General features: G+C 31.2%; 3 protein-coding genes across 4 annotated transcripts; 2 read left to right on the top strand and 1 right to left on the bottom strand.

Moving 5' to 3' along the window:
- Positions 1–2,487: 2,487 nt before the first annotated feature.
- Positions 2,488–10,456, top strand: LOC143059763 (uncharacterized). The gene is made up of 3 exons (XM_076233321.1): positions 2,488–3,115; positions 3,426–3,548; positions 4,004–10,456. The coding sequence occupies exon 3, from the start codon at positions 6,031–6,033 to the stop codon at positions 7,879–7,881; it is 1,851 nt and encodes a 616-aa protein (XP_076089436.1). The 5' UTR covers positions 2,488–3,115; positions 3,426–3,548; positions 4,004–6,030; the 3' UTR covers positions 7,882–10,456.
- Positions 10,457–48,411: 37,955 nt separating this feature from the next.
- LOC143058919 (alpha-catulin-like) lies at positions 48,412–108,428 on the bottom strand. Of its 2 annotated transcripts, XM_076232394.1 has the most exons (17): positions 108,287–108,428; positions 97,552–97,741; positions 96,599–96,768; positions 95,788–95,907; positions 95,243–95,332; positions 93,010–93,225; positions 91,831–92,034; positions 90,460–90,543; positions 88,296–88,454; positions 87,551–87,643; positions 86,041–86,226; positions 84,430–84,450; positions 66,809–66,859; positions 59,201–59,461; positions 58,368–58,490; positions 57,671–57,754; positions 48,412–55,271 (listed from the first exon to the last, which is right to left on the bottom strand). In XM_076232394.1, the coding sequence occupies exons 1-17, from the start codon at positions 108,371–108,373 to the stop codon at positions 55,092–55,094; spliced, it is 2,319 nt and encodes a 772-aa protein (XP_076088509.1). In that variant the 5' UTR covers positions 108,374–108,428; the 3' UTR covers positions 48,412–55,091. The 2 variants fall into 2 exon arrangements, with proteins under 2 accessions (XP_076088509.1, XP_076088510.1); XM_076232395.1 differs by lacking the exon at positions 84,430–84,450 and having other exon boundaries at positions 108,287–108,427.
- A 129-nt stretch (positions 108,429–108,557) lies between these two features.
- LOC143059459 (cytohesin-interacting protein-like) lies at positions 108,558–134,289 on the top strand. Its single transcript, XM_076232960.1, has 7 exons — positions 108,558–108,729; positions 128,969–129,121; positions 129,417–129,519; positions 130,582–130,675; positions 131,641–131,707; positions 132,221–132,287; positions 132,873–134,289. Exons 1-7 carry the CDS (start codon positions 108,670–108,672, stop codon positions 133,340–133,342), a joined length of 1,014 nt encoding a protein of 337 aa, XP_076089075.1. The 5' UTR covers positions 108,558–108,669; the 3' UTR covers positions 133,343–134,289.
- Positions 134,290–144,179: the final 9,890 nt, after the last annotated feature.

Below are 144,179 nucleotides of genomic sequence, written 5' to 3'. Positions count from 1 at the left end.
TAAGATTATTATTTGTTCCCATATTTTATCTGTGTGGTAGCGAGCACAAATTTTGTTCATATGAAATTTAATATCTATGTATAATTTGCTTTTGAATTGCTGTTGATGGAATAAATAAATGAATAGAAGTGGTATGATCTGATTGTCAATGACCAAACTGTTCAAAAAGATTTTGATGTATTGCAATAACATAAATTGTTACTTGGATAGAGAGTTGTCTCATTAGCACTCATACCACATCTTACTATATCTATTGAAATATATAATTGGTCGGTTTTGGTCATTACAGAGTTAAAAGTAAGGGAAAATATCAATAACAAAGGAATGAACATGAATATATGATTATAGATTATTAGATAAGATACACATGTATTTGGGCAATAAAGATGTCATTTTCAACCGGATTTTTGTGTCATTTTTTTCATATCAAATATATGGACTGAGGAACCAGATGAAGTTTCAATCATTTTAGCTTTCATGCAATAATGAACATTTTAAGATATCTTCCATTAGATCATGTGAGGATGGTTCACAATCAACAGTCAGTACATCTGCATCCCAGGATCCCTTAGCTACATCTCTGTATTGGAAAGATGATAAAGATTTTGATGATGGAATGAAAGACCCAAGGACTTTTTCTTTTAAGCCAGAGAAGGCACCTGGCTTACAGTTTGGTTTTTTAACAAGGTTATTAAATAAAAAGTTATATATAAAATAATGTAATGAGAAAGGTGCAGTTAAATGAGAAACAAATTTTATATAACATATGCATACAAATGTACTTGTATCTCAATCATTCTAATTTGGATATATATATGGCAACTGTTATTCTGGAATGACAAGAAAGAAATATTCCATTTTTATAACTATCTCTAAATACTAGTTACATGTTACATGTATTTTTAAAGTACTTATTTGTATAAAAAACAAAAATTATAGTAATGAGTTCAAGGTTTAGAATAGGAATGTTCTTGCATTTCTTGAAACAACTAGTATTCAGATATTGAAAATATTATTTTCTAGGCAATCTTTAAAGGCATTTAAGAAACCAGTAGATTTTCTGTACCTGTTTCTCACCCATCAGATAGTACTTCAGATATGTATTGCAACTAATCACCATGCAGAACAACTAATAGCTAAGGGACAAAACTTATCGTATTCTGACAGTGATGGAGGCTGGAACCAAGTGACTGTAGCAGAAATGTATAGGTATTTAACAAATATCCATATATCTATGTTTAAAATTGATGAGTAAATTTATTTTCTGCATTTCTTTAATTTGCAGGTTAAAATATATTACCGCTGTCATTAGGTTTATCTTGTAGTACACGTACATGTATATTGACTACTACTCTTTAAGTACTCCTAGTAGCAAAAGCGTGCAAGCAAGGATGGACATTATAAAAATTGGAATTGGTTTTTAGGCTTAAACTGATTAGAATAAAGAGCCAAAACAATACTTTTAATACATTGTATTAATTGCTTATTTCTAGAGCTAAATGTATTTAAATGCAGTTTGAGTAAGACACATGCAGTATCAACGTTCGCCCTAAGGTGCAATTCATTTTCATTGAAATTCTTTATTTCACCTGGTAAAAAATATTTTCCATTTGATTTTTCCAATATTTTTTTATTTTAGGTTTTTTGGTATTGTTATATACATGTCTATTGTAAATCTTCCAAATCTTGAAAAGTACTGGTCAAGGAGTCCTTTGTATGATGCAAGTGTGGTTGACAAAGTCATGCCAATAATAAGATTTAAGGCTTTACTGTCATTTCTACAGATTAACTGTGATCCAGATAAAGGTTAGCTATGAGTATGATAATGATTTTCACTTTTCATAATAGTTATATGTCATGCAAATTGAAACCAACAACATATGTACAAAAATTTTCTAGAGGTCAACATACTGTATACATTAGTTATGTGTATATGTCTATTTTAAAGCTTAATTTGGGAACAACATTTTAAATATGTGAATAACTGCAATGCAAAGTATCACTAATCTGCAATTGGTAACAACATGAACAAAATCTGCAAAAAGAAGAAAAAAAAACATGAATAAAGAATGACAAAAATACAAATTGACATGTTTATTAAAGGTTGCATGCTATTGAAAACTCAAAAGAGTAGAACTATGTTTTTTTTATCTCAAAATACCCCTTTCAGCCTCAAAGAGGGAAACCGTCATAAAGAGTCTAGATTGTGAATAAGTGCAGGGAGAATTCATCATATTACTGTTACCAAAGTTATTTCAGTTAAGGTCGAAGGGCTGGTACCATCTTAACATTTAGTCCACCTTCCTTATCATTATTATCTATTTCAGATGACAAGCTGACAAGAATAGGTTTGCTACTTGATCATGTTCAAAATGTATCCCAGTCCATGTATCACCCTTATGAAGCAGTATCTGTAGATGAAAGGATGGTTTCTTCAAAACATCAGTACTCTGGAATCCGTCAATTTATACGTGACAAACCTATACTAGAGATGCCAGTTTAGCGTTATTTGGCCGCCATTTTGTTTTCCGGTGACTGATATCACTGGAAAATGACCATTGTTGTTGTAATATTTCCCCTTTTCTTAATCTTTTATCTTTCCTATGTACCATTTAATTTTGTAATAAAATATTTTTATTTCTATTACTATCTTTGTTTTTACTGAACATCGTTTCGTTTTTATTTTATCGAGTCGAAAGAAAACCTACGTGAACGACTTTTTGAACTGCGCGGCACGGTTTTTTTTCTGGGGATGTCTAGTTTGGAGTCAAAAATAAATATGTTCCTGACGTCATACGTTTATATAATTATTATCCAATGAAAGCGGAGATTCCCATCTACTGCGAAATCGAGGTCGCTTTCCGGTTCCTGTTTACGCTCACCAGCAAAAGAATTTGACAAAACTTCAAAGATAATTTTCAAGTAGAAATATTGATATTTTTTGGAAACGACTACGATTTTTAAATTCCTCGATGGCATTTTAGTCTACTTAAAGTTATTTTAAAACAATTTATGACCGGGAACATATTTATTTTCAGGCATTTTTAACTGCCCTTCACCATGACAGAGCAGCGTCAACAGACAACGTTCGAAATCAGCGATCGTGTAAATATAGGTTAGTATAAATGTTATTACCGTATATCCGAGATCATTTTAATTGAAATTTTAGGTTTTTTTATATGTTTCAAGTGTTTCACTTGCATACAATTGTAGATGTACATGACATTCATGAATTGTAAGAACCCCCTGTCCCCCACCCTTTTATTTTATAAAAGCAAGTCAAAATTGTTTTAAATTATTACAGAATACAGAATTAAATAACTTAAATAAGACATAGTAAATGTGGCCCAATCGTTGCCGTTGTAAGTACAGATTTGAAACATAAGTATCAACTTCTTTTAAAGACTGTTTTAATTTAAATTCAGGATCCCCATCTCCTGTGCCTCTGGCCCAACTGATAGAAGAGACAGATGTTTGGAAGTACTTATCCTGCATGGGAGTTGACAGACACATGATACATTCTCTTCTCATCAATTGCATGTATACCGGTTAGTATTTTATATAGTAAGATAAGCTACATTTAATTATAAATTGTATTATATTTCGTAATCAGATTTATTAGTTGGTAACCATAAATGACAGCATTATACTGAAAACATTATCGGCTTCTAATATATTAATTAAATAAATTTTTATATTTATAATCAATGACTTTTTTCATGTGTTTACACCATGTAAATATATTCACGAAAAACATTTTGATATATACATGTATGTATGCAAAATTTAACTCCATGAAAAATAAGCAAAGTCTGATTTCATGAAAAGAAAAGAGCAATAAATACTGTACTTTTCAACATCTCTTTTATTTTAGTATTTTCCAGTATTTAGTAATATGCAGATTCATTACGTCATATATAAATGTGTAAATATATATATATATACAACTTTTCAACATGTTAACTAGAACTGTTTCTTTGTGGTCCCTCTGTTTTTTTTTCAGTATATGATCTATGCACATTGACGGTCAGTGGTGAGATGAATTGAAGACATCGCTGGACGATTGTGGTCTCTATGGAACAATACTTTGATGCCTAATCCTATATGTTTATGGTGTTTATAAAAAAACAAGTAACTTTCCTTTTAAGTTTTATCTTGACAACTATAAAGGCATTTTAAAAATAAGTGCCAACTAATCAGTGACTCTTGCGATTGTTGCATATAATGATATGTAATTTAAAAAACTCTATCAGAAATGCAATAAACTCAAAGGTCCCTAGTTATTTGTTATTTTAAAAATGTTGCTGGTCAACGTTTCAAACAAATAATACATGTAGCATGACTAAGAAGCACACCAATACATGTATTACATTTGTACATTTGAAACTTATGAAATTTTGGTGCTTATTTTTTAGATGATTGGAGTTTAGACAAGTTAAAGCAGAATGTATGGCAAGAATATCTGTTTTGGCATTGTGTGATAGCGGTAGTTGAAGATAGTGTAGAACTCTCTTTTAAGGAAAATATGCCTATTATTTTAGAAAATCTTAATTATAGTAGTATAAATGTGTCGGTATTTCTAAGAAAAATTAGAAACAAAATGAAATCGGTTTTTAAGAAAAAAGATCTTTCTATTGGTAAAGAGCAAGCCATAGGGATTGCTTTCAAAGATGTTGGTCCCTTATGTGAAAAAGAGGGTATCAGTTTGGATTGGTTGAAAAATCCATCTCCTATACCAAATAAAATCAATGTAACAAATGGTCTTATTGTTGAATTGAGAAAAGTAAGAATGCAACATAGTATATTACACAAAACAGTTGCATTGTGGGTTCAATTTTTATGTCATTTAAATTACACCCCTGACTCTGATGGGTTAAAACGCAATATTGAATTAGTTTACAAAAAGTTGTCAAAGATTTCTTTACATAATAGGCAAAATGTCAGTGCCTACTTGACAAAACAATATATCCCCCCTCAGAAAAGAAATACCTTGTGTAATAATTTTGACTCAAATGAAAAAAGGATTAGTTCAGAAAAAGTTGACAATAAAAGGTTTCAAGACTACATCAATAACGCTTCTCAGAAGTTTGGCGAACAAAAAAAAATTATTATTGACCTTGAAAAAAAACTGGAAAAAACAAGACAACAGAAATTTAGTGCAAACTTGAAGTTATTCAAAATTAGAAAAGAACATAAAAAAGTAACAGCTAAATACACTGATAGTCTATCAAAAATGTCTGAATTATCAACAAGAAATGTAAACAAAAGACTGAAACGTAAGCAAACACGTATTTCACAACTAACATCTGAAAAAAACAAACATGAAAAAGAAATGAAATATTTAAGACAAAGAAATAAGAACATAAAAAGAAAGTATAAAGGACAATCAGCACTTCTGAGATATTACCGGAACAAAAACCTCAAAAAAGAAAATAGTAATGAAACTGTCGACTCAATAAAAAAATCCGGTATAAGGGTGGATTCAGATATGGTAAACAGAATGAAATATTTGGAAAATGAAAACGAAATATTAAAAGAAAACATTGAAAACTTAATGCAATCACAAATAGTTCAAACATTCCATGGTGGGAAATATAATGACACTATAAGGGAGGTATATGCTTCACTTCTATCCATGAACGTTGGAGTATGTAATGTTGAAAAAATTGTTCGCACTGTTTTAGAAAAAATGGGGGGTTTAAAGGTTGATCGATTACCAAAAAAAACATTTGCAGAAACTATGCTTATAGAAGCAAAAATCATAGCACAATTGCAGGCAACAGAAGCAATGCTCAGTAGCAACAATAACACTTTACATACAGATGGCACAAAAAGGGATGGTCGTGAATTTGGGGGGCTGCAAATAGGGACTGATAGTGGTCAGTACAGTATCGGTTTAGTTGAAATGTTGCGTGGGGATACAGAAAACTTTTTACAAATTATAGATTTAGTTATAACAGATATGGCAAAACTTTTACAGGAAAATTACACTGAAAAAAAAAGGAATTATTGTTGTCAATAAAAAATACAATGACAGACAGACACATAGTTAATACATGTCTTAAAACATCACTGGAAAAAATTAAACTAGAATGTATACCAGACAGCTCTGACAATTCTGAACAAATACGTAAAAAAATATCAAAATTAAATGGCTTTAAATGTAACCTGCACATTCTAGTAAATTTAGCGTCACAGGCGGAATCGGGGTTAAAGTTATGGGAACAAAGTGTACTTGAATCTGAAAGTTTTCATCAGTTTACATACAACCAAAACACATCTGATTTTATTCGTGCTAGTACAAAGCTGTGTGTGCCAGGTGCTGACGAAAAATCTGGGTACGGTCAACTTTTTTTAACCTTTTTAAAACAGCTTGATATTCCAGTTGATTTAAAAATGAGTACTTTTCACGGTCACAGAATAAATTTATTATTTTCCATGGGAGCAGCAGTTTTTTTTCATAGAGAACACATCAAAGAATTTATTGATTCATTTTTCAGCATAACAGAAAGGAATTCATTAATAACTTCAGTCTATCACTATGTAGATAATCCAGTCTATCTTGCTGGTTGTAGGGCATTTGGAATAGTTGATAAAATTTTAACCGGTCCTATTTGGCGTATTATTGAAAGCACCTCGCATATTTTAGATTTGAATAAAGTTTGGTTTGATTTTAAAAAGATTTTAGAAAAATACTCAGTAGATGCAACAGAACTGGTTGAAGGGAAAGTCTTATATCCTGAATATACTGTTCAGGATAAAGTTTTTGAAAGTTTATTTTTAATTGATAATGAAGAATTAAATATTTTAACTACCGAAGCTTTACAAATTGTTTTGTTAAATTTTTGTATTATAATAGAAAGACAATTGTTTGATAATTTGCCAGGTGGCATTTTAAATGAAGAAACAGAAGGGGTTAATGGCAAAGAACTTAGAGATGAATCGACAACTGTAAAACCAACAAATATAGTTTCAGAGCGTGATTTCGCAAATTTAGACAGATTTAAAAGGGAAAAACCCAATGCTAACATAATAGCATTGGAAGGTTTAATTTTATTTACCAACAACAAAACATTACATTGGCTTGATCAAATGGAAACAGAAAAGAAAACACAAATTTTTAAAATAGCAAGAGAAAGGGCACCTGCAATGTTAAAACAATTTAAACTAAGAAAAGAACATATTAAAAATCAACACATTTTATTATTGAAAAACAAAAGAGAGGAAAAACTCAGAAAAGAAAATTCAAAGCAACAAGAACTTCAATCTTTAACCAAGGACATTGAAAAAATAGGAGGTTTATGGGTAACTTCACAAGACATAAATAAAAACATAAAAAAACTTAATGAAACTGAAAAAATGGAAGCAGTAAAATTACAGTTAAAATTTAGAAAAAAAGTATTAAAATGCAATCCAGAAGACAAATTTTTATTGCAATTTTCTGCCAATGGTATTCAGTTTCCCTTGCATGAACTTGTTTCCCATCTTAAAGTTGTATTGGCAGCTGACTATACACAAACAGTCCCCTCTAACAGTATTGTGTCTTTTGTTATCAAATCCAAAAATGAAAGAGATGAAATTATGCAAAAACAGAGGGAAATTGTATTGAAAATAATAGAAAATATTAAATTAAAAAAATGTACTGAAGCTAACAAAGTTTTCAAAGAACCTGTTCCTAAAAGGAAGAAAACTGTGTCTGTAGTTGAAAACGCTTCATTGAATACTGTTGAAAATAACTCTGAGTCTGATATTATTATGAATGTTGAAAGTTCTTCTCAGTCTTTTGATCATGATATGATAATGACTGGATTGAATAATGTCCAGTTGGTAAAAATGTTGTTGTGGCCTATATGGATACATGGTATCCTGGACAAGTTATAGCCCAGGAAAACAATATTTTTAAAGTAAAATTTTTGCATCCTGCAAAAGCTGTACAGAATCTTTTCAAATGGCCTGAAAAAGAGGATATTAGTGAAATTGATGAAATGTTTATTTTTTATTTAGATTTTGAAATTTTATCAAAGGACTCTGGTGGTAGAACTTGGTATTTAACCAATTATCACAAAATTCAATATGAGTACGAACAATACTGTAGAAAATATTTTGACTAATTACTAAATAAATTAGTCTAAAAGCAGCATAGCAGCATTTAACAATGCATGTATAAACATCTAAATCTTCACTTGGCATTCGTCGTTTCGTGCAAGAATAAGTTATCCAGACCAAGAATCAACCAGACTTTTCAAGTTCATATTTTATTAAATATTGGTAAAAATGTTCGCATGAACATGTGCTTTACAAATTGAAATTAAAAAAAAAGATGCTCATAATTTGTATAAATCTTTAATGATGTCCTCTATAAATTTCATAACTCTGTAGCTGAGCGATACAAATAATGCTTTTTGCATGGTGTTTTTTTGTGGTGATCGTACCCATAACTTCATATCTACTTGTTGCACTTTCTATGTGGTGATGGTACTCATTTGCATTTACTTGCTATATGTTTTTTGTGGTGATGGTACTCATAACTTTTTATTTTATTGTTGCAGTTTTATGTGGTATGGTACTCATAACTTTGTATTTACTTGTTTTATGTGGTTGTATGGTACTCATAACTTTGTATTTACTTGTTGCATGTTTTATGAGGTGAAGGTACTCATAACTTTGGATTTGCTTGGTATTATTATGTGGTGGTATGGTACTCGTAACTTTTTATTTACTTGTTGTATGGTTTATGTGGTGATGATACTCATAACTTTGTATTTACTTGTTTTATGTGGTTGTATGATACTCATAACTTTGTATTTACTTGTTTTATGTGGTTGTATGGTACTCTTAACTTTGTATTTACTTGTTGCATGTTTTATGTGTTGATGGTACTCATAACTTTGGATTTGCTTGGTTTTTTTTATGTGGTGGTATGGTACTAGAAGCTTTGTATTTTCTTGTTGCATGTTTTGTGGTGATGGTACTCATGACTTTGTATCTATTTGTTGCAAGTTTTATGTGGTAATTGTACTCTACTTTGTATATAATGTGGTTGCATGTTATGAAGTACATGTATTGTGTAAAGGTCTTACTTGGTGATAGTTTCTTGTTAATAAAAATATGAAGCAAGATTCAGGAATTAGTTTTATTTTTTGTTTATTTGTGAATACAAATATTCACAAATAAGGTGTCTGTCTTGGAAGTCTCATTGATTGTGCTTATCACAAATGCAAGAGGTCTTTGGTTGTATCAAAAAGACAGTAAAATCTTAGACTTGAAAATTGGTATTAGTTTTTCTACAATAAGATTTATTTTCGAACACTGTATTGAATATTAAGAACAAAGGATTTTTGAGCCAGTCAGATACTGATGTACTGTCAGAGAAGAGTGTTTAAAAGTTGTGTGAAGTGTTATCTTGTGAATTAACATATTAATAAGATCAGGTTATTATGTCTTGGTACAACATATACTCATATCGCAACAAAATGATCTATTTCAACAAATGTACCCGAAAAATTTAAATACACTGCTGTAAATCACTATCCTTGCTACAAATAAATCAGAAAGAGCTGTAAACTTACAGAATACAATAAATAAAATAAAAGGTGGCTACAAGACAAACATTTTGGTACCAAGATTTTAAAAATCGGTTGAGAAATGAGCGAGCAGTGAGTGAAAATGTGATTTTACGAGGAAAAAAATGTCAAAATGTCGGCCATTTTAATTCAAAATGGCGGCCATTTTCCCTATTATACATATACATTTATCAAAATCATATCTAGTGATATTTCACAATGTTGTATCTCAATTTTCAATTGGATACCTTGCACAATTTCAAAGAAATAACAGATTTTGTTGTTTTTTGGTACAAAAAAAGCTAATTCAGGTCTTAGTTAATTGGTGCCATTCAGATTTATTAGCAAAAATTAGTGCGACAGCATATTTAGAGACCAAGACATTGATTTTTTTTCTACTTTGTTATACCAAGATTTCAGATTTAAACAGACCAGGCAAAATAATATAGTGAATTTAGTACAATTCTGTAATTGTGTGGGTCATTTAGTAGAAAATTATGCTTCAACATGGCTACCAATACCTTTCAGTTATATCAGAATGGACGATTCAAGGTTGTTTGACGCTGATAAAAAATCTTTTAAAAACATATGTTGCTGAATATTAATGGTTTTCCCTAAAGAGTGAAGTGTGTTCTGCTAGATTAGAGTATTTCAGGGCACAGTGCTTGTTACTTGCTTCAAAATATGCCTATAAAATCTCAAATCAACACAATTTTAGTGGCGGCCATCTTGGAGAAAAAAGGGGGACCGAAAGCCAACCTTAAATCGTTCATAACTTCGTAACCCTACATTGGATTTTAAAAAACAAGGGCTTAAAATGTTCGTCTTGACAAGATCTTTCAACAAAATGCAAATAATACAATATATTCCCTATAATAATATAGGCCTGGCATCTCTACCTATACGATTCGGTATAAAGCTGTGGGTATTAGCAGATGCCTTGTCTGGATACACATATGCTTTTTATGTATATTTAGGGAAAAAAAGAACGGTTATATGCCAAAAAAGTAAAGGTCTCGCATACAATGTTGTCATGGAACTTGGAAAAAACATTTTTCAACAGGGATATAGGATTTACACTGACTCTTTCTATACAACACAGCATTTGGCTGATGACCTTCTTACTAAGAGGACATTTTTAATTGGTGCAGTAAGGAGAACAAGTAGTGCAATGCCTAAACAGTTTAAGGACATTGAACAATTTGAAAAATGCTCTGCTAGGGGTGAATTTAGATGGCATAGGGCTAATTGCTTTGCATATGTTCAATGGAGAGATTGCAAAACAGTGACAGTCATTTCACCGATTCATCGTGGGTCTGATGTTAGTTATTGTCATAGGACTGTCAATGAAAGAAAGGGATTTAAAAAGAAGAAAGTAGTGCAGCCGTCAGTCATTCATGATTATAATACAAATATGGGGGGTGTCGATAAATCAAACCAGATGTTGAACAAGTACCCGTGTTACATAAAGTCTAAGTTCCATTGGTGGAAAGTTATTTTCTTTCACTGTATTGACATAATGATTGTTAACTCTTTTATCATACTCACAGAATTTAATCAGAAAACTTCAAACAAAGTAGAAAATATCAGTAATCAGTTAGAATATAGAGAAGCTTTAGCCTTATCTCTGATGGATATACATTCAAGTGATGAAACTGAAAAACAAACTTGTATGCCTGCATGTTTAGACAAAAGAATTGATTGTTCTTATTGCAATGCGAAAGCGTCTTTGAAGGGAAATAAGACTCCAAGCACAAAAACTAACATATATTGTTCAAAATGTGAAGTACCATTATGTTTGAGGAAAGACAGAAATTGTTTTACGAAATGGCATTCTGTTGGTGGAGAGGAAGCAAAACAGTGGGTGAAGGAAAGGGGAAGGAAAAGAAGCTTTATAAATTTGCATTAAATTTACATTATTTCTTTGATTTCTTGAAATATGTTTTTTTCTTCAAAGATATCATCAATTAATTCCAATTTCATAACTTTCATGCCTTTTGATCTTTAACAATAAGGAAATGTTGTATGTTTGTCATAGAGATTAACACAAATACACCCCTCCCCCCCCCAAAAAAAAAATAAATAAAAAAAATAAAACAAATACAATATACCAAAAAAAACAAAACAAACAACACATGAACAACAGAAACCTTTCTAAGGTCAAAGGGTAATATCATATGATGATTATTATTGTGCATCTAGTACTAGCTTGATGGTACTGTTTAAACATGTTCTAAATATCATAAACACATGTCAAAAGATCCGTGTATTCAAAATTTGCTACAAGACACTTTTTCTATTTATTCTAAGGGTCATATATAACACAAGGTCAAAATGGGTCATGATGGCATCCCAACAATGTTTTTGATTATAGCATAAGCATGAACAGACATGAGACAAAAGATTAATGGCTGGAAAAGACTGGTATGATGAGAAAATTTGAAAATATATATGGAAAAAATAAAAATATACGAAAAAGTATGTCTTCCTTCACCATTGCCAAATATTTTAATGCGGTTGCTATGGTAACCATTATGTTGCCATTATCGCAGAATAAGGTATATCAACTGCATTAAATTGTATAATCATAAACTACCAATAAGAAATAAAATAATATCCAAAGAATACATGAATTAATCAAGATTTTATACAAATACCATTTTTTTAATGAAATTTGACGGGTAGACCTATTGCTTAGCAACCAAAAAAAAACCAATTTTCTCCCTGAAGATTTAAGTTCGGATACATTTTTTTATTACTGTGGTATGAGGTGTTACTAATTATAAAGTCAGCTGTATCTATTTCCCTATGGTGTTGGAGATACAGTTACTGGAAAAAAAATGATATATGTTTAATGGGAAAAAAATGCCTAAATTGTGACTTTTATATCATTCCCACGTGACTGGTAACCATGGAAACACATATTTTTTTTTTTGAAACAACAGTCTTAATATATGTCTTTCATGATATATAGGCCATTACCAGTTTTTCCTAGTATTTTGTACACTAAATCTAAACAAAGTTAAACTCTACTTTTTAAGAAAAAAATGCAGTAAAAACAGTGAATGTTAAAGGGTTAATATATTTTAACCACTAGTTCAATACCACTGCTTGTCCACGTTTCGTTACCATAGTTAAAATAGTGGAGTTTCATTGTCATTTTTAATAAACTCAATGTCCACACATCTAATTCATATCCCATTTAAAACTATGTGCTGTTTGTTTTTGGCTTGTTGTAAGATATTCGTAAACGCGAGATTTTCTTTTTTCATTTTTTAAGAGGCCTACATAATTGCATATTCTGTAGTCAGTCAATAAAATTTTTTAATGTAGGGATTAACGTTTACTTAGTAACCGTATTTTGAAAGAGAAAATGACACATATTTGAGAAAACCAAAATATATGTTTATGGCTCAACTATGTATAACTTAAACAAAAAAAAAAAGTAATTATAAATCTAAAGTTGGTGGCGTCATCATTTAAATAAATTCATGCTTTTTTAACAAATCATAAAAACTCATATGTTTGTCTTTTTGTCATTTTTCATATTAAATATGTGTGACGTTTCAATTACAAATTACTAATAAGTGACGCTCAGATAAAAAAAAAGTAAACAGAACATTATAAATTATGAAGTTGAAAACTTTCAAGACCCAACAAACCCAAGTGTTTTGCCAATTATTGCTAGAGCTATATATTATCGTGAATGGCAATCCTAAGTATTTTTTAAATCAATATTAGATATATGACATGATATATGCACTACTAATAAAAGCACCATTTACTCATTTATATTCGTAGATTGAATAACACTAACATTTTCGGGATATTTAATTTCAATATTTTGCCAAAGTCGGCAATCAAGCCTATAGAAAATAAATAATTTGTTGAACATTTAAATTCCAGGTTAACCGGTTTCCACGACATTACCGAACATTGGTATCAAACGAGTAATAATGGATCCACAAAACTAACGCAATATTCAACTAGAACTATATGATAATTTATTAACCAACTAAGTACATTATTGCCAAAAATGACTGTTTATTAAAAATAACATATTTTCTGTAATGGCCCTGTTTTTTTCTGTAATGGCCCTGTTTTTCTGTGATGGCCCTGTTATTTCGGTAATGGCCCTGTTTTTCTGTAATGGCCCTGTATTAATGCCCAGCTTGTCTATATTAAGTCCAGTTAGGGTTTTTAATAAAGTTAATAAAATTAAGCTGTAAAGAGTATAATACTCTTTTGTATTTTATTTAATTTAGAAACCAGCAATAAAAATTAAAGAACCATATAAAGGGATCACTGTTCAACCCGTTTTTCGACACATAACTTCTTTCAACTTCATATCTTGGATATTTGGGATATTTAAAGCTTGATCATGGTGAAGTACAAATTATTTTTTTTTCAAACTAAACTGTCATTAAAAGAGTAAGAGAGTACATCAAGTTGGCAGCAACACATACACTTTTTTCATTTGGTTCATAAATGTATTAAGAAATGGGTGTTTTTATAATGACCCTGTTATATGTCCTTGGTCAGTAATAATTACCTCGGATGTCTGTAATGACCCTCGGCATTGCCTCGGGTCATAACAGACTTCCTCGACCATTATTCCATACCTTTAATTTCCACGTATTTGACTCAGATTTAAAATGAATAAAATAACAAAAAAAAACACAAAACCATGGGAAATTCAAGATGGAAAGTCATTTAAGAAAAAGTTCAAAAGCGCAAATACATCCAACGAATGAAAAGCAAAATGATGTGTAATAAGCTAATATCTTTTTTATATATTCTTCGTGGTGATAATATAATAACTATACTATAATTATTTTTTGTATCTAACTTTTACAACTTGGTCAATATACACACGTAACACTTGTTCGTCCTTTTACTTAGTCACAAGTTTCTTCTTGTTGGTTTTTTTTTCGGATGACGTAACTCTGCGTTATTGAACATTTTGTATTTGAACAACCTGATATCCTTTTTATCCCACGTGATTCAAAACGCCATTGAAGGTATTGTCGTCACGGAAGTCCATTGTCCTCGTTAATCGTCACCAGAAACCTATATAAGATCTTCTGTGATCATTAGGGTTCCTAGTATGAGGTAAATATTTTGTTGTGCCAGCCAAACATCCCACAATTTAGGACACTTGCGTTACTTGTGCCTGTTTAGTTAACGCATCAATGTAAATATAACGGAATTTGATGAGACTGTCATTAAAGTAAGACGGTTAGTGCTATAGAACCAAGCTTTATCCACCATTGTCCACATTTGAAAATGCCTGTACCAAATCAGACATATGACAGTTCTTGTCCATTCGTTTTTAATGCGTTTTGTTATTTGATTTTGCCATTTGATTGTGGACTTTCCGAATTGATTTTCTCTAAGTTCAGTATTATTGTCCAATACTTGTCGAAAGGGGAATATATGACGACTCGTATATACGCTCGAAATGTCAATATCACTCCGTCCGAATTGAACCAATAATAAATTACTCTTTATATGAGTTATTTCAATTATAGATCTTTAATAAAGATTTTAGAATTTTAGCCTTTAATCTTGAAAACTAACAAATATATTAATTGGAGATTTTACACGTATCAACAGAGTTTTTGCTACACACTATGAACAACAAAATACAGTGACATATATTAGATCCACAAAAATGCCGTATGACCGAAAAAATATATTGCACTAGAACTTGAACATTTAAAAGACAGACTTGACATATTATCAATATTTTGTCTATAATCTTCAGCTTCTTCACGATTTTTAAGAAAGTTTAATTTATGAAAATCTGGATTGGGTTTACAAAATAAAGATTAATGGTCAACACAGATAATGAATAAAAAACAAATGAGCGAAATCATAAGAAATATAGAGTAACGGAAAGCAAAATTATATAAAAAAAAATTGTGCAAAAACATATGAATTGGATAATACCCTAAAGATTTCAGAAATGAACTATGTACCATAAAAAAAATCAACTACATACAGAAAGAGCTAAAAGGAAATTTCTGTACATGAAGATTTTATGGAAAATGAGTTATTTCTAAGAATAAAAATAATACCCTGAACATTTCGAAATTGATATAGGAAGAGGCAAATGCATATGTTTTGTCATATCTACTCATAATACTTACATGAACTAACCTTTTGAAATACTGTACTTGATTTTTTCGTGTATCTTTTTTTGTGTTACTTTATTCGAACATCAGGCTTGTTTTGCCTTTGCATAAACCCATCATGGAAACGAGAAAAGCCACCGGTGACTCTCGAACAATTTTAAAAAAAAATGTGAGGGCAATCTACACACAAAACTCTTAAAGTATTTTTCAAATATCGCTGAGGTAATCTATATATTTCAAAAAATATATATCATTTTAAACGGTATATTTATGATAGTGACAATACCAGTTTTGATTCATGTCAACACATAAATGCCCTCTACTGGATTGGTTATACCCTCATTTTATTAGACAAGAATTATTCTAATCTATCTAAAACTTAGATATTTTCTCATTCCGATTAAGCAAAAAATTTTGACGAAACAATAGGAAAAATAATTTTGTAACAGGCATTATTTACAGCCATCGATTATATCTCCTTAAAAATTACAAGAACGTTCATAAATAGTTTATTAGTAAAATAAAAGGGGTATACCATTGATTACAAAAAAAAAAGGAATACATAATTAGGTTAAGGTCAAAGTAGCATGCATGGTATACGTGTCAGCTGTTAATGAAAGACATGTAGAACCACATTCTTTTTTAAAATATGCAACTCGGCGGATAAATAAAATATATTCGAAGACCTCATATATATATAACACATTTAAATATGTTTCGCTTTCGGCTATATCTATCTGACGTTTTTTTTTTTCAGAAGAATTCTGAACATGCATACAATATATCTTCATAGAAATAAAGTATCATTTTATGTTGCTCTATTTCAATTCGTCTAAGAAAAATGATGAACAGATAATTTAGTCTTCTTCATCAACAGAGATCGATGTTGACGCACCATTGTTAATGGAGCTGAAACTATTTTGAATTGATTTACTTCTTTGGTGGAAAAACATCACAAGACAACAGCTATTTTCAAAAGATGATTGTTGTTGCAGTAGTGTTTTTTTTTTTGTATATTTCTTCCCTTTTACCAATGTTCGATGACGGTAAAACTACAGACATAGTTCTGGTTAATTATAAGTGGTTTGAAGAAGTTTTAGTTCCGATTCTATGATGTCCAATGATCATACGTAGCTTTTTATACTTGAAATATTAAAGGTGATAATTTTGGTAAGTTTTCTTAGTTTGAGTTCACAACATGAAATATTAAATGAAAGGAAAGGCATGGAGTTACGGGAGTCTTTCTTAATGATTTGTTGTAACATCTTCACATAAATCTAATGTCAATAATCTGCACATTAAAACAGAAAAGCATGTTTTAGTTTCGTATTTTATTTTATGTAGAAACCATATATAGAAGGGTGCCCAGTATCGAAAAAGACGTCTAATTAACAAGTTTGAGTTAACACACGGCTATATTTATATGCAAACTGTTTGGACCACACAGTAAATCAAAACAAAGCCATGTATGCGTATCAAATCAGTTTTTTTAATTTCTTTGTATACGAAACGATTTTCTGCAAATACATAAATTATAAATCATAAATAACCGTACAGTGAAACTAAATTCCGTTAATCATAAAAATGAAATACAGTGCATTAATTACTTCTCAATCATAATAAAATATTAAGAAACATGTTTTCTGATAAAAGTACAAAGTTTGCAGAAATGATTAAATCAATATATTTCATTTACGGAATATTGTTACAATTCTTGCTAAAGAAATGAATGATAAAGTCAGATTTAATATATGCTTACCGATTATTCTCTCTTATAAAAATCATCTTGTGTGTCCAAATGAAATTCAAATAATAAACTGCCGTAAACAAATTGAAATAACATGTATCGGAAAACATGATGTCATAAAGACGGACGGCAAATACAGCAAATATATTTAGCGCCGTAAACGTCAATAACTAATAAGGTGTCACACCACCAATTACTCCCCCAAATTTAGAACGTATGTGAAAGTAGGCCTACTCGGACAAAAATTAGTGGATTTGATTTCATTGTTTACTTAAACAACCAAACAAATTTGCAGAAATGAACTTTTAGTGAAAGAGAAACATATTAAGACCATTTTGAGCCCAAATTTACTTGTCTATGAGTTGACATTAAAAGTTGAGGATTAATGCGCTCCATACTATACTAATTTAAGATTTCAAGAAAACCAGGGGTTATGTTTAGTGGTACATCAGTTCGGAAGTCTTCCTTCATATATGGCTTTAAAAGTATGTTGAACATAGGCATGAAGAAAGGTGATACCGGTACGATTCAGGAAATACCTGGTTTGTAAGAGGTTAAACTTAAGATCAAAAATTTAGAAAGCTATGAAAATTGCAAAACTTGGTTGAATAGATAGGGACTTTTAATTGGTGGTCTGACACCTTTACATAGAAAAAATATCTTTTACAAAAGCTTACGTATTAATTAATTAGTGGCAGCCAAGTGACGATGTTTACACTATTAGTGCTTATATATAAATGTATCTTCTACTAAATATTCAAAATAAGAATATAAATATAATTCTAATACTCCTCAGTATGAAATTCTACAATTTCATAAAAAAAATATTAACACACACAAACAAAAATATATATACAATCTATAAATCTGATCCTTCTAGTGAGCATAGTTTTGTTATTGGTCTTACTAATTCTGATTTCTGAATTTTGACAACACAGCTACGAATATGCCCACTTTAACCTCCGTAACTCTGCCCAAAGGCCATTGTTCTCTTTGCACATTAACCTCAGCTACTAGTACGATATCGACGTTTCGTATATCAGTGTTCGATCTTTTCCATTTTGGGCGCATCAGCAATGTCGGTAGATACTCGCAAATCCATCTTCTCAAGAATACATTTGCGAGATATTGGATCTGTTTCCACCATCGTCTAGCATAAATATCTGTCTTTTTGAAGATACCACTAGGAATACAGGAATTTGACTTCATTTATAGTAACATATTTGGTGTGAGTACAGATGGGATCATTGCTCAATGGCGTAATAGGTCTGTCATTCTATTTTGTTTTCAACTTCAGCCATCAACGTTAAAAGCTGTTCATGGGAGGGTTGAGTTCTCACACAAATATGTTTCTATTAGCCACATTATTGCACTTATCACAAGTCAGGAACCTCTTGCATTTATGTTTTTTGTTGTTGATAATTTTGGTTCATGTATATGTATTGGAGTTCAAGGGTGGCTTCCAGTTCGCTGAACTAGTGTACACAATAATTAAGGGGTCAGCTGAAGCACATCTTTGTGTGCCGGATTTACTTGCTATGTTGAAGACCGATTATAGGGGCCTTGTTTTCTTTTTGACACATTTCCTGTTTCCATTCTCAATTTTACATTTTTAAAAGTCAAGCTGGAATTATTAAACCAAGATTTTAAAATTTTCATTTGTTATGCCCTCACTTAGGGGTATTATGTTTTTTTCAGTCTGTGCGTCTGTTTGTCCCCTCGTCGATCTGTCCTGCTGCTATTAAAATGTTTGATCAAGGTAATTTTTGATGCCAAATTACAGTTTTTACCCCAATTTTACGGTCCACTGGACATAGAAAATGATAGTGCCGTGGGGCATCCTTGTAGTATGGACACATTCTTATTTTGTAATTAGTTCGTAACACATAATATTTCACACAACAAATTGGTTATTATTGATATCGATAACAAGAGGAGTACATATGCATGTAAACATAAGATAATAAAGTCTGTCTTTAAAGATCCTATGTTAAAAGTTTTAGTCATTAATAACCATGAATAACCGAGCGTTTTATTTCCATTTTCACAATTTTTCTGTACACATCATATTTTACACAAGAATTACGTTTATTTTAATATAATTTAATTTTGGATGTAACGCGTCTTCTGATTGGCTGACGTTATTTTGTTATGAGCCCATAGACATAATTTAGTCATGTCACCGTGACGTCATCAACGTTTTTTCATGGTTTTCTACGGTTTAAAATGGAATTTAGAATTAAATTATAAGAAATGACTGATACATTTTTTCTGTCTATTCGAAATAACATAAAAAATGTGATTCACACTGTTAAATAACCCGTTACTATACAAAACCTTTGAAAACTTAGAACTTCTTACTCAAAAAGAGGAGAAATACATCATATTTAACAACTTTTCTAAAAGAGGGGTACACTTATTTTGAATAATATTAAACTGTTAAAGTAAATGTGTTAACATGGTTAAAGTCCAGGAATATTACAAAATTCTTGGACATGTTTTGACCATTTAATACCAGATATATATATTGTTCTTTGGGAAAATATCAGCCCTTTTGTACTAAATTTTTTTTTTTTAACACAAAATGTATTATAACTTAAATTGACCTCTCATAAAAAGAAAATTTATAACATTAAGGGGTTGTTCCCAACCCGATTATGTCTTGGATGCAGAATTGTCTCATTGTCAGTCATAAAATACATAGACCAGATTTAATTATTCAATTATTTCTTGGTAAACAGGAAAAAATACTTCAAAAATTAAAGAAATGCCAAAGTACAAGTGATGATTCAAGTTTTAATATTGTCAAAACCTACTATTTTCTGTTTACAAAAAAATAATAATAATCGGTCGCCTTTATTTTTCAAGCTTCGCCTCAAAAATTTGCAAATTAAATATTTTTTTATTAAGATTTTCAAATCGCTCGCTCGCCCTAATTTTTGGAGTGCAAAAATCTGTAAAACAAGAAATTAAATTGGTGTGGCCTATTAATACTGATAACTAAAGGACTTCACAAAATAAACATAAACTAGTATGTTCTTTTTTCTTGATAAAGGGTTGCTGCTCACAAGGAAGCTATTAAACCAAGAGTTCCAAATGGTGAAGTTGAAATCATCCCTTAGTAAATTTTACGGACGCTATCATGAGTTGGTTGACCGTTATGAAATAACCGTTTCACAAATGATATCGGATATGTTCCTTACTTCGTAACTACAACCCCCTTTCCTTTCATGAATGTGGCCTACCGAATTAGACTATTTACCGGATTTGTTTTCATATAAGCAGCACGACGGGTGCCACATGTGGAGTAGGATCTGCTTACCCTAACGGAACACCTGAGATCACCCCTAGTTTTGGGTGGGGTTCGTGTTGTTTATTCTTTAGTTTTCTATATTAAGTCGTGTGTACTATTGTTTGTCTGTTGTCTTTTTCATTTTTAGCCATGGCGTTGTCAGTTTATTTTCGATTTATGAGTTTGACTGTCCCTTTCAGGGTTGGCAAAGTATTACCCGCCCGGCAAAAACCCAGGCGGGAATTCCCGGGTTTACCCGGGCTGGGCAATATTCCCAGAAATGGGTAATACTGGGTAATACTGGGCAATAAGACTTTTTTAGCTTATTTTAACACAAAATAGTAAAGTCTTCTTGTAGTTTCATAGTATGATAGCTAAATATATACATTTTATACAGATAACCATTGAGAGTCATGTTTCTAGAAGATTGAAAATTCAATTTGATTCTTTTCTCCACTACTTCTATGTAGGCAGAATACAAAATTTGAATATTTTATGATTATTAATACCGTTTTAATTTCCATGTATTGTTTCAACTATCCAAACTTTTAAAAAAAAAATGCATTTTATAGCAGTGTTTATGTGAATTGTGAATTTAAATGTCTATGCAATCATATTGCTAAATAAACACCATATAGGGTCAAGTGATTAACCCTTATAGAAATGAAAAGGCTGAATATTGTTATATAAACATATCAATGTCCTATTCTGAATAAATATTTATAAATTAGTGATGTACATATAAATTATGCAAAAGTAATATTTCTTACATTTTCTTGTTAATTCTTAATGTGAGATATATACATTTAAAAAATGAATTCTTTGAATTTATGTTAACAGTTTGACCAATCTAGACGAGAGGGTGATTTTATAGACTTTCAGAAAGAATTATTGATAAAGGCCTTTAATATTAACATTTGTGTAGTGTGTGCCTACATGTTTACTTGTCTCATAGTTGCAAGAATAGTACTTTTTCAAATGTATATACACTTGTATTATCACTCTTAGACAAGTAAACTAATTTATAAATCAAAATGTGTTTATAAATATCTTAAATGTATTGCAATTGAGTTTGATCACTAAATCCTTTTTAAAATTCAGGCCAGTATTTTATATTACCCAGTATTGCCCAGTATTACCCATTAAAACCCAGTAAAACCCGGGTTTTGCCAGTATTTCCCACTGGGCTGGGCAATTCTCATAAAACCCTGGTCCCTTTTGTATTTTTTGTCCCTCTTTTATCAACGATGCACAATATATAGTACGCTGTCCCACAATATTGAACAGAGCAACAAACTACACCAACCATATAACATGTATAAACTCCCGACATTTCTACAAACAAGAAAAATAAGAATGGACCATGGCAAACAGTCGAACATGTCGAATAAACCTTCCTTCAAACATGGCTTCTTTGCTGATGAAAGATAGAATAAATCCCCAAGATATTGAACAGTGCAATAAACTGCACCAACCATCAACTCCCGACATTTTCACAAAGACTTTTCCACTCCCGACTTTTCCACAAACAAGAAAAATCAAAATTGACCAAGGAAGTAGCTCCTCGAACTTCCCTTCATGCAGTGAATGTTGTTGAGTGAATATAAAAACCTCTGTAATTTTTACAGATGTATAGTAAGAATCCCCAAAATATTGAATAGTGCAACAACTTACACCAACCATTAATTCCAACTTTTCCAAAAACAAGATTAAAACCGACCAAGGCAAGAGATCAAGTAAACCTTCCTTTATGCAACAAATGTTGCTGAGTGCATTCACAAAATAACTGTTTCGCTTATTAACTCCATAAACTTTAGAAACAATATTACATAAAGAGGCATACATAGTCCAGATATCGACAGGAATACCCCCAATTACTGGTACTTGTAAATGTGGTAGAAAGACCGCAACCTTTTCGTGTAGCAGGTTTTAAATATACCCACTTCTCCAGGAAACTAGCTGAGATATCTAGAAACATTGGTTGTATATTTACTGTGCTAAAAGCAGAAATAAATAAACAGCATGCTTAACAAACATAATTAATTTTCATTCTGAACTTTAATTAATGGTTTGAATAGATCTTGCGCGATTGAGAATTTATGGAAAAAACGAACAGTTATTAGAAATGGAGAAAACTAGACCAAAGTAATAGAGAATAGATGATGATGGTGTTACAAAAATACAGAAAATAATATAGAAAAATGGAATACAAAATTAAAAAACAATAAAATAATTTTCTAATCATTCACATAATTGAACTCGAGAGGCAAGTAATTATTCAAAAGTGTCAGGTGACCGGACAAAATTACAATGCACAACCTTTTTTGATTAGTTAATCATGGATGCAGTTTTTGATGTTAAAAGATATATCATAATTGTCCCCGAATACAACTTAGAATTTTGAATATTTAATATTATGTTTTTAAAAACCCATCTGAGGACCAGTAAGAGTACATCAATTATCAATCAATAGAATAAGTCACTTTTAACCAATTATTATCTTCGAAGTAATGCCGTAACAAACATTTATAAATTGCAGATATGTATATATCACCTGGATAAGTAGATCTATTAAAGTATTGAGACAGACATCAGTCTATACGTGATTGTACAGTCATGTTGAGGATATCTAGTCTTCTAGATATATTTTGTGTCATTATTCTTGTGGATTATGGGAATTCGCTTACGGTAAATGATATACTAAGTACTTAGGTTGTAGACTTATCAATCAAAGCATGACTATTTTCAAAAATTATGAGTTTGTTAAATTAATGTTATTTTATTTAAACATTTAAAACTTCAGTCATGGGTGATATCTTCATGATATTTCAAACTATGCTTGACCTGTTCTTTTTTGCAATATAGTATGAACTCATTTCGAGGACCAAGACATGAAATAAAAAAAAAATCGTGTTTGAAGAATTGTATATCTTAGGTTTTGTTTATTATTCAACTAAAACTTCTTAAAACAAAAATAAAAAATATGGTTGATGCACAAATTTTTAAACAATGTACCAAGTGCTTCAACTGTTTCGGTTTGTATGCATCGAAAGCTTGTTTCATAAATATTCGGATGTGAACTTTCCTGATGACGGTAAACTAAGAAATTTATTTCAAAGGGAAGTAGAATACAAAGCATTTTTTTAATGTCTGTCCCAATCGATATTAATCATCAACCCTGTATTTTAGAGATTTTTAACCAACTTTATATTATTATTATGGTGGGTTTTTTTTTTTTTTTTTTTTATTTACGCATACAATCGTTCCAAAAATTCATACTTTCTGATTTTACGGAAACAATTGCCTTCATGGAAGAAAAGACTTTTTCAAAGTGTAATTTTTGAAGACTAATTCTTTATGAAGAACCTTATTGTCTATTTTATTTATATTTTAAAGCTTCTTTGATAAAACTCATACTATTCGATCTTCAGAATTGAGAATTTCTTTACGAAATATCATCATATTGCTGATTTATTCCAACAGAAGGCACGTTTCGTCATATACAAAGGGTTTTATTCTAAAATTCAAACGAGTGAATGTCTTTTTTATCTAATCTGAGCACTTTTCCTTTTGGCACATACTACAAAATGATCTCGTAGGCAAAGTATGCATTTCAAATGTGATTAAATACATAATTTTTGAACGTGGAGAAATAGTTTTGCGTTAAACTTTATCGTTTTATTTTGTATTGTGAATCATAATTTTAAGGGGCACTAGGTACGAGATATATTTTTATGTTTATATCGCTTATATGATCATCGGAAGTATTCGGAGACTTCTAGAAATGAGTTAAACATCTAAACAACAGAATGAGTGAAGTGCAACAAAAAACAAACGACATTACAGTATATATAGAAACGAACTATTATATTACAACTGCTGAACTCATGACTTGGTACAGGACATTTTATGAGAAATAGTGTGTTGAAACTGGTTTTGTGACTGGTCAAACCTCGCGTTTTATGGCAATGTCAAATAGATCGCTTAAATGATAACAGTACAAGCCAGGAATACAGTACAAATAAATGCAAAACACCCAGGACAGATAAATGCATAAATAAATAATATAATAGTACATTTTCGATATGTTAACGACAGAATATCAATGAAAACCCAAAACTGATTCAGGACAGCACAAAAAAAACACCACACCAGAATTACTATCTGTTAGTAACACGAATGTATCAACGCCACAACAAGTGACGTCACAGGTAAAGTTTTAATAATTAAATATAAATCGAGATTATGTTAGCAATTGTATTTTGATGCACTTTATAAGAATATTAATATAGAAATGTTAAGTGTTTAATCTGACAATGTTGGTTTTTATTCTAAATTAAAATGTGTGAAACAAATGCATCCTTTTCAGTGCATAAAGTTGCATTCAACTAAAATCATACAAATGAACTGGGTGATTAATTATCTTTACTTTTACATAAGAAAAGAAAATAAAAAGATGATATGTTGCGGCAATACAAAATCTATAGCAGCTAAAGTTCAATGTCATGAAATAATAAGAATTGCTAATAGTTATCAAAAGTACCAGGATTATAATTTTATACGCCAGACGCGCGTTTCGTCTACGCGCGTTTCGTCTACATAAGACTCATCAGTGACGCTCAGATCAAAATAGTTAAAATGCCAAACAAATACAAAGTTGAAGAGCATTGAGGACCCAAAATTCCAAAAAGTTGTGCCAAATACGGCTAAGGTAATCTACTCCTGGGGTAAGAAAATCCTTAGTTTTTCGAAAAATTCAAAGTTTTGTAAACAGAAAATTTATAAAAATTACCATATAATTGATATTCATGTCAACACCGAAGTGCTGACTACTGGGCTGGTGATACCCTCGAGGACGAAACGTCCACCAGCAGTGGCATCGACCCAGTGGTGTAAATAGTTATCAAAAGTACCAGGATTATAATTTTATACGCCAGACGCGCGTTTCGCTAAGTTTTTATATGTTGTGTTTTGTACACTGTTGGTTTGACATTGCCATTTAAGAATGTCCCGTATGTATCAGTCGCTTCTCTTTCATTATTTTTTATTAATCAGTTATGATCTGAAACGGAGGCCTAAAAACTCAAAGCGATATTAAAGTCATAAGTCCACATGGTAAACAACATCAATCAAACATGATACAGGTAAATAAAAGACCGAGCAACAAGAAAGCCAACTAAAACTGGTGGTGATCGCAAGTGTTCCGGCAGGCGAAACAGACACCTGTCTTTTAGTGGCACTCGTAGTTTGACTTAATTTTCATAAATGTTGTGTTTCGTATTATCTTTTCAGTGTCCAAAACAAGTGCACGGTAAGACAACCTTAGTTGTGCTTTTGACAAGTAACATATCAGCAAATAAATGCAATACTATTTAAGTGTTGTATTTTGTTATGTTTAATTTTCCATCTATGTTGTATGTATGTTTAACCATGTTTAACCCCGCCTCATTTTTGTGCCTGTCCCAAGTAAGGAGCCTCTGGCCTTTGTAAGTCTTGTATGATTTTTAATTTTAGTTTCTTTTGTATCATTCAGAGTTATGAATGACGTCCATTATCACTGAACTAGTGTACATATTTGTTTAGGGGCAAGCTGAAGGACGCCTGCGGGTGCTGGAGTTTCTCGCTGCATTGACCCATTGGTGGCCTTCGGCTGTTGTCTGCTCTATGGTCGGGTTGTTGTCTCTTTGACACATTATCAATTTCCATTCTCAATTTCATATTTAGAAAGTAGTTTAAGTAGTTGAATGACATTGAAAAAGAGTAACAAAAGACACCAGACTCAGCAGTCGAAACCAAACTGACAATGCCTGGTCAAAAACAAAAAAAAAACAAAACAATTGTTCATTGAAGTCATCTCTTTTAACTTGTACAGAGAAGTTCAATATTGGGACAGATGGAAAACTTTAAACCAAAAAATGATGACAAACTTGCTGATGGCAAATTTTCATTGTCAACTTCTAATTCCTCATGCTTAAACTATGTGTACTTGGTTAACCGGTATTTTACCTTTTACAAGAACTGATACACGTGATACATGAGAGCTAGAAGGAGAAATCTTCATGTATTTGACACTATATAACTCTTTTACGAAGTTTAACGGTCACGATCACGAAAAAAAAAAATGAGAATGGAAATGAGAAGTTTGCTAAAAAGACCAAAGAACAGACAGCAGCCGATTGTCACCAATGGGTTTTCGAAACAGCGAGACAATCCAACATCCGGAGGTGCTCCTAAACTGGCCCCTAAATGAAAATGTTTACTAGTTCAGTGAAAGTGGACGTCGAACTAAACTGCAAACCATATCAATGAACTAATATTTAAAAAAACATTTATTTGTTCATAGTGTGTTACTTTACGTTTTTTGATTGAGTTAAACCTTCCAAATGATATTTTATCGTGTTGTTCTATGTTGTGATGTTATACTATTGTTTCAGAAAAAAAGAGAAGATTTGGTACCATTAAAACGTTTAATCCCGCTGCAAATGTTTGCACCTTTCCTAAGTCAGGAATCTAATGTACAGTAGTTGTCGTTTGTTTATGTAATTTATACCTGTTTCTCGTTTCTCTTTTTTTATATAGATAATACCGTTGGTTTTCCCGTTTGAATGGTTTTACACAAGTAATTTTGGGGCCCTTTATAGCTTGTTTTTCGGTGTGAACAAATGCTCCGTGTTGAAGGCCGTACCCTGACCTATAATGGTTTACTTTTATAAATTGTTATTTGGATGGAGAGTTGTCTCATTGTCACTCATACCACATCTTCCTATATATATATACCAGACTAACAAAGGCCAGAGGATCTTGACCATAAATAAACAAAGGCTCCTAGTATACACTAATATGCCAGCTCCAGACCTCAATTAAGATGATTGAAAGATTATGTCTTCATCATAAAAATATCAAGTTCAATCTTTGCCGTTAGTGGTTTAGTTTCATACCGTCATAATATATATGAGAAAAACTTAACCCGTATCTATACTTGTGCACAAATTTGTCTGCAATTAATCAACTCCCTTTTACATTCAAATATTTGATAGTATGACATCAGAAGGTTATTTCGAGTCAGAAATATGGTCATTCGGAGAGAAAGTAATGTAACAAAAATACCGAACTTCAAAGAAAATTAAAAACAGAAAGTATCAACTGTCAAAAGCAAAATCTCAAACACATCAAACGAATATATAGATTGAGAATGGATGCTCATGGTTGGTTATGCAGACATAGCAGGAGAATTTTACTCTATCAACGCATTAGAAGCGTTGGTTTTGTTGGTTATTTGATTCCCGCCATGGTTGTTTTTACCTTGATTTATCATTTTTTAAATCAACGCACGAGATTTGACAAATGGTAAACTATTTATTTAATTTTGAACAGAAGTCAGCACATCACTAACATTATGTGTTTGATGTGTTTGAGGTTTAAATCTTGTTAAAATAGGTGATAAAGGGTACTCAGCAAAACGACAATGATAAATAAATGAACAAAGGACTACTAGCAGCTACTAACATGCCAGCTCCAGATCTCAATAAAACTGCGGGATTAGAGATTTGAACAGTTCTAAACAACTCGTTCTTTAATTTTAACCAGAAGTTAGCGGATCATTAACATTATTCGTTTGATGTGTTGTGATTTTGATTTTGTCATTTGATTAGGTTTTTTAATTTTTTTAATTTCTTCCAATTTCAGTATTTTTGTGAATTTTCTTTTTATTACTGTTCTATCTGTCCCAGATACCATACATACAGTGGATTCATTAATATTCATTGAATACCAAGATTCGTAGATTTCGTCGTTACAGGGAAACCACGAATTGAAATATTCAACGAATTGAAAATTTTCTAAAGAAATATATACAGAATTTGCCGAAACAACGAAAATGAATATCAACAAATATGCAAGATTTTCTTAAACCGCGACATTTGATACCCGCGAAAATAAATAAAGGTACTTCAATCAAAAATAGTAATTTTCAAAAATCGTTCTAAAATCTATGATGAGCTGTTTTGTTAACCCTTACGTAAAACATGTTACAATCATCTTTTAGGATTTAAAGAATATTAAATATTCTGAATTGTTATAAATGATCGATGAATTACAATATTTCAGCTATGTAATATCTAAACAGCTAATATATACTTCTTATATTTGTACAGATTCTTCTAATTACATAGGCTGTTTAGCGGATCCTTATAATAAAATTCTTCCACACCTTTATAATGGAAAAGGAAATCATAAAATGGAAAACAGTAGATGCATACTTTACTGTAAGGGAAAGGGCTACAAGTATGCCGGTACGAAGGTACGTGAAATTAACACTGAATTGAATTTACGTATTCTCAAATTTTTACCTTCACTTGAAAGGAAACAACAGTTTCTACAAGTCGAGAGCTACTATGCAGCAACAGTTTAACCCTTTACAAAAAAAAAAAAAAAAATCCAACAATCATCACAGCATTGCTAACTCTGTGTTAAACTAAGTAAACATCTTTTAAGGTGGTATTGGAGTCTTAATTGAAAATGAAAGAATTTGTTCGTACTTTGCCAAAATGTAGTATATTTTGATATTTGTTCAAAAATATAAGTGAAATAATAGGTCACCGCAGTTTCTCAAGCTACAGGTTGTGACAAAATGATGCATTTTGTATTGATTATACAGGAAAAAGCATCATTATGTGTTTAGAAGCTAAACTTAATGATAAAATTGTAAAAAAAAATACGAGCAGACAGCTTTTAGAAAATGTTGTGAGAATATCAAAAGAAACTATAGGGTCACCGTACGTTTTTTTTGTTTTTTTTTTCTGGCTAAATTACAAAATAGCAAAATTCCATTTAGATTCCTTAAAAAATGCACTATTTCAGAGTTTCGTTCCCCTAACATGCCAATTTATGAATATTAAACATCAAATAGATTTAATCAACTCTTGTAAAATTATTAATATTTATAAGTTACAATCTTATAATTGTGTTCTTTTAATTGCAAATTTGGCTAATCTTAACTGACGTTATATTCTCTGTTTTTTACAATCCAAGACGGTGAAAGACACCTATACCACCTTTACTCTGCTTTCTTATTTACAATAATGTTTAGGATATGTTTTCAGAGGGAATCAGGACCTAATTATTCTTCAAGTCGTATTAAATGAGTTTCTTGTAATTTTAATGTTAGCGAAATTACTGAACCAATGGACGCAAATTTACATATTTAACTTTTCTTTTAATTTGAAGTTTTATATTACATTAATTATTGGAATATAATTTTCAGTAAGGAAAATACACATGAAATTGTCAGTTTTCCATGTAAAATTAATTTTATGTTAAAATTAAATTTCACTGATTGTTTAAGAATATCCGTTATACGTCTGACAATATCATACTCATATGGAACTCCGTAACGTATATCTTTTTTCGCCACTAGACCCATGGTCTGCCTCTTGAATCCATTCTTTTTCGTCATGATACGTCATGCTCCATACTATGTATTCTGGATTCCTTTGGACAATATCTTATGATCTAGTCTCACTTGGTATGTTTCTGGTTATCAGACTAGACTTTAAGGTAGATAGGGTGTCTTCCTCCAACTTAGATTTAGAAATACCAGAAAACAAGGTCTAGGTCTTAAATACAATGTATATTTTCTAGAGTAGAAGGTAATTTGCGTGTAAAACTTTCATTTTGATATCGAAAATGACATGTTTTATCGTATTTATGGTTGTATTTACAAAAAGCAAAAAAAAACATTTGCTTGATTATTTTTTTTTTTCAACTTTACCACGTAAGAGGAGGCAACTCAAATGCAAGGGCAGATTATTCAGACTAAGATAATTTTACAATCGAATCTGTTAAGAATTTACCTATTTCATAATGTAGCGAGAAGCGGGTCCGGTGACCCCATTTTTTTCTTTTTCTTAACTGAAATACATACTATTAAAGCTATCTTCTCATATGTTATATCAAAAGTTTATGTTTTAGTTTTCGCTTTATTGCAGAAATTTGGGTTTCCATGCATACTCTAAACAAAATCTGTCAATTTGGAACACCCTGTAGCGTGAAAACAAGCCCCATTACCCATTTGTTTTATTATTATTTTTTAAAAAGCATGATATAAACTTCATTTTGGCGAATTATAAAAAATTATATGGATGATAATTTAGACACCCCATCTACCTTAATAGTGGTATTCCCCACTTGTAAGCAGACTATTTCTAACGACTAAAGTAGGAAATCAACAATACATATATAAAACCGTAAAAACAAATACTTCTTTTTGTATATAAAAAAAAAGTGGTTTGAAAGTCAATGAGACTACTCTTCACAAGAGACTAAAATGACACATTAATTAACAGCTAAAGGTCTATTTCGGAGAACTTTTTATCTAATTAAGTTTTCTGTACAACATGTTGAAGCTGTGGATAACACTTGTCCATTCGTAAATCATATAAAGATATGATACTAAATTGGTCAAAATAGCGAGATCCTTGCAGGGATTTGGTGGATGACATGCCCCTCCCCAAAAACAAGATTAAATAACAAGTATTTTGCACTTTTAGAGTTATTTTACTCATTTTTGCAGTATAAAGGTTGGATCAATCTATAGATTGGTGAAACTTCAGTCAGTATACAATATACTCTGCATTATACCTTACATCTAATGAAATTTAAGTTTAGAATATACAAGCTGACTTCTATTGATTGGAGATGTCAATCTTAATTATAATACTTGACAAAACATTTATACAAACAAAACAATCAACCTAATATCACTTCATTTCAACCTTACAAAGAAACGTCGTAAAAGTAAAAAAAAAAACGGAAAAATTACAATTCATATGAGCGCAACGTAACATATGCGCAAATACTCGAATATAGTATCTACAAGTATTATAAATAAAATGAATATATTCAGTAATAATTAATTGAAGAAACCCAACAATTTGGAATAACATTTCAAATCTAACACTCCCCATCATGACATTGCGTAAAAATAGTCATAAAACAAAAACTGACAAGTTATAATTCATTACTGTTAATTCTATTGTAAACATTCAAGTAAGCATAATTTAGTTACAGGTCCAACAAATTAAGACTTTTTTTGTTCTGATCACACAACTACCGATAAGACTATCACGACTATTTTCTTTTGGTACATTGTCGTCCAATTAAACTTAATTGAATCTTCACTTATATCTTGTAATATAATCTTCCCCTTTCAAATGATTGGCGCACTGAGTCCAAGTGGGTCAAATATCGAACTTATCGTAGAAGTTATTCCGCGTCTTGTCAGCAGTTTCTCCTGGAGTTTAACTGTATATTTGATGGCATCATAATTTACATCCCAGAGCTTGTCAAAGCTGTGTTTGACATCAAAACTTCAACCGAAAGTGCTCGTTCCGAGTTTCTCTCGACGCCTGATGCTACCTCTGTTTCATGTAACCTTCGCAGTCAATAGCTGTCTTTTTCAATGCGTATGCGGCACAACTGGGCGATGGTGTTTCTACCAAACATATGGACTTGCAACTGGTAACATTTGACTGTATTCTTTAGTTTTAATTTGGCCACCATAAAAATCGAAAAAAAAACAGTCATTGTCTTTCACATGGAATTGATGAAACATAGCCTCAATATCAGCAGCCTATGCAATGTGGTCTTGTCTAAATCTCATCCTAGCTCCTACCAAACAGTTTATAAGGTCTTGACCTTGTGATAATCGTCTTTTTAACGAAACATCTTTAAATTTGGCTGCACAGTCGAAATTTTGCTCACCTTTCTGGCTTAAGGTTCATTTGTGACAGGGTGGTGTGGAAGCTACCATTAGTGACTTGACGCATTAATCAGTTACTTCCTTTGCATATCCCTGTTATATATTTTCACTTACCGTTGCTGTATTCATCTCAGTCAGCTTATGATTATGTGAAAATTTGCGGTCTGATTGGTTTAATCGAGCATATGCTAAAGGCAAATTTTTCGGTAGTTTTACATTTTCATCCCGACATGGTAATCCGAGTGTGTGTTTATTCTCCAAAGACATGCATATTTTCCCCGTGCTAGGCTGATGGAGAAAACCAGTGGTTCAAAGCCGCTCTAATTGCTGCTGCAAAATTATATTATTTGCGTTCTCAAAATTGATGTTTACTACATCACTGGTTCTTATATTGTTGATAAAGAATCTAACGATCCACCATAAGCGTGTTAGTACGGCATATGGCTCATTACACACCCTAAACGCACTTCGTAAGGAATGGGTACTTCTGCATTTTATGTTCTGGGGTATCGATACCTATTTTAATTTTATTGCTGTTTATCTCTAGTATATAAATATCTGACAAGTGCTTTATGCTTTTTATATCGTTATTATTTGCGGTTGAGTGTGTCGATATTTGTAAGTTTTTAACTGATCATACCTAAGTGTTTTCGGACAGTTGCTGCCAACTTGTTTTACATGTTAGTCCCCTTCGTGTCGGACTCGTTATGCTGTAAAATGTAACAGATCTACTTTCTGTTTCTTGCATTTGTTTTACTTGATTAATTTCACTTGACTGGGCGGAATTTAAACGGTTCGCTCATCATAGACCAGTCCATCTATGTATAGTTGTTTAAGGATAAACTCATCAATGCAGTGTCCAGTTATGGACATCGATCCGGTTAAAAAATGTAAACACTATATATGTGTATTCGCAAGGTAAATATGGAGACACAGCTGTTCTTTTATCTGCAATACTTGTTATAAGTGTTACATTCAATAAATTGTGGATAAAAAAATTAACTATGACGACGGCAGTTGCAAAATATGCGTATTTCGTAATTCTATAACATTTAAATATACATTTTCCTTCCTTTTAACTATTATATGCTATGCTATACTATACTATATTATAAGTATAATGGTCCCAGCTTTATTCCGAATGATTTTGTTGTTGGGATGGGAGGTGGAGCAGTTGGATAACTTGCATAAGAGGGACGAAAGATACCAGATGGACAGTTAAACTCATAGATCAAAAATAAACTGACAACGCCATGGCTAAAAAGAAAAGACAAACAACAAATAGAACAAAAGAAACAACTTCAAATTCAAATAAATCACCACCAGAATTATTAAAATATCTTTCGTTCGGAACCAAGTGTTTATTTATTGTCGAACGTGCTGCGTTTTCACACTCTGTAGTTATTTCTTTTAGTGTGGGACAAATGGGATGGTTACACTGTCTCTCTTTTTTCTGATTTTGTTCAATACTTTTACTATGTTTTAAACTTCGCTTTACATGTAAAGCATATAAACTGAAACTAATATTTTCATCACAGAATTGTAATGTATCACAGCCGTTTGAAAATTATACAATTGAAAGTAAGTTAAACATTATCATTATTGTCACTATGACTGTCACTGCTGTCTACCAGATCAATGATCAATCTCTCCATTTGTTCGTCGATTACAATGTCTCTTTTTCTGTATTCTTCTACGATAATTGCAACATGACGGCAATTTTTCTCCCAATCAGAAACTGTTATATCTGTCACTACTTCATGCGCAAGTTTTAAAACATCGTCAATCCTGTAGGTAACGTTTCTTGAGGCGACACTTTATTTTACTTGGTTCCATATCAGTTCTATTAGATCTAGGTCTGGATGATAAAGAAGGAGGAGTAAAATTTCATGTCCTCTCTCTCTGGCGATATTGTCTATAACATATTTTGGCGTTTGGTTGTTGGCTTTTGCTAAAGCAAGAAGCTGTGGACGGAGAAGTTTATTGTCAAACTGTATTTCGTGTAATCGAAGATAAACCTAAATATCTGCTTTCTTGGTATTTGTTGTAGGACATTTGTCAAACTGTACAGAATGTTATGATGCATTGTCTATTATTATAACGCTCTTTTCGGGTCGGTTGCTCAAAAGTTTTTCTGTAAATCACTTGTTAAAGTTCTCACCATTCATCTCGTGATGGTAGTCGCCAGTACACGATTTAGCCTTGTAAATCAGCAATGCATTTGGTACAAATCCCAACATTCCGACCCATGAACGATGATAAGACGTTGTCCACGGCTTACTAGTTCTAAAACATCGCATTCATCCTCATGTTGCCATCATTTTTTTGCAGTATATACAGTGTCAATCCATGTCTCATCTATGTTAAATGTATGTATACCAAGTTCATACCTTTCTTCCGGTATCTTTTATTCTATTCAAATACTGAATTCGCTTTTCAACGATGGCATCCTTCTCGATCAGAACCTTTCTCTTTGTTTGAGAGCGCTTCCACTTGAAACCAAGTTCCTTCACAATTTTCAGAAGCAGTTTTTTACCGCTGGAAAATTAATGTCACATTTAAGCGATTCATAAAGTCTATCAATTGTTAATAACTGACGGCGGACTGTGTAAAATTCATGAATCTTCTGTCTTATGGCACATTTACTGAAGTCATCAACAGGCTGATATGGACCTCTTACTTTCTGTCTTTCTGTTGAAAAAAGTCTCCATTTTTCATTTTTCTCGCGTCGAATTCTCCGTAAAGTAGCTTCGCTTACCAGGGTAGCTTCTACTGCCCTTTCTGTGTGTGCTTTTACTGGCGTAGACGTCGGTTGCTGAATCTGCGATTAAAAAAACTTTGACACTTTGTAGGCTTTTTCTTTTGAATGAGAGGAAAGTATTCGCTTACGCTTGGCCATGATTCGTAATACAGAATGATTTACCAGAATTATAAGATGTACTTAAATAGTAAATATAAAAACCGGCAAAACATTCACGCAAAAATAGAGAATTATTTTTTTTAAAGCTTTTATTATGACTATATTTTAGGAAGGAAAATGGCATGTTAATATCCTTTTTTAACATATATTTTTTTATAATATTAATCTCACAATAAGAAATATTTGAATAGAATAATACCAGAGCTGGTACTTTCAAATACTAAGCTATAGCACATATAAATATTTTTTATTTCAAAATTGTTCTACACCTCCAATATCATGCACTCATCCTTTAGTAAATGTGTTAAGTAATTAGAAATCAATAACAATTATAACTGCAATCATCCTTATCACACACATCTTCAAATAGACTGTCCTTATGCAAATTAAAACTTAAGCTCCGCCCGATCAGTTGAAATCACATTGGTAATATCAAGCGCTCGTCATATAACCATAGCTAAGCAGTTCGAACAAAATTAACTCTATCAGTTTAGTTGATAGACCTGAATTTTACTCATATTTCTAACTCATAGCACATGTAACATGTACCATTACAATAAATACATTTACGATCTTGTGTTGTAGCCTTGCTTACATTCATATTATAAGAAGCAAATAAAGATACCTTCTATCTTGTATTCATATTAGTTTGTTTGTCTATATCCTTTCTACATGTATTAGAGTTTTCTCTTACGATATCAAGACTAAACATTTACGAAGCTAAGCGAATTTTTTCTTATCCAACAAAATTGCTAAAGCAGAAATCTAGGTTCTCTACCAGTTTCAGTTATGGAATTTTGGAAGTGACTAGTACAAACACATTCTTCAACGTATCTCTTATATTCTACAGAATTTCAATACTAGTGTGTGCTTTTGTGGAACCAATGGAACAAATTTTAACGATTATTATCTTCCGAAGTTCTACTGTAATTTTCATTGTCCAGGTGATTATATGCAAGTTTGTGGAGGATTTCGGAATATATCTTTGTATGAAACAGGTATTACTTAAAGAACTTTAGAATTTCAAATATTTTAGACTCGAGCATTACTGAAGAGACATTGAATTTTGAAATGCGCATGTGGTGCAAAAGAAAGGCTTCCATTACATTATTACTGATATAAAAATTAAGAGTGTGTACCACTTCATTCAATTCCACCAGCTTGTTTGAAGAGGGTGTTAACGTTCATAATATGCGGTTTAAAAAATCTCCGTGTTGGATATTAAAAAAAAATACAAATAAATGTAATATGAATGCTAAACTCAGATAATCACAAGAAAATGATACAAACAATTCCAAGAGCACAGAAAAATACACAGTTAAATAATATAATAGTACATTACAACATGAAAACCACATAATTAGCAATGCCAACGATTAATAATGTATACTGAAACTTACCAGAATTGACTTTCAAATTCAATGACGTTTGATTGTAGATTAATGTCACGTTTTTAAGTTTGCTTTATACATTGTAGTGCAAAACCATTAATGGTAATATGTTTTGAAAAACAAACCTGCAACTAGTAATACCAAAATAGTTTTAGATGCAGGAATATATTGTTATAAATTAATATGTGATTTTGAGTATCATTTTTATTTGATGAAAGCTTCATTTTTCAGTTGCCGCCAAATCATGCGTTTCAATTTAAAAAATTCGTCTAAATTTGGAAAAAAAATATGAGTGCAAAGACCTTGCTAGTGAAATGACATTATTTAATTTCAGATTATTTAATTTCACTTTCAGATATATTGATGATGTTTTTTCCATAAACAATCCAAAGTTTTCTGATTGGGTTCCATTAATATATCCCCCAGAACTAGAGATTAAAGAAACAACAGACACGGCTTCCTCCGCCTCATTTTTAGACTTATATCTCGAATTTGACTTACACAGTCATCTCAGTACCAGAATCTATGACAAACGAGACGATTTTAATTTTGAAATTATAAATTTCCCCCACCTTAGTAGCAAAAAATTTACCTGCATATGGGATATATATTTCCCAACTTATTCGATATTCAAGATCTTGCAGCTCCTACTCAGACTTTGTAAAACGTCATCAGTGTCTTAGTAAAAAGTTGATGAACCAGGGGTATGTCAAAGAACGTCTCGTCCTTTTTCTAAAAAAGTTCATCGGAAGGTACCAAGACCTTGTTGATAAATATTCCGTATCAACTTCACAAATAATACACGATGGGCTTGATGTATAGATTATGCGTACTGATGTTGTTTATCATCTTAACAATGTGTTTTATAGTTCTTTCATTTGTCTTTGTTCTTTCAATAATATTACTTTCACTGTTGAATGGTTTTATGTGATATCCGTTTGACGTGGCTCGGTACTTATACATCTCGTCAATGTGTTTGTATTGTCTTTCATTTTTGGTGGCGTGTGACTTTTTGTATTTCTTTGGTTCTTATAACGTGACTCTGTACTTTAAAATATCCCATCAGTATGATATTGTTCTAATTTATGTCATTATGATATACTTCTATTATGAATAACAAAATACGTTGAACCACAAACCTCAAAATCATTCAATTATAAATTATATATATAAATTTTGGACTATTTTAAATCTCGGGTCTATTTCTGAAATTTATTCTTACATACTTTTGATTTTTTAACCCTGTATGCTAACATTGCCTATGTAAATTTTAAAATTGTTTCAATGCACATTGAACGACAAATCTATGTGACGTATAAATTTTTCTGACGTCAGCCACACAAATCAATGAATGTGTTTGTAAATAGGTGTTTTTTTGTGTTCTGTTAAATTGTTCTTTTTAAAATTGTTATACAATGATGACTGATGTACCCATATTTTGACTATTTTATTTATCGTGTCTGTTTAGTTAACGTATCAATGTAAATATAACGGAATTTGATGAGACTGTCATCAAAGTGAGAGGGTTAGCGCTATAAAACCATGTTTAATCCATCATTTTCCACATTTGAAAATGCCTGTACCAAGTCAGGAATATGACAGTTCGTGTCCATTCGTTTTTTATGTGTTTTGTTATTTGATTTTGCCATGTGATTATGGACTTTCCGAATTGATTTTCTTCTAAGTTCAGTATTTTTGTGATTTTACTTTTTATGTATTTCTATTTTAATAGGGTTTCATCCTTTGAACATTCAAAATGTTTTCTTCAAAGAATTTGCAAAAGACTATAAGTTGACAACACAGACCAATGGAGTTAAAAGAATGATAAGCGTGTCACAATGTGCAATGCATTGCTTATCCTCTTTTTCTTGCCGAGCTTTTGAAATGTGCATCGACACTGCAGAATGTAGTTTGATATTTGACTATGAAACAATGTGTGATGGTATCCAACATGGGATTGGATACGTTATTTATATGTTGCAATAGATAATGATTCAAAGTTGGATGTAGCGCGTCTTCTGATAAGCTGACAGTGTTTTGTCTATCAGCTTATAGACATTATTGACCGTGACGTTATGAACGTTTTTCATATTTAATAAAACCAGCTTTATAATGGAATTTATAACTAATTATAAGGAATGACAGTGATATTTTGTCTGTCTATTTGGAATAACATATAAATATGTTGCATATTCTAATATAACCTGCTATGCGGATTATTCATTGTGCACCACATGTTTTGTGTTATTTTTTCATAGACCGAAAAAATATTACAGTCATTCCTTAAATGTAAACACATTCTCAATGTATTAGAGTGAAAGCTACTTAAATCATGATATAATTATTTTTTTTTAATATTTAGGTTTGTTTAGAAACATAAGAGATTTTCAACAAGTGTTTTCGTATTTGTTTTGTATTTTCATCGTCATATTCTAGATTAAAACCACAGATACAAGTATATATTATATATTATATTTTATTTCATTTTTTTAAGTTTTCTATCACTGTATAATTAACGTAGATGGTCCCTCTAGCACGAGGAGAGTGCAAATAAACCAGTAAATCATGTTTTTTTAAGAAATCAATACTAGTTTTCGAACACAGAAAATCAGATTAAGGATTGAAAAATTAGACACACTGTAAAAATAAAATGTTAGTGATGATGAAATTACAAATAGTTTCATATCATATGACTTTCAGTATCAAAATCACTGACCCTACTAATAAATTGTGTAATGTTATAATTCTAGATTTTCTGTATAACTTGTCTTAACGCACATTCATTTATATAAGTTGAATGATTAAAACTAGAAAAATAAACAAATTTTAGAATTTTAGATTTCCAAATAAAATGATTAACAGGAAATCAGAGTTTAGTTCTTGCATCTCATATATCTCAACGAGTCTGTCATATGCTACTACAACAGTTATAAGGGGTCTGCATTACATATCATTCCCTGATATTGACACAGATAAAAAAAAAAAAAAAAACCTTCAGCATCGTTTCCGTTACATAGTTAATATTTGAGTGTTCTCATTGTCTACTTTACTTTTCTAAACAGAAATATTTACACTGCCTATCCGTATGGCATTAACGTATGTCAACTTAGCTGGAAGTTAACACCAATAAAAAGTAAAATCACAAAATTATTGAACTCTGAGGAAAATTCAAAACGGAAAGTATCTTATCAAATGGCAAAATCAAACGATAAAACACATCAAACGAATGGAGATATTTCTGACTTACTACAGGCATTTTCAAAATTAGAAAAGGGTGGATTGAACGTGGTTTGATAGCGCTAAACCTCCCACTTGTATGACAGTCGCAACAAATTCCATTATATTTTCAACGATATAAGATTGCAGTACCATAAGTTTGCACCACGTTGGATAGTATTTGCAATAAAATTAATTACCTGAACTGTATGTTGTGATATATCTTACAATGATCTAACTATTAACAGAAAGAGGTAGAAGGTATATGCAATGAAGCAGCAAACAAACCACATAGAAACACAAAAAAACAGATCATACTTGATTTGCCTTTCTCTCTTAATAAAGAAAAGTAATTCGAGTTCCACTGCTGAATCTTGAGTAGACGAAACGCGCGTCTGGCGTACAAAAGTGTAAGCCTCAGTTAATTTGATGGGCTTATAATCGAGGTTTTACAAAATAATTTCTGCTGTAGTTCATACACATGACTAGCACCTGAGTATATTTCGTGGTTAAACATGATTATGAGCGCTGAAACCCTCCCATAACGACAATTGGGTATACAATAGCTTAAAGATAAAAAGAAAAAAGTTTAAAGAGCATAAGATACACGAAAAAAGCACATCACACTTTATTGTAGCACAACGTTAACTTGTAAAAGCAGATACATAGAATGCATTTAAGGAAATTTTAAAGTCAAACAATTAGTTTTAAAATAAATAACGTTGTATTTTCTCTCTGTGAGATAAATATAAGACGTTACATTTTTGATTCAATTCAAATAATACAGGATTGCGTTAAGAAATAAACTAAATATAGAAGAAGAGATTTTAGAAGAAAAGTATCAACTTTAATTTTCAATGAAATTTTGTTATGTATTATTTGTATCTTATTCCTTTTGTCTTTACACGGAAATATAAACGAAAACAAACAATAAATGAATTTTGTTTGGAACCAAGCACAATCCTGCCAACTGCCACTATTTGCTGGGGATTTCCCACATGGAGGCTGTCATATGGGAATTTTGAAAGAGAAATGTTGTCCACAATTGAAACAAAACAATTAATTTTACAATGACTATTGGCTTGTAAAAGTATAAAGAAGCCAAAAAAACAACATTAAAATGTATTTGAAGCCCCCCTTGAAGGTCTTGTAGGACTATAAGAACCATCTTGCACGTAATCTCCCATTGGGATTTTGAAAAGTTGGCAGGTATGCAAACATAATGGAAACACGACATTTTACAGTATTTTGAATTTACAGATATTTATCACATGTATTCTTTGTAACAGCAGTTGAGAAGCTACTTACATTATGACATTCCGCAAACATGCATATATATCTATTGGTTTTCTATAATATCTACTTCCGGCATATTTGAAGTCTGACATTTATTGCCCAGTACAAGAAGAATGTGGAATATCAGATCTGATTAATGACTTCCTTTTAGAATAATATATATAGGTTAACTTGAAATACGTATTTGCATATTGTGGGCGTTTGCAACTTGAGGATGGTGTTAATTTTCAAAGTTTACTGTACAAAGACAGTATCGAGGTGTAGTATCTATAAAATTGAGAATGGAAATGGGGAATGTGCCTAAGAGACAACAACCCGACCATAGAAAAAAACAACAGCAGAAGATCACCAACAGGTCTTACTCTATGCCTTCATGCTTAAGTTTTATTCAGCTCATCATATATACTAAGCACTATTAAATTCCAACACGCACGTGACACTGGTATAAAAATATAGAAATCAAGCCAAGCACAAGGTATAAGAGCATTGAATTTTTTTTTTTAATTTCAAAATATAACTATGATAACTTACTAATGTAAAACAAAACTTTAAAAGCTAACAATATAGCTACAAATAAATTATACTACGACCTAAATTTCAATTCTTTCTTTAGAAAAAAAAATTACTATTGAAATAAGTTGGATTGAAGAGAACAGTTTAGTTTTTATTAGTATGATTGTGTTTTAGTTCGGACTTTTACATGTTTTAATGGAGTAGAAATATTTTTTTATTAATAGCACTTATATTTATACAAATTTTTTTTCTCGTTAACTTTCAATATAATTATGTTGAAATAAAGTTACATTTTCGTCTGCTTAAACTAGTTAAAGATAACTGTTACAGTATTTTTCAAAGAATTTATTACTTTTAATAACTTAGGAATTTAGGCATTTACCGGAGCTGAAACTCTTATCAATTCAAGACCGCTTACGTACCAGTCTGCCGATTCGAAAGATGATACACCTTTAACACCGAATCACTTCTTGTACGGTCATTTCACTCCAGAAACGTTGATAATACTGGTTTTAACCCGAGAAAACGTTGGAGAAGAATACAGGAATTAATTAGACATTTTTGGAAATGTTGGATTAAAGAATGGTTGCCAGCACTTGATAAACATGACAAATGAACTTAAACAAAAAGGGACATGAAAACTGTTATATATTGTGTTTGTGGTGAATTCGAAAGTTCCGAGAGGACATTGGCCGCCTGGCAGAATAATCGAAGTTTTCCCCGGCAAAGATGGACCTGTTCGCGTTGCAAAAATTTCAAACTAGTAATAAGACCAATAACAAAACTGTGTCAGGTAGACATCGAAACCTCCGAAAATGACAGTAGTGTGGACATATATTTTCATTTCAATTAACCATTGAAAATACAATTTTAACTGGTTAATCCAATTAGAGCCAGGAAAACAGATTTTAACAACAGATAACATTTATTTCCGTCAATATTAATACCGAAAGACATTTTAAACAACTACACTTCACACATAATTCATCATTAAAATAAAAGATATATAATTTTATAATTAATAACATCACAAAATATATCTCATAAAACAAGAATATACAAAAAGGTAAAAAAAAAACAATATTTATATACATTATCCATTAAAGTTTAATTTTCGTCGATTTTATATATCTTTGATTATTTTCTTTCGAAGTATGATGTACACGTGTAAAATATATCAACTTTTTTTAAATGCTATTTCAAAAATAAATCATAAGTTATATACAAACATTTTTCCTGTTCCATAGGTTGGCTTAAGAGTTAAGAATGACGTCCATTTTCACTAGAACATAAAGTTATTTAGGAGCCAGCTGATGACCACCTCCGGGTGTGGGATTTTCTCCTATGGTTCAGTAATAGTTATAATAAGTGTATAAGAAACGCCGGTCTGGAATAAACAGTATAATCCTTATCGTATTGTCGGATGGTTCTTGTAAATAGAAATAATAAATGGTAAGAGTCACAATGAGACAACACACGAATCGTGACAAGTGACAATGCGTAAAAAGTAAACAATAATCGCTGACAGTACGGCCTTCAACACGGAGTCTTGGCTCACACCAAACAGCAAGCTATTAAGGGCTGACAATGACTATTGAAAACAAATGAAAAACTGGAATTCTATTTAATCTATTTGCACAACGAGAAACGAAAAAAACATATACACCACATCAACAAACCATAACCACTTAACAACAGGTTCCTGACTGACAAATTTACATTCTTTCATTTTGTCATTTTTTCAATTTGTATCAAAACTATGATAAAATTGTAGTGTCTAATGTTTTCGCAGCACACATCATTGTTGGCGTTCCGTTGTCAATAAAGCTGAAGCAGTCTGCAATAGTTCTACTACATTGGTCGGTATACATCACTTGACAATAGCCACTACAGGTAAATAAAAGTTCTTGCAACGGAACCGGAATGTAAACTACTTGAGTGCTAAATGGGCCATTCCAGTTAATATCTGCTAAAGGGGGTGGATGGTCCTTTCTGAGGGGTGTAAAATTTATACATCTTAGGGGTGAAATTTTGTTTTTTTTTTCATCTGACAGGTCATTTATACGCAAAAAACTTCTGAGGGTCTTGGCAGCAGTAAATAATTAAAAATGATTGCATTTTAGGGGTAAAAAAAATTGCCTTTGTCAGATCTGATGGGTGCTTTGAAATGTAGACAGTTTCTTATCATGCATTATCTGGTATTGTTTTTCAAATTCTGATGGGTACAATCCTTGCAGTTAAAAAATCCGATATGTCATTTTTTTTCCATGAAATCCCATCCACCCAACATGAACAGGAACTCTTCATCTGATAGGTCTTAATTTTTTATATCTGATAGGTAGTTTTTCGTGATGTTTTATTCTGATACGTATCAAAATAAATCTCCCCATCCATCCCCACCTGTCAGAAATTAACTGGAATGGCCCAATAAGCCCGACGAAGGTAAAACTAAAGACATTTTGTGAACTATTATTGGTTCGCTGAAGGTCTGATTTATCTCTAACGATTTGAAATGATTGCACATCGCTTTTATATTTAAAATGTTGAAAGTGATAATTTCTGTGAAATGTCCAGGATTTGTTTTTCTTAGTATCTAATTAAAGACGACCTGACCTATAGGATAAGATTTAAAAGTTATGCGAGTCAGTGTTAAAGTTTTCTTAAACAGTATTACGTAAATTCAGTGTCATTGGTCTACGTTGTGATAATACCACAATAAACAATGGAAACATTAATTAAACAAATCTTAAACATTTTATATATTGCATTCATAAAAGTCGTCTTTTCTGCATTTACCTCCACCAATAACTCTTCCAGCTAAACATGTGAAAGCGAAGACGTATACAAACCTAAACAATTAAAGAGCTATATATGTCCAAAAAGAACTCAAAATGTGCAAATTCATCTTTATCTACTTTAACCGACGAGTAAAATTGAGGTTTGGTTCGTGCAGAGTACGCAAACACAAGATGCAATATTTTCCAAATCTTAATTCATATAGTGCATACGTTATTTTCCCCTTATAAATCTTAAAGTAACGTCTTATGTAGACGAAACGCGCGTCTGGTGTATCAAATTATAATCCTGGTACCTTTGATAACTATTTACACCACTGGGTCGATGCCACTGCTAGTGGACATGTTATCCCCGAGGTAATCACCAGCCAAGCAGCCAGCACTTCGGTGTTGACATGAATATCAATCATATGGTATTTTTTTTTTTTATAAATTTCCTGTTACAAAACTTTGAATTATTCGAAAAAAGACGAAATATTAAACTCAGATCGCCTAAACATATAAAGGTACACTCGATTTTCTTTTTTTCGTTACAATTGTTACCAATTTTTGGAATATTTTCTTTAGTCACATAATGGAATGGCACACACGAAAATTACTAAACTAATAGATTGATATGTTCTCCGTCCATGGTAATTATTTTTTAAATCGGAAGTTATGCATTTTCTACATCCACCTTGATAGATACCCATGTCGTCGACTTGATATCTAATTGTTCTGCTTAACTTTGTAATAGATTATCGCCTTCTCTAACAAAGAGCTTCATTTCTGTTGTTCTATTTCAACCGGGTTTCCGTCTGCAACATAATACCAATGATTAGAAATGAAGGCTAAACATTTCGGCGTGTGCACTCTTGTTTTTATATAGATTAGACTTTTGATTTCCTGCTTGAAATGTTTCACACTAGTATGTCCTATGTGTTGTAGGTCATATTTTGACCTATAATGGTTTACTTTTTAAAAATTGTGATTTTTATGGAGTGTTGTCATATTGGCATTCATATCACATCTTCTTGTTTAGGGTGTACAACTTATGAAAACAAAAGTTTTCTTCAAAATCAACAAGTTAACACACAAAATTTGCTGCCTTAACATAATTGTTCTCGAATCACATTTATCAATTTGTGCTAACAAAATGTTACAGTAAAAGAATTATCATAGTAAATGATGTTGTGTGTCTATATTTAATAAACAGATGTGGTATGATTACTTTGAGACAACGTTTCATCAAACAAACGGCAAACACTAAATGACAGGCTTCTAGCATGAGACATGCTTATGGGCGCCCAATCCTCCTCTTACATAGGACAGTGGTAAATAGTGCGACATAATTTGTCGCCTAGTAGTTTGTTTACAATTTGCTTATTAGATTGTACACCTGATATTTCCTTTATGATAAACAGTGTCAAAACTCCCAGCACTAATGATATGGTGTGAAAATAATTGTACATACAACACCTTTTTTCTAAGGTTGTATGACAAAGGTGTTATGATGTCGATTTATGACTATTGAACAGTGGTATATTACTACTGTCGTTATTTATCACACTTATAAAGAAACTCTCGCTCACTTACTCAATCCCTTGGAATGTAAATGTCATTGGCCATTGAAAATGTTTACAACAGTTCGAGGAAATTTGTTGTCTTCAACAGATGTTGATAATGATCGCAGAAAGTATATAAAACACCCAGATGAAATCGAATGTTCTTAGATCCTACCAGGGAATTTGCCCTCAATTAGGGCATTGCAGTTGTGAGTTCCATCATTTTGTAACCCGAAATTCTGAATTATGAAAATATTACACGACATTGACTGTATAACATCTATAGTATGTTGTAATCTCTGCTATGCTAGATTAAGATTCAGAAGTAGTGATAAACTCAGGAACAAAGACTTATCAAGCCAGGTTTTAATCGCAAATCACACAATATTTCCTAAAATAGTTGGAGACATTTTTGCAGGCGCACAATCCTCTCCTTACATAGATCAGTGGTGTAAATTAAGATTCCTACACTGCAACAAGTGTATTACGATATTTCTCCACTCGAGACAGTTAAATTTTATTATTTAAAGCGTAAATAACTAAATTTAACTGTCGAGAGTGGAGAAATATCGTAATACACGAGTTATAGTGTCGGAATCTGTTTCTCTGATGACTTTAATCATTCTTTTTCAAAGATTTTCAGAAACTTGTGTTCTTTATATGCGAAGTCATCAGGCAAGGTCGCCTTTTTCATGACGTCACAATAGGAAAATTGAGAAGAAAACAAAACATTTTGACGACATAATCAAATTTCGACTAATCATTTGCCGAGAACAGATTTTTCACTAGTGAGGAGAAATATTTTTCTCACACCAGTCAGGAAAGGTGAAAATAGCACAAAAATTAGAGAAATAAACTTATCATAGATACCAGGACTAAATTAAGTATTTACGCCAGATGCGCGTTTCAACTTCTGATAGATATAGGAAGATGTGGAATATAAACTCATCATAGATACCATGACTAAATTTTGTATATACACCAGACGCGCGTTTCGTCTACAAAAGACTCATCAGTGACGCTCTAATCCAAAAGAAGTTTAAAATGCCAAATAAAGTACGAAGTTGAAGAGCATTGAGGACCAAAATTCCTAAAAGTTTTGCCAAAACAGCTATACATAATTTGTCACCTTATAGTTACGTTTTACACATGATTGCAAACAAATCTAGAAAAGAGAGCTGTTTTGTAACCCAGATTTAAAGAAGTTGAGTTAGTATGGTTTTCCATTGTAACAGTACTAAAACAGAGTGCTTAATGTCCTGTAACTCCAATATATCATTGTCCAGAGAATATAACAAATAATGCCATCAATTATAAAAGTTTATGTTAAATGATTGATCTCCTATGTCTTGATGAGTTTCAGATGAATGGTCACAAAGACCGATGAAGATCAATAGCATATCATTTGATACACAGTAAGTAGGGTATATTAAATTATATACAAATGAATAATGGAATAAAGATAATAGATTTTATTTGCATTTCCAAGAGTTTAAGAATATATTCAGAAGCCTTTCGCATATGCTACTATTCAACAAATGTGTCCCCAGTACACACATGCTCCATCGGCATTATCATTCTCTATGTTCAGTAGACCGTGAAAATGGGGCAAAATCTCCAATTTGGCATGGAAATATATCATATGAAACATGTGTACTAAGTTTAAAGTTGATTGGACTTCAATCTCCTCAAACAAAAAGTTTAACCTGAAGCGGGACAGAGGGACGGATGCATAGACCAGAAAGCATAATGCCATAAATGGGGAATAAAAAATATATTCAACTCTCGAAAATTTATGTCAAAAACAATTGACACAAAAGTGTGTAAAACTTGAATTGTAGGTATAGGTCAGGTTCATTAGTTCGAGCTTGCTCTGTAAGCCCTTTCACCTGACTATTTTAAAAGCAGGAAAAAGCAAAACCAGATGATCTGACTGAATCAGATAAGTAATTGTGGTATAATTGCAAATGAGACAACTCTTCATAAAAGACCATTTGACATAGATATAAACAACTATAGGTCACAGTATGACCTGAAACCATGAGCAAAGCCAATACCAAGAAGTCAGCTTTGAAAGTCTCTAAAATGACACATGTAAAACAAGAAAACAAAAGGGCCTCACCTCATTTGCATACAAAATAATGCACTGAAAACAAATCGGTATCATAGCAACAAATGCCAACCCCTGAATCACAGGCATAGTGATATGAACATGGCATTTTAATAAAACACAACAAAATAACGAGCATAATTATTTAATCAAATTATAGCATAAATAATAATAAATAGAAACTCATTCATACAAGGTAACTTATCAATTTGAATGCCCTACATTAATAAACAGAATCAAATGGATATCTGATTTTCATTTTAAAGATACTTAAATATAAATACATTAGTATTACTACCTTAAAAGTTACATTATAGGATAAAAGGAGTAAACAAACTCAATACTAATAAAAATACAAAATGTGGTATATAATACCCTTAATTTGCTGAATCAGAATTTAAAGGATTATGGGTAGTCTATTGTTCGCACACTAAAATGTAAATAGCATAATGTCATTGGTCGAATTTCAATTGTTTATTACTTTGAAACTAATATCAACCTCCTTGTGAACTCTTTGGAAATATTACCCAGAATGCACTAGATTATGTAACAATGAATTGGATAAACAGTTCTGTAATTGCACATCAATGTATATTGCACTCATGAGGTACATATTTAGAAAACTAAGGAACAAAGGCATTGCAAAAATGGGTTTTTACTCATGTTTCGGAAACGAAAAAGAAACTTGAAGCTAAGTTAATAAAATGTCCGATCAAATAAGAATTAGTACAATAGTTTTTTTTTCTGTTTTAGACTACAAACTCTTTTTTTAAAAGTTTTTATTGGTACACATTCTCTGTTAGAAAACAATCATTACTTAATTTGAGGTTAAAGATAAGATTTAAAAATAATAGTAAATCATCAACAAACAATTGTGATTATATATAAAATATTTATTCAGAAACCAGATAACACTAAAGAATTTAAAAGATAGAATCACATGCCATTTGAATAATATAAAATTTGAGTATAAATATTACCCCATTTCCTTCAATTCACTCAAGGTACTTACAAAACTCTCATTTTCAAAGCCCCCTTTCATTAAGACTGTCACAAAACATATTTAAGCATTCAGTATAAAAAATGCCTTGGAGACTACATTAAATTAAAGTATGTTAAATTTTGTATTGTAGATTAAAAATTTATGTTCATTCTTGTTTTTACCTTAAAAAGAATGATTTCGAGTGGATCGAATCAGTTAATCAAATTATTTACCTAGTTTCACTTTCAATGTTGACCTTCTTTTCCTTTAAATACCCGTACATGGACAATGCATTCGTTATTCTATCTCTTTCTACGGGGTTAAATTGGAGTTCACATGAATACAGATTTAATGAGGTCGAATTATTCATTTGCAAGGGAATAAGTCATTATCAATATTTATTAGCTTAATTTGACAAAATTGAACCATTTTAGATGATAAAAGCAAATTATTATTTCACTATTTTTTCACTTTCATTAATGATTGAACAAAAAAAATTATACTTTTGATTTTTTATATATCTCGTAGCTAGTGCCCCTTTAAACTTATAAATAAAACTTAGTCTTTGTAATTTCCAGTAAGGCTGTAACCAAACTACGTAATACTTATCATCTTCATAGTAAGATCTCATGAGAAGATTGAAAAAACACAGATGGCTACATAAATAAAATAGTTTTATCTTTTCACAGATTTTACAAAGTAGACCTCAGTAAAGGGAAATAAATCTTTATTGATATCAGTATTATGTTTGGGTCTTCCATTTTCATTAATTCTGTTTCAATTCACATGAATGCATAAAAAGCATTGTTGTATCTGGCTAATACAAACATAGTACTGATCTAAAAATTATTATCTCCCTTTAACTATGTATAAACCATTTTTAAAATTGTATTGCTTAACCTCATCATTACGCACATTCCTGGATGAGATCATAAAAATACAATTGCACGAGTTGCTTAATCTATTCATATCTATGTTTATGTTTACATCACTTATATGGTCATAGAAGGTCAACTCGATAGTTAATTAGATGGCATCTTGGCTAAAATTTACACGAAACGAAGCTACATCTTATTGAGACCATGTCCTGTAAATTGTTTATTTTATACTTTTGATAGTTTGGAAAAATAAATAAAATATGAGAATTTGAGTCAAATCGATGAACATGAATTTGGCAGCTAGTGGCCCTTTATATAACTAATGACATTGAAAAAAGCAATCTTATTTGAAATTATAATGTAAAATGTTTTGTTTTGTGACAGAACTAGGGAAAAAAATAAACAGGGAATCATTTTAATTCTTAATATGGCAGATAAAATAAAAATTCATGTATAAAAACGTTTGCTTAGAAAAAAAACACAATTGCTGCACGCCATTTTCATGCAAGCCTAATTTACCCAACACTACTTAAGATTCTAGGCTTAAGTCTCTCTCAGTCACACACAAACTATTATCGAACAATTTGTCATATACAGCACACAAGTTTTATTTATGTTCAAGGCAATAAATAAATATGGCAGTTTTATACAAAAAGCAAAAAATATAATAACAAGCGTATTACTGGAATGAATAACAAAAATTGGAATGGATGTAAAAGCATATGAATTGTCTACTGTAAATTCAGGAATTACTGCAATGTTTATATTATTGTGAAAAATGCAATTAGGTTAAAATCCCATAATTTAAATTCACATTTTGTAATTTTTTATTCGACCTAAACAGTATTTTTCTTAATATCGTAAAAAAAAAAATTGCAATTTAGTCTAAAATGATGAAATTGTAATAATAAATGCACACATTAATTTCTGTATTTACAGTATTTTCTAATGTAAGAGATATTTATCTTGTTTGCAAAATCATAACAAGATTCTTAAATATACTTTACAGATTATAATTTCAAAAGTACAAGCACCTAAAACATGTAAAATGTACTTGGATCAATTGTTTAATCTGTGAGAATTTTTAATCTCTTTTTAAGATAGGCATATAAAAGCTGCAGGAGTCCAAGGCATACAAAAACAACTGATAATTATAACTTCCAATATGCAAAAATCAGAAAATTAGAAACATTAAGAATAATCTTTGTAAATCATTATTTGAATATTTTCATCGAAGGGAAATAACTCAAAACATTTCAAAATTTAAATGATAAAAAGTATAATATTTAAAACTGATTTAGTCTCTCTCATGAGGGCTGTTCCACAAAAACATATATGGGAACCAGGGAACCCAATTTGAATGTATGTACTAATTGAACAGCCCTACGATCTAAACATCAGTTACTTTTTAAAAGACCATGATAATAAAATAATGCTTTATATCAGAACCACTTTATGTCTGGAGTTCAAATTATATTTATATTATAAAACATATTTCTCCAGATATGAACACATTATTCAAAATTAATTCTAAAAGGACAACATCAGTTGAAATACAAAGCGGATAATTTTGAACACAATTAATTTTTACAGGATTTATACCCCTGAAAATAATTACACACGATCATTTAAAAAAAGGCATTTAAATACATTTGTGATGCAGTTTGTTGCAGGTAGGTGAAATAAGTCATAAATCTTCATTTGACTCCCTTTTTAACATCAAGACAGCAATGTATTACAAAATGTCAGTATGTGCTCCTGTCTTATTTGACCTGTTCAAGGTCAGGAGCACAGATCACAAAATGGCAAATAAGGCCTGAGAGATGAAGGATTTGAAAGTATCTAGCAATCTAAAAAGTTCTATTCTACATCACATCATTTGAAATATACAAATAAAGTCAAAAGATACATTAATATACAAACTTTTAAAGAGAAATATGCAAATTTATCCCATTAAAGGGAGATAAGTCTTCTATTATAAAATACAAAACTCTTCACATTAAAACCTTAATATACTGATCTTGATTTTATAATTATTAAAAAATCTGATAAATACAATCTTCATTAAACATGTTAAATTAATATTACAATAAACAAGTTATAATTTCAAAAAAAATGTCTAAAAAGTATTATCCTTTTAAGAATATTACAAAACAATTACCCCAATACCAACATTCAGGTAAAGAAAATAAAAACATGAACTTGAAAGTTCATGTCATCATTGAATAAAATTTTAGTCATAATATATACCTGTATATTCAAAAAAAATAAAACCGAAATTGCTGAAAAAACAAGGTCCAGATTTTATGCTGGAATAGTATGATCTGCCTTCATTTAATGTAGAAAGGATGGGAGTGTCAAGAAAACACATTTTAGAATTATAATCCTTATTTATCATGTATGTGATGCTGGCCAATCAGATGACACTTTACAAACAATATTTTGCATAGAAATATCATGCATTACAATTAATGGATTTCAGAGAAAACAAAAACAAATAAAAACAGTCCTGTCAAATATATACAATCTATTAAACAATACCATTGAAATATTTATTATCAGATAGCATGTAATGAAATGACTCAACCATAAAAAAATATTTCTACTATTCCATTAAAATAGATAGGATTGCAGTCTGCACTGTTAACCATTAGTCCGAAGACCAATTTAGTAAAATTTATTCAAACTAGTTAATAATTTCAAAACTTATACACTTTTAGATACATAAGAAAAAATTCTGAATATTGCTCTTCAGACTAGTAGTTGGAAGACTTTTTGGTGCAGAATGGGAACTTTTTTTGAGAAATTTTACATACATTAAATGAGCATAAAAATGACCCCTAATCATGTCCAAAAATAAAAATTCAATCCATTGGCTTCGCTTCTACAATCATTCTAATAGAATAGCCTAAGATTGATTAATAAAAATTACATGGGAAAGTGCTCATTTAAAATTTTTGTCATTCAATCACATACCATTGAATTTCAACATTGGAAAACAAGAGGTAGAAAATAAAATACAACCTTATTCTATCAATAAGTTATAAACTGGCATTGGCATTTTTCAACACAATGTAATGAAATGAATTGAAGATTAGATTAGACTTTTATGGCTAGTTTGATAACTTTAATCAAAGGGAAATAACTCAGTATAAATAAATCATATATCAAGAATCTCTTTTGCTACTGAAAGGTCTTCAACTCAACAAAGAGAAAAGTAAAATTGTGAATATTAAACTTGATCTTCATTTAGTCATAGGAAACAACATATCTTAATTTGAAAAGATTACGTCAAAGAGTTTTCATGTTAATGAATGGACACTGCTTGACAGCCGCCCACCATACATCCCAAAATTAAATCATTAACCGATTTTTCCTTTGAAAATCCAATTAAATATAGATACATTGTACATACAATATTTTGAGTTATTTTTTTTAATGCAGAAAGTAAATATAAATCAAAAAGGTAAAAAAATATTTACACATTATCATCCCTTTGTTCAAAAATTTCAACAACACACATGAACAAATCCAAAAAACATTAAAATGGAAACATGGTTAAGATAAACCTACATTTAGAAAATTCTTTAACAGTTAGGACTTGTGTATCATTCAAAATATACAATTTCTACACAAAGTGTGTTTCCATTTGCAAAACATGTCTTAATATAAATATTGAAAGATAAGTGATATTTTTTTGTAAATAGTGGGCATTTTAAAAAGGAATGCTTCAATGGTAAATATATATGAACATACCAAATGTTTTTTTGTTATTCTTTGAATTTTTCTGCACTTAAGGCTGTTTCACAAATAAATGTGTACGGGCACTTTATTTGACCCCACCATGCATGAATTTTTAATTATAAATTTCCTTTGAATGTTCAATCAATATAACCACAACCCAACAAATTTAAATAAAAGTGCCTTCCAAGCTATGAGAATATATCCTTGCTCTTTCCCTATTCCTATAAGTAGTTATATGAAGTCAAAAGCATTCATTTTACCTGAAAAAATGGTATGAACCAGGTTTTTTTATATATCAAATTTTTTTTTTTTCCTGATAAAATCATTTTGGTGTCCATCATGTATATATAATAAAGAAAAGCCTAAAATCATATTTCATTAAATAGCAACTTGAACACATTAAAACCTTATGGTACCTAGTGAAAGCATTTTGAAAGTAGGAAATAAACCTACACATTTCAGAAATTCCAATTAGATTTACCAAAAAAAAAAAAATGATACCCCTTCATACTTGATAATTGGGTCCCATGTATGTTTTTAGGGAACAGCTCATGGTAGTTGTTAATTTTTTCATTACAATCATCATTCTCAAACTCAGAAACTAACCATTCAAAATTCTGGATTATATGTTCCAAGCACATATTTGGAACTCGAAAGTACTGAGTGTAGTTTTATGACATAGATTTACTATCACAACTAACATTAGTGCTTAGATTCTAGCGCTAAGATTCTTTTTCCAGACTATTGTTGCTTGAGAACTGTCTATTTGAAGAAGAACTTCTATTAAGATGCTAAGATTCTTTTTCCAGACTATTGTTGCTTGAGAACTGTCTGTTTGAAGAAGAACTTCTATTAAGACGCTAAGATTCTTTTTCCAGACTATTGTTGCTTGAGAACTGTCTGTTTGAAGAAGAACTTCTATTAAGACGCTAAGATTCTTTTTCCAGACTATTGTTGCTTGAGAACTGTCTATTTGATGAAGAACTTCTATTAAGACGCTAAGATTCTTTTTCCAGACTATTGTTGCTTGAGAACTGTCTGTTTGAAGAAGAACTTCTATTAAGACGCTAAGATTCTTTTTCCAGACTATTGTTGCTTGAGAACTGTCTATTTGATGAAGAACTTCTATTAAGACGCTAAGATTCTTTTTCCAGACTATTGTTGCTTGAGAACTGTCTGTTTGAAGAAGAACTTCTATTAAGACGCTAAGATTCTTTTTCCAGACTATTGTTGCTTGAGAACTGTCTGTTTGATGATGAACTTCTATTAAGACCATCTGATTGTGTACTACTGTGCATTGATTCACTGTCACTACTAGATTTGTTCTCGTAGGATGTCCTCCATCGTCTTGTCCCTCCTGGGGATCTACGATAGTCTATACTGTACTACAAAAGAGAAAGGTCATCTTAGAAAATAAGAAACAAAACCTAAATAACTATGTAACTAAAAGTCCCTTATGTACTGGAAAAAAAGAAATAAAGGTAATTTCAAAAATAAAACTGACAATGCCATGGATAAATAGAAACAGACAGACAAATAATAGAACACAGGACACATCATAAAAAACTTCAATGCAACATCAATTTAGTACTTAGAAAGAGCTCCAGTTATAAAGTTTTCAAACTGTAGACAATTTTGTGTTGGTGTATTGATTTGCTGTCTATAGTAAACATCCTCCTTGTTTTATATACTTTATCAGAAGACATTCTTGTCCTTACAACATTAATTATTCATGTGTACATTCAGTCTTCACGATGAACTGTTAAATCTACAGGCCCGGAGCTCAATTTTTGAAAATTTTAGTTTAGATTCTGTTGGCCTGTTTATATGATTTTTACAGACCCGAGAGCAATTTTACACGCCTGGGCTGCCAGGACTGCCAGGCCTGCCACTCAGCTTGAAGACTCTACATGTATCTAATTGTGGGTTGTTATTGTGCAACAAATTAACATTTTCTTATTTAAGTGATTTCATTCTTGCAGCTTTATTATATACCGTACCCTGTTTTGTACAATTGGTGGAAATTTTGTTTCTTCATTGTGTGATGGTAGTCATTTTATTTCCCATTCTTATATTCAAATACTCCCCCTCCCCCCCACTCCCCCATCACACAATATCATTCTAAATCTCAATTCCACCAAGAAGTATTCATATTTTTGAGGTACTTTTCAAATTTAATCCTTATTGCTATACAAATGAAGTAGCTTGTTAAGTAGATTTTAAAGACTTGAGGATGTTAACAAGTCCCAACTGAGTAGTGAAAGTGTGAAAGTGAATGCAACTAAATTCCAATTCATTGGTTCACTGATGGTGAGTTGTCTCATTGGAAATCAAGACACATATTCTTAGTTTCATAATTGCTTTAAAGAATGGTGAAAATGACACCATCTTAATTCACACTTGATCTGTGTTTTGTGGTAACAAGCATTTTGTATAAGTTGCAAAACATTTGGTTGAGGTAAAATAAACTTCCATTGTGGAAACTGCTAATCTGACAAATTTTTCAAGTATAAAGGGACATAACTCAAGAATGGTGAATATGGCACCACCCATATTTGAATTGGTGGTAATAAGCATTGTGAAAAAAGTTTCATTTAATTTGGTTGAAGAAACTGAAAAAACAGAAACTAAATTTGGGACTTTAAGACAAACAGATATACAGACAGACAAGGTTAAATCTTTAAAATGACCTGTGGTGGCTAGTGTATAAGATACAGAATATGTTATCATGACTGAATTTCAATTGTATAGGATGTTTTTAACAAATTACAACCTTTTGGTGTTTGTTTATTTGAAAATATTACCCATAATGCATTAGATTTTAGAAATCCTACCTTTGTAGCACATATGAATAATAAAGTGACTACCTTAGCAATGACATTGGATTTAAAATATTACCCATAATGCATTAGATTTTACAAATCCTACCTTTGTAGCACATGAATAATAAAGTGACTACCTTAGCAATGACATTGGATTTAAAATATTACCCATAATGCATTAGATTTTACAAATCCTACCTTTGTAGCATATGAATAATAAAGTGACTACCTTAGCAATGACATTGGATTTAAAATATTACCCATAATGCATTAGATTTTACAAATCCTACCTTTGTAGCACATGAATAATATAGTGACTACCTTAGCAATGCAATGACATTGGATTTAAAATATTACCCATAATGCATTAGATTTTACAAATCCTACCTTTGCAGCACATATGAATAATATAGTGACTACCTTAGCAATGCAATGACATTGGATTTAAATATTACCCATAATGCATTAGATTTTACAAATCCTACCTTTGTAGCACATGAATAATAAAGTGACTACCTTAGCAATGACATTGGATTTAAAATATTACCCATAATGCATTAGATTTTACAAATCCTACCTTTGTAGCATATGAATAATAAAGTGACTACCTTAGCAATGACATTGGATTTAAAATATTACCCATAATGCATTAGATTTTACAAATCCTACCTTTGTAGCACATGAATAATATAGTGACTACCTTAGTAATGCAATGACATTGGATTTAAAATATTACCCATAATGCATTAGATTTTACAAATCCTACCTTTGTAGCACATGAATAATATAGTGACTACCTTAGCAATGCAATGACATTGGATTTAAAATATTACCCATAATGCATTAGATTTTACAAATCCTACCTTTGTAGCACATATGAATAATATAGTGACTACCTTAGCAATGCAATGACATTGGATTTAAATATTACCCATAATGCATTATATTTTTAAAAATCCTACCTTTGTAGCACATATGAATGATGTAGTGACAACCTTAGCAATGACATTCATCAAGTTCTTTGTTTCTTGAATAGCACCATCAACCTGAAATGAAAAAAGAAATTTTTTAAAGTAAAATCGCTAGCTAGCATGGAACAGATTTAAGCAATAATTTTGCCAATTTGTACATCTTTATCTTCAAGAAGAAATTTATAATAAATATCATTACAGCAAAATGCATTAAGTGTGTATGTAAAGGTATAATATTTGGTAAGTTGTTTGTAAGCTTAACCGTGAATTCATTATAAGCCTAAATATACTACCCTCCTTTTAAGAGTAGTCTAGTCCTACATACAGATAGATTGTTAATCTATCAGACTAGTCGACTCTTAAAGGTGGGTAGATATATGACAATCTTAAACATCGTTAAAATTGAGAATGGAAATGGGGAATGTGTCAAAGAGACAACAACCCGACCATAGAACAGACAACAGCAGATGGTCACCAATAGGTCTTCAATGCAGGGAGGAAACTCCTGCACTCAGAGGCGTCCTTCAGCTGCCCCCTACACAAATATATGGACGTTATACTAAACTCCAAATTATACACAAGATACTAAACTTAAAAATCATATATTTTAACACAAATTGAGGTTTCCAAATATTGTATCTACATTTTTGATTTGCTCAAACTTACAGAGTTATTTCTGAAGTCTTACCTTGCTGAATGTAGCTGCTTTACCCACAGTAGAGATTTTCAATGTTGAGTGTAGTTGTTGACAGGAGGGAGGAATCTTCTCAAGATAGGAAAGCAGTTCATCTCTGTGAGCACAGACTGGTACCTGTAATAACAACATTATTATGTAAGGGCTGTTCCACTAAAATATATGTTGGGGGGTAGGAAGGAAGATTAATTATTGAATGTGGTTGTCATGGGTCATTTTTCAGTATGCATCTATTGCCTTATGAAAAACTATCTAAAAATTGGTTTTTATGTGTAGGAATATTTTGAAAGTCCCTTCCTTCTCTCCCACATACATTTTAATGGAATAGTCCTCAACAATTTGAACTCAGAGCTCTAGTTTTTAAATTCATACCTGTTAATATTTGTTTGATGAACAGGAAGTTGATGAGCCAAAGTGCCACTTAATCTAGTTCCTCTAAATAAAAGATTTCACCTACTAGCATGACTAGTGAGGGCCAGAGGTCCAAACACACTATAAAACTTTTTACGAATGATGGATTTTGTTGGTTGCCATGAGAACAGAGGTGACCAATTTTCAGTCTGTTCTATTGTGATAGGTAAATCCTGAGCTAATTCCAAATGACTAATTGATGATTTTTCTTTGCTAAGGTCACCCTTTATTAAAACTACCATTTCAACGAAATCCCTGACAGATTTTTAAAGTTTACATCATTAAAACCTACCCTATCAACTAACTCCTTGACAGATTTAAGAGCTTTAATTTTCAGTAAAAACAATGTCTATGGTATGCAAACACTTTCTTAACCTTAAATATATCATATCTCAAAAACTCTTCATTAAACCTACCCTATCAACAAATTCCCTGACAGATTTATACAGTTTATATCCTTCTTCTGAGAAATATTCAGCCTGTACAAACAGATCTTGTGTTGTTTTCAATGGTCCCTCCCCTCTTGTAAACAGATACATTGAAAATGCCATGCTTGACATGTTTTTGGCACGTTTGACAATGTCATTGTCTGGCTCCTCCCACTTATCTGTTTCTGCATCCATCTCAGATGTAATCAATTTCATCTCCAGCCCCAACTTGGCAATTTTGGCTTGTTCCTGCAAAGACAAATATTTGTTTTTGTTTTAAAAATACTGCAAGATTTAATGATAGGACAATTGGACCAATTAGTGAATGACATTTAAGCACGGTGAAACGGACCTTATTTCCATCATTTGTCAGTTTATATCTTAATAGTCAATTGTATTACTGTTACACCACTGTCCCAGGTCCCAGGGGCGATTGGGATCCAGCTTGCATGTTTTACCCTGCCACAGTCTGTATGTATGTGCCTGTCCAAAGTCAGGAGCCTGTAACTCAGTTGTTATAGCTCGTTTGAATTGTTTTACATATTTTAGGGCCTTTTAAACTTTTTTGACTATGCGGTATGGTGACCTATAGTTGTTAATTTTTCTGTCATTAGGACTCTTGTCAAGAGTTTCCTCATTGCAATCATACCACATCTTCTTTTTGTAACCAGTTGTTAATTTCTGTGTTATTTGGTCTCTTGTGGAGAGTTGTCTCATTTGCAATCAAACCACATCTTATTTTTATATAAATAAATAATAAATGTATGCTGAAAGGAATGAAGAATTTCAATATATTTGCAAATTCATGTACAAATAAACAACTGGACTTTCATCTATATTGTGGCAGCAATGTCTGAGTGCCTGGAGAGAACCAAAACCTTCAGAATCCAAGTCAATAAAGGTCAAGGTCTAATACACCCACCACTTGCAGAGAATGACTCAAATTTCCATTCATCATAATATTCCTTTTACTTATATACAAAGCAGCTAGTAATTGCTATTGGATGAACAGTTTAACCCCTCTGCCATCCTGGCATTTAAAACCAATTAACATGATTAATATCTGGATAATAACCTTACTCAGATTTTTTTAAAAAATTTAACCTACAGTTAATAGACTAGTTCTAAATGAACATCAATATATAATAAAACCAGATGCTCCGCAGGGCGCAGCTTTATACGACCGCAGAGGTTGAACCCTGAATGGTTGGGGCAAGTATGGACACAACATTCAAGCTGGATTCAGCTCTAAATTTGGATTGTGATTAAATAGTTGACACAGAATAGGTTCCTGACACAGAATGAATGTGGTCTAATAAACTTAAAATATTTTTTTTGCCTTTGAGCAATTCACTATGCAGTTGAATATTAATCCTCTCAAAAAAATGTTTGAAGAAATTTTCTTTTTTTTATGAAATCTGAAATGAGACAAGTTTACCCCCCCCCCCCCCCTCAATTTTTTTTCACATCCCCCTTTCCCTTTTTCCAAAACTGATCTCAATTCAAATTTCTAATGGAGTTTGCAACAATAACTACTCATTTAAATACATCATCAAATATTCAAATGTAAAATAAAGTGCTTGTTATCACTGAATGGTAAAGATTGTTTAAATTTATCAGTTGGTAGTAAAAGTGAATATACATTGTATATTGTATAAAACAATGATTTAAGTTGATTCAACTACTATTCTGGACAAAGAAAGATAACTCCAATTGAAAATTTCTTGCTATTGCACAATATTGTATTTCTTGCTATTGCGCAATACTGTGCAATTGAAAATATTTGCTATTACACAATACTGTGCAATTGAAGATTTCTTGCTATTGCGCAATACTGTGCAATTGAAAATTTCTTGCTATTGCACAATACTGTGCAATTGAAGATTTCTTGCTATTGCTGAATACTGTGCAATTGAAAATTTCTTGCTATATTGCACAATACTTAATATAATAATTTTGGATACTGATTTGAATCAACTTGAAAACTGGGCCAATAATCAAAAATCTAAGTACATGTTTAGATTCAGCATATAAAAAAGCCCAAGAATTCAATTTTTGTTAAAATCAAACTTAGTTTAATTTTGGACCCTTTGGACTATGTAGACCAATTTGAAAACAGGACCAACCAGGTGCTCCGCAGGGCGCAGCTTTATACGACCGCAGAGGTCGAACCCTGAACAGTTGGGGCAAGTATGGACAAAACATTCAAGCATGATACAGCTCTGAATTTGGATTGTGATCAAATTTTTGACATTACATGGTTTTTTTTTACACAAAACAAATGCCAAGATTTTACAAATCAATTAAAGATTTCTTCTTCAAACTTTTTAAATCTAAAATTAAATAGTTGACACAGCATAGGTTTCTGACACAGAATGAATGTGGTCTAATGAACTTAAAAGGTTTTTTTTGCCTTTGAGCAAATCACTATGCTGTTGAATATTAATCCTCTCAAAAAAATGTTTGAAGAAATTTTCTTTTTATTTATGAAATCTGAAATGAGAAAAATTTACCCCCCCCCCTTTTTTTTCACATCCCCGTTTCCCTTTTTCAAAACTGATATCAATTCAAATTTCTAATGGAGTTTGCAACAATAACTACTCATTTAAATACATCATAAAATATTAAGATGTAAAAAAACTGCTTGTTATCACTGAATGGTAAAGATTATTTAAATTTATCAGTTGGTAGTAAAAAGTGTATATACATTGTATATTGTATATAACAAAGATTTAAGTTGATTCTGGACAAAGAAAGATAACTCCAATTAAAAAAAATTCTTGCTATTGCACAAATTGGATATTTCTTGCTTACTATTCTGGACAAAGAAAGATAACTCTAATTAAAAAAAAATTTGCTATTTCACAATATTGTGCAATTAGATATTTCTTGCCATTGCACAATACTGTGCAATTGAAAAGACTTGCTATTGCACAATACTTAATATAATAATTTTAGATCCTGATTTGGACCAACTTGAAAACTGGGCCCATAATCAAAAATCTAAGTACATGTTTAGATTCAGCATATCAAAGAGGCCCAAGAATTCAATTTTTGTTAAAATCAAACTTAGTTTAATTTTGGACCCTTTGGACTTTAATGTAGAATTTGAAATTTGAAAACAGGACCAAAAATGAAGAATCTACATACACAGTTAGATTTGGCATATCAAAGAACCCCAAGGATTCAATTTTTGATGAAATCAAACAAAGTTTAATTTTGGACCCTTTGGACCTTAATGTAGACCAATTTGAAAACTGGACCAAAAAAACTTCAATAATCAAGAATCTAAGTACATTTTTAGATTCAACATATCAAAGAACCCAACCGATTCATTTTTTGTCAAAATCAAACTAAGTTTAATTTTGGACCCTTTGGACCTTAATGTAGACCAATTTGAAAACGGGACCAAAAGTTGAGAATCTACATATACAGTTAGATTCGGCATATCAAAGAACCCCAATTATTCAATTTTGATGAAATCAAACAAAGTTTAAATTTGGACCCTTTGGGCCCCTTTTTCCTAAACTGTTGGGACCAAAACTCCCAAAATCAATACCAACCTTCCTTTTATGGTCATAAGCCTTGTGTTTAAATTTCATAGATTTGTATTTACTTATACTAACATTATAGTGCGAAAACCAAGAAAAATGCTTATTTGGGTCCCTTTTTGGCCCCTAATTCCTAATCTGTTGGGTCCTAAACTCCCAAAATAAAAACCTACCTTCCTTTTGTGGTCATAAACATTGTGTTTAAATTTCATAGATTTCCATTTACTTAACCTAAGGTTATTGTGCAAAAACCAAGAAAAATGCTTATTTGGGCCCTTTATTGGCCCCTTATTCCTAAACTATTGAAACCAAAACTCCCAAAATCAATCCCAATCTTTCTTTTGTGGTCATAAACCTTGTGTCAAAATTTCATAGATTTCTATTAACTTAAACTAAAGTTATGGTGCGAAAACCAAGAAAATGCTTATTTGGGCCCTTTTTGGCCCCTTATTCCTAAAATGTTGGGACCAAAACTCCCAAAATCAATACCAACCTTCCTTTTATGGTCATAAACCTTGTGTTAAAATTTCATAGATTTCTATTCACTTTTACTAAAGTTAGAGTGCGAAAACTAAAAGTATTCGGACGCCGGACGACGACGACGACGACGACGACGACGACGCAGACGCCAACGTGATAGCAATATACGACGAAAATTTTTTCAAAATTTGCGGTCGTATAAAAATTAAGAATCTACATACACAGTTAGATTTGGCATATCAAAGAACCCCAATTATTCAATTTTTGATGAAATCAAACAGTTTAATTTTGGACCCTGATTTGGACCAACTTGAAAACTGGGCCAAAAATCTAAAATCTAAGTACATTTTTAGACTCAGCATATCAAAGAACCCTAAGGATTCAATTTTTGTTAATTTTGGACCCTTTGAACCTTAATGTAGACCAATTTGAAAACGGGACCAAAAATTAAGAATCTACATACACAGTTAGATTCGGCATATCAAAGAACCCCAATTATTCAATTATTGATGAAATCAAACAAAGTTCAATTTTGGACCCTTTGGGCCCCTTGTATTCCTAAACTGTTGGGACCAAAACTCCCAAAATCAAACCCAACCTTCTTTTTATGGTCATAAACCTTGTGTTTAAATTTCATAGATTTCTATTTACTTAAACTAAAGTTATTGTGCAAAAACCAAGAATAATGCTTATTTGGGCCCTTTTTTGGCCCCTAATTCCTAAACTGTTAAAACCAAAAATCCCAAAATCAATCCCAACCTTCCTTTTGTGGTCATAAACCTTGTGTCAAAATTTCATAGATTTCTATTTATTTAAACTTAAGTTATTGTGCGAAAACCAAGAAAATGCTTATTTGGGCCCTTTTTGGCCCCTAATTCCTAAAATGTTGGGATCAAAACTCCCAAAATCAATCCCAACCTTCCTTTTGTGGTCATAAACCTTGTGTTAAAATTTCATAGATTTCTATTCACTTTTACTAAAGTTAGAGTGTGAAAACTAAAAGTATTCGAAGACGACGACGACGTCGACGCCAACATGATAACAATATACGACGAAAAATTAAAAAGTCTGATTTAGGTTATTCATAATTAAACTTGCTTTATTGCAATTATAACTTGTTATTTACTTGTTTACACCAAAGAGCTGTAAAGGTTCAGTAAATTATAAGGTAATAAAGTAGATATGGTATATAAACTTAAAAATAACTAGCTATAGTATGCACTGAGAAAAATTGATTGAAACATCTGATATTTTTTTCCTTAAATCAGCTTTTCTAAAAAAATCAAATGAAATAACATGTTGCAATTGGTAAAAACAGTCTAACAAAACATTTTTTACAATCAATACACTGAGAAAGAAAATAAATATAAAGAAATCAGAAATCTTTATTACTGTAATTAAATCATGGCTCAAATATCAGAAATCTTTAACCATTTGTTTATTCAAGACAGAAATATAATATAACTGGATGCTTCAGTTTTCATTTAATTGTGTATGGGGAAAAGTATGTCACAACCCAAAGAATAATATCCTTGTCAAAAGAAATAGTGAAATTGTCAGTCAGGCTTGTCAATTGAAAGATATTGATTTGAGTTATTAATAGGCATAATATTATTGCTGAAACATTTAAATTTTGTATCCTCCAAATGCTACATATAAATTTTTTTGATCATATCAGCATTTGGGTTTTTGTTCATGTTATTTGTCAGAACGTATTAACTCCAAATTTTCAAATGAAAGAATTTTAAATATAGAAACTAAGAAATATCTATCAATATTGTTAAACGAAATAGACAACTCTATAATGTTATGATTTTTAAATAAACAGCTGCGCAATGAGCGCATGATACGCCCAACGTCTTGTGTGGAAGTTTTAAGCAATAACCATCAATAGTTTCTGAGAAAGTTTTAAGCAATAACCATTTATTGTTTTTGAGACACGGCGGGCCATGTGAAACCCCCCCCACCCTGTTTTCTTTTTTTTTATAACTAAATATCACTAAAATAAAATTTTGAATAAAACCAAAAAGTATACAGATTTTTAGATTAATATAATAAAGAAGTGTGTACAGTTTAAAGCAATAATCATAAATTGTTTTTGAGAACGGTGCGACATGTAAAAAAAAAAAACCATCCCCTTTTTTACAAAATACTCAATAACTCAAAAATAAAATTTTGAGTCATCACCAAAAAGTATACAGATCTTTAGGTTAATATAACAAAGAAGTGTGTAAAGTTTTAAGCAATAATCATAAATCGTTTTTGAGATACGGCACGACATGTAAAAACCCCCTCCCCCTTTTTTACAAAATACTCAATAACTCAAAAATGAAATTTTAAATCATCACCAAAAAGAATACAGATATTAAGATTAATATAACTAAGAAGTGTGTAAAGTTTTAAGTAATAATCAAGAATCGTTTTTGAGATACGGTGCGACATGTGAAAAAAAAACACACCCCTGTTTTAGTTACATAGTGCTGTAACTCAAAAAGTTTAAATCTTATTTTCACCAAAAAGTATACAGATCATTTGACCATTATTAGAAACAACTATATTAAGTTTCATGAAATTTGGATACGTCGTTCTCAAATTACGGTGCAACATGTTTACGCCGGACAGACGGACGGACACCAGACATTTGTATACCATAATTAGTCCCGTCAAAATTTTTACGGGCGTATAAAAAATTATTTCAGAGTAGCTTTCTAATATAGCAAATTATATAACCTCAACAAAAATAAAGTTATTTCTTTCCAATTCAAAATATAGCAAAAGATTAGGTCAATCAAAATAAAATAAATTCAAATTTATTTTCAATACCAAATACAAATCCAGCACTAAATTTTATCATCAGCTCATAAAACAATTGTGGATCTTAGAAAAATTGTTTTCAACTTCACTTCTACATCGTTAAATCTCAAAGAACAAACCAATAAAACTGGTGGAATGATTTACCGACATTCATTTCAATGTTCTATGAAATCTTTTAAGTGTTACAAACTAATCTCTGAGAAATAAAATCTCATATCATTCGTTTTAAGTTTTTAAGTATCACAAAACAAGAAGTTCTCAAATCGATATATTTTAAAAGAAAAAACAAATTTTGTAAAACTGTTTAACTTTTTTTTTTTATGTTTGACAACAGCTAATGTCATTTAGAATATTTATATAATGTGATTGAAAACCCTGTATATCCATGATAACATACTGTAAACCGAACTATTTTTTGTGTGCAGTTTAATTGTCATGATTTTTGTGAGTAGACAAATAATACAAATATAAATCATTGTGAATATTTTAAATTTGATCCTTCTTATCAAGTTAATTGAAAATTTGTGAAATTAATTTGCTGCATGGTGTTTTTTTTAAAGGGCTTCAACAATGCAGAAAACCCCACACGTAGGGTCAGTTACAAAGGACTTTTCACTGGTGGTTTGGTTGTTATGGATGGGTTGTTGAATTTGTCATCCTGACAGATGTATATTTACATTTTGAGTATAAATTTCTAAAAATAACTTTGACCTGTTTTGATTGGTTTAGCCACTTATAACATAATTCTTACCTCGGCATCAAGCTTGATTGGTCTTGGTCCTCTCATAGATGTACCATGTTTCTGTAAAGACAAAACATACTATAAGTTATATAGTTAACTACTGACCCCCTAAGGATCCATATAGTTATGAATGGTAAAATGAATTTATTGCACATAGGATTTTTCCTGCAAAGTTTTGTATAAAAATACAATAACATTAATATATAACATTATTAGTGGACTAGACGTCATCATACCCATATAAAATCTACTGATACCTAGCTACAGATCTATACGAGGTCCCAATGTGACCAACTTCAACCAATCACAATATCACTAGTTCACTCCAGGTGCAATAACAGTTGTTATCTGTTTTTTTTTTCTCCTTTCTCCAATGGATTTCAACAGTACAACTTTTAATGCTTTTCTTCTGAAGTTTTTGATAAACTATAAAGATTTTGGATAAGAACTTAAATAAAGTATATTTACCAAATAATATTTTCATATCTTGTAAAAATCTAGATAAACCAAAATAATTTCCCATTTTGTCTAGTATTTATGGATCTATCATCATCACCAATAGAAGAGATTTGTAGGACACTTATCACCTCAATTTGCCTTAAAATGATTGATCATAAAAACAAAAAATTACCAATACTGTATCTTTAATTTAATCAAAAGCTCATTTTCTAACATATATATTAGCCTTTAATACTGTATCATTGCATGTCTGCATGAAAGCAAATGTTAAATTAGTTCTGCTTGGTTCTGTCAAAACAAAATATTGATCAATTACTGCTGTTAATCTCACCAAGGAATTATTTACTGTATAAACAGATCATGTACAATGTTAATATATTGATAGTCAATTTTACTGATGACCAGACAATTTGGTTCCAATGTATTTAGTCATTGTCGTATAGGAAGTATAGAAACACAAGGGATAATAAAGTCTTCAAGACATGTTACACATGTTCAAATTGATGGTAAAGGGACAATTTGGTTCCATTGTATTTAGTCATTCTTGTATAGGAAGTAAAGAAATTCAAAACACAAGGGATAATGTAGCCTTCAAGACTTGTTCAAATTGATGGTAAAGGGACAATTTGGTTCCATTGTAGTTATTCATGTTTTTATAGCATTGTATAGGAAGTAAAGAAACACAAAGGATAATAAAGCCTTCAAGATGTTGAGCTTGTTGTAGACTTAATTCAACTTTCAACTCTGAACATCAAATTGATGGTAAAAAGACAATTTGGTTCCATTGTATTTAGTCATTTTTGTATAGGAAGTAAAGAAAACATGAGGGATAATAAAGCCTTCAAGACATGTTCAAATTGTAGACTTTATCTAACTTTCAACTTTGAACATCAATTACTGCTGTTAATCTCACCAAGGAATTATTTACTGTATAAACAGATCATGTACAATGTTAATATATTGATAGTCATTGTCGTATAGGAAGTATAGAAACACAAGGGATAATAAAGCCTTCAAGACATGTTCAAATTGATGGTAAAGGTGTCATACCACCAATTAAAAGTCCCTATCTGTTCAACCAAATTTTGCAATTTTCACAGCTTTCTAAATATTTTACCTTAAGTTTAACTTCATAGAAACTAGGTATATCCTGAATTGTACAGGTGTCACCTTTCTGCATGCCAATTTTCATCATACATTCAAAATCATATAAGAAAGAAGAGAGCTCCCGAAAGGAGGTACCACTAAAAATAACCCCTGGTTTTCTGGAAATCTTAAATTAGTATACCATGGAGCGCATTAATCCTCAATTTTAAATGCAAACTCCTAGACAGGTAAAATTTGGCTCAAAATGGTCTTAATATATTTCTCTTTCAACAAAAGTTTGATGATCAAATGCACTATTTTTTGTCTGAGTAGGCCTACTTTCACATACCTTCTAAATTTGAGGGAGTAATTGGTGGTATGACACCTAAAGGAACAAAAATTGGTTCCATTGTATTAAGTCATTTGGAAGTAAGAGAAACACATGGGATATTATTATAATACAGCCTTCAAAACAGAGTTTATTTCACTTTGAACTCTGAACATTAAATTGATGGTAAAAGAAGGATTTGGTTCCATTGTATTTAGTGATTGTCGTATAGGAAGTAAAGAAACACAAGGGATAATAAAGCCTTCAGGACATGTTCTAAAACTATTGTAGAGTGTATCTATAGAATTTTCAGCTCTGGACTTCCTTAAATGTCAAAATAAGTTCAAATATTATATTATAGTTATAAGAAATGCTAAGATAGATAGGTTGAAAAAAGATCTGTTGCTACCGAACTTAAAAAGGATAAAAAAAAAAATTAAGAGGGATGTACTGCTACAATAAAAGAAAGGATCTTCTACCAAATAGATCTTTTCAACTACTAAAATTTCTTATAACATGCCTACTTCAATACATTTTTTTAAGCTACTGAGCTAATTGTTTTATCAATACAATAGTTCTACTTAAAGAAATATACTTTTCTATCCCAGGACATCAATATCCAATATTCAATTGTATGTTACAAAAACAAATTTATGAAGTTGATAAAGTTAGCAATTCTAAAGTGCTTTATCGACCATGTTAAAAGGAAATTTCAAGTACAAATGTTTTTTTACTTACAACAATCTTATCAGAAAAATTCTATCCAAATGAAAGTCATTTCCCAATCATCAATAAAACACAACAATCGCTGATCATCAATCAGATGATTAATCAGGCAGACGATTAATCAAGCAAACATATAATGTGTATTAACTTATATAGTTCATTAACTTAATCAAATAAGCTCTAACAATCATGGTCTATAGCTAGTCTGAAGATAAATGGTCAATGTCTATTGGGTAAGAATGAAGCTTTGAAACTTGACCATTAATTCAGATTTATAATTGATTTGAATAGTTAATTCAATGATATATGTACTTATAATGCCTAGGTCAGCCTATGGAAAGGTATATACTATGAAATTTAGAGTGAGAGGTTTGTAGGTAGGTGCTAAAAGATTTTTAATTTGGTATAAATTTGAAAAAGATCTCATCTGATAATCATATATAAATGTATGTTTAGTTTCAAGCTGATGTGAGCTTAATCCAAAACTGTACTTTGAGATACATGCTCAATAAAAAGATGGATGTCCGACATTCCAAAAACATAATATTAAATAAGGAGATGTCATAGGTATGATTGCCAGTGAGAAGTTTATTTAAAAGTGATTAAATTATCTGGATTTAAGCAATTATAAGCAACTGTACAGCCTTCAACAATGAGCAAAATTTATATCATCAATTTGACAGCTATATAAAAGGCCTCAAACATGACAAAATAAAATAAAATAAAATAAACAAAAAAAAAATAACATTATAACAAAATGACAAATTAAAGTTCGACAGATATTACAAACAGCAATCAGCAAACCATTGACATACAGGCTCCAATAAACATTATTGTATTGGGACTGACAAATACAGAATATATATGTGAAGGTTCAAAAGAGTATAAGCCCTACTTATAAATCCTTCCCTATCCTGGCCCCTGAAGTAGTCTGTCAACATAAGATCAAATAAAATGCTCCTTGCTATCTTAGGCCTGACATCAACATTTTTTTAAAGTTTTAAACTCATTTATATTTTTATGACAGTCAACAAAAACACAAATAACAGTATTGTTAAAGAATAATTAATAATGATCATCATCAAAAATGACAAAACAAACAATGAAATTGCAATAATTACCCAGGGCCCTTTTAAAAATGGAGTTACAATCAAGTTAAAGGGTATGCTTATAGTGTATTGAAAGCTAACAAGAAGTACTTACATATCTTTATGATGTAATAAAGTAGTTCCTTAACAAATCATAACTTCCGTTTTATACTAAGTTAAATCCTTTCCATATCATGTAATATTGATATTTTTGAAATGCTAAAAAAATGTACAACGCTGCAATATAATCAATCAGGACTATAACAACGTTTCAACACTGAAGATAAACTAATTCCAATAGAGACGTTCTGACTTACTTTAATGGTAAATACATTTTTAAGACACAGATATATGTATATATATATATATATATATATATATATATATATATATATATATATATATATATATATATATATATATATATATATAATTATTTCCTTTACTTCATGTACTAAGTTAAATCCTTTTCATTCATAAATATGTAATACTGATATTCTCAAAATGCCCAAAAAATTTGCAAAACTGTCAATCATGAAAATAACAACAGCTAGCATAGAAGCTATATGATTCCAATAAAGACCTTCTGACTACTTTATCGTAAATAAATTTTCAGGACACAGATATATACAATTACTTCGAATCAATTACCTTTAGTATTAAAACAGTCCATTCTAAATAACAGATCCCAAGAGAGTTTTACTAAGTATACTAATCAATACAAAAAAGAGAATCATAAATCATTCAAATAGCAGAACACAACATGTAAGTTGTAAAACTTCTCAATGAAAGTGTTCCTAACCTTTGAAACCTATCTATGTCCTATGAGAATTTCAAAGAAGATGATAAAAAACAATATTGAAAGAAGTTTTGATTGATTCACTCTGGGTTGTTTGCTTTAGTAAATATATCTTATAAAATTGAGAATGGAAATGGGGAATGTGCCAAAGAGACAACAACCCGACCATAGAAAAAAACAACAGCAGAAGGTCACCAACAGGTCTTCAATGTAGCGAGAAATTCCCGCACCCGGAGGCGTCCTTCAGCTGGCCCCTAAACAATTATATACTAGTTCAGTGATAATGAAACTAAAATTAAAATAATACAAGACTAACAAAGGCCAGAGGCTCCTGACTTGGGACAGGTGCAAAAATGCGGCGGGGTTAAACATGTTTGTGAGATCTCAACCCTCCCCCTATACCTCTAGCCAATGTAGAAAAGTAAACGCATAACAATACGCCCATTAAAATTCAGTCCAAGAGAAGTCCGAGTCTGATGTCAGAAGATTGAATATTCAGGATGAAGATAAATTAAAACAAAATCTATTAAGTTAGTAAGGTCAGAGGGTCAACCCTGACAATGATTAGGAAAATACTTAAAGTTTGTTTAACTAAAATAAGAAGAAAATTGCACTACAACAAATTACTTTATCTTGACCTAAAGATCTAGACCACTGAATAAGTAACCTATCAACAGTCTTTCACATGCAAAGAGCATGGCAGTCTATTTAATCATTAGACATCATATCTTATATTTAAATGTCCCCATTCTGACTAGACATGGCTGTATATACATGTAAACACACTGCAGTGTCCAGTCAGATTTGGGACTTTAATATATATATATCTCCTACAGACAATGAACAGGTCTTATCACTTGATCCTGGATCAGAGGAGTGCAGTTACTATACATACTCTGTACCATGTATCCTCCAATCGACAGTTACCAACTAAGAAGTTGTAAAAAATAAGACATCAACAAGACAGATACCCAATCTAATTAAAAGCCAATCTTGCATCACTTTTGTATTCTGCTATGTTGCAATACATGATCAGAAAACAGGAAAGATGATGATAGATCAATTTTTAATTGGATTGACAAAGACCCAACAATGCATGCTGTTTTATTGACTTAAACAGCTCTAATGTCTCTTTTATTTATATACCGAAGATATAATATTGAAACTTTATTGAACTTTACTAAATTCATCAGATATGATATAATAGGGAGGGATGGGACGGACTATCTGATCACTAAATACCAAAGTTTTGTTAAGCAGAGGTATAAAAATGGCAACAGACCTAGGTTTATCTTCAGTAATACACATGCAGAAATATTAGTAATGATTGATCTTTTTAAAATACTTGTTCTCTAGCAAAGTGATATGCTCCCCTCTAAAGAGCAATTAACAAAGCATAAGTTTCTTAAAGTATGTCTTTAATTGGTAATAAAATTTCACATTTATCGACTAATTTATACCTAACGATACTTTATATTCACTCAAAGCTAATAAAATATTGGGAACAATTATATATCAAAACAGAAAACAAATAATAAATCATAATTGCAGCATCATATTTGGTAGCAAATGAGAAAGATGAAAAACATGCCAAATTTAACACTATTGATCCGTGTATTACAAATCAACTAAAAATATCCTCGTCAAAAGTTTTTTGGATGATTGGTGAGGGGTGAATCACATAATGTCTTATTCCATAAAATTTCTCAAAGATGTCTACAAGATGATCATGTATGTCAATGTTTTATTTGTTAGAGGGGCATTAGCTACGAGATATATAAAAAATATAAAGTTTAATTTTTTTTTTGTTCGATCAATAATGAAAGTGAAATAGTGAAATAACAATTCACTTTTCGCAGCCAAAAAGGTTCAATTTTGTCAAATTACACTAAGAAACATTGATATTGAGTTATTCACTTGCAAGTGAATGAGTCGACCTCTTTAAATCCATATTCATGTGAACTTCAATTTCACCCCTAGCTAGAGATTGATAAGGCATGCATTGTACATGTACTGGTTATTTAAAGAAAAAGAATGTCAACAATGAAAGTGAAACTACGGTAAATCATTTGATTACTAAATCGATGCACATAAAATCATTCTTATACAGTTAAAAACAATGAGAAACATCTATTTTTAACCTATAAAATACAAGAGGCTGTCACAACGACAGCAAACCGGATTTATTAACATTTATTTGTGTCCTGGCAATATCACAAGAACCATTACTGGTGAATGGTGAAAGTGAAAATCGTCAATATCAAATTTGACCTCCATTTTGTCATCAGTATCAACATATTAAAATTTGAAAAGCTTAGATTGAATGGTTCATGAGTAAATGCAACAACCTGAATGGAAACGCCATTTTACGATCTTTCAAGAACCATAACTCCTGAACGGTAAAAGTCAAAATCGTCATTATTGAACTTGACCTCTATTTTGTCATCCGTAACAACATATTAAAATTAAAAAAAGCTTTGGTTGAATGGTTCATGAGAAAATGCACGGACACGACGGGAAACACCATTTTTCAATCTTTCAAGAACCATAACTCCTGAACGGTAAAAGTCAAAATCGTCATTATTGAACTTGACCTCCATTTTGTCATCAGTAACAGCATATTAAAATTTCAGAAGCTTTGGTAGAACAGTTCATGCATAAATGCACGGACACGACTGGAAACTCCATTTTTCAATCTTTCAAGAACCATAACTCCTGAACGGTAAAAGTCAAATTCGTCATTATTGAACTTGACCTCCATTCTTTCATAAGTAACAACATATTAAAATTTGGGAAGCTTTGGTAGAACAGTTCATGCGTAAATGCACGGACAACTCCATTTTTCAATCTTTCAAGAACCATAACTCCTGAACGGTAAAAGTCAAAATCGCCATTATTGAACTTGACCTTCGAATAGTTGTCAGTAATAACATATTTAAATTTTAAAAGCTTTGGTTGAACGGTTCATGAGTTAATGCACGGACAACATTTGATTGCCGCCCGCCCGCCCGACTGCCCGCCCGCCCGTCGTACATCCCCAAATCAATAACCGACATTTTTGTCACAAAAATCCGGTTAAAAATCAAACAGACCTATAGAAATTCAATTGCACGTGTTGGTTTAATTTATTCATATCTTATTTATGATTACATCACTTATATGGTCATCTGAGGTAATGGATAGTTAAATAGATGGCGACTGGACTAAAATACACACGAAACGAACCTATATATTATCTACCCGTACTCTGTAAACTGTTTATCTTAGACTTTTGATAGTTTGGATAAATGTTTTACATTGTTATAAATCAACTATGAGAATTTGAGTCAAATCGGTGACCATGAATTTGACAGCTAGTGCCCCTTTAATCCAGACAAAATAAATAATTCACCTAATAAATTCAAGATGACCATGTATGTCAATGTTTTATTTTTCAATCCAGACAAATAAATAAATTCACCAAATAAGTTCAAGATGACCATGTATGTCAATGTTTTACAAAAATGTTTTACTTGTCAGTCCAGACATATAATTAATTTACCAAAGATGTCTTTGAGATGACCATGCATGTCAATGTTTTATTTGTCAATCTAGACATATAAATAATTTACCAAAGATGTCTTTGAGATGACCATGCATGTCAATGTTTTATTTGTCAATCCAGACATATAAATAATTTACCAAAGATGTCTTTGAGATGACCATGCATGTCAATGTTTTATTTGTCAATCTAGACATATAAATAATTTACCAAAGATGTCTTTGAGACGACCATGCATGTCAATGTTTTATTTGTCAATCCAGACATATAAATAATTTACCAAAGATGTCTTTGAGATGACCATGCATGTCAATGTTTTATTTGTCAATCTAGACATATAATTAATTTACCAAAGATGTCTTTGAGACGACCATGCATGTCAATGTTTTATTTGTCAATCCAGACATATAAATAATTTACCAAAGATGTCTTTGAGATGACCATGCATGTCAATGTTTTATTTGTCAATCTAGACATATAATTAATTTACCAAAGATGTCTTTGAGATGACCATGCATGTCAATGTTTTATTTGTCAATCCAGACATATAAATAATTTACCAAAGATGTCTTTGAGATGACCATGCATGTCAATGTTTTATTTGTCAATCTAGACATATAAATAATTTACCAAAGATGTCTTTGAGATGACCATGCATGTCAATGTTTTATTTGTCAATCCAGACAATCATCAATAATTCACCAAATTTTTACAAGGAATAGGAGATCATATAACTCTAGTATGTACAGTGAAATCTGTCACAACAAAACCCTACAAAACTTTTTTTGGTTTACAAAATTTAATTTGTAGTGAAGGAATAACTGTATTATTGTAGGCTTACATTTGTTGACAAGTACAAATGAAGTATTGCTGAATTAATGTCACAAATTGAGTAAATTTATGCTTAGACAAGTTAACTTTTGTACAATACTTCCCCTTAAAATTTATAACCCGCTTAAATAGAAATTGCAATTCAATACAAAATGCATCTAACAGGGGCGTAGCTACCCGGAGGCACGACAGCACGTGCATCCACGTCGTTTTCACAAAAAAAAAAAAAAAAAAAGCAGAAGAGAGAGAGATGAGTTGGTCAATTGGAATCGGAGACTGTTGGTGTCTTTTCCGTCTATCCCGGATATTAGTTTGCCAACCTAGTTACAAGTATTGATGAAGCTGTTCATTCAGAAAAGAAGTTGCGTGCACATTAATTCGGCATGCAAAAAAAGAAATGGCAAAATAAAAATTTATAAATTGAATGTTAAAGGAAACACCTATGTGGTCACTTTTTTTAATTGATGAAATATCATTAAATAACGACTTTTGGTTTCAAAATATTTTTTTTTTGGAGATTATGACAAAATAGGAAGGTTACTTGTATCTTTTACAAGATTTTTACTTTTGAATTTGTAATACTCAGTCGAAGATATGTAGTTTTGGAGCACATTTTACAGTGTACAGTTCATCAGTTTGGAATGAGATGTACCAAACGGCATTAGAATTATCAGATCCCTTCGATATCGTTGAAAATATGCCGAGGCGATGTGGTTGACAGACTACCGGAGCCAATCACCCTGCAACCACGCCAAAACATTATTGGAAAGTCTCATTATTTTTTGCGTCCATAGACCATATGATAAGGCAACTGGAGAGTGGAGTCGCGTCAAGTTATCAGAAAATCGCTTCTTTGTGCTGTATCTGCTTCGTCGTGTTGTAGGAAATATCACAAACGAACAAATCTCAATATTGTCTGAAACATACGAAACTGACCTAGCATGTAATTTTGACGAATTCAATTGGGAGGTGGCTCGATGCCGAACACGTACGCTGGTTTATAACATCTCGCGAGTGCTACAATGCCATGATGGCCCTGAGATCTATCAGTCACGGTACTACGTATGTAATTGAAAACAAACTGTACGATCAACAATGAACAACGAAAGTTACATAGCATTACTGCATATTCATCAGGATTTCAGTGTGAATGTTGACAAAGTAATAGAGAAGTTTGTTTCTGCCTAGACCCGAAGAGCAGATTTTGGACAATTTTGAGTAAATTCTGTATCACAAATATGTGTTGTTTATGTATTACTATATTCAGAAGATTTATTAATAGTTTTACATTCATAAATTTTTATCTACATATAGCTCCTCTTTTAACCGTCCTATGACCGAAACCGAAAAAAATAAAAAAAATCTGCATAATAGGGTCCCAAAATTTTTTCGCCTCGCTCCGCTCGGCAGTAGTTGCTTCCACATCATTTCTTTCTAGCTACGCCCCTGTCTGAGTTAACTATATTTATTGCTTATAAGTCCTGGTGCTTTAGTGTTCAGTTTGGATCATTGTTAGTGTTTTACAACACTTTCGGCACTTTTGCCAAATGGTGGCAGTACTGAGAGAGAACCACCCAACCAACCTTCAGCAGTAAAACTGGCAATCTTTTCATATATCATGGGAGATGAATGCACCTGCCACAAGCATGACAAGCAACCAGACTTCTGATAACAGCAGAGGGACTTATAAGAACAATCAGCCAATGAGGTCCATAGTTGGAAAGGATCCTGGGACTTATTTCACAAAAGCTCTTAAGAATAAAAATGCTCCAAGTTATGAACAAGTCAATATAACTTAAAATCAATCTTGTTAAAAAAAAAATTTAACTACCATACAATCATTATAATAGCCACATCATTTCATAACATGTAGTCTGAAATTACTCTGACATCTTTTGGGGGGATTTTCTATTGACCCATTCAAAGTACATGTAATAACATGTAAGTCCATAAAGAGCTGTCAGAGGTTAGAACACACTTTGACAAGAAAAAATGCAACTTTCTTTTCAAGCTTTTTGAATTTTCTATATTTATAATATTTTGAAAGGAAATTGCAGAATTGATATCTCTTCTATTTTAAAAGTTTGCTTAGACCAGGAAGGAAATACCCTTTTATTGACTTTTTTAATATGCATGATTTGAGAGAAAAACTAATTGAAACATCCCTTGATCTTATTTTTGCTTTCAATTCTTTGGATCTTATTGATGTTTTTTTTTTATAATGAGCTTAAAAATAAATGGGGCAAATGAAGGCCAATAAATCATTTATACTACTGTAATAACATTGAAACTCAGTTACAATCATTTATATAATTTAATTGATTTATAAGTACTTGATCATCAAAAGTTTTTCAACTATCATGCAAAGGAGTAGGTTCAGTAAGACCCCTTTTTGGCCCCAAAATATAGCAGTTTTACAAAACTGGGAAAATGTAATCGTTAAGCTATTTGTTGGAAAGAAGAATGATTCTGCTACATAAATATGGGCTGATTTTGACAATACAATGCACATATACCCAGTATTAGCATCATTAAGTCATGCTAATTTACTGAAATCTTCACAATTTTAGCATTTTAGTTAAATTTCAGACGGTTTCCGTCTGAAATGAAAGTGGCCGCATTTTGTGTTCATTCATAATATTGAAATGTAAGTTGTATTTGGTGATAATACATGATATATATAAAGGTTGAGGATGAACACGGATGCGGCCACTTTCGTTTTTGACAAAAACCATCTGACAAATTACGATTTTTGGCATATTTAATAGATTTTTCATATTTAAGCTTGCATAGGAGCGTTTTTAATGACTTAATCAGTTAAAATCTGTCACATAAACTAATGGAATCAATTGAAATAGTCACTTAAATGTTTAAAAAGTGTTTGAAAATTGAGGCCAAAATCGGCCCTTTCTAAAAAATCTATAATCTCATTTTTTTCTATTCAATTTGAGAAATCACATGTATGTATGAACAAACAAAAAAGAAATAATATAAAAAAGAAGATGTGGTATGATTGCCAATGAGACAACTATCCACAAAAGACCAAAATTACACAGGCATTAACAACTATAGGTCACCATACGGACTTCAACAATGAGCAAAGCCCATACCGCATAGTCAGCTATATATTCAAATTTCTGCATCTGAATCTCACTTTTTTATTCAGTTTTGAGAAGTCATATATACGTTTAAAAAACAAGAAAGAAATAAGTCTAGTATATATTCTCTAAGATTCGTTTATGTGTACACTGAAATGTATTAATGTATGTAAAATTTCAATAACCATTAAAGTAAAGCACAGACAAAACAATCGACCTCAAGATCTAAACAATCCTAGCAAGTTTCTGTATCTGAAATCTCACTTTTCTATTCTTTTTGAGAAGTCATATATATATAGAAATATACACAAAAAATATGTATATATATATTCTCTTAAGATTCCTTTAAGTGTACACTACAATGGATTAATGATGGTAAAAATTCTTAAAATTTGAGAAGTCACATATATGTATAAAAAAAATAAACAAAAAGAAATATGTCTATACATTCTCTAAGATTCCTTTCTGTGAACACTGCAATGGATTAATGTATGTAAAAATTCAATAACCATTAAAGTAAAGCACAGAAAAAACAATTTATCTCAACCATCCCAGCAAGTAGTTCTGTGTATCTGTATCAATGCAAATCAATAGGGACAAGACATAAAAACTTCAATTTCTGTATCATTTTGTTTTAAACCATGCAATTACACTATAAAATGTCAAGCACACAGTCATTATTTTTGTTATTGTCTAGTTAGAACTATTCCTTCATCTAAATCACTCGCAGACACAAAATAAATTAAATAAGGTATGCCATTCTAAAGAACTACGTTCAGAAGTTTTGGTTAATTTGTCATTTAGACATAAATAGAAAAAGAAAAAGTTATATAGCTAATCATCTGTCACAAGCTCTAGTTTTATATTTGAATACCAATTAGAGATTTCCTTTCTGTCATGAATTGAATAATAAACAATAATTTATCAAAATATAATGATCATGATGCTGTCAAATTTAAAATGACACCATGTCTTAAAATTGCTTGCTTTATAAATAAAAACGCTTCAAATATCAGAAAGGGATATTTTTGGCTTTTTCATATAAAATATATTGGCCGAAATTATTTTTCAGTGTGTGAAAACAAATATTTCTGGTTGTCAGGAATGTATATATTTCTTTTTGTGTGAATCAAGATCCAGAAAAGAATGCCTTATTTTTATCTGAAATTTTAAGATGACACCACATCTTTACTTCACCCTTCCCCGAACAATAAAATACAATAATGTGTCCTAGGACAGGAATGCCCCCTCAAGCTTGCTAATAACATGTGTAAATACTTTTAAAGAGCATTTGTTGTCACTGCTAGATTTTAAGAGTTCTCTTGTTCTAGTCAAAGTCAGCTTTGTATATGAGTTTCATAAATTTAACATAAGGCAAACTTAAGTATCCAAGTGCTGAAACGAAAAAAAACATTTTTTTCCAGTGAGAAAGGGACCTTACTCTTGAACCAAATCTGACTTACTGGCCAATTTGAACTATGTCTGTGACTTTTGGTTCTTATCATTGCCTAGGCGTTTCAAAAAACTTGAATGAGGAAAACTTAAGTTAAGAGTGCGGAAACATAAATGAGATAGGAAGAAGAACAGATCGACATACTGTTATAAGGAAAGACAGTCAAGGGTAACTCCTAACGCCCCTTTTCTTAGCAGTGGGGGCATAAAAATAACAAGAATTGTGCTTCAACTGGCAAAATGATATGCCTTTCGCTTTACAATAGAAAGTGACCGAATATTGCATTATTAAAGTAAGTAGATTTTGTGCTTCAACTCGCAAAATGATGTGCCTATCGCTTTACAATAGAAAGTGACCCGATATTGCAATATTGAAGTCAGTAAATTCTATTATCTCCCTTGTTACATGTGGGACCTAGATTAAATAGATATTTGTACATCCTGCAAAAAAGCAATATTTAAACCTATAAAAGTCAATGAACCATGACTGAAGGTTCAGAACCAAAATTACCTCCAAGGAAATGAGAATTATCATTAATTCTTATGTAAAAAGATATATAATTATAAAAATTGCATATCAAATAACATTGACTTTAAAACTAACCTAAACAGTCATAAACTTTAATATGTAAGTTATGCAAAACATTTTTAGCTCAAGATGTGCCAGTGCTTATATATCTCCATCTCAAGTATTATGGAGCTATCATTAGTGGTTTCCCTCAAACTGACCGTGTCACAAAATTTGAATACATAGTAAATGCAGGAATAAACAGAATGAATTAGTCATATTCATTGAGGGAAGGCAAACACTTGCACTTATTAAGGATGTACTTAGGTGAGGTTTTGGAAATTAGTGTCAGATGTTCGAACTCCTTGGGTTTTTTCCATCAATACAGGGTTAAATATTTTGCCCCATAGCACCCATTTTTCTTTTCATAAATGACTTCAATAGCTCATAAAAGGCCATTTTCCAAAATTTAAGCAGATTCTTAATTTTTGTTCTTTCGATTTGAGACCCAAATAATACCAATGCAAATGTAAGGTAAAAGTCAGAGTCAGCCTATTCCCGCCAATTTTTAAAACTCAAATAACTCAAAAAGGAGCTCCATGACCTATCAATATTTTTAGTTTATTTTGTTCCTTAGCTAGTGCTCATTCAACATGTAGTATCAATTTCTTGATTTTTTAAATTTCACCTAAGTACATCCTTAACATTAGTATTGTTCAAAGACAAGCAGAGTCCATAGGGATATTCAAACTCATACAGCAAACTGACAACAATAAGACAAATAACTTGAAAAAAACATCAATATTCTACAAAACACAACATAGAAAACTTAAGAGTAAGCAGAGCATTGGTAAGGTTGTTTGTTAAGTTTATGGGAAGTGATTGTCAGGTTCATGGGTAAATATTTATCAGTTACATGAGCAAGCTAAGTGCATGTCAGGTTCCTTAGTTATTGCTTGTCAGGTTGATGGGTAAATTTTTGTTCTATGTACATGTACTAGTGCCTGTCAGATTCATGGGTATGTGTTTGTTAGGTTCATGGGTAAATTTTTGACAGGGACATGGGCAAGTGCTTTTCAGTTTCATGGGTAAATATTTCTAAAATTCATTAATAAGTGCTTGTCAGGTTCATGAGTAAGAGATTGTCAGATTCATTAGTAAGTCGCTTGTCAGTTTCATAAGTAAGCAACTGTCAGGTTCATAAGTAAATGCTTGTCAGGTTCATGTGTAAGTGCTAGTCAGGTTCATGAGTAAGTGCTTGTCAGGTTCATGTGTAAGTGCTAGTCAGGTTCATGAGTAAGTGATTGTCAGGTTCATGTGTAAGTGCTAGTCAGGTTCATGAGTAAGTGCTTGTCAGGTTCATGAGTAAGTGATTGTCAGATTCATGAGTAAGTGATTGTCAGGTTCATGAGTAAGTGATTGTCAGATTCATGAGTAAGTGATTGTCAGATTCATGAGTAAGTGAATGTCAGATTCATTAGTAAGTGCTTGTCCGGTTCATGATAAAGCAACTGTCAGGTTCATAAGTAAGTGCTTGTCAGGTTCATGAGTAAGTGCTAGTCAGGTTCATTAGTAAGTGCTTGTCAGGTTCAAGAGTAAGTGGTTGTCAGGTTCATGGGTATGTGATTGTCAAGTTCATGAGTAAGTGCTTCTCAGAATCATAAATATATATGTAATAACATAAGCATGGCTTTAATACAGAATAACTTCAGAAAGATCAGGGTATTATTTAACACATGTAGTGATGTTATGGAAACAAGCTGTGACATATATTCATCATCGTGTCATGTCTTTGAATTTGAAAAAGTTATAACATTAAAAATTAAAAGTATTATCAATATTTCCTTTCTTATATAAACTTTCTTTCATAGCTTTTTTTTTTTTTTTTTTTTTTAAGTTTTCATGAATTCAAAATTAACATTTGATACTCCTATTGAGTACAGTGCAACTTGTTGATTTAAAGTGATATAAGTTCCTGAAAAAACTCATACTTCATCCAAAATTAATGACAGAAAGTAATTTTTCATATTTCAATTTGACATGTTCCATGCTTCTTTTTTCAGCTGTAAAATAGAAATATATGATATAAATTAAATTGAAATGCCTTATATATCATGTGTATCTAGCTTGCTGCAATATAGTTGTTTTGTGCTGATGCAGTGCAAAGCATTCACCATTCAATCTTACATTTCGTGGATTGATTCATTTATTTATAATATAATTACATTAGATGTATGTTTCATTATAATACGTTATTCTGATTGGCTAACTGCACATCACATGTTATTCCGTAAGCAATTGCATAACACAATAAAACTTATCATTCATGATGACACGAGGTCCAATAATAAAGTGCACAGGTAAATTAAATAAAAACTTGATGTAAATCTTGTTTTCATGATCCTAGCTAAAAAATGTAATTATAAGTATTGAATGCTTCTTTTTGTAACTTTCATACCTGTCAACCTGTGACGATGAAAATGCAGGTCATGACCTGCATTGAAGAATCAAATCTCAGGTCATAACGCGTACGAACTTTTTCGAGCTGAATTTCAGTATTTATGGTACATTTTCTTATAATGTATATCAAAGATACCAAAACATCAATGCATGTTCACTTGGTTAAGTCATTTTAAATCTTATTTATTATTATTTCATTACACTTTTAAAGATTTATATTAACTTGTGTATCACAGTCTTATGTCCTTTACTTTTCTCATCATCTAAAATTTATTTTTTTCAAATGTATTTTTAAAATGAGTGTACTAGCCTTTAAACATACCATGTAGAGGTATTACATGAATGAACATTCATCACTCGCTTGACAAGGAAATTAGACTATGATAAAATATAGTAATACAGTTAAAGGAAGTATAAATGTAAAAAATAATTTTCAACTTTTTTTTTAAAATTGTATAAAGGTATAAAAATAATGAAAAGTTATTTTTCAATATGTATTTGAATTTTATATTATTAGGATTTAATCTTTTTCACCCATAAAACGTAAATATAAGGAATAATTTTAAATGGTGACAAATAAGGGGAAGTAACTCTTAGTTGAAATATCTTTGTAAAACAACAGGGCAATTTATTTACGACCTAAAGCTAAGGTAATTGGTGTTAATCAACAGTGTGTTTGACACCAAAGCTGTCAAGTGAAGCCATGCACTTAATGGGTCACTTAATTTGACAGTTTACATAGCTAGATGAACTGCATGTTCATGGAAGAATTACGAATTTGCCGGTATTTCAAAGGAATATTACTTATGTCATGAAAATCAATCTCAAGGCTAAGAAATACGGGTGAAATCGGGTCATTTTCGGAATTTCCGGGTTATTTCAATGACCCGGCGGGTGATCCGGGTGATCCCTCAGAATTGTGAAAATCTCGGGTCACACCCGCAGAATCCGGGTCAGTTGACAGGTATGAACTTTATAGGGTTGTAAAAGCGATGACCGTGCACATAATTTTAGAATAAAGCGTTTCCGCGCTTCATACAAAATGTACTTCAGTCAATGCTTTTACACCCCAATAAAGTTACAAAAAGAAGCATTCAATTCTAAAATAATAAAACAACATTCAAAGAAACTAGAATTAGAAAAAAAAATTCTAGGTTTTTAACAAAGCACGACATGCAGACAAAGAAGAATTTTAATTAAATGTAATACTTAAGATATATAAAAGACAATGTAAATACAACATAGTCAACTTACTTGTGGTGTGTTAGGTGCTGTCTGTTAGTAAATGTATTGATGTTAGTAAATGTGTTAATGTTAGTAAATGTGTTAATGTTAGTAAATGTGTTAATGTTAGTTAATGTTAGTATGTGACCATTTATTATCTCCCTTATATAGATAAATAACTAGTCTTATACACTGTGTTTAGAGAAACTGGCTGTTTATTTTCTCATATAGAAATACTCATAATTAAGCATAATATGTTTTAGATACTATGAAAGCCATACTTTTCATTGGAAATATTTTTTTGATAAATTTGTTGCCGCCTTAAATCACAAAATTTAGTTCTAAATAAAATACAAAATTCACAAGTGTAGGGTGTTAATTATGGTAATGAATCCTTCATTTTTAGTATGGGACTGTATGCCAACAATGTTTATTAAAAAAGCCTCTTGGATCAAAATATGTGAAGATTTCTTTAAAAAGCAACAAACAACCTAACAAAAATTATATATAAACTACATGTTCATGTTGAATGTAAGTGGTCAACGGGAATCCTTTCTGTGCTCCCCAACCAAGCACTTCTATCTGTGAACAACTAAATAATTATTCTTACAATATTTTAATATGATTGGAATAAGAGTTGCCTCCAATCTACAACATTGATGAAGATACATATATATATTCATGTAATGTTAACCATTACTTTTTAAAAACAAATAATTTGCAAGGGGAGATAATCTAAATTTTAATTTTGAGATGAACAGAAGGCACCCAAGTGAAAATAAAATACAGAGTGAGCCAATCTATTGGCTTTAGAACAGTAAACCCAGTTTGAATCAAATTGATAGTTAGTAATACAGTCTAAAGAACGATTTCATTTTGCAATTTGGTGAATTTTTAAATAAAACAATCAATTGTGTTTTGCTTGACATATAAGTTTTTTAGGTGGAGTTATCTTCCTTTATTCATAATTGAACATTTGTACTTCTTTTTAAGAGATTCATAAACCACGCACGACTTTAATAAATAAATTTTCTTGGTTTCTTTTGAGTTTTCCTATTGTGACGCCATGAAAAAAAGCGACCATGCCTGATGACGTCACATAAAAAGTACCAAAATGTTTTCTTGAAAATTATGGTATCTCAAATACACACCATATCTTGACTTCAATATCAAAGTATAACATATAGTCAACAAAATTGCTTGACATTAAATGGATATCATTTTAATTAATCATGTTAATGATCACTTCAGTGCACTTATCTGTTTGAAGTTTCAAAATTAGTGATAAAGCTTGCAAGATTTAGGTATCAAGTCAGTACCATAGGGTTTTGATTGCATTTAACACAATTTTAACCCCAACACAGTAATGAACTCCGGTGTTCCAGAAAGTTAAGCCATTCCTACTTCATTATAGACAACTTTTGTGTATTTTCTGATTGGTTTAGTTTAATTTATATGAAATTTACTTATAAAAGATTTAGCAGAAGAGTTTTTAACTTGTGTATTAAACAAGAATACACCGTATAAGAGTAATTTGCTTCTTATTTGAGGGAAATTGCCATACTGAAGATCTGGTAAGAACACTGTTATTTAAAGAATGAGGTAAATAGAATGCATCAATAAAATTTATAAAATACTAACCCCTGGTCTAGGTAATGACAAATACACAGGTTTGTCCATACGTCCTTGACAGAAATCATTGACTTCCTTTACCAGTACAGAAAGGTCATTAATCTGACTCTCCCAGGCCTCTGCAAAATTCTCCAAGTTTTCTCGAGCAATTTTACTATTGGAATATTCTGCAAGAGTTTTGGCAGCTAGCAAAACCTAAAATAAACAGAAATTGCAAATAAATTCCTCAACAGCAACAAGTGTGTTACGATATTTCTCCACTCTAGACGGTCAAATTTTTATATATAAAGCGCGAGGCTTGCCGAGCTTTTCAAATAATTAAAATTTAACTGTTGAGAGTGGAGAAATATCGTAATAAAATAAATTATAGTGGTGAAATCTGTTTCTCTTATGATTTTTATCCTTCCTTTTCAAAGACTTGAAGAAAGTTGTGTACTTTTTATGTGATGTCATCAGCCATTATCGCCTTTTTTCATGACGTCACAATAGGAAAACTCAGACGATACTGAGAAAACTTAACGTCACAATTAAATTTCGACCAAACAATTTGCCAAGAACTTATTTCCCACTAGTGAGGAGAAATATTTTTCTTGCACCGATAAAGAAATACGAAAATAGTGCAAATATTAGAGAAATTCAATTAAACAATATTTTATGAAGTTATCTAATTTTCAGGAATTTAAGAAAAATAAATTGCGTATTTGTTGATACAAGTGATACTTCATTAGCTTATTGGGAAGACATACATAAACAACTATATCCAGTGATATTGTTGGTTTTTTTCAAAACTACCTCTACCCTTTTTTATTGGGAAAATATGCATCATTTTCATCAAATTGAGAAATTTAAAATAAACCATAAATTTGACTGAAACTTCAATTTACAGACCCATTTTCAAGAGTCAAACCCTGCTTTAAAATAAGACCCCATTTTGTCAGTGATGATACATAAAGAGAGCCTCAAATGTGCACGTATAGTCATTTTAGGCAAGAAAATTGTTTAAATGAGTGTTTTTCAGTTTGTATTCATGCACAATAACTACTGAGACTGCACTGTTTGGGAAAAAAGATGTCTTTTTGGGAATAATTTAAAGCCTTTTTTTTTCAAATTGGGATTTTTCTCCAGGGGAAAAGCCTTTATTCTCCACTAATTTAAGGCAATCAATATCACTGATATCCCACCACCCTAACTTCCCGCTTTAGAGCCAAGGGCATAATTACTCTAAATCAGGGGAATAGGTATAAACCACAATTGTAAATGTTGATCAAGTATGAATTATCTATAGGCTTGTTCACAAACTTATGCACAACCATGAAAAACAATTTTTGCTCAAGCCTGGAAAATAAACAGCCCACAAAAAATAAAAGGATCCACAATATTGAAGTATTTTTCTCTGCAGTAAGAATTTTCCTGAATTCTAGTTTTTTCAACTCTCATCATATCTGCATGAAACTAACCTAAAATTATCAACTGAAAACTTTTTGATTTGGAAATAAATCAACAGTATATGTTTACTTACCATCTCCCCGATATTCCTAAGGACATATTCATTATGTTCAGCTGTAATGACCAGTGGCTCTGTTGTGGCTATATGTCGGAACAGTTTACACACCTAAAATTATCAAAACAATGTTACTTGGAACTATATATATTAATTATTTTCTTGAGATATGAATGAACAAGAATTGTCACTACAGCATCAATACAAAATACCAAACAACATTTAAATATCAAAGAGTCTATACACAATATTTTTTTAAAAATCATTGCAAAATAAATTCAAATCAAAGATATGACATCTATAATTTGAAAATTATGTTATTCTGTCATCAACTTTAAATAAATAATGAAAATGTCATGATTAGAATACATATATGTCAAATATGTAACTGACTTATTTGAGAGTTGAATGCAGGATGCAAACCTAGTTCAACAAAAATACATGACCCCTTTCAAGTTTTTCCAAATGGCCCCTGTGAACTTTGTGTGCTATACTACCAGACTAAGCTATATCTAAGTTATAATTGTTGCTAAACTCAATTCTCAAGAAGTTTCTTGGTTTTGTAAATTTCAGATAAAACAGAACAAATGAATAAATGAATGAATAGTGAAATGGGCAAATGGACACTTTGAATACCATATACTCTTCTTCTTTTGTGAGCTGAGGATAAAAGCATCATTTAAAATACTATTGAAAGCAGGGACACACTAAAAATTATCCCTCTTTTTATATCATGTTCATTTTTTATGAGATATTGCTGTACCTCCTCAAGTTGTTCTCTATGTTCCTCAAATTTAACTGACAGTTCATCAACTTTCTTGACATTCCCATTGATACCACCTAACTTTAGACATTTTAGTAGGTCATGGTCTTCATTAGCTTTAAATAACTCTGATGCTTGGTCCATAGCTGTTTCTTGTAGCTAAAAAAAAAAGAATGAAAAATCAAACTTTTTTTCTAATAAAATACAATAACATTCTTAATCTATCTAGCTAATCAGTGAATCTGCTGTTGTTAGCCGTACATGTCTTCATGACTTTGTTTGTAATGAGTGTTTTTTTAAAGTAATTGGTTCAATTAGCTGTGTGGTAAAAAATACAGTTTATCTTTAATAATATATAGATGATGGTCTAAGTAATTTAACCAACAATGCAACAAGAGTGCACACGCTGAAATGTCTCGCCTTCTATACTAATCATTGATATTATGTTGATAGTCCTAAGTAAAACGCTAAGCTTTATAACAACTGTACCATAAACTTAACATTAACCAAGATAACTAAACAAAGACCAATGAACCTTGAAAATGAGGTCAAGGTCAGATGAACCATGCCAGGCAGACATGTACAGCTAACAATGCTTCTATACAACATATTTAGTTGACCTATTACTTATAGTTTAAGAAAAATAGACCAAAACACAAAAACTTAACACTGTGCAATGAACCGTGAAAATGAGGTCACGGTCAAATAAAACCTGCGCGACTGACATAAAGATCATTAAATATTTCCATACACCAAATATAGTTGACCTATGGCATACAGTATTAGATAAAAAGACCAAAACTCAAAAACTTAACTTTGACCACTGAACCATGAAAATGAGGTCAAGGTCACATGACATCTGCCCGCTAGACATGTACACCTTACAATCATTCCATACAACAAATATAGTAGACCTATTGCATATAGTATGAGAACAACAGACCAAAACACAAAAACTTAACTATAACCACTGAACCATGAAAATGAGGTCAAGGTCAGATGACACCTGCCAGTTGGACATGTACACCTTACAGTCCTTCCATACACCGAATATACTAGCCCTATTGCTTATAGTATCTGAGATATGGACTTGACCACCAAAACTTAACCTTGTTCACTGATCCATGAAATGAGGTCGAGGTCAAGTGAAAACTGTCTGACAGACATAAGAACCTTGCAAGGTACACACATATCAAATATAGTTATCCTATTACTTATAATAAGAGAGAATTCAACATTACAAAAAATTTGAACTTTTTTTTCAAGTGGTCACTGAACCATGAAAATGAGGTCAAGGACATTGGACATGTGACTGACGGAAACTTCGTAACATGAGGCATCTATATACAAAGTATGAAGCATCCAGGTCTTCCACCTTCTAAAATATAAAGCTTTTAAGAAGTTAGCTAACGCCGCCGCCGTAGCCGCCGCCGTAGCCGCCGCCGCCGCCGCCGGATCACTATCCCTATGTCGAGCTTTCTGCAACAAAAGTTGCAGGCTCGACAAAAAACTGAAAGATATCTAGATGATAACATTCATTCTTCAACATAAGACACATATGTAAATATAAAATATCTCAATTGCCCTGGAATATGGTTGAAATATCTGACAAATCATCTGGTTATTCCTAAAAAAATATCCACCCATTTTTTATCATTTTCATTGGTTGTTGCGCTCTTAATGTTCCAATCACTATTGACTTCACGATACAGTCTATTTTAGGGGGATGAATTTGCAAAGCATATCAATGTGCAGGTTCAATATACATGATATACTGTGAATTCATTTTTATTCGTTGGATACCAATTTTCATTAGTTTCATTGGTACATGTGAACCACAATTTCAAATGTTAAATGAATAACTAATTTTCTATTGACTTTACATGCAAAGATTGGCAAAACCACGAAATTAAACATCAACATAAATATAAGATTTTCTCGATTCACAAAAAATTGATAATTACAAAAAATAAATGAATCCACAGTTCTATAAAGTCACATATTTTGCCATGTTTTTATTATTGTGAATTGCAAAAGATATTTCTGAACATGGTTAAAATATAGAAGTATAAAAAATGCCAGCATTTTTTGGGGGAATTTACAGTATTTCTTAAAGTTAGGAAAGGAAATTACTTGAAACTAAATATAATTAAATTAAACTAACCTGTTTCTTCAGTCCATTAACAGATGTTATAGTTTTCAATACAGCTGTTTCTACTTCTTGTGTAGACAACAAATCATTCTGATTCTGTTAAAATAGAATCAACACTTTTATGCCAAGTTACCAGTAATATACAAGTTCAAAACATTCAATTAATCAAAAAGTGTAGTAAATAGTGAATATACCCAGTACCATGAATTTAAAAGTAGAAGGATGTTTAAAATTCAATGCTAAATACACAAGTGAAACAGCTGTGAGCTACTGCTCGCTGATAATACCTGTGTCTGCCAAGGAAGTTGTTGAGTGATGATGAAACACACAATTTAGCTAACTTATGTTAACCCTGCAACCAAAGGTATAGTGGCAATAAGGCCCTTATTTGGCCCAAAACTTTCTGCAAATCTAAAATTACTGAACAATATCTCAGGTACAAGGTATTTAAAAAAAAAAAACAATTTTGGACATTGAACAAGTTACCATGGCAACAAATCAAGACTTAATTTGCATATTTTGTAAAATTTCGTGATTTTCATCAAATTTTTCAGTATATTTTAGATTGAAAAAGTATGTGTGTACCAAAGAAACAATTTTATATTTAATGAGATTTTGTCAATAGGTATAATTAAGCTTCTGTTAAATTATTTTATTGTTTCTTGGCTGCGCATGATGATTCCACAACAGAATTAAACATAAAAAACTGCATAAATTCTGTATTTATCATCATTTTTGTGAAATCAGTACATATTATGACATAATAAAAATCTTAATGTTTTTCATTGACATTTCTTAACCCTATGCATTTCTAAACATTATATGCAAATTTGAGGAAGTTATCAAACATTTTATTTTCTTGGGCCAAAACCAGGCCTTTATGCATTCTACTCCTTTAAAAAAACTTATGATGTAGTTCCTGATAAAGATTCAGTGAAAAACATTCATGGGACAAATCGATGGATTAACTGATAGACAGACAGTGGTAAAACAGAATACCCCCTTTTTTTAAAGCAGGGGTATAAAAACTAACACCAAAAAGATTACTGACTTTTAATCATTCTCCATCACCACTTCACACCTGACATTAAGTCATATAAATGTTGTCCATTCATAATTTTGTCTTCCTATGAGTTGTGAAACGAGACATGTTGCTTAAGATTTTATTTATTATTATCAATTAAGTGTTTATCCTTTAAAATGTTTTTATGAATGAAACATATTTATACCACTTTTTCAGACATGGTCAATTTCCCAAAGAAATGAATACTTTTGTATATGTACAAAATCTGGCCTTGTATTGTCTGCAGCCTTTTACTCAAAAGTTCAAATTGCAAGGCTTTGGTGCAGATTATCAAGTACCATATATATATATATATATACCTGACTAGATGATTTTTCAAAAACTGTTTGCAGATCACTTCTAAGTTGGTCACATGACTGCACTATTTTCTCCCTGTTGTCATGTGATGTGTAGGCCGAGTCAGTGAAGTCCTGAGCAGTCTCAATCACACTATCCAATGCACTGTGTATCTTCTCACAAGACTGACCAGATACACCAGTTACTCTGGTCAACTCTACTGCCTCCTGTAAACAAATAATTAAACTTGAATTTTCACAAGGGACATACTGTATAGTGGTTCATGATTTTCGCGGGTGTAAAATTTAACAATTTAACTTGAATAAGACATACAAAATATTTTGGCGGTTATTATTTTGGTGGATTCAAAAATCCTTGCATGTAAATTTTTAAATTGGCGGAATTTATTTTGGCCATTTTGTTCTATCCGCGAAAATTTACACCCAACAAGAAAAAAACGCTACACGGCATACAATCTTCATCTTCCTTATATAATGATGGACATGTGTTATTTAAACACAATTTTTGACAGGAGGAAATAGCTCTGTCAGAATTCCCCCAATAACAGTATGCCTTTTATTTTCTCTAATAACTTGATTAAGTAATACCTTGAACTAGAAGAATGCATATGATTTGTTATACGAAGACTGCTCAATGTTCTTGATTTAAATAGACTGCACAGTAATTTAAAAGGGATAACTTCAAAATGTGTATTTGATAATCAGTTAGATCTGTTCCACATAAATTTCATTTTGAACAATCTTTTTTTTAGCAAATTCTGATTGAAACACTTCTATTACATTTCAATGTCAGCATTATTGCCATAAATTTTGGAAGGTATCAATCTTGCAGAAATTATCTAAAAATTGCAAAGAGGAGATAATTCTATTTGTACTCAATTATCTCCCTTTGACCACTCAGTCTAAGGTTCCATTTTCTATAATGTGATTAATTTCACAAGCACAAAAAACAATCAATAATTTACTATTTAAATTCAAGCCAGTAATATTATCTTAAATATTTCAAATGTGGAACCAGTAACAACTTTAATATCCAAAAATGTTTGATACAAAAATAAAGAGATTTAGTATGATTGACAATGATACAACTATGATCTACCACTAACCATAAGACATGGGTGTAAGTAACTAAATGTATTCATTAGTTAACTTTTATAAAATTTTAGCTGTTACAATAGTTACCTCTAGATCTTTCAATGCTTTACTGGCCGATGGATGAACATTATCTAAACCTATTCCAGAATCCCCATTTGTAATCGGTGAACTGTGACCGTTCATCTGACTGCATCCTCCGTCTGTGACAATGAAATGTATCATGTTGAGAGCTTGTCTCATCTGCTTAAAAACACAGTCTCTGTTTCTTTTAGCTGTCCCACAGTCTGGGTGTCTTAAACAGGTCTAAAAAATAACATTCAAATAATCATACAAAATGCAATTTAGAGAAATCTTGGGATCCAGAATTGATCAGTTTATGCAAGTAAAAATAAATGCTTTGATGACTTATATATCTAAGATCTTAAAGAAGATCAAGTTTTATATTTTTGTGTAACCTCTTTACCCACAAAAGTTTATACATATAAACACTTTCAAAAATAATTTAGTTAAGAAACTGTTTGAGTGTTATAGAAGACACAACTTCATCATAAATTAATAGTTGTTTAAAATCATGCTTTCGATTTTACAGTGCAGCTCATTTTAAATTTCAAAGTGCTATTTAAAAAAAAAAATTTAATCATACATGTCACATGTAGCAGGATCAGCATACCCTTCCGGAGCACCTGAGATCACCCTGAGGTTTTTGTGGGGGTTGTGTTGCTTAGTCTATAGTCTGAGATCACCCTGAGGTTTTTGTGGGGTTTGTGTTGCTCAGTCTATAGTTTGAGATCACCCTGAGGTTTTTGTGGGGGTTGTGTTGCTCAGTCTATAGTTTGAGATCACCCTGAGGTTTTTGTGGGCTTTGTGTTGCTCAGTCTATAGTCTGAGATCACCCTGAGGTTTTTGTGGGGTTTGTGTTGCTCAGTCTATAGTTTGAAATCACCCTGAGGTTTTTGTGGGGTTTGTGTTGCTCAGTCTATAGTTTGAGATCACCCTGAGGTTTTTGTGGGGTTTGTGTTGCTCAGTCTATAGTTTGAGATCACCCTGAGGTTTTTGTGGGGGTTGTGTTGCTCAGTCTATAGTTTGAGATCACCCTGAGGTTTTTGTGGGGTTTGTGTTGCTCAGTCTATAGTCTGAGATCACCCTGAGGTTTTTGTGGGGTTTGTGTTGCTCAGTCTATAGTTTGAGATCACCCTGAGGTTTTTGTGGGGTTTGTGTTGCTCAGTCTATAGTTTGAGATCACCCTGAGGTTTTTGTGGGGTTTGTGTTGCTCAGTCTATAGTCTGAGATCACCCTGAGGTTTTTGTGGGGTTTGTGTTGCTCAGTCTATAGTCTGAGATCACCTTGAGGTTTTTGTGGGGTTTGTGTTGCTCAGTCTATAGTCTGAGATCACCCTGAGGTTTTTGTGGGGTTTGTGTTGCTCAGTCTATAGTCTGAGATCACCCTGAGGTTTGTGTGGGGGTTGTGTTGCTCAGTCTAAAGACTGAGATCACCCTGAGGTTTTTGTGGGGTTTGTGTTGCTCAGTCTATAGTCTGAGATCACCCTGAGGTTTTTGTGGGGTTTGTGTTGCTCAGTCTATAGTTTGAGATCACCCTGAGGTTTTTGTGGGGTTTGTGTTGCTCAGTCTATAGTTTGAGATCACCCTGAGGTTTTTGTGGGGTTTGTGTTGCTCAGTCTATAGTCTGAGATCACCCTGAGGTTTTTGTGGGGTTTGTGTTGCTCAGTCTATATAAAAAGGAAGATGTGGTATGATTGCCAATGAGACAACTATCCACAAAAGACCAAAATGACAGACATTAACAACTATAGGTCACCGTACGGCCTTCAACAATGGGCAAAGCTCATACCGCAAAGTCAGCCAAAGTTTGCTTTGTTGTGTTTTGTATACTGTTTTCTGTTTTTTGACTCTTTAATTTTTTTGCCATTGTCATCTTATTTTCAACTGATGTCTTTGAATGTCCCCTTGGTATCGTTCTCCTTTTTTTTAAATTTAAATGTGTTTGTTTTCCTGCAATGATCTCTCAAAATGCAAGTTTGACCACATAACAATCTAGTTCATATGTATCATTTATTGACACTGGAGTGATTTTTAGATTTTTCTTTAATCTTTGTTTATATAGCAGCATACTTCAGGGTATCCATCCTGATTACTCTACCAACTTGTACTATTAGAAGGCTTCAAGGTGTTGGTTCACATAAGCTTGATGCATCTTAAATTATATAGATTAATCATGAAAAAACTTGACCACTGGTTTTAGTATAACTGTATTAACACAAATGTACCCAGTTTAAATTTTTGTCTGAAGTAAATACTTTTACCTTGCATGATGGTAGCAACATGGAAGTTGATCTCTCTAATATAGCTCTGGCTGCACCCATTTGTGCTCTGTGTTTCTCACTTTTTAGATCCTACAAGAAATTTAAACATCTAAGAAATATATTTTCGAAAACAAGGTTGATGTTGTACTGTAAGAAGATAGTAATTGGCTAAAGCCCACTTCAGGTGCAGGATTTTCCCACTGTGTTACCTTCAAATGTTTTCTGCTTTTTTATCCGTTGTTGACGCATTCCACATTTCCATTCTCAATTTTAGTAAAAAATTAACTTTGTTGTGTTTTTCTCACTTATCCTATAATTATATAAGAGTTTAAAACATTGAAAAATTCAATTCAAAAACAGAGTTGTAATGTAAAACATAAAATTTCTTACTTTTTTGTAATTAAGAGGATCAATCTCCGACTAGGTTTCATGTAGTTTTGTCAACTGCCATACAAAAACTTTTTAGTTCAGTGCTTTCTATGATTGATTGTTTGTTTTTCCCTGCATTTTAAATGGCCTAATCTACTACATGATTATATACTTACATTTTGCCTGTCCCCTGTAAGATGGGCGAGTTCTACCATATCATTTCCAAACTTGCTGAAGTAATTCACAAAGTCTGTAAATGATGTCACTTTATCAAGGTCATTTAAGGCATTCAAAACCTGGAATAAAATAAAAAATAATGGTGAAAAATAATTGAACATTTTTTTAACTTCAGTTTTTTGTGCATATTTTGTATTATTATGAAATCTGTGACAGGATATAATGGTTTAATAAATGTAGTAGTATTAACAATGTACTTCTTCCTGAAATTGTAATACTATGGATTCCTTTATTTTTGTGGATATCAATTTTCATGGATTGCTGAAAAATTGCATTTTTGTGGATATTATATTTCGTCATTTTGCCAATCTCTGCATGAAAAGCCTATTGAAAATTACTTGAACATTTGAATTCGTGGTTAACCTGTACAAATGAAACCCAAGAAAATTGGTATCTAATGAATAAGAATGAATCCACAGTAATTAACACACTCAAAATTAATGTAAAAAAGTTCTGAATTTAAAGTTTTTGAGGATTTAGGCAGATGACTATTCTTAAGACTTGTCAGAGGGAAATGCAACTATCACAGAATTGCTTATCCGATAATTTTTTTAAGTCACTGGTTTGATAAATGCTTTGTCAAGAACTATTGCAAAAAGGAGTTGTCTACCTTTATCTTAAATTAGAAACAATTCCTAATTTTAAAGAAGTACAACAAGGTCTCTGAATGAAGCACATTATTTTGTTCTTCTCTTCAATTTTTTTTGGTAACCATGGTAACTGTGCATTCTGATCTAATCATGGCTTTACCTTGTCCTTAGATACTAATAGCTGTTTAACAATAACTTTATCAGCCAGCAATAGTACCCTTGTAATGGCTGACAGTAACTGTCTAGCTGACCTGACCATGGCTGTTTTCTCTGTTACTGTTTTATTCCCTTTTGAAGGCACAATCATAGTTAGTCTTTGTATTGTTGATCCTGGAAAAAAAACATGCGATTTTGAATACTTAACTGTTAACACAGAGATATGTCTTGCCTTTTTACAATTTCATAGCAAAATCCAAAATAAAATTGATATACTAGAACAAACATGTAAATTATGCAAAATATTCAAAGTTAATGAACCATGAATGAAGGACTGGGCCAATAATTTCCCTGGATATCAGAAGTGTAAATGCTTATACATTTTACACATTTATATATCAAATATAATAGACTCTGTATCAACATATATCATGTATATAGTTATTAAAAATTAAGAAATTATTGCATGCATTTATCATTGTGATTTTGCCATTTTGGACTGAAATGAGATTTTATTTTTGCAATTTTGATAAAAAATCCTGTTAAATTCATATAAAAAATTTAAAAACTGCAATTTTAAATTATTGCGATTATATATAACCCTGTCGCATTTTTTGCAATAACATGAATAATAAAAACATAGCAATAATTTCTGAATTTACCAGTTTACAGTATATAAATTTTTATAGATTAGACTTTTGGTTTCCCGTATGAATGGTTTTATACTAGTCATTTTAGGGACCCTTTATAGCTTGCTGTTCTGTTTGATTTAAAGATCAATGTTGACTTGACCTTTAACATGTTTAATGGATTACTTTCACAAATTGTGACTAGGATCGAGAGTTATCTCATTGGTACTCATACCACATCACTTTATATCTATATAAAGTTCACTTGACAAAATATTCTCTGTCATATTAATGGAAATAAAATTCAAACAACTTCAAGTGTGTTTACCCGCCATTCTGGCTTCTTCACAAGCTTCACACATATCCTCAGATATCTCCATATTTTCTGCCGCTATTGTCTGTCCAACGGTGACAAATTTCTCTACAGCCAGAGCTACACCTTGTCCTACTCTGATCAATGACCGACTTGTCTTCTCTGTAAAGCGTGCTTTCTCTTTGTGATTTACAAGGGTTGTAATCTGAAAGTAGATATTTTATATGAACATAATTGTAGAATGTATCTGAATGAAATATATACGTCACAATTTATTCAAAAGATTTACTAGTACAGATTTCTTTTAAATCCTTCACAATTATTTATATTTTTTTTTATAGCAGGGTTTAAATTAGCTGATTTTATTAAAAGCAAATTTGTTCTTAACATTTTAAGAATGCATATAATTTAGGCAAGAAGTTGATGGGACCTGGTACTTCTGGTAGTAAAAAATCTGAAACAAGCACTAAAACAACACATTTTTTTCCAGCCATAAGCAATGGTAAAAGGTGGTATTCCCTAAACTTTGTCCCTTAAGGATCCACCTATGTATAGCCTGATAATTTATAACTTTCAAGCTTAAAATAGCAATTCAATCCCTATTTTGACAAATGCCATGAACACAGAATAGCTAATAACATTAAAAGACAGATTGAGATAATAGACATGATAGATAAGGGACAACATCAAAAGTTCAATGAAGGATAAAAAAATTAATTCACATAGTTTTTTCACTGACACCCACACCCCCCTCTTAACTTAATTTGGGAAAAATTGATTGACCAATAGGGATATATGTAAAATCGATTTTAGATTAACAAAACTTGCAGCAATGTTGACCCCCCCACCCCCAAACTATTTGATTTAAGTTTTTTATCCTACATCGATCTTTTGATGTCGTCCCTAACTAACAATGACTAACAGAACTATGTTAGCAAATTTCAGATGGAAATGTGTATTCCTGTTGTTTTGTTTTTAAATATTTATAAAGACTTTTCCATCTCATCATGCTCATTTTGCAGTCTAGTTTAATATACTACAAATTTGTATTCTTAACATGCTTTATAACTACTCATCAATACAAATATATAACAAACAAAAAAAAACTTTTGGATTTTACCAAAACAGAGAAAATAATTCATTTTGAAAATGAAAAATTTCTTTTTATATTTTAGTATTGTTTGAAGGATATGAATTCTATAGATCTAAGCATTGCAATGTTCTTTAATACTAATATTTCAAAATAGATGATTGTAGATGCACTTAAAAACTTTCTCTTTTGTTGTACATTTGTACCACATCAATAGTTGACCTTTTATCATTTCAAGGAAGCAACTGTTTAATTTAACAGATATAAAATCTTGGCAGAGGAGTATATTTATTGTATAAGATCAATAAACAATGATAAACAGCCCTATCTAAATTGTATGTAATTGTATGCTCAATTTTATATCTTTACTTATACTCTTTATTTATATAATATCAATGAATATACTGAGTATCAGAAGTTTAGCTACATATATTTTCAATTTTAAAATTGAAACGAAACTATACTTTTGTTCAAGGCACCACCTGTACCAAACAACACTAGTAAACTAAATTACTGTAACATAGAATGAAAGAAGAAAAAGCTTAGCCGTATTTGGCACAACTTTTTGGAATTTTGAATCATCAATGCTCTTCAACTTCGTACTTGTTTGGCTTTATAAATATTTTGATTTAAGCATCACTGATGAGTCTTCTGTAGACGAAACGCGCGTCTGGCATACTAAATTATAATCCTGGTACCTTTGATAACTATAACATTAAAATATTAAAAATATATTTATACAGCTTTTGAAATTTAATATTAGAATAGGTAATACACTTATTTTACTCAGTATATGTAGAAAAGAAAAATTAATGATGATATGCTTGAAGAATCTTCAAAGCTTAACTTTCCTTTATTCAAAGATCAGAAGAAATCATTACATGTATGTATACCCTAAAGTCTGTTTGAACAGAAATGCTTTGTGACACATGACATGACCTGAATTATACAAGATGCACTTAGAGGGCTCTTGTAAAAGTATCCATTTACAAATGTGTTGGAACTTCTTTGACAGGTTAGATGACAATTGGTATGACACACTTTTGTACAAACATGAAATTCTTGTTTTTACTATATATATAGCAGTGCACTTACATGCAACTATCTGCTCAAGGTAATACAAGTATGTATACATGTATGCATCAAATTGTTCAAATACATGTAGTTATGACCCTAAGGTCAGGGTGGATAAACATAAATTCACATTTCAAAATATTAGACATTTTAATATAGTTGACAGTTTATTTTTATAGATTCTAAGTCAAGATGCTAGAATATGACATATTTATATACAATTATATTTTAGAACATTATTTAACTTTACCACCCAACTGACAATAACTGTTATAACTGAGGCCAATGGTAGATATAATTTCTATTTTATATAACATGTATAAGTTGTTCCTGATGGCAGGATGGGATACACCGGGAATCAGAGGAATCAATAAGTGGGATCTGGGACCAGATACACCCCCCCCCCTCTTTTCCCAATGAGCAGCTTTTAATAATAATTAGTGATGCTAGACTAACACAGCAAAAATCAATAATCTATGTACATTCGTATTTCAATGAGCAATGTAGATAACTTTTGCTGTCTACAATGTTGAAATACTTTGGCATTGATTTAAAAGAATAAACCTACATGTTTGTGCTCCCCTATCTTGTTTCCAGTAGTTGACACATTTAAAACGTGAATAAATAAATTTGAACCTTATAATTTTATCATGGGCATGTCTCAAGCCATCAGACTACCATGATGATCAAATAAACTTTTTTTTATTCTAGTCTTGTTTTAAAAAGTCATAACTAATACACCATCATTGACCATGCCTAATGATGGTGCATTATGCACGACTAAAAAGTCGGCCTTATATAGCTGACTATTCGGTATGGGCTTAGCTCATTGTTGAAAGCCGTACAGTGACCTATAGTTGTTTATGTCTGTGTCATTTTGGTCTTTTGTGGATAGTTGTCTCATTGGCAATCATACCACATCTTCTTTTTTTATATAACTAGCAAATAAAACTAAAATTAACCTCAGGCCTTGATTTCAGTAGTCAAGAGTCAAGACTATGAATATCAATAAAATACTTTCAACCCAGACTAATTCAACCTATTACTACGTCAGATGAAAGCAGTGTTTCCAATACCACTAGAAGTCACACTGACCAGGTTTATAAAATTACTTTCTATTCAAACATACAATTTCTTTGGCATGGCCTTGTCTAGATCACTGCCACTCTGACAATGTTTTACTTTTGATAAACAATTTTCAATGCAAACCTATAATTCCTTTCGCAATTGGCCTTAATTCTCTTAATTACTGACACCTGAGTGCATGGTCAAACTTTGACAATGTTTACTAATTTAATTTCTTTTCAAACCTATTATTTCTTAGGACTGGCCTAAATATATTCAAAGATGACATTTATCATGTTTCTTTTTATTTAAACTTATTAATTTTTTGGGGTATGTACTTGTCTCCATTTCTGCCTCCAGTTATTAAGTCACACCTAAATGTCTTCTATTCAAACCTATTATTTCTTAGGAATTACAGGCCTAAATGTTTCCATAGTCAAACTTTGACCATATTTATAACAGTTTTGCCTATTAGATCTATAATTTCTTAGGAATGGCTTAATTAGTCGTCATAAACAAATTTTGAAAGTTACTTTCTATTTAAACTTATTATAACTTTTGTATGGCCTTGTCACCATTTCTGCCTCCAGTAGTCACACTTTGACAATGTTTATAAAATTACTTTGCCTTTAAACTTATTATAACTTTGGTATGGCCTTGTCTCTATTTCTGCCTCCAGTAGTGACACTTTGACAATGTTTATAAAATTACTTTGTCTTTAAACTTATTATAACTTTGGTATGGCCTTGTCTCCATTTCTGCCTCCAGTAGTGACACTTTGACAATGTTTATAAAATTACTTTGTCTTTAAACTTATTATAACTTTGGTATGGCCTTGTCTCTATTTCTGCCTCCAGTAGTCTCACTTTGACAATGTTTATAAAACTACTTTCTATTTAAACTTCAGATAATATACTATTATTATAGGAGTTCAAAGGTTAAACATCATGATAACAGACATCCTGTTACATATACTGTCTAAAATTACACAGGGTAATGGGCCTAATAAAACATTTAAATGGCTAAATTGAAAGAAATGTCATCCTTTTACAAATAGGCAATAATAAAGTAATTTTACATTTCTTCTAAACAAGTTTGTTTAACAATATATATAAGTTAGGGTAGTTTAAGTAAATTAAAGTTGCAAATGATTTTTTCTTCAACAACTTTAACCATACAAGTGTCATATGGTGTTAGGGATGACAAAGGTCCAGGTCCCAGCTTGTTTGACAGCTGTTTTTGCAGCAAAATTATCATCAGTTATAAACTAGTTGAGAAAAGAAATCTTGATCTATTTAAAAAATGTTTGGTGTTTGTCCCCACTTTCCACTGTTTCTCCCTTGGACCTTTTAACATCATATTATGCCATGATATTGCTTAAATGTGATGCCATGATATTGCTTAAATGTGATGCCATGATATTGCTTAAATGTGATGCCATATTGCTTAAATGTGATGCCATATTGCTTAAATGTGATGTCATATTGCTTAAATGTGATGCCATGATATTGCTTAAATGTGATGCCATGATATTGCTTAAATGAGATGCTTATACATGTAGATTGTGATATGGATGTGATACATCATTTCTAGACACAAGACAGTAATTCCCTTTTTTCCAGGATTTTATTTGAAATTTTTTACAACTGTGCACTGACACTATTTACCACACTTCAATAGCTGTATCATCATGATCAGGGTAGACACTTTTTGTTGTTGAAATCAGAATACCATGGTATTACAATAAAGACCTTCAGCAGGAAATCGTAAATTATACAGATCAGATTTGTACCCACATTACCTGGCCCGAGAAGGGTTTAAAATTAATTTAATATACTTTATATATAATTGATGCTCCTGTAGCGCAGTTACTGCGCCTGAGTTTGATAAATAAAGTTTGAAGTTTGAAAACTAAAACCTCAATGTTAATATCTTGAAAGGATTAAGTGACCACTTGGGAGAACCCAGTCAGATTTTGAAAGAAGGAAAGAATCACATGTTGATTCAAATTCTCCTTTCATGCAATTTTTATACCAAATCTTTTATAATCTGTTTTTTAAAGAAAAACATGATATGAAGTTGTTTTTTTTACACTTAATGCTCCTTTTCAAATTCATTTTACCAAATCATTGTAAGTCAGACTTTTCTCTCTCACCATTTGTATTTGTTTAGTGTCTAATAATTCTTATATGATTTGCATATCTATAAATACTTGAATTGGATTGGTCAATTAGAATTTTTCTCTAAGTTTACACTTCGATAAATCATGTTTCCGAAACTACTTTTGTAATCTATTCATGCGCGATACACAAGCTTGCAGTGATCCCGGGATTTTCAGCAAATTGAGATTAAAAAACAAATGCATAACAGTTGTGACCATTCTAGTGCATATATAACAAAAAAAAGTAATGAAATTATTGCACTAAAGCTTTGAAAATGTACAAAAATTAAATTTAATAAAATTCCGCGAAATTTCATGAAGGATTTGGCGAATTCACGTCATGGCAAAACACGACGTCATACGAATGGACATTTTCAAGGGAAAGATTATTTCGTTACGTGTACGCTTCAAATTCGGATAAAATTTAATTAAAATGAAGTTTTTGAGGTAGGTGCTATTTCATTTAAGATTCCGTTGTATTTATTGGACATTTATGGTTTTCAGAAAGTCAAGATGGGGCGTACTCCTTAGTTACGACTTGCCATTGTGCTTTTGATGGTAAATATATATAGTAGCCATCAACAAAAAAAATGTTTGGATGAAGAATTATAAGGATTAAACACATTTTTTCTAGAGGTTATTGATGTGTAAACCGGGGCTCTTACTCACAAACTCAACATAAAAGTCCTTCGGACTTTTATTCAGTTTGTGAGTTAATCGCCCCGGTTTACACATCAATAACCTCTAGAAAAAATGTGTTTAATCCTATAATGTTCTCTTTCTTTCGTTTTTTCCTGGGGAAGTTGTCAATTGTTAAAATAGACATATATGCAATTTTGAAATACATTATATAGAAGTATGTATAATTGAAAATGGGAATGGTGAATGTGTCAAAGAGACAACAACCTGACCAAAGAGCAGAAAAAAAATATATAGAAAGAGAACAGACTGCTTGTGTTATAAAAAAAACATTTTTATTGGCCTAATTATCATATAACATGCTCAAATAGCCATATTGAAACTGACATCTTTTCATAATTACTGATGCCTATCAGAGGACATTTATCTCCAATTATAGCTGACTGTTTGATGTTTGTTTCAAGTTCTAATGTGGTAGTCATTTTCTCCACTTTAAGTTCTAAATAATTATTTTTATTAAAAGGTTTGATCATTTGGACAAAAATATCTAATATATAGAATTTAAAGAACGAACAAGTAATAGTTATTATAGTTTTTATACAGCTTTTTAAATGTTTCAATTATCATGATTATAAGTGAAAGGCTTTTTCAACAAAGTTTTAAAATATGTAAATAAATGTAGCTACCTTCAATGAGTAAGAAAAAATTTCCAAAAGTTATAAGCAAATACATCACTAATTGGTTTTAATTCGGTTTTTAATTAAAATTGCAATAATTTTTAACCATATTTCAGATAATTTGATTGGGTATTGTACTTTAAATTAAAAATATGAGTGATCAATTGATTGTTTGAGAGACACAATTTTTGAAACAGTCTAAGACATTGCAAACTGTATATAAGCCTTTGATAGAAATTGATAATTCTAGCAAGAATTGTACAAACAAGAGCTCTAACAAGCCAGGATGGACAGACAAACAGACAATCACCCAATATATCTATATCCCTGCAACTTGAAGTGTGAGGGAGGACAATAAAAATAGCAAAGATAACAATTGTTACTGGTTTTTTTTTTACCAGGTTATCAAAATTTTAGCTGGTATTGAGTAAATCAAAATATTTAGACTTTCTATCTACTTGACATGGATGTGAAGAGATCTATCACACAGTTTGTAACCTGAACTATTAAAAGTCTAACTATTAAATTGACATTAACACTTCAGTTCTTACAGTATGTAAATAATTACTGAAAGGAAAATGTGAAGATATAAGTCTGTATGTAAGTCTGATTACTATTAAAGATAAATTTTGTATATTGTACTTTAAAATTGAATACATCTAATAAGCAGTCTAGCTAGCCTCGTCAATAAATTCAAAGTGAAATGTTTGCTTGGTGAAAACCAAAGTGTCTTTTTAAAATAAATTGCAAGCCAAAAAAAGGAGGAATTAATCTAAAATAAAACTAATTACATTCAATGTACATTTGTACATTTAATAACTTTATCAGCTGTTTATAAACATAATAAACCAATGCCCAAAATTGCTAAATTTTGAAATAAGAATCTGAAAATTCTAAATATGCATGTTATTTGTATACAAGGTATACATGTACAAAATGTATCATGTATATACATGTAGTGTAGTACTAATAACATATGCATGAACATGGTTATTGGAGATACATACAGTACTGCATTCTATTGTATTGAATATGCATGAAATACTTGCCACTGGATTGTACTCAACGATCATTTTTTTTCAGCAATAACTATACAATAACATGAATAATTCATATAAGACAATTTGCAAACTCCAAAATTGTGAAATCTATCTACTTAGTATGACAGTTGAAATAAGAGTTGGGTTATTGTTGCTCATCTTTATCAATTCCAGCAGTCTTTTAATATTTTGTATGTACTGTTAAGTGTCACTGTTATTTATACACATTTGCCTTTTGTCGATTTGACCATGGACAAATTTGAATTAATGATTGACCACTCTTGGCCATGGACAACTTTGAATTAATGATTGACCACTCTTGGCCATGGACAAATTTGTTTACCTGTTAATTAACGTTCCAAACATGCCATAATTGAAGTAATAATTATCTATATGCATAATTTCATGGTCAATGCAAATCTCATTCTTCTGTTATGATGTTATCATAAACATACTTCCTTAACCATCTACAAGCCTCCAACGTTAACACTGTCCACATACAGCGTTTGAACTCACACTACCTCAGTGTTGACAGGCTTATAATAGAAGTAGTTGGACTATGCTCATATGATGATTCACCAGTTAGTCCACTAAGTCCACTAAATGACTAAGGCCCCTCAAACAACAAATGGAAGTTTTTAACGACCTTGATGGGCCCCTCAGAAAAAAATGTTACACACATATATATATATATACCTAATTTTGTTGATTATAAAACATACATACATGACATATGAGTACCATTGCCATTTATGTGAGATATCCTTGATAGCACTAAGGGAGCTACCATTTGATTTTTAAGGGGGGCTAGAAGGAAAAATTTTCTCCTGCTTTTTTTTTTAGTTGTTATCTCTGTCCTGCCTTTTCATTTTTCACTCTTTTTGGTCCTGCCTTTTTGATCTTAGTTTATCCTGACGTTTTTTTACATAAAATGTCATCCTGCCTTTTTTTTTTTGCCAAGTTGCTCCTACCTTTTTTTTTTAACTCAAAACTCTTGTCATCTGGTCATGCCTGTCCTGCCTTTTTTCAAATTTTATCCTAGCCCCCCATAAAAATCAAATGGTAGCTCCCTAACTTGATTGAGTGCGTCTAATTGTCATCACAATAAATATATTTAAGGTTATTGCAATAATTTCAGGAAAGGACTCATTCAGAAATTTTACATTTTCGATGAATATAAAGTATTAACTTGACCCACCATAAATAAAGTATATCAAATCATATATATTTAATTACATCATGTTATAAATATATAAATATTATAAGCCATTGTAGGCATATATATCTTGTAGATTAGATTGATTAATATATGTACATGTTATATGAAGCATTGACATTCTATTACATGTAAAGTATATAACTGCATGTGATTGCATCATTTTCTGTCCGAAAAATAAATCTCCAGTTTTTGCATCAGAAAAATGAATGCCTATGCCATAAACAATGTACATGTATATCTTAATAAAACTATTCTTGCAACAAAATAGTCCTTGATAATGGTAAACAGATGTCACTTTGTATATTATAATGGAATTGTGATCAAAGGAGATCCTGTATTTACCTGAACTTAACTTGTACCAGGTGTAAACAATTATATAATAATATTATGTAATATCTGTCATAATCAATTATGACTGCAGTTATTTGTAAACAATATTTATCATAATAAGCTTAAAAAGTTTAATGTAATTAAAAATGAATTTTCTCAACATGTATTACTTAGAAGGTTTATCAGGTTTGCTACATTTTATGTTAACCTGGTTAAGCAGGTTTTGTATTTTTGCATTAAATTTATGGATTTGTTTCCTATGCATGCATGCATGTACATGTACATGTGTATATACTTTAGATGCTATTTGTAAAAGCATGACGTATATTCATCATTTTCATCAGTTCATTGTATTTGATTTTAAATAAAATTTGCTGATTTACAAAATTTGGTCTACAGGGTCTACTTAATTCATGTTATTTCATGTATTTAATGAAAAGATACAGCATTTAAAAGTCAAATGTACCAATGATGTTTCCCCCAAATAACATAAAACATTATATTATAAACACTTTTAGCTATAGTACAATGTATTTCTTCAAATGTTGTTGGGCCCATGCCATAAATCATCATATCAAAATTAATAAAATACATGTATGATTACTGTAAATTCAGAAATTATTGCATGTTTTGTTGAGATATTGTCATTTCAGACTAAAATGTGATTTTGTTTTGCGTTATTGAACATTGTTGAAAAAAATCCTCTTAAATTCAGATAAAAAAATTCAGAATGAGAGTTCAAATTATTGCGATTATCACATGATTATAACCCACTCGCATTTTTCACTATGATAAAATCATCGCAATACTTTTTGAATTACAATGTTTACAGTACATTGTAGGCATGGTAAGTAATAAATCTGTCCCTTCTGCTGTCTGATAGACAAATATTTACTGGTCCAATTGTCCAAATGTTAAGTCAACAAACATGTAATTGTGTGATCCCATATTAGTATGCAGACGATATCAAAACGGTGTAAACATCATTGAACAATCACAGTTCTTAAGGTTCATCATAACAAATGGACAAATATTATGAATATGGCCGTATTTTCACCTCTATGTGACATAGAGCACTGTAACACATATATGTATAAAAGTTCTAAGAAAGAGCATGAAATGGAATGTGGTCTTTAGTATACCTGTGTAGTCCTTTGTTTATTTCTCAAATACATATGAAATATATTTCTATATGTACATGTACTGTAGCCTGGAGGGAGCAGGATATAGGATCCTGGTTTGAAAATTCTTTCATCATTTCTATCTTTTGCAATATGCATGTAAGTTGGAGTAACATGCAAATATACATGTATGTTTTAACTTATGTAAATATTTACATGATTAATAAATAATTTGCATTGTTCTTTCATTCATGGCAATTTAATCTCATTTTATTACAGTTGCAATTAAAACTTGAAGCTTTTATACTCTATAAATACAGTTGTAAGAAAATACCTGTGTTACCAATGGAATCAACGTCTGTTCGATAGATTTAGTTCGAATTTCCAACGACAACCGGGCTTCATTTCTCAACCCTGCCATCTTTCCAGCTTCCAAGCTGGGTCAAAGGTTGTGTCGCTTAAGAACTAAAGAATATTAACAAATGACGTATTTATCGAATAATTCATTTTAGATTTATTCTAATAAACATGAATAAATAAATTGACTATCATCAATTTGTTATGATTATGTATGATGAGAAGATTATAATTTTTAAAATAGTCTTTTTATTTCAGGGTGCTTAAGCGGCAAGTTCAGGTTGCCACTCGCACTGGCGGAGATTAGCACCAGTTTAAACATAAATCCTGCCTAAACCACGGGATGACAGTTTCGTAGAAATGACATGGGTGAATACCATGGAGATGGTGTCCCATTTAAGTTGGAAACAAGATAAAAAGGTTTGATCATATTAAATTTAAGTCATCATGGTCATTAGATATCTGGCTATCAGAAACTAAAGGGACATAACTAAAATTCAATAACCGAATAAGAGTTTAAAGTTACAGAAACCATGTGATGTTGTACTTGCATTGGACTAAATAACAATGAAAGTATGTATTTATCAAATATAATGCTATTATTTTCAAAAGAATATGTAATGGAGTTTAACGGAAACAATAATGTTAATAAAGGGGGCGGATCAAAAGGTTTTTAAAGTGTTTTAAAATCCAGGACAACTGAACTCAACTCCATAGGCAGATCCAGGCCCGGCCCCCCTTTCGTGGGAAAAGTTTGGTTGATTATATAGGGAATCATTGGAAGCATGACTGGAGCAGGCCCCCCTTAGGTCAGTCAGTGCCCCCCCCCCCCCCACCCCCCCCACCCCCCCCCCCCCTTAGGAAATGTTCTGGATCCGCCACTGCACTCAATCATTGCTTAATCGCCCCAGACCAACTCTTACATGTAATACTCCCTACCAACTTTCATTACTTTTTACTAATTTGCTTCACTCATGTTTTTCTTCTGTTCTGTTTAAGTCGGAGTCTGCAATAGACCACATACTTTCAAGTTTTTGCATTTCCATCAAAAACTGGTTTTGGTGAAAATCATTATTGCGTTTAGGGGCATTACCACTTTTGTCCCTGGTTGAACGAGTGGTTGAAAAAATTGGATGCTATATTGCATTAATGTTTTGGCAAATTAAATTCTTATAATATGCACTGCTGTCATTGGGGTATTTGATCCAGTACTTATGGAACAAATATTATTTCTAGGTCATCCACTCAGGTACTTGTTTCTATCCATGGGAAGGTGGACTATCCATATAAATAGAAGCTTCTATTTACATGGATAGTCGACCTTCCCATGCATAGAAACAAGTGTCTGTGGTCCTCCAGTTGCATAAATTTAATGAAGATCGCAATGATGCATAATGCACTTTTCTAGCGCAGGCATACAGGGGATCCCTCTCTAGCAAATGAAGACAAAAAGGTGCCCATAATGGAACTTTTCTGGTGTAAAACTTAACTTGAAAGTGGTCTCCTGCATGTTATTGAGTCATGTGCATCTTAAACAAAAAAACAACACTACTTTGGCCAATAACAATGATTAAAAAAGTTAAAGTCTGGGCACCTTGATAGTATTTACATAAAAATCAGTAAGTATATATTTACTAGGGATGATAACTCGCTCATAAGGCCTATTACTTAAGTACAATGTACAATTTTAGGTAAAACTCAGATACTCGTTTGCCTTTTATATTACTTAATTCAATCATTGTCACATTGCATCCTATTGTAGTATTTTAATCAGCATGACTTGATGACTTTATGAGATGACAATACAAATACTAAAAATCTAGACTTAAAATAAGGCGTACAGCTTTCAATTTGATTGCTGGCATGATGTAAAAAACGGTAAATCAAAGATATCAACATTATTTATAACTAATATAGGACAATGCTGTTGATTAAAAATTACTCCATTCCAGGCCCTTTTTTACTTTCTAAATAATTAATATTACCAATAATTGATAAGTTCTAGGTCAACAGGTTCAAACAGAAAGATTTCGAAAGCAGAGAAAACTGTGCATCTTATAATCAGCATGACTTTATCAGATGACAATACCAATAATTAAAATCCAGGCTAAAATAAGTCTTACATATAGTTGTATACTTTAATTCAGATAACATGTTAAGGACCCGCAATATTACAGAGATCACTGGCAACCACATAATGGTTAAATTTTTTATATGCCCATCAAAATTTTGAAGCGACGTATTATGGTATTCAAATGTCTGTCTTCCGTCCATCCGACCATCTGTCCAGTATCCACATGTTGCACCGTAACTAGGGAATCGTGCACTTATTTAAATTTCATGAAACTTAATACAGTTGTTTCTTATGATGGTCAAATGGTCAAACGATCTCTATACCTTTTGGTGAAAATAAGATTTATAAACTTTTTGAGTTAGTAACTAAAACATGGGTGTGTTTTTTTCACATGTCGGCCATGTCTCAAAAACAATTTATGATTATTTCTTTGAACTTAATACACATTTTAGTTATATTATTCTAAAGATCTGTATACTTTTTGGTGATGATTAAAAATTTTGTTTTGTAGTTTTTTGTAAAAAAAAAAAGGGGGGGGGGATATGGGGACGGGTTCACAGAACAGAACAGATCAGAACATATTTTATTTCCAATTGAGGGCCCACAAGGGGCATACAGAGCATACATTAATAAGGCAAAAGAATATTGATTTGCATAGATACATCTATATTTGTATAATATTATTGAAACATAGTTTATGATAATATTGGCATTGAAATGAACAAAAAATAATTGAAAAAAAATGATTTATATAACCACAATTTTAATAACAAAATGAAGTGTTTTTTGTACAAAAAAATGCATTTTACAACTTTTACTGTAGTCGAACTCTACAATGTCAGACATTTCAAAATTAATTTTCATATGACTGTTGACATCATGGTTGATCGTTATACGGCAAAGAATTAGTACTTTGTGCACAGCCTCCATTCAAACGGATAACCTCATCTAAACGTCTTCTGATTCCTGCCATAAATCGACTAATTTGTTGCTAAGGTAGCAGCAACCATTTCTGATGAAGGGCATTGTTTATTTCATGATGTGTTTGAACTGGGGTGTCCTTTCGCGCACTTTCCACCCAATAGTGTCCCATATATGCTCGATATGGTTCAAATCCGGGCTACAATCGGGCAAAGAAAGATGAACCGAATTCTATTGGAACAATGGATCTTCCTCCACGATGGTAATTTCCAACTTAGGCGAGCTCTGCACTACATTGGATACGGAAAACTGTGTGTCTGTTCGTAAGCAATTGTCTCCGAAATGTTCTTTAATATCGCAAGATAACCAGTAGGGATGAGTCGATCTCGACCAGTTCTTGTTAAAAGGCTCCTGTATGCCCACCACTCTCTTTTTAGGATTGTCTTGTATGCAATGAGTTTCCTTCTGAGCAACCTTCATTATGCAAATGGTATAGGGGGTCTTCATTATCTCGGAAGGTCTTTAACATCGTTTATTGCCTGATTTTTATTCTCAAAACAACGACTTATAGTGGAATGGTGATGACCAACAATACGTGCAGTTGTTAGGCCAACTAAAATTAATTAGTAGATTTTCATCCAAATTTTTGAAAAAAATGGGGCGGGTGGGAGGATTTTATATTTTAATTTTTATTTCTTATGAAACCCTCTTGTGACTTGTTCTTCATATATGCAAGTGTAATCAAGCTTTAATATATCATAGATGTATAAGGAATCGTATATAATTTTTCAAAGGTAAATAAATACCTCTGATTGGCAACCACTGTTCCACATGTAATTGCTGCTTTAGAAACCTATTTTTAGTAGACAGCAAAAACATAGAGAAATGCTCTCTTCAGTTCGACTACCTTCACCAAATTTATTTGTCTTTCTAAGCTATGTTTTTTTTTGTCTCCATAAAATGAAACAAATATGCATTGGTATGCAATAAAAGAATTATGAGTACAGAATTAAAAACCAATTCTTCAGAGAACAATTGAAGGTCTTTCCACCTCGATAATAAGATTTAAATTTAAAAAACGATGTTGAAAATGTCACTCCGTGTTGATGTTATGTTGTAAATCAAACTGATATAAAAAAAAAATGAGATTAATAGGTAAATGCAGAAGAATTGTTTTATTACGAACAGAAAATAATTTTTAGCAAAGGTCAAAATCTAGAACGTCAAATTGACCTTTGACCTTGACCTCAATTTCAAGTTCATAGGTCAGTGATCTCAAATCAAAAGACCCCAGGTCAATCATGTGTATGGTTGTGGAGAAATACTGATTTCAAATGCATAAGGGGAGAAAACTCCTCTAAGGGTTAATCAAAACACTTCGACGGAAATAGTTTGAAGTTGTGCCTTTTTGTAAACAGTAAGTTGGTAAACAAATCATATCATTAACTGTAACAGTTTCTTTTGAATAACGATAACAAGCAAAATTCAAAATTTATAACATGACCTTGACCTTCGACCTTGATCTCAATTTCAAGGTCATAGGTCAGTGAACTCAAAACGGAAGACAGGAGGTCAATCACTTGTATGGTTGTGGAGAAATACTGATTTGAAATACATAAGGGGAGAAAACTCCTAAAAGGGTTAACCAAAACACTTTGACTGAAATAGATTGAAGTTGCGCTTTATTGTAAACAGTTATTTGGCAAACTCATCATATCATTTACTGTCACAGTTTCTGTGGAATAACGATAACAAGCAAAATTCAAAATTTAGAACATGACCTTGACCTCAATTTCCTTCAAATGGACCAAGGACTTCATATCAAAATACTGTAGGCCTCTCCAACTTATAACGTATGAAATTATCCAACAAATCGCCTATCTAAAATTTTCAAGGGAAATAACTCCCATAAGCTGTCTTCCGATCACTCAAGTCAAAATAAACCAAATCATTCTCAAGAGTAGAACAATTTGGTGAAAACAGTTTGCTAAAATCTTTTACGGTTTTAGAGATATAGCGATAACAAGAAAAAGGGGATGCGGGGAGATAACTCCTATAAGAATAAGTGTTTGGTCACACAGGGTGAGTTTTAAAACCCCCATTACTGTACAACATCATTGGCCAAAAAATCCATTCGATATGTTGTAAGACAAAAAAGCATCTCAGACGGCAGAAGAGAAAAAAAAAAAAAATAATCAGAAGAAAAACAAATTTAAAGGTCTTTCCACGAAAAGTGGAAAGACCTAATAATATGAAAACTCAAACAGTTTTGAAAATAATAGGGTTGGTGTTTTTAAGATTCTTCTTGTAGATGCAAATATGATTAAGATGTAAAACACGAACTTAACAAAACAGAAGAAAATGTTTTATGACTCTATTGAGGATACTGGGACAGAAGGTGTTTTCTGTTTGTCAACAAAAAAACAATAGCCATGGGTAAACCTAAATGTATGTTTGCCGACTTTTTGAACTCATTATACTGTCATAAATCTAACAAGTTCGTGCTTGTGTCAATATTTTTAATCCAGTTATGTTTTTGTAACAATGTGTTCCAAGTTCTTTCTCATTGGATATAATTCACAGTCCAAAATTTCTGCCACAAAGTCATTTTATCAATAAAAAATCAACGGTTTTCTAACCACAGAAGTTTGTCATGCCGCGATTTGCGTTCTTGGACACAGCGTATTACTAGTAAACCGATTATTTTATACCCTTCTCGTAATCAATCTCTATTCTCGGTAGATGATTTTGTCATCATAGAGCTGCAGAATCATTTTAAATTACTCGAAGAAATACGAAAACCGAAGTTTGAAACAGGAAGTTCTGAAGGAATCGAAATTTGTGATGGTTACCGGAAACGGAAATGAATAAAATCTGGAAATCGTAATTTTTTAAAAATAAAAAAAATTGGGGCGGGACGATTTCAGAGGGGCGGGCGGGGATGAAAATCTATCAATTAATTTTAATTGGCCTTACCGCGACATACCTGCTTCTCTCATGCTGATAATCTGCCATCTTGCTGCAGTTAAGAGTTGTCATGGACCCATTACAAGGTGTCAATCACATAACTTTAAAAACTTGGTTATTTAAAGTGTTGAGAACAATGAGGATAAAAACATCTGTTTTGCTGTTTACGGGTACAGTAGCTGCATGTGCAGATAAAAACTTATCGAGTAGATATTATTTGATTAAACTCAGGTGATACTTAAATTAATGTTTAACTAGTTCTATTTTACCAAATTATATCATGTATATCAGGGCTATTCCAGAAAAAAAATGTATGGGGGGGTTGGAAGGCACTTTTTGTCAGCACCCGCCACCCAGACAATTGTAATTGAGACTTGTAGTGCATTATAGTGTGAAAAGTTGCTCTGATACCCATCATCCATGTATTATTAATACAATGTGCCTTCCAACCCCCCCCCCCCCCATACATTTTTTTCTGGAATAGCCCTCACAAAAAAATAAAGAGTGTTTTTTTAATTTCAATTTCAATTTGGTGTTGCAATACTTTTTTCCATGTGTATATATAGAAAGTCCCCAATTGCTAACAAAATTAAGTTCAAGTTCTGGATTTATGATTAATTTTTACTTTAAACATTTAAAAGTGGTTGATGATTTGTAATTTAATCCAGGTTTTTAAAATCATCTGATTATTGACTTTTAAGAATGACTGATCTTGTATATCTCTTATAATCTGATAATAATGAGTTTAGTTTTAAACTTACATTCTTGAGAAAGTGCTATATTAAATTTCTCTATTTCAATGTATTTAGGAAATGTACAAAGTAACTGTCTAGTTGGTAAATAAACTCATCATAGATACCAGGGTTGGAAGTTTGTATTTGCGCCAGATGCATGTTTCGTCTATAAAAGACTAATTAGTGTCATTCGATTGAAAAAAGGTTAAAAAAGCCAAATAAAGTACGAGGTTGACATTTGATTCTGTTTAAAAATTAACTTCTCTATTTTTACTCAAGATTTGTTTTGCTACATGCATTCTGATGGGACTGTATACTGTGAAAGTACTTTTATCCGTGGGGAACCAATTTTCATGGTTTTCGTGGATGACTTTATCCAATTTCCTTCAATCTATTCAATTTGTAATCTTCGTTTCTATTATCATGATTATCTTCAATTTTTTCCTTCTTTTTTTAAGAAAACTAAAATCCACGAAGTTAAAAACCGACGAACATGTAAATGTTGTTTAAACCCCGAAAATTGATACCCATGAATTAAAGTACTTTCACAGTAGAAGAAATTTTATTTAATTATAGTTAAGACCCAATCTAAGACCTTTTCAGTAAATTTGTCATGTGATAGATTTTCTAATTTTCTTATTTTTCTATATTCATCATTGTACATGTTGTATATGGCTGAACATATTAGTTTCAAAATATTCAGTAACAAACATGACAAATTTGAGACAGAATATTTTTGATAGTCATGATAGTCAGCATAAAACATTTCCACTCAAAGCAGCAGTTCCAGGCAGAGAAACCTTTACATTTTTAGACCAACTCTGCCATTTTTAGTGCTGTAAACAATAAAACTCAATGTACTCTAAAACATATTTCATTAACCATGCATGTTAACAGCAAATGTAGCCTAAGAATGTAACATAAGATGCATATAAAATTTATTAAAAAATTATTAACAAATTGTGCTCATTTAATTTATTTAAACAACATGAACATATGGTGAAAACAAGATGTTTGTTATATTTTGTAAATTAAGATTGATCTGAACAAGATAACCCCATGCATGATGACCTTTTAAACATGACTAACCAATATATAGTTATATACTTGTATATAAATGATAATTTTTTGATATAGAGCTTTACCTGTGTATTTATGATGTAAGGGTATATCATAGTATTTAATATATATAAATGGATTAAATGTTTATTTTGAATAACAAATTATATAGATCAAAGAAAGTCATGTATATTTGCATAAAATTGTAAACATATCTCTTGGTTAACAGCCAATTTAGATTAATTTTCAAGGGTTACAAAAAATTTTACTAATTTTATTTAAATAATATATATTTGTGCCAAAATATTATATATTTGAACTTTTATAGTCATAATAAAAAAATATTGTGCTGAATAGATTGTAAAGAAAATTAATAGAAATAATTTCCTGAAAAAAAGTGGAAAAGTTTCAAGACCTCAATGCAGATAAAATGTTAAATGTGTCAATTCAGTTTCCAGTATGTCAGCAGAAATATCAAATGTGGTGCTTATATTATATATATTTAATATATCCAATAGCAAATCATGAAATTAATGCATATGGCCATAAATTTAAAAAAAAAGAGAAAAACAACCTAAAATTTTAAGATTACAGAAACAAAGTACCCAATTCAGACAAACATGTACGTGATGAACATGTAGTTAGATTACTAAGTAATCATGTATTATGTATCAAATACTCTATTATTGGCATCATACATGTACACATGATACATTTGACACATGAAGTACAATTTTATGTGAATGGCATACTTGACAAAAGTAGATTTAGCTATTTAGTGTTGGTTTATATATCATTTGACAGTCATCTCAAATGATGAAACAATATTACTTTTATTAACATAAGGACTCCTTGATCATGTTTAATTTTTAGGTTTAATAGGAAGTGACCTTGCAGTATTGCAGTTATACAAATTTATCAATTATTGTACTGATGTACTCAGAACTTTCAACTAATCAAAATACTGGATCATAAATGTTGTTCTCCAAGCACTAAGTAAAGTTTTATGACAGAGATCCATGGCTTGAGTTTTTTTTTATACATATTCATATTGATAGCAGGGTTTGTAAACTGCTAAAACATTAAAAGGTAAATTTAAGGTTATTTTGTCCTCATCCTGCATCTCTTTGTTATACAAGCAAAAGATAATTGATCTATTGTTAAGATTAAATGTACAGGAAAATCGTATCATTATAATCAGAATTTCCTGTCTTTTTGTACAATGTTGTAACTGTGCAATTATTGAAAAATTAAAGGAAAAACACAATGATGTAAGGAAGTGTCTTTCCCCGTCAGTCGAGTAACTTATTGTTACATTCGTGACTGTATAATTAATTTTGATAGATAATGATCGAATGCATCTAGGTAAGTGAATTTATACACTGCTCTGTATGTAGCTAAAAAAAAACACCAAAAAACATAGTGCATGGACTGTGACTGACTGACTTAATATTCAAGTCATATGTTATTTGTTTTAACAAACCCATTTTTTATACGACCGCAAAAATTTTAATTTTTTGGTCGTATATATATTGCTATCACGTTGGCGTCGTCGTCGTCGTCGTCCGAATACTTTTAGTTTTCGCACTCTAACTTTAGTAAAAGTGAATAGAAATCAATGAAATTTTAACACAAGGTTTATGACCACAAAAGGAAGGTTGGGATTGATTTTGGGAGTTTTGGTCCCAACATTTTCATTCATGTCCAGTGAAGGATGTTTATTCAATATTGTCGACATCGCGATATCTACAATGTTAACACGATATAGTGTCAACATTGTTTACATTGTTTGAACCCTTATATAATGTATACATCATTGACATCGCGATGTATACAATGTTAAAACGATGTTGTGTTAACATCGTTTACATTGTTTGAACCCTTATATATTGTTTACATCGTTGACATCGTTAACATTGCGATGTATATAATGTAAACACAATGTCGTGTCAACAACGTTGACATTGTTTGAACTCTTATATATTGTTTACATCGTTGACATCGTTAACATCGCGATGTTTACAATGTTAACACGATGTCGTGTCAACATCGTTTACATTGTTTGATCCCTTATATATTGTTTACATCGTTGACATCGTTAACATTGCGATGTATACAATGTAAACACGATGTCGTGTCAACATTGTTGACATTGTTTGAACTTTTATATATTGTTTACATCGTTGACATCGTTAACATCGTGATGTTTACAAGGTTAAAACGATGCCGTGTGAACATCGTTGACATTGTTTAAACTCTTATATATTGTTTATATCGTTGACATCGTTAACATCGCGATGTACACAATATTAAACCGATATCTAGTCAACTTTGTTAACATTGTTTGAACTCTTATATATTGTTTACATCGTTGACATCGTTAACATAGCGATGTATACATATAAGAAGATGCGGTAAAAGTTCAAATGAGACAACTTTTTATTTAAGTTACATCTTTTATAAGTATACCCCTATAGGTTTGACATTAATACGGAGTTTTGGTTTTTATCGAGTAGCAAGCTATGAAAGGCTAAAAAAAAACACTAGTGTAAAACTATTTGAACAGAAAAAATAAAGGTCTAATGTAAAAAAAAAACATGAAACCAGAAACACGTATGAACAATTCAACAAACGACAACTACTGAACGACAGATTCCTGACTAAGGACAGGTGCAAACAAAATTAATGCAGTTAGTTTAACGTTTATATACGTACCATAGACTCAATATAAAATATAAACACGATTTTGACACAATATTGTAAGCATTGTTATGTGAACAATTTAAACAGAAAGGTATTTATAAAAAAAGAAGTGGTATGATTGCAAATAAGTAAAATTTCCAGTACATACATACTAACTGGCACATCTATAGATAACCGTATGGCCTTTAACATAGAGCAAAGTTTATCATTCATGTCCAGTGAAGGATGTTTATTCAATATTGTCGACATCGCGATATCTACAATGTTAACACGATATAGTGTCAACATTGTGTACATTGTTTGAACCCTTATAAAATGTATACATCGTTGACATTGCGATGTATACAATGTTAAAACGATGTTGTGTTAACATCGTTTACATTGTTTGAACCCTTATATATTGTTTACATCGTTGACATCGTTAACATTGCGATGTATACAATGTAAACACGATGTCGTGTCAACATTGTTGACATTGTTTGAACTTTTATATATTGTTTACATCGTTGACATCGTTAACATCGTGATGTTTACAAGGTTAAAACGATGTCGTGTGAAAATCATTGACATTGTTTAAACTCTTATATATTGTTTACATCGTTGACATCGTTAACATCGCGATGTAAACAATATTAAACCGATATCTAGTCAACTTTTTTAACATTGTTTGAACTCTTATATATTGTTTACATCGTTGACATCGTTAACATAGCGATGTATACATATAAGAAGATGCGGTATAAGTTCAAATGAGACAACTTTTTATTTAAGTTACATCTTTTATAAGTATACCCCTATAGGTTTGACATTAATACGGAGTTTTGGTTTTTATCGAGTAGCAAGCTATGAAAGGCACAAAAAAACACTAGTGTAAAACTATTTGAACAGGAAAAATAAAGGTCTAATGTAAAAAATACATGAAACCAGAAACACGTATGAACAATTCAACAAACGACAACTACTGAACGACAGATTCCTGACTAAGGACAGGTGCAAACAAATGCAGTTAGTTTAACGTTTATATACGTACCATAGACTCAATATAAAATATAAACACGATTTTGACACAATATTGTTAGCATTCAAATTTGTTATGTGAACAATTTAAACAGAAAGGTATTTATAAAAAAAGAAGTGGTATGATTGCAAATAAGTAAAATTTCCAGTACATACATACTAACTGGCACATCTATAGATAACCGTATGGCCTTTAACATTGAACAAAGTTTATATGGCATAGTTAACAATAAAAGACGCCGACATGAAAAACGGAAAACAATTTTAACTTTATAACTAACTGCTTAACCATGTTAACTTATTTAAAAAAAAAACGAAAAAAAATGTATATACAACAACAACAAGATGTTGACACTATATTGTTAACATTACGATGTATACGATGTGAACGATGTAAACAGAAAGGTGTAGACACTATATATACAATATAAACACGATGTTGACACACTATTGTCAACATCGCGATATATGCGATGTGAACGATGTAAACAGAAAGGTGTAGACTTTATATATATAAATACAGTCAATATAAACACGATGTTGACACGATATTGTCAACATCGCGATGTATACGATGTGAACGATGTAAACAGAACGGTATAGACTCTATATATACAATATAAACACGATGTTGACACAATATTGTCAACATCGCGATGTATACGATGTGAACGATGTAAACAGAAAGGTATAGACTTTATATATGTAAGCCTCAAATCTATGTCCTTTCCGCAAATCTATGTCCTTTTTAATATTGCGTCATAGACGTTCCAAATCTATGTCCTGTATTGTCTTGCATCTATGTCCTTTACTCAAATCTGTGGCCATTTTTGGCTCAAATCTATGTCCTTTCATTGACGTAAAACATATAACAAAACGTCATCAAGTAAACAATGAAAAGTTAACAATTACAGGTGTAAGTACGGCCTTTAACACGGAGCATTAACTCACACCGAACAAACATTAAACAAGTGCAGTGGCGGATCGAGCCATTTTAAAAAGGGGGGAATCCCAACCCAGAGTAAAAGGGGGGGGGGGGGTTCCAACTATATGCTCCCATTCAAATGCATTGACCGGCCAAAAAAAGGGGGTTCCAACCCCCGGAACCCCACCCCTGGATCCGTCACTGAAGTGGTTTACATGACAAAAGCAAGGTTAACATTTTATCTATTTATACACATGGTTTAATTTGTTTTTTAAACTGGAGGAAAATCTGTTATGAATAGTGGACTGATGGAATATTTTCAAAAACGTCAACTACAGATTTATCCTCTTGAAATGTTTTCTGACAATTATCGGATATCTTTACTTACTACTACTATTGGGGAATATTTATAATTCAAATCCAGCCATGAACTAAGGGACTGCAGTGTTTACATTTGGTTTCTGGAGAGAAGGAATGTGCCAAAACATAAAGAATGAATCTTCTCGGGGAAATATTTTCGTTATTAAAGACATTATTACAAGTTTTACATTTGAACTAAATAGATATCAGCTAAGACCAAACAATTGATATATGTTTTATTGTGATTCACAAATATTTCAAATATAAAGAACGTTTTACTTTTGTCAATTTAGAATGATTTTTTGATACTAGTATTCAAGGAAAAACATAGATAAAGTGGTATAAATGTCAATGAAACAGCGATATGAACAAATTCATAAGACAAAACGAAGTACGTCGAAGTTGCAAACAAAAAATTCATTCTTTGCAGTCTTTTTTAGTAAAATAAATATCATCTTAAAGACGTCATATAATAATAACCCACGCATGCAAAGATTTTTTAAACCACACACATCGAAAAATGACTTAATAAAACAAAAAGAATATAAGACCGTAGTTGATACAATATTATAAATACCAGCTAAATAATTTAGCCGGATTTTTTTAAACGCATACTATACTTCAGCTCTTGCACATACATGGAGAACACACACCAACTTAATATTGAATTATGGGAAATTACTTAATGAAATAAAAAAACCTATAAGGCGGAACTTATAAGACGGGCATAAATTTTGCGCATGGCGAAACAAATTGGAAAATACATTACACAGATTTGAGACCTTATCTTTTAAACGGACACAGATTTGCGAATGACGTCACGATTGAAAATCGGACACAGATTTGAGGCCGAATCTTTTTTACGGACATAAATTAGCGATTGACGTCACGATGGGGCATAGATTTGAGAAACGGACACAGATTTGAGGTCGTACACAGATCTGAGGTTTACATATATATAAATACAATATAAACACGATGTTTACACGATATTGTCAACATCGCGATGTATACGATGTGAACGATGTAAACAGAAAGGTATAGACTCTATATATACACGATGTTGACACAATATTGTCAACATCGCGATGTATACGATGTGAACGATGTAAACAGAAAGGTATAGACTTTATATATATATAATATAAACACAATGTTGATACAATATTGTCAACATCGCGATGTATACGATGTGAACGATGTAAACAGAAAGGTATAGACTCTATATATACAATATAAATACGATGTTGACACAATATTGTCAACATCGCGATGTATACGATGTGAACGATGTAAACAGAAAGGTATAGACTTTATATATATAAATACAATATAAACACGATGTTGACACGATATTGTCAGCATCGCGATGTATACGATGTGAACGATGTAAACAGAAAGGTATAGACTCTATATATACACAATGTTGACACAATATTGTCAACATCGCGATGTATACGATGTGAACGATGTAAACAGAAAGGTATAGACTTTATATATATATATATATACAATATAAACACGATGTTGACACGATATTGTCAACATCGCGATGTATACGATGTGAACGATGTAAACAGAAAGCTATAGACTCTATATATATACAATATAAACACGATGTCGACACGATATTGTCAACATCCCGATGTATACGATGTGAACGATGTAAACAGAAAGGTATAGAACATATTGATAGGATACAATGTAAACACAATAACGACACTATAAAGTTGACATTGCGATGTTGACAATATCGACAAAACATCGTGCACTGGACATAGTTCAAGTTTATATGGCATAGTTAACAATAAAAGACGCCGACATGAAAAATGGAAAACAATTTTAACTATATAACTAACTGCTTAACCATGTTAACTTATTAAAAAAAAAAGAACGAAAAAAAATGTATATACAACAACAACAAGATGTTGACACTATATTGTTAACATTACGATGTATACGATGTGAACGATGTAAACAGAAAGGTGTAGACACTATATATACAATATAAACACGATGTTGACACAATATTGTCAACATCGCGATGTAGACGATGTGAACGATGTAAACAGAAAGGTATAGACTTTATATCTATAAATACAATATAAACACGATGTTGACACGATATTGTCAACATCGCGATGTATACGATGTGAACGATGTAAACAGAAAGGTATAGACTCTATATATACAATATAAACACGATGTTGACACAATATTGTCAACATCGCGATGTATACGATGTGAATGATGTAAACAGAAAGGTATAGACTTTATATATATAAATACAATATAAACACGATGTTGACACGATATTGTCAACATCGCGATGTATACGATGTGAACGATGTAAACAGAAAGGTATAGACTCTATATATACAATATAAACACGATGTTGACACAATATTGTCAACATCGCGATGTATACGATGTGAACGTTATAAACAGAAAGGTATAGACTTTATATATATAAATACAATATAAACACGATGTTGACACATTATTGTCAACATCGCGATGCATACGATGTGAACGATGTAAACAGAAAGCTATAGACTCTATATATATACAATATAAACACGATGTCGACACGATATTGTCAACATCCCGATGTATACGATGTGAACGATGTAAGCAGAAAGGTATAGAACATATTGATAGGATACAATGTAAACACAATAACGACACTATAAAGTTGACATTGCAATGTTGACAATATCGACAAAACATCGTGCACTGGACATAGTTCATTCATGTCCAGTGAAGGATGTTTATTCAATATTGTCGACATCGCGATATCTACAATGTTAACACGATATAGTGTCAACATTGTTTACATTGTTTGAACCCTTATATAATGTATACATCGTTGACATCGCGATGTATACAATGTTAAAACGATGTTGTGTTAACATCGTTTACATTGTTTGAACCCTTATATATTGTTTACATCGTTGACATCGTTAACATTGCGATGTTTACAATGTTAACACGATGTCGTGTCAACATCGTTTACATTGTTTGATCCCTTATATATTGTTTACATCGTTGACATCGTTAACATTGCGATGTATACAATGTAAACACGATGTCGTGTCAACATTGTTGACATTGTTTGAACTTTTATATATTGTTTACATCGTTGACATCGTTAACATCGTGATGTTTACAAGGTTAAAACGATGCCGTGTGAACATCATTGACATTGTTTAAACTCTTATATATTGTTTATATCGTTGACATCGTTAACATCGCAATGTACACAATATTAAACCGATATCTAGTCAACTTTGTTAACATTGTTTGAACTCTTATATATTGTTTACATCGTTGACATCGTTAACATAGCGATGTATACATATAAGAAGATGCGGTAAAAGTTCAAATGAGACAACTTTTTATTTAAGTTACATCTTTTATAAGTATACCCCTATAGGTTTGACATTAATACGGAGTTTTGGTTTTTATCGAGTAGCAAGCTATGAAAGGCTCAAAAAAACACTAGTGTAAAACTATTTGAACAGAAAAAATAAAGGTCTAATGTAAAAAAAAACATGAAACCAGAAACACGTATGAACAATTCAACGAACGACAACTACTGAACGACAGATTCCTGACTAAGGACAGGTGCAAACAAAATTAATGCAGTTAGTTTAACGTTTATATACGTACCATAGACTCAATATAAAATATAAACACGATTTTGACACAATATTGTTAGCATTGTTATGTGAACAATTTAAACAGAAAGGTATTTATAAAAAAAGAAGTGGTATGATTGCAAATAAGTAAAATTTCCAGTAAATGCATACTAACTGGCACATCTATAGATAACCGTATGGCCTTTAACATAGAGCAAAGTTTATATGGCATAGTTAACAATAAAAGACGCCGACATGAAAAATGGAAAACAATTTTAACTATATAACTAACTGCTTAACCATGTTAACTTAATAAAAAAAAAGAACGAAAAAAAATGTATATACAACAACAACGAGATGTTGACACTATATTGTTAACATTACGATGTATACGATGTGAACGATGTAAACAGAAAGGTGTAGACACTATATATACAATATAAACACGATGTTGACACAATATTGTCAACATCGCGATGTAGACGATGTGAACGATGTAAACAGAAAGGTATAGACTTTATATCTATAAATACAATATAAACACGATGTTGACACGATATTGTCAACATCGCGATGTATACGATGTGAACGATGTAAACAGAAAGGTATAGACTCTATATATACAATATAAACACGATGTTGACACAATATTGTCAACATCGCGATGTATACGATGTGAACGGTGTAATCAGAAAGGTATAGACTTTATATATATAAATACAATATAAACACGATGTTGACACGATATTATCAACATCGCGATGTATACGATGTGAACGATGTAAACAGAAAGGTATAGACTCTATATATACAATATAAACACGATGTTGACACAATATTGTCAACATCGCGATGTATACGATGTGAACGTTGTAAACAGAAAGGTATAGACTTTATATATATAAATACAATATAAACACGATGTTGACACATTATTGTCAACATCGCGATGCATACGATGTGAACGATGTAAACAAAAAGCTATAGACTCTATATATATACAATATAAACACGATGTCGACACGATATTGTCAACATCCCGATGTATACGATGTGAACGATGTAAGCAGAAAGGTATAGAACATATTGATAGGATACAATGTAAACACAATAACGACACTATAAAGTTGACATTGCGATGTTGACAATATCGACAAAACATCGTGCACTGGACATAGTTCAACATTTTAGGAATTAGGGGGCCAAAAAGGGCCCAAATAAGCATTTTCTTGGTTTTCGCACTATAACTTTAGTTTAAGTGAATAGAAGTCTATGAAATTTTGACACAAGGTTTATGACCACAAAAGGACGGTTGGGATTGATTTTGGGAGTTTTGGTTCCAACAGTTTAGGAATTAAGGGCCAAAAAAGGGCCCAAATAAGCATTATTCTTGGTTTTCGCACAATAACTTTAGTATAAGTAAATAAAAATCAATGAAATTTAAACACAAGGTTTATGACCACAAAAGGAAGGTTGGGATTGATTTTTGGAGTTGAGGTCACAACAGTTTATGAATTAGGGGCCAAAAAGGGGCCCAAATAAGCATTATTTTTGGTTTTTGCACCATAACTTGAGTATAAGTAAATAGAAATCTATGATATTTAAACACAAGGTTTATGACCATAAAAGGAAGGTTGGGTTTGATTTTGGGAGTTTTGATCCCAACAGTTTAGGAATAAGGGGCCCAAAGGGTCCAAAATTGAACTTTGTGTGATTTCATCAAAAATTGAATAATTGGGGTTCTTTGATATGCCGAATCTAACTATGTATGTAGATTCTTAATTTTTGGTCCCGTTTTCAAATTGGTCTACATTAAGGTCCAAAGGGTCCAAAATTAAACTTAGTTTGATTTTAACAAAAATTGAATCCTTGGGGTTCTTTGATATGCTGAATTTAAAAATGTACTTAGATTTTTAATTATTGGCCTAGTTTTCAAGTTGGTCCAAATGGGGGTCCAAAATTAAACTTTGTTTGATTTCATCAAAAATTGAATAAATGGGTTCTTTATATGCCAAATCTAACTACAGGTGTATGTAGATTCTTAATTTTTGGTCCAGTTTTCAAATTGGTCTACGATTAAGGTCCAAAGGGTCCAAAATTAAACTAAGTTTGATTTTAACAAAAATTAAATTCTTGGGCTTATTTGATATGCTTTATCTAAATATGTACTTTGATTTTTGATTATGGGCCCAGTTTTCAAGTTGGTCCAAATCAGGATTCCATATCAAGTATTGCGCAATAGCAAGAAATTTTCAATTGCACAGTATTGCACAATAGCAAGAAATATCTAATTGCACAATTTTGTGCAATAGCAATTAATTTTCAATTGGAGTTATCTTTCTTTGTATAGAATAGTAGTTGATTATATATGTTGGAAAGACCTGACTATGATGTCATTTTCTATTTTTATTTGCCAATAACTTTATGTAAATAACTTCATTGGAAATTTGCCAATATAAAATGTTGCTGATGAAGCTTTTTTTCCTTATCTTATCTAAAATGTTTTTAGATAATGTATGTTGGACATTTGCCAGACATGACTATTTACATTTTGGATATTGAACCATAATAGTTTAATATTAAATTTAAAAACTTTCATTTCTTAAACCAAATTCATAATGTGACATAAACCTATGTTGTGTCAACTATTTAATCACAATCCACATTTATAGCTGTATCAAACTTAAAAGTTGTGTCCATACTTGTTCTCATTTCAGATTTCATAAATAAAAAGAAAATTTCTTCAAACATTTTTTTGACAGGATTAATATTCAACAGCATAGTGAATTGCTCAAAGGCAAACAAAAATTTAAGTTCATAAGACCACATTCATTCTGTGTCAGAAACCTATGCTGTGTCAACTATTTAATTTTAGATTTAAATAAGTTTGAAGAAAATCTTTAATTGATTTGTAAAATCTTGACATTTGTTTTGTGTAAAAAACCCATATAATGTCAAAAATTTGATCACAATCCAAATTCAGAGCTGTATCACGCTTAAATGTGTTGTCCATACCTGCCCCAACTGTTCAGGGATCGACCTCTGCGGTTGTATAAAGCTGCGCCCTGCGGAGCACCTGGTTTCAGTTTCTGAAAAGTTAGGAACATTACTGATTATAAGAGATCAAATATTGCACAAATCCTTTGGCATAAATTGTTGATTCAATAAAATAATATAGGAAAAGTGTCACAAGTTAATGAATAGACAATGATAGATGAGAGAAAGTGAATTATAATTTGAAATTCGTTTGCTTTGCAATTTAAAATATACTTTCAATCAAAATGGGGTACATATGCTGGACATCACAATGAAATTGGCAATACAAGATATGTTTGTTGTCACATTGTACTCCAGTTCTAGATTTGATAAACCCAATAAGAATTGGCCAGTTTTCATTGAATTCTATCTATATTTCTTATAACACTATTGATTGGTAACATCAGCATGCTTACTAGTACTCAAAATATTTTGTCAATAGCAGAAAATATTGTTTATTCTTAGCATTGTATACTTTGAAAATTGTAAATGATATGTACATCAGGGCTACTATAGATTTTACTTTTATGATTGATTAGCTTCGGTATATATATATATCGATCATTATATCATCATGATCATTTATATGAGAGTTGTAAAGAGGGGAGATGTGTACTGACGAAAAGGAAATAGAATGGCTATTTTACAATGAATGAAAAAAATAGAAATAGCGTCATGATCATTGGTTTTTCAACGATTCATCTAAAACAAAGTGAATAATAAGTTTAACAAGCATGAAATCCTGTGAATTAGAAATTGAATTTACCATGAGCTCTAACATGCCTATAGCATTAAGTATTTCTTTTAATAGCTCCAAACAATACATACAATTATTATTTTCATCTAAAAATGTTTCAGTTAATTATTATGCCTCTGCTGTTGGCGAAGAGGCAAAGAATGTCAACCTTGACTTTCTGCCTATCCTTCCTTCTGTCCTAATTTCCATTTGCTTGAAGCTTCAACAGGGGCATTCCTGTCCTCTTACACATTCTTTTATTTTTATCAATAGTACCCAGCAATCAATCATATCACAGACTTGTAGATTTTTTTCTTTAATGAATGATATATATGACTGGCATCTGAATTAAAAGCCATCATGGTTATATATATATAGGTTCAAAGATATAAAAAAAAAAATCATGGTTATATAGGGCAAAGCTAAATTTTCTGTTAAGCAAATGCTCTCAAAGATTTTATGTATAGTATTTTAATTTTATTTCAGAAAATCCCAATGATTCCGTCAAGTAGCTCTATCGGTGCTGATCTTCATTGTTTAGAGCCTGAACGATCCATAAAGAGCCATCCCAATGACAACACTAAAAGGCGCACTCTATTCCTGAAGAAAATAAATAACTCATGGGGCTTTACTCTGCAGGTAAGATTTGAGTAAAAAAAAAAGGGGGGGGGGGTGATACCAATGGGCAATTTAAAAAATTACATCTTTTAAAAAAGAAGATGTGGCATGATTGCCAATGAGACAACTCTTCACAAGACACCAAATGACACAGAAATTAAGAACTAAAGGTCACAGTACATCAACATCTAGTAGTAGAAAAAAACACCATGCCCCCCCCCCCAAAAAAAAAAGAAAAGACAAAACAAAACAAATCAGCATTCCTCAAAACTTACACAACAAATGGTTCATTATTTGATGTTATTTCTTATTTTAGACTTATGGCATTAAACACAAGAAAACGAACGAGATTGAAATAATGACTTATGTTGACTACATTGAGATTACTGGTCCAGCATACATGGCTGGAATGAGGAAAGGTAGGGTTACATTATAAATAGAGAAAATCACTAGAAGTTTTATTTTATGTATAAATCTCTTCTAAAAAAAATCTAAATTCAAAAATTAGTGCAAGGTTATTCATGCCAATTATACAACATTGCAAGTTCTGCAATAATAACAACTTACATTCTAATATCAACACCATGGATACATGGATACAAATATCTGTATGAAGCTTTTCTTGAAATTGCAAAAAATAATCGTGCATTTTAGTTGAAGTCTTCAATAATACAATAATTTCTGAATTTACTTTAACACAAAGGTGAAATATGACTAAGATGTGTAGCGCATAGATATGAGCAAACATATGTAGGCATGCTCTTTATTCAAATAAAAAAAAATAAGTATTATGTACAGTAAACACTTGTTTGATTTTATTAGACATATACATACTTCCTGTTTTCCAATATTTCGAATTACAAGTTGGTGTACACTAAGTTTAACAACTTATGCATTCTTTATTTTCATTGTATCAAGTTTCATTAAGATTATTTATCAAGTGAAACAAGTAATAAGTGTGTATAATGAAAATTAAATCTCACAGGGCTAGTAGCAAAAAGTTATAGATTTGACAGTTTTCATTATTATCTTTGATTTATTAATAATGCTAATGCAATTATTTTGTAACAGTCGTTCTTATTGGATAACTATCTATAGCTATAAACAAAAGTTAAAGGAAGCCAACATTTTGAATTACAGAATGTATTGACATGTAATTTCTACAATAATAAGCCAAAACACTAGCATGTTGCACCTAGAAACCTTCCTGTTATAAATTTTATTACATTCTGAAGCGGCCAAGAAGCCTGAAAACGCCCTGGGTTTACGCTTGACGCCGTAAGCATATCTATGGGTTCACCTACTTTAGTAGCAAAGCAGGATACCATTTTTTTTTCGAGGAATTTTATGAAATGAAATCTGAATCTCCACTGTAATAGTCTTGTTTACTGTTGTTCTAAGGGGTATATGTGTTCATCAGAACCCTCGGGCTCTATTACATTTGATTAATTTACAATATGTATACTATACTATTTTAACAGGTGATGTAATACTCTCAGTAAATGGTGAATCGGTGGACAGAAATTCTCATAAAGAATTAGTAAGAGTGATAAGAGGTTGTGGTGACTCAATGAGGTACTTGCTTTCTTTCTTTCTTTTTTTCATACCTTCTTTCAATTTCTTATTTTCATACCTTTTATCATCCCATTCACCTTTCTCATATTGTAATCCTAAGGGCTTTTCCAGAATTTATTGTATAGTGGGGGCAGGAAGGCACTTTTATTGAAATTTGATGGGTGGTGGTTATTTAAGAAAGGTTGTTGAACATTTAAATGAAATATCCAATTTAAAATGTATGCATGGTGGGGTCAAATAAAAAGTGCCTTCCTCCCCCTCCATACATTTATTTTTGGAACAGCCCTTATCATCATTTCACAAAAATGTGAAATAAATATTTAAGATTGCTTGTTATTTCAATCAAAATTTCTTCTAAAATGTTGAACTACTAAGTTTGAATCCAGTAATAATGTAAGGTTAAAGTTAAAAGGTCAAAGTCACAACATGATTTTTAATGTTCTAGTTTGTAGACGTCACATGTTAAGGGCTCCAATCTTGCATCTAGTAATTGGGGAAATGAATTCTATATTTTTCAAGGTCAAGATCAAAGGTGAAGGTCAACCATTACAAGCAGTAAAAGAATAGTTACCCTATCATTACTTGTCAAGAAAATTACATAACTTGTACACATATCAATGATGTTATTGTTACAGAATGTTTTGCTTAAATTCAATTTAAAATTTGAGTTATCTCCCTTTGTCTATGATTTTAGTTGAATCACCAATGCTTTATACAATGTAATGTTTAATTTGAAATCCCACTGATAAATTAAAGTTATCTTTACCCTTCAGTGCTTACAAGCACTTTGATCAAAGGTATAAACCTCAAGATTTGGATACAAGTCTGAACAGTTTGTTGTCAGAATAATGGTAAAGGGCACAGATCTATATTCACAAGACAAACCACACAATGAAACAAAGAATAGTTTTGTAGAGATACACGTTTTTTATTATATTTGAAAATATTTTATTTTTGAATTTTAGAATGGTTGTAATGTTTGAAGATTGTTGTAAAAAGGTAGAACTTCATGACAGAATATTTAGATTAAAGGTCAGTTTATTTTATTAATTGCAATTTAAACCATCGATCAATTACTGTTGTCATGGTTGTTCTGCTATTAAACAAACAGCAGTAGGAAGTCAAACCAAAGATCGATCTGCTTGAAGTCAAAATATTACATATCATTGATACCATGAATTAACTTTTATACACCAGATGCATGTTTTGTCTAAGAAAGATTTATTCAGTGATGTTCAAATAAAAAAGTTAAATAGGCCAAAAGTTGAAGAGCATTAGGACTAACATTTTGAAAACTCAACCCGTCTCATGACTGACATATTTGGAGGTAAATTTATTTGAAGGGTATTTTGTGAGCATTAAAAAAAAACATTATTTTTATTTCACTGAATAAAAAGTTTAGCAGTCTGTTGTCAATCAATTAAAGGTTACCTAAGCAAAGATAATTGACACCCTACCCAGAAATATAGTTTTAACATAGATATAATACTGAGATTACCGAAATATTTTGAATCTTTTTTTAAATGATTTTTTTGGTGTATTTAGGAAATTCTAGCTCACAAGAAATTGGCATTAAAAGAACTTGAACAACAAGAAAAAGAAATTATAGATGGTAATGTATATTACAGAAACTTATTATGTTGATATATTTTTATTTTTTATATATTTTCTAACTAATTTGATTTGTTCTAAAAGAGTCACATGTTTAACTGTATTTACAAACATAGACTGAATCAACCAATCAAATAAATTTCGGCACTATTTAGGCTTATTAACCTTAACAATATAGCATAACCGACTGTGCAAGGGCCGTATAGCCAGTCAAGGTTGATAAAAACTTCCATCGTCAAATATAACATTATAGTCTTAGTATAAGGATGTATTGGCCTCAGACTTCATCCTCAGCCGATATTCATTTTTAAAAATGATATATTCTATAATTGACCTCATGCAAGATTTTGATTATGATAAATTCACATTAGGTAAAAGTGTTGAAATTGACATGTATTTTTCACAAATTATATGCATAACTTATGTTTCTCTTTTGAATTATGTGAAACATTATCACTAAAAGCTTGATACTACTAATCACTTAAATATTCAGAATAGAATACATGTGATTATATGATTTGTTCAGTTTTTGTACATTTCACAACCTAGCAACTTCCATTTGTAGTATAAACTTATTTTGTTGCAGATTATTGTCAGTCAAAGGGTATCACAAGATTTCAAAGAATTAGACAGAGCATGATCAGCACAGTTTCAACCAATAGCTGGGATCGTTACAGCCTTATCCAATCACCACAACTGTTAGAAACATTCCCAGTACCACATGTACCTTCAACATCGAAGAGTTTATTTGAGGGAGACTACTCTTCCTCTATAGGTGAGGATTTGGATGACAGTTATATTTCTTATGTTGATTCAGATGCAGACAGTGGGATGTGTATTTGTTGCCCAAACACAGATGAACATATTGCTTTGAAAAACCTAAAGGACACAGATAGCAAATCTAATAAGAGTTTGAAAATGAATAACACTGGTAAATCAAAAAAGTTGAATTCTGGGGAAAATGAAGAAGTTGTGTATTTACGTAGTAATAGCATTCCATTTGTGTATTCTGATTATGTATATATAAACAAAGAAGACGAGTCTACTGAATTATGATTTATTTATATGATTTGTTTCCTAAGACCGAATGTAAAACAATTAAGTTTTGAGAATATGTTTGTGCACATTTTTGATGAATTAGTTTTTAACTTGCGGACTACACTAAAGTGAAGTTTTAAGGTCAATATCATTTTTGGACAGTTTGATATTCTTTCCAAGAATTGCACTTTGATATCTTTTTCATTAGTTTTCATAATTTTCGATAAAACTAAGAAATTTAAACCTTGAAGAAGCCAAATTAGAAATTTTGTTATATTTAATTTTTGATAGTCTCCTGAACTATTGCATTTTCCATGAACCAATAAAATCTGAAAATAAGGAATAATTACAGTAATTCAATAGAACAAATTTTTTATATAATGTTTAACTAAGTCAATGGAATATCAGGTGCCAATTAGTATTAACCGATTGGGTAAATTTTTGACATTTAATTCAGTTCTGAAAGACTGAACTAGAAAATTCAAAATTGTAGATTTCTTTTATATATAGACATTATTATTTTATTTAATTTTTAACAAAGAAAAAGAAAAATATATATTTAAGAAAGGTTAAGGACCATTTTATGTTCAGGATTAAGATAGCAAAGAAATCATGTACAATTTATTCGAGTTCAGATTTTATATGCAGGAAACTTAAATTAACCATGAATTCAGAAAATATATAAGGGTAAATTTTGAAGTAAGATTGACATTTTAATGGCTTAATTAAATGCTCTACAGTTGATTAATGTATATAAATACTATCTAAACGTTGTACTAAAGGAGAAATTTGATGCAACTAGATAAAGGAGAAATTTGACGTGACCTGAGGATAATTTTTTGTGACATATTGAGCAACATAATGCTTCTTAGGCATATATTTGATATACTTAAGAAGAAACTTGGTGTGACTTGAGTAAAAATTTGATGTGACTTAGGAGAAATTTAATGCTACTTAAGGTGAAATTTGATGCTACTTAACTATTACATTCCATCTGTAGGGAGTTACCTCATGTTTTGTTAGTTATTTATTTATGTTATAAATTTACATATTTGCAATTCGTTTATCATTGTAAGTTACATTTTGGAAAGTGTAATTTTAAATTTATCTTCAGTAAATCAAAAAGAAAGTTATTAATCTGACATGTAAGTTATGTAAGTTTTTGTCTCCCCTCCGCACCACAAAGCTGAGGTTGCAAAAGGCAGACTTTGGCTTGTATTTGAGTTTGTTATAAGGTCAGTGAAAGGATGGACACTGGTGAACATTTTAAATTAATTATTTGAATTTGGTATAAATGAATCTTGATCACTGTTATGGTGCTATGCAACATGTTTTAAGACTAACCAAAAAGCAATTGTCAGCATTTTTTGTATGTTTTATAAAGTTTATAGAGTTGATTTTCATATTTAAAATGTGTATAAGGTTTTCTAAAGGTTGAGAGACCATTGGTGAAATCTGACAATTATGCTGCCATGAAGACAAATATTGGCAACTCACCAGTTCAAATGTTTGGTAAACAAAAATCCCAAATCAAATTTAAACATGTTCAGATATCATAAAATTGAGAATGGAAAGTTTTTTTATCACCCGTTTTGTAATATCATCGTAAATACCCATTGAATTTTTCTTTTTAGTTCATGAGCATTATGTAGGAAGTCGATAAATTCTCTAAATGTTACAATTAAGTGTTTATTTTCCATGCATGAATCTTCCAATATATCAACAAATTATACATTCCAATTTATATTTTTACTTAAGACTGTTTATAAAAATTCAAACATTGCAAAAATGAGTTAATATTATTTTTAAAGGAGAATGCACTATTTGTTAACCTCAAAATTTTCATGTGAAAAAAATATGAAGATGTCAGTTTACATTCAAACATATATATTATTTTGTGATCATAGTATACTTATGTTGGTCAGATTGTAAAAATTTTCTATGCTAAATCAGCAATAATATTAAACTTGAGCTGGTATAAGAACCATACAAAATAGACAACAAAAAATGTTTTATGTCATAATTGAATGTTCCAAATTCAATCAAAGTATGATACGTGTATAAGTTTGATTTCTAAAGGGAGATAACCCATTATGTTACAGCTCCTTCTTTGAAACTATGTGTGATTTATTTAAATTATAAATTGGTTTTTTTGTGCTTATTTATTTTTGTTGAAAATATTACTTTATATTTTGCTTTGTGGCAATTATTTATATAATTTATTGCTTTTAGAAATTAAGTATTGTAGGTAACAATGCTAGGCCATTGTTTGATAAATTATTCATTTTTCAAAAGTGCTCAACCAATCGGATTGTGATGGTTTAGGCTTTTGAAATTATTGTTAGAATGCATTTGATGCTGAAATTTATTACATTATTTTATTTCTTTTGTGTAAACTTTAAATTATAAAGTGTCTTGTTATTTTAGATAATCCAAAGATTACATAGAAGGATTATCAGCCTGCACCTAAATCTAATCCAAATAGTTGTAAGACAAAAATAATGACATATTTCTTATGATTTTAAACCAAGTTTTGCAAATACTCACTAGTTCAAATAAAATTAACTAGTCCGGGGGCATTAGACTTGTAGCTAACTGTGCAGAGATGATTAGATAGTAATTGTCATGTTCTCAAAAATAAGGGAGTGACTGCTAAGGAAAGGGGGCTCTTGTTAGATAGTAATTGTTATATGCTCAATTGAGAATGTGTTTGCATTTTATTAATTATAGACTGTTTACTTGTTCATAGTTAGGTGCTTAGAATTCTTTTCTTTGAAAGGTGCTTAAAATTTTTTTCCTTGAAAGGTGCTTAAAATTTCTTTTCCTTTAAGGTGCTGAAATTATTATGTTGCAGTTGGTTTATAATGTTTGTGTAAACTCTTCACAGGAGTATAAGAATAGTGTCATATAAATTTTACATATGGTGAACGAGATTTGCTTTCTCATAGTTAGCTACTTATTTTATAATATTAATACATCATGCATGTACTATTGGATGTTATTTAAACTTCCTTTTGAATTTTGATAACTGTAACTTCCAGTGTTGGAAGGTTTTTTTTCTATAAAATTTTCAGTGCAGTTTAGTTGTTGTTTTATGTTATTCACATAGAATGATTTATATCCCTACTCCAAGAGAGGGGTATTATAACAATCAACTTGTCTACTGTGGTTCATTTATTTTTGTGGGTTCCAATTTTCTGGGATTAAGGAAAACTTGCATGTTCGTGGATATTTAATTTCGTGGTTTTGTAATAGTGTGTATACAAGCCTATAGGAAATTTGTTAATTGTTGAATATTTAAATTCAAGGTTCGTCTGTACCCACGAAATCCTTGAATATTGGTATCCAACGAAAAAAAATGAATCCACAGTATCTGTTTGTCCAACAAGTGTTATAAAAACACTTTTCTCAGAAACTACTTAACAGAACGACTTGATATTTAAGTGCTAGTATACCTAAGAATCAGGCAGTGGTGAAACAATGACATGACATGACAAACAAAAACCCACTCAGGTTGCCATTAATTTATGTTCAAAATGTATAATGATGCAAAAATATACCATTCATTTCATTGTCCCGTTCTGGTAATTGGAGATAAAATTTGGTTACAATGTACTAGAAATTAACAATTAAGGGGAGCTAACTCTGTAATTTACTATCATTCTAACCAAAGTTTGTCTAAAGATTTCTCAAGTTACCAGACACACAGACACTAAAGACCTACCATTTCTAACTCAGGATGAGTGTTACTTCAAAATAGGATGGCTAGGTAGGTGGGTTTTTTACAGCTATGTTTTGATGTTTTTCAAAATTGCCTGATTCTTACAAAGACTGGCACTTAATTCAGTAGCTTGATAGTTGATTAGTACTTGGTTATTACCCGTTTTTGGATCTATCAGATTCTTTGAATTATGAGTAGGTGTATGCTTAGGTATGTTTCGCAAGAAAATGCATGCAATCTTGTTATTTTTTCAAAATGGCTGTAAGAATAACTATATGTCTTTCATTATTTTGTGATAAATTGTACTTATTTGTAGTGTTAGAAAAATAGGCAATAGTTATAATATATCATTGTTACAAAAAACAGATTGTTATATTTTTCAGTTTATATTTATGCTTTATGCATAGTTTGTAAAGATACTTTATTTCCCTAGACCTGTTGGTTGTTAAGGAACATATTGTAGTAAAATTTATTATTGAGTGAAACACTTTCAAAATGATATTCACGCAAAATATTGTCTTATATATGGTTTCTCCTGGATGAAGATGAAGAAAAACAAAACAACCAAAATAAAACAGTGTCTTTCAAAACATGATTTATGAAAATCTTAGTCATTGATGCTTTTTTTTTCTCTTTATTTTGTTATTAAATGAAATATTAGGATATATAAAATGTTCAGGATCAAACACTTATTTCATTGTACTGTAAATGCCCTAACCTTGACAGTCATGTTACTTGACATTTGACCTTGGGTTTTATTTTGCAATACATAAATACTGTTTATCAGAAGACTATGCTAAAAATCCATAAGTGAACTATTTTTCACAGTAATAATAATATATTTTAAAAAGCTGATTCATTTAGAAATAGAGTATAATATTTTAGTAATTTGACTGAATTTGCTGGCTCAAATTCTATTTAGTGTTAATAGCTTTGTGCAGGTCACAAAAACATGTTAAAGAGCTGAATTATATGCTTTTTGCAAGTCTAAAGATAGATGGCAATAATCAAATTGTTTTCAAAGAGATGTCCTTAATTCAAATTATAATGCTTGTTAATTTTGTCTGTTCATAGAAATTTTTTCAATTTCTTGTAGATAAACCTAGCAAGACCCTGTTTGTTATAAGAATGTATGTGATATGTATGATAATCAAAGAAATAAAAGTAGTGTTGAAATCAAAAGTTAAAATGTAATTTATTAAACAGTAATCACAGAAATTTAGGTGTACATTTATAAATGTTAATCATTGAAATTTGATTAAAATACAACGTTTACATATATGTGCATGCAACTCGTATAGAGTTTCTGTTGCATTTATAAGGTTTGAATTATACATATAATGGAATCTGAACCTGGTCATGTGTTTCACATCACATGCATTTCTCATTTTAAAGTAATGAGTTATTTCCCTTTTGAAAATGTTGTTTTTTGGGAGGTTGATCTACTTCCATACTTAATTGATAGGGGTGCAGCTGTGGATCTTTTCCCCCACCTTTTTTAAAGTGATACATTTTTACCTACACAATATATTAAGAGGTAACTGTTTCAATTGGGGGTGTAATGAATGAATGGAATTTCAAAGTGTCAAAAGAGTAAATTGGTTGATAAAAACAAAGCCTGGAAAACCAAGAAAAAAATTAAAAAAAATTATTTATTAGTTCCTAGTAATGTTTTATGACCTAAAACCCATACATTATACGTGCACTTGAAAAGTAATCCCTTAAAATTCACTGGATATGGAGCAAAACATTTTACTTGATCATAATAGGGCACTTTGCAGTGATACTACATATAAGGGGTGTTGGATTACAAAAAAATCACTACATTTACTACCCATGAGGGTCTCAAACAGTCAGTTTTGCAGTCATTCTTCATTGAAACTTTTTATGTATGTTCTAAGCCAATAATTTTTTTTTATTAAGAACTGTTTATATTCATTTCAAAAATTTTACAATAATAGACTATTTTCTATTATAATCGATTATCAGAACATCACTACTTGCAGATAAATCAGTTTTGTAAATTAATATTTATGAAAATATTATTATTGTTATTATATAGTTAAATGGATGTTTGGAAAAAAGAATGAAATGTAAATTTATTAAAAGTTACAATATGTTTCAGACTTTGTTCTCATTTAAATCTACAGCATATACAAACAAAATCAATGGAAATTGGTACCTTGAATATTAATGTATTCACATTTTATCTAATAAAGAGAGGCCAAATATACCAAAAGGACACTCAAACTCACAAGACTCAGAAAACAAAATTGACAATGCCTGAAAATAAAACGGACAATTGCTTGGCTTAAATTTAAAAAGCCAACAGAAACAACAGTACACAGACAAATTTCACTCACATCAATTTCATGTGAATCTCAAAACGAGCTTATAAACTCATGTGAAATCAGTTTTTGTGAGTTACATGTGAATGTCATATGATACTCAAATGAATTTCACATGAATTTCACATGAAAATCATGTAAATTGTTTTCATTTAAAATAGAGTACTAATTCAAATAACATCTAAATTTTCAAATTTAATTACATATAAAAACTTGAAAGATATAAAAATTTTATTGTTGTAAATTTCACATGAAATTCATGTAAAAAAATCACCTCAGATTCATGTGAATCTCAATTCACGTGAAATTCACATGAAAAATTTTATGAGAGTTTCATGTATAATCTCGCTTGAGGTTAATCTCATGTGAAATTTTTCATAAGATTTTTATGTGAGATTCATGCTAAATTCATGTGAGCAAATTTTGCCTGTGTACACAAAACACAACATGAACCACCAAAATGGGAGTGCTCCAAAAGGGTATGCAGATTCTGCTCCGCATGTCGTGATGCTCATGAAAGTACAGACTAGGTGGTAATTCAGTACCTCGTATTTGGTGAAAAGGGGACGAGATTGTAGTTACAACTGGAACATATTCGTTGTTATCGGTGAAACATATATTCCATAACGGTCAACCATGCAACTATTGATGGCATCTGGACATGTATGCTGGAATAATTCCACCTTCACATCTCTTGCTTATGCTTCCCCATTAGAAGCAACCCTTTATCTAGGAAATACAAGCCAAGGAATATCGTATCAACTGGGAGATATTTAGTTTAAAATATAAATTACGAACTATTACAACATGATATAAATTTATCCTGAAGAATGCAACACCGCAAAAATATGTACATTGGTTGTAAACTTAATGATTTTTGACGAGCCTTCCACTTAAGGATAACTTAATGACTGCGTTAAGTAATTACCCAAAAGCTTGATATTACTGTTCAAAGGTATAAGATCTGGCTGCTTCAAAATTCATACATAAATGTCTTATGTGAAGAAGTTTCCGTCTATAATTTGTCATATGTCCATTGCGGTCATGATTCTGTGACTACGATGAAAAAAGACCAGACTTTTAATGTTAATTTCTCTCTAATTATGAGTAATACTGTGATAACGGTATTGAGTATGTTCGTACCTTGCAAGGTTTTCATGCCTAGGTCTGTCAGATAGTTTTCACTTGATATCCACCTCATTTCATAGATCAGTAAAAAATGTTAAGTTTTCGAAGGCCAGTCCATATCTCCGATATTATATGCAATAGGTCTTCTATATTTGGTGTATGGAATGATTGTAAGGTTTACATGTCCAACTAAAAGATTTCATCTGACGTTGGCCTCATTTCCATGGTTCAGTGATTTAAATTAAGGTTTTGTGTTACAGTATATGCTGTTTATCTAATACTGTATGCATCATGTCAACTATTTTTAGTGTTTGGACATTTTACGATGTACATGTCAGTCTGGCAGGTTCTATATGACCTTGAACTCATTGATGCAGTTCATCGCTCAATGTAAAGTTTTAGTTTCATTTTTTTTTAAATTATGAGCTATATGGAATGATTGTAAGATGTGTATGTCTGTCTGACAGACATCATCTGACATTGGCCTCATTTTCAAGGTTTATTGGTCAATATAAAGTTTTCATGGTTTTGTGTTTCTTTAAAACTATAAACATTAGGTCAACTATGGAATGATTGTAAGGTGTTCATGTATTTCTGGGTTGATACAAATGACAGTCACTGAACATGAGGTTCCTGACTTAGAACAGGTGCAAACAAATGCAGCAGTTTTAAACGTTTTTATAGACACCAATATTCACCCTACCTGAAACAATAGTGAAACATCACACATGGACAGACACGATACACTATATCAGAGACATATATATATATGTCTCTGACTATATATATAATATCCATATTATAGCACAATGTTGACTGCTGTATTATTAACATTTTTACCTATTATGTCTGTTTGTTGTGTTCCCGCATCGTTGTCAATTTAATGGAATAGATGCAACTGGCTATGAAACCAAATTCAATCCACCATTTTCTACATGAGAAAATGCCTGTATAAAGTCAGGAATATGACAGTTGTGATCCATTCGTTTGATGTGTTCGAGCTTTTCATTTTGTCATTTGAATAGGAATTTTCCGTTTTTAATTTTCCTCGGAGTTCAGTATTTTTGTAATTTTACTTTTTATCCATGTTTGTTAGAAACATCGTCATTACCGATACGTGTAACACTTTCGTAGACCTGATAAAACAACTGAAAATACAACTATATTGGGTCAGCTTTATAATCTAGATTTGATATTTCTTGCACGGCTATATGAAATCAAATAAATAGCAATTCTTACAAACAATTTCAATGCAAAAGAATTGGAAACCATTGTTATTATAAATAAATAAAATATTTCAAACTATTAATATTATCACCTTGATATGTTTAGCCTGTTTTACTGATTGTGAATATACTTATTTTTAAAGTTATATGAAGGTTCAATTACAAGTATCATATAAACTTTAAAATATTCATGGAAATGAGGTCAATTTGTGGTCCAGAAAGAGGCCAGTCAGGGCCGTAACTAGGGTTCGAATTCAGGGGAGGCAGGGGTTTGAGGACCCCTCTCCTATTTTTTCCAGTCCTACTAAAAAGCGCCCGGGAGCGCCCGGGAAAAGAAAAAGCGCCCGGCAAAGAAAAAATAGCGCCCGGGAGAATAAAATGAATAAAATTTTACAACATTAATTTTTTTCTTGAATAAAAAAAAATATTGCTTGTTTTGTCCTTAATATTAATGGGGATATGCTCGATGCTACATCTAAAGTGTGTAGACGGTGTTGTTGCATTTTAACATTTAAGATTTCATTTTTTTTTATAGTAAGTAAGTGAATATAAACAAGAGTATATATAGAAAAATCATGAACGATATTGTCTTCGATCAAAACGTATATTTCGTTATTTAAAATAAGCGGTGTCTGAGGTCTAATATTCGCAACTGCATGGTGAACACTTTTCAAAGTTTTGTATTTATAAAACACACTTGAATTGACGGAATTGTGGAAGGATTTCAACCCAGCAGGCACACAACGTTGATTTAATTATATAATAGTCCTTGCATAACTGGTCATTATCGTGATATATATGGAATGCCCACGGGACAGTGGTATTGACTAAGATAGTGATAATGACTGAGCCGAAGGCGAGGTCATTATCGCTGTCACAGTCAATACCACTGTCCTACGGGTAGTCCATATATCACAATAATGATCAGTTATTCAAGAACTATTATGTTTATTTCATTGAGAAACCATGTTTTTGAAAATTTTCAAAAATTCAAAATGTCCCAAAGCAAACTTGAGTAGTTGTACGATTTCTATGACAAAGAGGGAAAACCAGTCGTAGAATTAATGCCATTCATTTTAGTGCAATTTTTCAGTATATGAATACTTAATCAAGTTCTCTATAATTTTAGAATTTACCAAAGCATATGGTAAACAATTCAACAACTTAAATATAATTATTATATTGAAAACAGGAAAATGTTTTATTAAAGGGACATCTCTTCAAACAGAGAAACCACGCCCCACCGGTAATTAACAGAGAAACCACGCCCCAACGGTCATTAACAGACGGAAGCCACGCCCCATCGGTCACTATCATGTAAAAATCCGTTAATGACCGGTTTTCTGGTCCGTTTTGTTCTGTTAATGACCGCTGGAATTTATTACTGAGGAATAATGAATGTCATGTGACCCCTTTTTATCCAATACGAGAAGCTTGTTCTCAACTGATATGAAATAACATTGAATCAATGTTTATTTTCTATGTTGAATCAATGTTGAATTATTATTAGATTTTGCTTTGTATCAACGTTGAAATCCTATGTTGAATCAACGTTGATGTTCAACATTGAATCTATATAGAATAATGGTTGCTTCAACATTGTTTCAACCAATAGCTTAATTTGAATTCAGATTGAATTCAGGGTGAAAACAATGCTAGTATTCAACACGGAATCAAAATTGGTTAGTGGTTGTGTTCAACTGTGTTTCCACCTGAACTAATATGTTTCATTCATCCTGTATTTTCTTTGTCTTGCAGTCCTTAATTTTATGCTGTAGCAATATTCAAGCTATTGTCTTCTCAAGGCGCTCAACATGCAAAATACCATATCAATATTCTGCCTCACAGGGCCGTAACTAGGGTTCGAATTCAGGGGAGGCAGGGGTTTGGGGACCCCTCTCCTATTTTTTCCAGTCCTACTAAAAAGCGCCCTGGAGCGCCCGGGAAAAGAAAAAGCGCCCGGAGAAGAAAAAATAGCGCCCGGGAGAATAAAATAAATAAAATTTTACAACATTAATTTTTTCTTGAATGAAAAAAAAAAATGCTTGTTTTGTCCTTAATATTAATGGGGATATGCTCGATGCTACATCTAAAGTGTGTAGACGGTGTTGTTGCATTTTTACATTTTAGATTTCATTTTTTTTATAGTAAGTAAGTAAATATAAACAAGAGTATATATAGAAAAATCATGAACGATATTGTCTTCGATCAAAACGTATATTTCGTTATTTAAAATTAGCGGTGTCTAAGGTCTAATAATCGCAACTGCATGGTGAACACTTTTCAAAGTTTTGTATTTATAAAACACACTTGAATTGACGGTCAAGATTGTGGAAGGTTTCAATTTTAACATGCCTGCCATTAAGAAAAGAAAAGTCAAACCTACTGCCAAGGCTAAAGCTAATATGATATTCTGGAACTGTGGGATATGC

This window comes from Mytilus galloprovincialis, chromosome 14 (genome assembly GCF_965363235.1).
Source record: "Mytilus galloprovincialis chromosome 14, xbMytGall1.hap1.1, whole genome shotgun sequence".
Taxonomy (NCBI): Eukaryota; Metazoa; Mollusca; class Bivalvia; order Mytilida; family Mytilidae; genus Mytilus; species Mytilus galloprovincialis.
Note: the sequence above shows the minus strand (reverse complement) of the source record. Positions and strands in the feature narration are given on the sequence as shown.

Coding starts and splice junctions, on each gene's coding strand:
- LOC143059763 (XM_076233321.1), top strand. CDS start 6,031: ATGACAGACAGACACATAGTTAATACATGTCTTAAAACATCACTGGAA.
- LOC143058919 (XM_076232394.1), bottom strand. CDS start 108,373: ATGGCAGGGTTGAGAAATGAAGCCCGGTTGTCGTTGGAAATTCGAACT. Junction 87,644..88,295: donor ATAGAGAACAACTTGAGGAG/GTACAGCAATAT, acceptor TGATAATTTTAG/GTGTGTAAACTGTTCCGACA. Junction 66,860..84,429: donor CAGCACCTAACACACCACAA/GTAAGTTGACTA, acceptor TTGTCTTTACAG/AAACATGGTACATCTATGAG.
- LOC143059459 (XM_076232960.1), top strand. CDS start 108,670: ATGACATGGGTGAATACCATGGAGATGGTGTCCCATTTAAGTTGGAAA. Junction 129,520..130,581: donor CATGGCTGGAATGAGGAAAG/GTAGGGTTACAT, acceptor CTATTTTAACAG/GTGATGTAATACTCTCAGTA. Junction 132,288..132,872: donor AGAAAAAGAAATTATAGATG/GTAATGTATATT, acceptor ATTTTGTTGCAG/ATTATTGTCAGTCAAAGGGT.